The sequence below is a fragment of the Mustela lutreola genome, chromosome 1 (genome assembly GCF_030435805.1).
Source record: "Mustela lutreola isolate mMusLut2 chromosome 1, mMusLut2.pri, whole genome shotgun sequence".
Classification (NCBI taxonomy): domain Eukaryota; kingdom Metazoa; phylum Chordata; class Mammalia; order Carnivora; family Mustelidae; genus Mustela; species Mustela lutreola.
In genome coordinates this window covers 77,907,173-78,051,351 of record NC_081290.1, presented here as the reverse complement: position 1 = coordinate 78,051,351, position 144,179 = coordinate 77,907,173, and positions in this window count along the sequence as shown.

Below are 144,179 nucleotides of genomic sequence, written 5' to 3'. Positions count from 1 at the left end.
CATAAGGCATACTTACTTTGGTGCTGCTCTGCTTTTATTTTTTATTTCTTACTATTGAGCTTATGTTAATTAATTAAATTCATAATTTAGCCATAATTTTCTGTGGAAAAAAATTGAAATAGAAATGAATCTAATAAGAAAATAAAATACATTTTATTTTTATTATTATTTCCTTATATTTCAGCTACAATTTTTATTTTTTAATTTTTTAAAATTTTATTTAATTTCATTTTTTTAGGTGTTCCAAAATTCATTGTTTATACACCACACTCAGTGCTCCATGCAAAATGTGCCCTCCTTAATACCCACCACCAGGCTCACCTAACCCCCCTACACCCTTCCCCTCCAAAATGCTGAGTTTCTTTCTCAGAGTCCACAGTCTCTTATAGTTTGTCTCCCCCTCCGATTTCCCCCACCCCACTTCTCTCCATTTCCCAATGTTCTCCGTGTTATTCCTCATGTTCCACAAGTAAGTGAAACCATATGATAATTGACTCTCTTTGCTTGACTTATTTCACTGAGCATAATCTCTTTCAGTCCCGTCCATGTTGATACAAAAGTTGGGTATTCATCCTTTCTGATGGAGGCATAATACTCCATTGTATATATGGACCATATCTTCTTTATCCATTTGTCCATTGAAGGGTATATTGGTTCTTTCCACAGTTTGGCAACTGTGGCCATTTCAGCGACAATTTTTAAAACAAGAACTTGTTTCAACATGTAAGCTAATGAAGTCAATAGATATTTAAAAATTTATATCTCTATATGATAATTTTTATATAATAGCTTAACGATATCATTTTCATGGTAAATATTTTAATTTTGAAAAAATATAAAATTTATACTTAATGACACTTGATTCACAGATATTTTATGTGTTTTCTTTTATCTTTCATTCTTTCCTTGGCATATTTAATATATCTTTCTTTGTGTTTAGCAATAAAATAATTATGAGTTTTTGCAAATTAGGTGTCTTTTATAAATTGTTAAGAGTTTTGTTTGGGTTCTGTAATGCATAAATAAGTGGCATAGAAGTTATGGTTAATTTTATGTGTTAACTTGGCAAGATCATGGTTCCCAGATATTTAGTCAAATATTATTTCAGATGTTTCTGTGAGAGCATTTTTTGCATAGGAGCAATATTTAAATCAGTGGACTTTGCGAAATAGATTGCCCTCCATAACGTAGGTGGACCTCACCCAATCGGATGAAGGCTTTAACAGATTAAGACTGACATTTCCCCATGAGCAAGAAGGAATCTGACAGCAAACTGTCTTTGGACTTGAACTGCAGCTCTTCCGTGAGTCTTCAGTCCACTGTCCTACTCCCTTAAATTTTGGACTTGCCACGCCTCATAATCACAGGAGCCAATTCTTTAAACTTTCCCTGTCCTTTTTTCTTTCTCTTTCTCTAGATTACACACACACACACACACACACACACACACACACACACACATACCCCTGTTGGTTCTATTTTGTCTGGTCAAGTAAAATCAACAGATTTTACTTAGAGTCTGTCTTCCTAATATTTTTCCTACCCTTTCAGTTCTATTCATTTTTTGTATTTTGATATGAACAAGAATAAACCACAATCACAATGAATTCGTTGTAAATAATTCAAGTAGTTTTCTGAGGATCCTAAATATGTAAGTTTAAGAATCAGTTATATGTGAAAACACACTGATCGTTATTTTGGAATAACGTTGTAGGTCACCATTATTTTATTGCAAGCACTTGTTTTTACATTTTTCTTTAAAACAGTACACTATTGACAAAAGACTAGAGTATCATGAACACTTATTACTCGGCTCTATCCTTGCTGCCTATCTCCTATCCCTGGTAGTTAGCAAAGCATCCTCATTAAACACTTGATTCTCTGTGGTAGCTGCTGCTGTTCTTGTTTCTAATACACCAGATGTAATGTCATCATGTGTTCTGAGTATGTTATTTATAATCCTTGTGATAACAAGAGCTCAATAAATATTTTATAAAGTATTCAAGTCTAGTAGTAGTTTAAAAATATGCTTTATCTACAAGTCACATGACCATTCCATAAAAGACAAGTAGATTGATCCAGTTTAAAGTGGAAACAATAAAAACTGGAATCCTAAAAACAAACTAGCAAAAACTAGCAAAGAAATTGAACAAAAAAAGGAGTTGGGATATGTTATGAAGAGGGCTAGAATTGTTTAAAATTTTAAACATGTTAAGTAACTTAGACTATAAATTTACAAAATTGTTAAAATTAGTATAAATTATATTTTTTTGCTAACATGTCTGCCCTATAAGTCTTCAGTGCTTAACTCCTTCAGTAACAACTTCTTCCTTTATTTAGTAATGAAGTCCTTCACCTAAACCATTTTTCTAAACCAGGTAGACATTTGTTTGAACTTGTATTGTGGTTTTGTTTTTTTGTTTGTTTTTTTGTTTTCTGTTTTTTTCTGAATTTTTGTTTAAATTTCAGTTAGTTAACAGGCAGTGTAATATTAGTTTCAAGTGTAGAAATTAGTGATTTATCACTTTCATACAACACCCTGTGCTCATAACAAGTGCTCTCCTTAAGACATATCACCCATTTAACCCATCCCCCACCCACACCCCCTGTAGTTAAACTTATTTTCTGGTTTATCTCTTCTTCCTTCCCCCTCATTTTCATTTGTTTGTATCTTAAATTCAATATATGAGTGAAATCATATGGTTTTTGTCTTTCTTTGGCTGACTTATTTCATGGAGCATAATCCTCCCTAGCTTGGTGCTGTCGTTTTTGTGATGATGTCTTCTTCAGGATACTACAAGGTAGTTTGGATCCTTCAGTAATTCTGAAGTGGACTGTATTTATGATTCATTTTTATTTGATACAAATACCAATTTTTGATTGGAATAATCTAGTACTCCATCATTAATGATGCAGAGACCGAGAGAGTTAGAGGCAATGTTGGATGGTTTTTAAATTGTAAAATATCTATCATGCTGCAGGGATTGAATTCTCATAATAGGTGATAACAGGATGGCAGGATATATTGGCATATTTTTATCCATAGAAAGATACATGTTTTCTTGATATAAACATTGATTCCCAATTTAGCCTGAGTCACTATGAATATCTGAGTCAATGAATCTTGGTATTGACTTTAATAGTAATCAATTCCTACTTCATGTTGCTGAAGTCATAAATCATAGTTTATGGCATTTTGGTGTTACAGATTTCTAATTTCCCATGACATTCTCAGATCAATACCTCACTATTTACTAAATGAAGAAAACAATTTATTCTGATAACTCATTTGTAGTACATAGCGTTTTAAAATTATGAAGCTGATATTTTAACTTCTGTAATTCCTAAAAGACATTATAAGATGAAATGTGATCAAGGGAACTTATGTTCTTGATACCTTTGAATCTTAAATAACTTGATTTATAATTAATGATTGATGCACATTTTTATTTCTAAGTATGAAGGCTACACAAACAAATAGGTAGTTACATTATTTTATTCAGAGACATGCCACTTAAAGCAATTTTATAAATGCAAAATACTTGAAACTGAATTAAGCATTTTAACCCGAGCCATAAAATTAGTTGTTGGAATGCAGAGTTAGAAGATAATTGCCAGATTTCAGCATCAGTATGTACCATTTTCTAAAACTTTAGAAGTGTTATGACAGTCGTTAAAATATAAAAAGCTGCACCTAGATGAAATTGACTCATCAAAAGAAATATACAGCAAAGAGACTACAGAATGGGCCTGGAAAATTAACAAGGCCTGGTGCTCTCTGCCTAAATCATTGTTACACACTAATTAGTGCTGTGCTCTGATTTGAGGCTTTAAATTTGTTCCTTTGAAGATTTTCTTAAAATTGTATTCAAAGGAAAGGCTCTTCTTTAATAAAACTGTATAATTCTCCATTCACTTGGGAAACATAGCTTCTCAGCATAATGCTGCTGAAAACCAAGAGCTGACTTCTAATAGAGGTGCTAATTATTAACATTCCAGCATCAGCCAAACACTGCACTCTCTTAGACCAAAATAAAATAATAGTGCACAAATATTTCTCCCCTATTCTAATAAGTACTTGAAAAATTCAATAACATTTGTTAAATACATAAATGTGAATATTAAAAATAGAGGTTTTTCCCCTGTGATTTATTATGTACTGTCTGAATAGCAGAGCTAAAGGAAGGCATCATTATATGGCATAAAAAGGAATTCTTTGGCTGTTAATTATAATGTAAATTTATCCTTATTGGGGGGGTGGAAAGAATGACTTCATAGTTAAAACCATCGGGCATGGCTGGTCACTCAAAATAAAGATGCATTAATCTTTAATAATTCATACAGTACAGTATGGACAAGGGTAATATAAAATGATGAGATACCTTAAAATGATTTAAAAGAATATTCTAGTAACGATCTATTATAAATGGAAGCTTGACAGAACAAAACAGGGTATTTTACATTGTCTTCTAGAAATAGAGTAGTTAATAGGAAAATTCACACAGACGTTAGCTCCACACGATATGCAAAATACTTTATTTACTACCATCTTTTTCTCCACCAGTTTTATAATGACACCGAATGTAATCTAGAGTCCTCTTCCTAAGTGAAGAAAGTTATCATTGTCATGTTAGAAACAGAAAGACCTTGGATTGGCAGTTAAAATAATGAACTTGTTTAAACATTAACTCTGTGTGTCCTTGGGAAATTGACTTACCCTCCCAGGCACTCTGTTTCCTCATCTGTCTAATCAGAGTCAGAGAAGCTGATTTCCAAATGTTCACTATTCATCCAATTGAAATCAAGGCAGCTTTCACCCTGAAATGTGGCAGCTACAGGGCAAGTGGGTATTTTTTTTTTTAATCGTGTCAATTTAAATACACGATACTTCCAAGATTTTCCTTTCTTGTATAGTTCCAAGAAAGGATTGGACACGAGATATTTGTGTGAGATAGGGGGTAAAGTGAACCTTAGAAAGTGCCATTGCACTTTGGATGCCATCATCATTTTAGGCAGTGAGGGACATGCGCAGAGTTGCAGCTTATTCTCATTTAGCTTCATGACCAGCTGTCCTCTTCAATGTCTGGCCCTGCTGATCCCCTAGATACTTAGCTGTCAAGTCAGAGGGACAGGAATAATACAGAGCCAACAACCATCCCCAGAAGTTTACCTTGCCCAACTTGTGGTTCCACTCTAGTAGCAGCTTTCTGCAAGTTCTGGTATTTTCATCTATCATGGGGCTATTTACTGATTTTTTTTTTTCTGATCCCTCTGACCCTTGAATTCTTCAGTTCTCCAACAATTGCATAAGACCTAATTTATATAGTAAGTTCCTGATTTTCTAATACTGTTATCCTGCTTTCCGGATGGAACCCTAGCTGATATAGTTGATGAAGGTATGGATCAGAGATGACATTACTTTAATAGATTTATGGATAATATACAGGTAACAGTTGAACAGATAGTACATGCCTATATGCCTTTAATTTTATAGATCCAAGAGAGTAATTAGAAAATTACAGGATTCCTAAATACATGTAAAGTTGAAAGTAGTACAAAATCCAGGTACTCTAGTTTTTATATCATTTCATTTCCTGAACTTTGCCTCATCTTTTAAATTATATTTAAATTTAATTGAAATTAAATTTAATTGAAAAATTGAAATTGACTTGAATTTGATATTTGTGTAAGATAACTGAAGATGAAGAAAAACTTTGAATACAAATTGATGGAAATTTTACTAATACTGAGATTGTTATTTTAGATTGTATCAGAGCTCATCTGACATGAATTCATTGTTCAACTTTCTCTTGGTTTCTGAATCCCCAAGTGAACATTTTTTACTATCTTAAACATCATTTCCCAAAAGCATTGTTTCATGTTTCCTTTCAAGTAGTCTTTATAGGGGTTGGGGGTAGGTTGGAACAATTATTCAAATTTTCCCACAACTTGCTTCTTTATTCCTTCCATAGAAGTGTATATGTACATTTCATTTATGAGGAAATGGGATGGAATACACTAGGTACTTTCTTAGGAATATTGCTATCAAAATTTGGGAACTTGTGAAGTCTACAGAAGCAACAGAATGATGTGTGTATACCTATAGTTTGTGTGTCTTTCTTAACTTTATATTTTTATCTACACTTTTAAAATTAAATCTAATGTCTGTTTATACACTGTGACTTTTGGGAAAACTCAAGCACATGAATGAGGATTTCATAGTGATGGTGTGCATAATGACTGATCCTGAAATACCTGAAAACTGAGTTCACAGTTAAGGTTCTAGATAAACTGAGGGAGTCAGAAAAGTATCTTCAGAAGATCCCAGCAGAGGCAATAGGGGTAATAGAAATAGGAAGACTGATCTATCTTTTCCCACCATGAATTTATGAAGGTATGTTGCCTATGAAGGTATGTAAGAAACTTTTAGGAGATTAAGAAATTTCAGCTTTATCTTATCTCCTATAATGCTTATTTTTTCATTTTATTTTTGTGAATTAAATAGTATATCATTCTAGAAGTTTTGAAAGAAAAGATAAACTAGAAGCACCTTCTCCCCAAATAATATTCTAAATCCATGCTTTACATATATTGTGGCCAATGATCTTGTTCTTCACTGATGGGAACTAAAGTGAGAAAAAAACAAACAAATTGGGGGGGACAGGATAAACGTAATGTAAATTTTTTTTTCTCAAGTATGTTTGACAAAATGCAATTTTTCATGACTTAAAGCCAAGGCAGAACAAATCATAAAATATTTTCATGAAGCTAATTCCAAAATAACAATTAGTGTCATGGTAAAAATTTAAAAGTCCTACATAATATTATCTAACTCAGATAGGTTATCCAACAAACAGCTAACAAAGTCACAGAGAGAAGAACTCAAGATGAACAGAGTAGGAAGGGCCAGAAGATGAGGAGACAACGGTGAATAGCTGTCTGGTGTTTTTATCTTTTCTCTATAATTAAGGGTGGGAGAATCGTTGCTGTATTCATTAGAATAGCTTTGACGCAAATGTTCAAAACATAAATAGCAGTATAAGTAAGATATAAATTTCTTTTTTGTGTAGAAGAAAACCATGTTTCAGCAGTTCAGGGATATTTCATAATTTATGGTTTCATAAAATTGTCAGTGTGGTAGGAAGAAATCTAACATGAACCCCAAGAACCTTACCCTCTACTTTACACACCCTATATAATCTTCTTGGGTAGAAATGAATTGTAACATTTTCTAACCCATAAAATATGGTAAATATAAAAGGATTTTGCAGGTGCAGTTATGTTCCTAATCAGTTGATTTCAAGTTAGGAGTCAAAAGAAGCTTACCCTTGCTGGGCCTGACTTAATTAAGTGAGCCCTTTAAAAGAGATTTCAGGCTTTCCCTAAAATAGAGACTTGAAGCAGCTGAGACATTTTCCTTTTGGCCTCAAAAAAGCAAACTGCCAGGTTGTAGTGAAGGGCACAAAGCAGGGAAAGGTGGGCGGTTGCCAGTGGTTGGGTGTCTCAGTCCTACAATTGCTAGGAACTGAATTTTGCCAACAACCACATGGGCTTAGAAGATCTTGAGCACAAAAGCAGACCACAGTCCTAGTTGACACCTTTACTTACAGCCTGTGTGACCCTGAGCAGAGATCCATCCTAAACCATGGCTAAGCTCCTGACCCCCAAAACTGTGAGATCATAGATGAACTTACCTCATAACTCAAAACTCCTTGAACATTTACTCTCATATCTCTTATATTAAAAGTAACATGAAAAAAAGATTTTAAAAAGAGAGAGAAAAGGAGAATGAGAAGAAAAAGCAATGCCTCACTTCAAAGACACTTTCTAAATTTCACACACAACAATTCTGAGTATTTCTCACTCACTAGAGCATGGTCACATGACCACATTTAGCTGCAAGGCTCCTTTTTCTGGATAATTATGGAGGGTCCTCTATTTGAGAAAGAATGTAAGAATGGATTTTAGGGGAAAACTGTGAGTCTCCACCACAAAATTGGAATAACTAAAGGTGCTAATGGGTAGTAGGCAGTGAGATGGCTGTGCCCATTCTGAATGTTGCCAGAAGAGAGACCTGCCTGTACCAGAAGAGATCTATATTCAATCTGGTCACAAAATACTAAGATATAGAGCAATGAATTATTTTAAAAATCACCAAATGCTAAATTCTACCTCTGGTAATAAAAATAAGACCTGTGGTTGTTTTTAACCTAAAAATAAATATATCTAGGCAATAAAATATTTCTAGACTTATTACCATCTCTGTATGATAGCCATAATTATGTTCTAATTATACTTTTGTTCTTATAAGTTAAGAAATATAACATTGTAATAGAGTGAAAGTAATAAAAGTTTGGCGGATCAATGCACATCAATCAACATCAAACAGTGTTTTTAAATAAACTGAAGACTTCATCTAATTGCTTATTTTAAAGATTGTCAAGTAATAATCAAATTAAATACCTTCATATTAGTTTTCTAGGGCCACCATATCAAATTACCAAAAACTGTGTGGTTTAAAACAAAAGGTTCATTTTCTCACATTTCTGGAGGCTAGAAGTTCTATATCAAAATGGTCAGTTCCATCTGAAGACTCTAAGAGAATCTATTCCATGCCCCTCTTCTAGCTTTTGGTGATGGCTATAGGTCCTTAGCCCTCCTTAGCTTGTGATAACATAACCACAATCTCTGCCTCCTTCTTGAAATGGCTGTTATCCCATTATGCATGTCTGTGTTCACATTTCTGTCTTCTTATAAGGACATGAGTCATTCATTTAGGGGCCACCTTAATCCAGGATGACCTCATTTTTAACTTGGTTCCATCCACGAAGACTTTATTTCCAACCATGCATAGTTTCCAGGGGGAGATGAACTTCAGTGGGAGCACAATTCAATCCCAAACAAGTTTCTAGAAGTCATGAAGGAAAATATATTCAAGTGAAAATGATCTAAGTATATCAATTGGTGGGAAGGTGGCTGGAGAGGAAGAAGAACATGTATACAGCACTACAGAGTAGAGGTTGCTAACGGGGTTTCAACTACCGTCTGAAGCACTGCAGGAATATCTAGCATGGCTGCCTGCATTGGCCCTCTGGCTGCCTGAAACTAAACGTTCTTATTCCAATATAACCACAATTTCCAGGCTCCTAGGGGTTGAGGAGAAAGGTCTAGATACTTTAGGAATTGAAGGATCAAAGTTTAGAGTGAAAGAGAGAAGATAAAATTTTTTAGACATTTGGTAAATGGTAGAAGGGTAGAATGGTAGAAGATGTACCCTAATACATCTGTTATCATAATGAGTTGAATTTCACTTATTTCTTGCTCTTACAAATCACAAACTACCAGTCTTCATTTCCCTTATCACCCATCTATCTATCCTTCTCCCAGTGTCTTAATGTGTTTCTGGATATGAATCCAGTTCATCATACTTCACAAAGTAATCAATAAAAGCTTTTATTTTATTATTATTTTTATTTCTTTTCAGAGTTTCAGAATTCATTGTTTATACACCACACCCAGTGCTCCATGCAATACGTGCCCTCCATAATACCCACCACCAGGCTTACCCAACCATCCACCTCCCTCTCCTCCAAAACGCTGTTTGTTTCTCAAAATCCACAATCTCTCATGGTTTTTCTCCCCCTCCAATTTCCCCCCAACTCACTTCTCCTCTCCATCTCCCAATGTCTTCCATAATATTCTTTATGCTCCATGAGTAAACGAACCCATTTGATAATTGACTCTCTCTGCTTGACTTATTTCACTCAGCATAATCTCTTCCAGTCCCGTCCATGTTGATATTAATGTTGGGTATTCATCCTTTCTGAGGAAGGCATAATACTCCATTGTATATATGTACCATATCTTCTTTATCCATTTGTCCATTGATGGGAATCTTGGTTCTTTCCACAATTTGGTGACAGTGACCATTACTGCTATGAACATGGGGTACAGATGGCCCTTCTTTTCACTACATCAGTATCTTTGGGATAAATACTCAATAGTGCAATTGCAGGGTCTTAGGGAAGCTCTATTTTTAATTTCTTAAGGAATCTCCACAGTCTTCCAAAGTGGCTGCACCAACTTGCATTCCCATAAACAGTATTAAAAGAATTCCCCTTTCACCATATCCTCTCCAACACATGTTGGTTACTGTCTTGTTAATTTTTGCCATTCTAACTGGTGTAAAGTAGTATCTCCTCGATGGCTAATGATGATGAACATTTTTTCATGTGTCTGTTAACCATTTGTATGTCTTCCTTGGAGGAGTGTCTGCTCATGTCTTCTGCCCATTTTTTTGACGTGATTATCTGTTTTGTGTGTATTGAGTTTGAGGAGCTCTTTATAGATCTTGGATATCAGCCCTTTGTAGGGTCATTTGCAAGTATCTTCTCCCATTCCATGGCTGGCCTCTTTGTTTTGTTGACTGTTTCCTTTGCTGTGCAGAAGCTTTTGATCTTGATGAAGTCCCAGAAGTTCATTTTCACTTTTGTTTCCTTTATCTTTGGAGACATATCTTGAAAGAAGTTGCTGTGGCTGATGTCGAAGAGGTTACTGCCTATGTTCTCCTCTAGGATTCTGATGGATTCCTGCCTCACGTTGAGGTCTTTTATCCATTTCAAGTTTATCTTTGTGTATGATGTAAGAGAATAGTCATTTCATTCTTGTACACATAGCTGTCCAATTTTCCCAGCACCATTTATTGAAGAGACTGTCTTGTTTCCACCATATATTTTTTCCTACTTTGTCAAAGATTATTTGACCATAGAGTTGAGGATCCATATCTGGGCTCTCTACTCTGTTCTACTGGTCTATGTGTCTGTTTTTGTGCCACTACCATGCTGTCTTGGTAGTAAAGCTTTGTAGTAAAGCTTAAAATCCGGCATGATGCTTCCAGTTTTGTTTTTCTTTTTCAAAATTTCCTTAGCAATTCGGGGTCTCTTCTGGTTCCATAGAAATTTTAGGATTGTTTGTTCCAGCTCTTTGAAAAATGCCAGTGGAATTTTGATCAGAATGTCATTGAAAGTATAGATTGCTCTAGGCAGTATAGACATTTTAACAATGTTTATTCTTCTGATCCATGTGCATGGAATGCTCTTCTACCTCTTTGTGTTTTCTTCTATTTCTTTCATGAGTGTCCTGTAGTTCCTCGAGTACAGATCCTTTACCTCTTTGGTTAGGTTTACTCCCCAGGTATCTTACAGTTCTCGGTGCTATAGTAAATGAATTGATTCTCTAATTTCCCTTTCTGTATTTTCATTGTTAGTGTATAAGAAAGCAACTGATTTCTATACATCGATTTTGTATCCTGCCACATAACTGAATTGCTGTATGATTTCTAGTAGTTTGAGGGTGGAGTCTTGTGTTTTCCATATAAAGTATCATGTCATCTGTGAAGAGAGAGAGAGTATGGGGAAAAGCTGACAGCCTTCCCTTTGAGATCAGGAGCACGACAAGGATGACCACTCTCACCACTCTTGTTTAACATAGTATGAGAAGTCCTAGCAATAGCAATTAGACAACAAAAAGAAATAAAATGTATTCATATTGGCGATAAAAGCTTTTTTGAATAAATGGAATTATAATACTTTTGCATTGCAGAGAAGAGGAAGTGGATCCTAAATAAAGTATCTGTTCTCTACACAATTTATGAATATTTACATTATTTCTGCTAAGAGATTTTGTATAGTCTGAAGTTAATTTTCTAACACTGTATAATTTCATTGTTAATATGAGTAATATCTGAATTTATAGATTTTATTTTTGAGGTGATTTTGTCTACAAAGAAAAAGATCTTGCATAAAATCAGTTATTTGAGACTTTGAAATATATTTTATCATAAAGACTGAATTTAAAATTTCTTTTTTAGTTCATACTTGACTAGAATATATTTTACCATTCTTTCAACTATTATATATTATCTTTCTTTACTATTATGCATCCAATATACTATTGTTATTATCTTTACATATTATGATTATGTTGCCCTATAGTTAAATTCTAATTTTATCTTTGATATTAATGATAACTCAGAGTATATCTTTTTCGTCTACTTCCACTTATGTTAATTAATGGCAGAGTTGGACTTTTTTCCAATATTTTATATCATTTTATAATTTAAAATGAAAATATATTCCTGGTTCCACTGTATAGGATGCTTTTCTGTTTACCAGTTTAAAAGTGTTGTGTTCCGGGCACCTGGGTGGCTCAGTGGGTTAAGCCGCTGCCTTCAGCTCAGGTCATGATCTCGGGGTCCAGGGATCGAGTCCCACATCGGGCTCTCTGCTCAGCAGGGGGCCTGCTTCCCTTCCTCTCTCTCTGCTTGCCTCTCTGCCTACTTGTGATCTCTCTCTGTCAAATAAATAAATAAAATCTTTTTAAAAAAAATGTGTTCCTTTAAAATTTCTTCACATGATTGAAGTTTAACATTTTATTTATTTTTATGACCATTTTCTATACTTACATGCGAAACTTGAATCCTTAAAATCTTATTACTCATATATGAAAAATATTTGAAAGTTGTTTTTCTAAATTTGATCAAAATGCACTAAATCATACCATTAGAGCTTTAAAATTCAGGAAAGTATTTGAATTTATAATATTAAAGAACCAATTTCAATTAGCTATGTTAAAAGAAAGACTGAATTATCATTCTCTGCATTCTTTCAGAAAAATATTGTAATGTTGATTTCATATGAGAAGATGGTCTGAGAATATATAGCCAAAAATATAGGGAAATAAACCTGTTCTGGAAGCTCAGATGGGTAATTAAACTAAATAAAGTTTTACATAAAATTATGCTATTCTTTAAATTTTGTGATATTAGTGGTATTTTCTCATTCTAAATATTTTATGATACTTAAAATAAGCAATTTTAAGTTTTTAATTTTGTAGAAAAAAGTTCCAATATTTTAAAACTTCAACCCATTAAACTCAAGTCTCTCTTTGATATTCTCCTGTGTATTTGAGTGTATTTGATTACTGCAAGTTGATTTTTGTATTCCACTTATATTGATTAAATGCTATGTGTCCTCCAATTTGTTGTCTTTCTTTTGAATAGTTTGTGTCCTTTACATGTATGTGTGTTTCTATTCTATCCAATTAATATGGGTTTGGAAAGGTGGTATATCCATGCTATGTCTCTCAGATGATGTGAGACAGTGTGGATAAGGTGAGTCAGTGTAGGGAGCTCCACATACCACAGAAACATTGTTGACCTTGCTACTTTGCTTTATGCCACAAGGCCACTCTTCAAAGGCTTCACATTTAAATTCATAGAAAAGAAAGTGTTGGAAAGACACAGTTGTTGACAGACAATCTTGGTTTGTGGACAGAGGAACGATGCTCAGAATTTGCTGTTCCAACCTGATTTTGTTTCATTCAATTTCTTACTCCCACTGAGACTTCTGTATAGTCTAGATGTTTCTTCCCAAACATCGATAGGTGGGTTATAACTGCAGATTTCTGGGTTAAAGAAACAAACAACGATTGTCTCTATGCAATGACAGGGAGAAGTGAAAGCATGGTTTCTTTGAACCATCTTGAGACGACTGTTTGTGGATTAGCACTGGCTCAGAAGGCACTGAATCCCCATAGCCCACTCTGCAACACACGGGCATATCAGACAGCCTTCTATATTCCCAGGGATGTCTCTGAGTTGTGTGTGTGTATCTGTGTATGTGTGGTTGCAAGTAATACATATACAAACTGCCTTCTGATTTCTGTAGTTTTGCTAGGGTAAATATCAGAAACAGATTGAAAAGCCTAACTGGTTGAATGCTGTTCTGTACACCAGTTCTTTTTTGTAATTCTTTGCCAAGTGTATTTTCCATTTCTTTATTTTGAACTTTCCTGTACCTCTATATTTAGTGTGTGTGTGTGTATAGATATATTTTTAAAGTAGGCTACACACGTGGAGCCCAACAACAGAGCTTGAACTATTCATGGTCTCGAGATCAAGACGTGAGCTGAGAACAAGAGTCAGATACTTAACCAACTAAGCCACCTGATGCCCCTAATGTATGTATTTTCTATACATCACACATAGCCATAGTCCATACATATACCATAGAGCATACATACATATGCCATTAAATTCAATAAAAATTTTTCTCAGATGTGACTTTTTGCATTTTGACAATAATAATAATTTTAATCTGTATACTGATTTTATAGATTGCATCTCTCCTTGGATATATTTCTATAATCTATTTTTGTTTGTTTGTTTTTAATTTTTCAAACTTTCTCTTTTCACTGTAGTTGTTATTGCTGTGACTTATAAAATGCTTGCTGTTAAGGGATATTTTTCAATTAGTAAGAAAATGAATACACAATGAGAGAGACGTTAGTAGCTGTGAGTCACTCAACCACATAGCCCTTAGTTAATTCATGTAAAATGAAGATTTGGAGCCAAGTTATACCAAAATTAATGTTTAGTTCTAAAATTTCTTGGTGCTGTAAACAAAAGCAATAAATTGGAAACAAATTGGCATAGATGTTCAAAGTGAGGATGTTTGTGTAACAGGCATAGGGAATTTGAACTTGGATTTAGGAACTCTGACTCTTAGTAACCATGTGACTTTTGCAAATTGTTTAATCTTTCTGATCCTTTATATCTTCAGATGTAAAATACTGATAGTAATACTCATGTAAGAGGGTTTTTTTTTTTTTTAACCGTCAGTGACATTTTAATGGAAGGAAACAAGATTGCAAATATTGGGAACATGATGGGAGTCGAATCCAGATATTTAGGAGAGATATTGTATAGGATTAAACATGATAAGACTGTATATTGCAGAGAATGCCAGTTATTAGAAAATGTTCCTTTCTTTGATATTTTTACTCAAAATTTCCAGCAGTCATTATTAAAGAAAAAAGTAGAAATCTTTACTCCTGTTCATGTTAAAGCTTTGGGTACCATAATTTATGGATATTTTTTCAGTCTTGACATTGTTTTTAAAATTGATTTGTATATAATTGCATCACTTTCAAATCTCTAACCAGTTTTACTCTTATAGCTCCTTTTATCACAGTTCCACTTCTCATGTTCTCATTATAGTACATGTTAAACTTAATCAGTTATCATAATGACATTATTTAACAATTGTAATATATTTTACAACTTTCTAATATGAGACGGAATCTTAATTTACTGTCTTTTAGTTCAAAAATCAGTATCCTTGAAAATAATCAGTGTAACTAGATTGTAAAACTGGCATCACATTCTTACAATCACTGTGTGGTTTTTCAGGTTCTCGTAATGTGTTTTATATCTTGCCCTTTTAATTATATTATAGAAACACAAGTTACCATTTTTGGATTTGAAATGTGAAGTCTTGGTTGTGACAATTATTTTCACAATCTCCAAGAAAACCATATTTCAGTTCTTTTTCACATAAATTGGCTATCTTAGCTGTGAAGATATATTATGCACAGATTTTTTTTTATTTAGTTTTAAAACATCAGGCAAGCTATTATAAAGCTATCAGTTTAGATCATTCTGACTTAGTATATTAGTTCAATAAATACAGGGGTGTGCTATTTTTCTGATGTTCTTAAGTTTCACTGAAGTTTTTTTCTGATCTAAACAAACTAGTTTCTCCTTGTTAAACTGAAGGACAAAGGGTCGTAAAGATTGAACTCAATTGGAAAAAAATTAAACTAACTTTAGTTTCAGCTAATATAATGTGGCATGGAGCTGGCATTTAATTCCCATTTGTTTACAAATACTAGACACTGTGGAGCCTCTGAAACCTCAGGAGGAATTCTTCTTAGAGAAGGAAAACATATTAAAAGAAAAGTAAAAGTCTCTTTTATCTTTCTCATTTCTATACTCAAACTGTGATATCCAGCTTATTTTATCTAATTCAAATTCTCTTTTAGAAAAGAAATTTGAAAGCAAGTATTTATTTGATAAAGTACGTAACCTACAGAATTAGGGAAATCTAAATGGATAACATAGTATTGATCTATAATTATTAGATGAATTTGGAAATTACATTATTCATATTTATTTTAGTAAGAAGCTATCATTCCTTGAAACAAATGAGAAATCACTTGGGACTACAGGAGAGGTGGGATGAAACCCCAAAACACTCTCAGCAAACTCTCTCAACAGCAAATGAGAAATCACTTGGGACTACAGGAGAGGTGGGATGAAACCCCAAAACACTCTCAGCAAACTCTCTCAGTTTTTCACAAGTGGGGCAGATTTGATGAACCACAGCAAAGAGGGAGGAAAGAAACTGCAGCCATCAATAAGGGTTCTATTGCTAATTCCAGTCTGTATCCCCACCACCTCCTGAAGTGAGTGTGTTGACCGTGGAAGTTAAAGAGTTGCATACACTTTGCCAGGCAGAACATTTAGCTTTTGGTTTGGAAAATGTCGTGAAGTCCTGCAACAATAAAGGAACAAAGGAACAATTCCAAAGGCACTGAAATGTTCCTGAGATTACTTTGTAATCTTATCTCTCCATCTTTTAACTTCAGTTTGTCTAGGACAAAGTCTAAATTTTTTTTCATAACTCATTCATTTATAGATCATGGGATATAATCCCTATGTGTGAAGTTAAAAAAAAATAAAAGTTTATCATGTTTATTGAAAGCAATAACATGTATTTGGTTTGTCATCAAATATAATCTTATTTTTAGGCATTTAATTTTGTGGAGTGACTTTTCTTTTAATTTTTCAATATTTTCTCTCCTTTGTGCTTCTACTCAGGTATTGGTCTAACTTACTTTTTTTTTTCCACTGACACTCTAAAGGGCTATAGTAGTTTTGAAATCTCATAAGGGATTTTCAGAAAAACAAAATACATTAAAAGCAAACTAATTTTTGCTCCAAAACCTAACTCCATTTATTTTCTGGGGATAGTCTCCATTTCACTGAAGTGGCCTCAGTATTCTCTTATTTTACTGTTCTGATTGTCTTCAAGCATTAACCTAGCATACTATTGAATCAGCAATGTGTAAGAGACTATTCAAAGAAGTAAAACCTACACCACAAAATTATTTCTAGTTTATGTAAGCATCCATAAAATTAATATCTTATTTATAAGTTCCTTACTCCCTAATTCTTAAAAGCAGCTATTTGATACTAAATAGATGTATAATTGCAGAACATATGACCAGAGGAAGCAATCTACTTAATATTTGTTTCATAACGGACACAAACTGCTTTATCACTTTCAGCTGCAAATATAATCCTATCACTTCTATTATCCAAATAATTACTAGAGTTCTAGATGTTTTTATCAGCAAGAAGCACAACATGTCCCTCCAACCCCATCTTAAATGATCAGAGAACCAAGAGCATGAAGGTCAAGTCAAAGGTATTGGCCCATCTTTCTGACAACAGATATGAGGCAGGTGAATGATGACAGAGTGGTTTGCCCTCCAGAAGCTCTAATTTGGCCGCTGCTCCCCTGCGTCATTGTGGAACAGCCTTTCCAAAGAATCCTGGCACAACCTTCACAGCTCCATTTCATTTCATATTTGCAACTTTGTACTATATTACAATGTTAGAGTAATTTTACTTCACTTTCACATACTCAACCTATCCTCCAAGCAGGGCATTTTGCCAGGTAATTAAACCTCGAGATTCCAGGTTTGTCCCTCTATTGTGCCTGAGAGTGGAATAGCCACAAAATCTTAAGCCCTTGGTGTTATTTCAGATCATCAGCCCAGATGGTAGATTCCTTTAGGGGAAATTTTCTGTTAGGACCTTCGATACATTTTCATGTGAGAAGCAACTTATTTAGAAGAATCTCTAAACCTGCAGAAGGTTCTGATAAAACAAATTGTCAAAGAGAAACAGATTGTGAGTGTATTCAATTTGTTTCAATAGAAACTCCCTAATGCATATGTGAATATATCCTTTCATATACCAATACATATCAATAGGCAAGAGGAGTAGCATGACTTCCATCAAATCAGGAGTGATTCTGTTACGCAGGAAGATAAATATCTACTGACTTTACGTTTGTGGAAATGAGACTTCATGCTGTGTACTTTGCCATAAAAACAAAAATAAACTCCAGTTACAAGATATCTTGCTTGAGCAAACTGCACAGCAGGTTTATTACTGTGTTGTTAGTAATTCAATACCCCCATCCCCCAACCCACTCAATTTAACAATTCTTGAAGAACAAAATCTCAGCCTGTGATAACAAACTGAAATCAAAATATGCTCAATACTGTAAGATTTTATTGTATTTTATCATTTTGTTATAAGTATTTTCACATTTAAAATAATTTTATGGAGGTGTCCTGTATACCCACCATCTAAATTCCATCACTATTGCATTACATTTGATTTGTTATCCATTTATCCATATATCCATCTCTCCATCCATCCTTTTACCAAACATTTTTTCCCAGTGCATTTCAAAATAAATTTCAGACATTTTTCTCTTTAGGGTATCAGAATGTATAATGTTAAACATATTTTAATATTTGCTCAGTTTTTCTTTTTCTTTTTTTTTTAAGATTGTATTTATTTATTTGAGGGAGAATGAGTGAGAGAGAGCATGAGAAAGGAGAAGGTCAGACGGAGAAGCAGACTCCCCAAGGAACTGGGAGCCCGATGTGGGACTCGACCCTGGAAATTCGGGATCATGACCTCAGCCGAAGGCAGTTGCTCAACCAATTGTTGCTCAGTTTTTCTTATGATAAAATTTGATATAAGTTAGAATACAGCCATTTTAATGCACATTCTCTGACTTTTTCCATACATCTGCTTAACAAAACTCCCGAGCAATATATAAAATATCTTCATCACCAAAAAGTTGCTTCTTAGTTTTGTTTACGCAACCTTTGCCACATTCCAAGGTAAACACGGTTATAGCTATTTTCCACTATATATTTGATTATCCTGTTTATAAAAATAGAGTGACCATTTATTCTTTTCCTACCCACTTAAGCCCCCATGTTGCATCACCACTTCCTCATATCAGGGAAATCATATGATAGTTGTCTTTCTCTGCTTGACTTATTTCGCTAAGCATGATACGCTCTAGTTCCATCCATATTGTCGCAAATGGCAAGATTTCATTTCTTTTGATGGCTGCATAGTATTCCATTGTGTATATATACCACATCTTCTTGATCCATTCATCTGTTGATGGACATGAAACAAGATGGGATTGGGAGGGAGACAAACCATAAGTGACTCTTAATCTCACAAAACAAACTGAGGGTTGCTGGGGGGAGGAGGTTTGAGAGAAGGGGGTGGGATTATGGACATTGGGGAGGGTATGTGCTTTGGTGAGTGCTGTGAAGTGTGTAAACCTGGTGATTCACAGACCTGTACCCCTGGGGATAAAAATATATGCTTATAAAAAATTTTAAAAAAATTAAAAAAAATAGAGTGACCATGCAGTATGTACACTTTTGAATAAGCTCCTTTCATTTAGTGTAATATTTTAAAACTTCTTCCATATTATCGAATGCATGGACAATTTATTCTCTTTTCATTGTTGAATAGAAATATATAACTTCATAAATATAATGTAGCTTATTAATTCTCCTATGAATGGACACTGAGCTTGTTTCCAGTTCTTTGTCATTATGAAAAGAGCTATGAACACTCTCATATGAGTTTTTATGACATTTGCTTTTATTTCTCTTGATTAAGTATATAGGATTAGAATTGCTGAGGCATATGGTAGATTTATTTAGAAATTATCAGGTTTTTTTTTTTTTTCCGAAAGTCATTCAGTATTTTGGAAACCCATGAAGAATATATGGGAATTCTGGCTGTTCTACCTATTTGCCATTACTTGTTGTAAGTCTATTTAATTTTTGCCATTTTGGGTGGATGTGAGGTTTGTTGTGGTTTTAATATGCATTTTTTTACTGTGTAATGATGTTGAACTGTTGACACTTTTCGCACAGTTATTGGTCATTTTATATCTTACTTGTGAAATGTCTGTTCAAAGCTTTTGCTCATTTTTATTATCGGATTGTCTTTTTTAATCAGTTGTAGGAGGTTTTCATCATATACCATGATATGTGGATGCAAGTGCTTGGTTAAAGATATATTTTTGTGAATCTGTTCATGCAGACTATGGCTTCTTTATTTTCTTAATGTTTCCATGATATGAATATAAATTTTTATTTTGATAAGTCTAACTTACCATTTTTTTTCCTTAGAATTACTTTTTTTCTGTAACTTGTCTAAGAAGAACCCCTTTAAATCAAGAAAATATGTTTTCCTCTACAAGTTTTATGGTTTTAAGTTTTATATATAGGCCTATGTTCCATCTAAATTGAAATGTTTTCATAGAATGTGGGATATGCATTAAGATTATTATTATTTTCATATACATATTCAATAAGTCCAACACCATTTGGTGAAAAGACATTTCTTTCCACACCAGCTTGCTTGGGGGCCTAAGCTGAAAATTAAATAGTTGTGTAAATATGAGCCTATTTCTGGGCTCTCTCTTTTGTTCCAATAAAGTGGACATTGATTGTTATGTTGGAAGAACATTTTCTTGACTACTGTAGCTTTATAGTAAGGCTTGAAAACAGCTATTCTAAAATTTTAAGGTTTGTTTTACATGATTGCTTTGAATATTCTCTTTTTCTTTTCCCTACACTTTTTAGAGTCATATTGTCAATTGCTACCAAAAAGAAACAAACAAAACTTGTTGAAATTTAGATTTGACATTGGCTGAATCTATACATCAGTTTAAGAGGAGTTAGCATCTAAATATTGACTCTTGCAATCTATGGCAATAGGTTTTCTTATATTTATTCATTTATTTATGTCTTCAGTAAGTGTAGAGGTGTTAGCACATATTTTGTTAAGTTTATTTCTGAGTTCTTTATGCTTTTGACACTCATACAAATAGAATTTTTGAAATTTTGCTCATAGTGTATAAAAATACAAGTGCTTTCTGTATATTAATCTTGTATCCTGAGGCTTTTACTGAATTCACTGATTATTCCTGGTAATTATATTATAGATTCCTGATGATTTTATGTACAAACACCATGCCATGTGCAAATAAATTTACTTCTTCCTCTCTTATCTTTGTGCCATTATTTCTATTCTTTGCTTTTTGCAATGGCTGAGACCTCTGGAGAAGTGTTAAGAATGGACTTTTTTTTTCCTGTTCCTAACTTAAGAGAAAGTATTCAAATCTTCAATATTAAGTTAGATGTTAGCCTTAAGTTTTTCCTAAACTGTCCTTTATCAGGTTGAGGACGTTTCCTTCTATTACTACATTGTTACAGTTTTAATTCTGAAGGAGTGTCATATTTTATAAAATGCTTTTTTTCATTTATTAAAATTTAATTTGTACTTTATCTTCTTTATTCTGTTAATATGGCAAACTACATTAATTGATTTTAGGAAATTAAATCGATCTTGTATTCCTGTGACAAAACCTATTAGCTATGACACATTATCCTTTTTATATATTATTGGATTGGATTTTCTAAAATATTATAAATTAATTTTACATATAAGTTCATGGGGGAATATTAGTCATTAGTATTACTTCATTTTAATATATTTCTGTGGGTTTGGAAATGTTTTCTCCTCCTCTATATTGTGAAAAAGTTTATGTAAGATTGGTAATATTCTTCCTTAAATGTTTGAAAGAATTTACCAGTGATACCATCCAGTCCTGGAGTTCTCTTACTTGGAGGCTTTATGACAACAGATTCTATCTATTCCCTAGACATGTCAGTTTGGGTAAGTTGGATTTTTCAAAAAAGTTGCTCATTTGATCTAAGGTATTGAAGTTGTTGGCAGAAAATTATTCATAATAGTCTCTGATCCTGTTTATGCCTGTACCACTTGTAATGATAACCATCCTTTCATTTCTGATATTGGTAATTTGTGTTCTTACACTTTTTTTTTGATTAATCTAGTTAGTGGCTTATAAATCGTGTTGTTCTTTACAACCAAGCAATTTCTTTCTGCCAAATTATTCTATTAGTTGTCTGTTTTCTATTTTATTAGTTTCTACCCTGATCTTCATTATTTCCTTGTAGTCACTTAGGATTTATTTTGTTGTTACTGTTAGGGTAGTGTTGTGTAAATATAAAAATAGATGGTTAATTGTGTTACTCCAATCATCCATATCTTACCAATTTTTCTTTAGCTATTCTATACATCAATCATTGTTTTTGTGGAATATGTCATTTATTTCTAGTTCTTTGTATATTGGAGTAATTAGATTATATATTAGATATTGTGAATATGATGTTCTCCAAATTGTTGATTTTTTTTTTTATGTTTTAGTAGGCTTTTAATTTTGTCATACTCAAAATACAAATTCTGTTGCTTAGATAACTAATAAATCTCAGATTTTGTTTTTTTCTTTTTGTCTAATCTGAAGTCTGTCTCTATCACCATGGTTCACAGGTAAATCAAAGATTCAACAGAGTTTACATATAGAATTTGGGGCTTCTTCATTTTGGCTCACCATTGTCTCAGATTCATCCTTTATTTTATTTATTTTATTTTATTTTATTTTCATCCTTTATTTTATAACTGCTGTGGTTTCCCAAACTCAGTCTTCTGTTTTATTTCAGGCTGAAAATACTGCACTTTCTATTATAGTTTTAACCATCATTTTTGTGCCTCAGACATCTTCCTTAAAGCTTAAAGCCAATAAACAAAAGTGAGTCTACTCTGAGCCATTTCCTTCTTTCGGTATTTGATTCTTTTCCTTAATCTTCTGTATGATCACTCTCTAGTTACCTGTGTATTTTGTTCAGCATAATCTGTGTTAGCATAGGTCTAGTAGGAGCTCACTTAGCCAAACTAAAACTAGGAGCTCACTTAGCCAAAGCCAAGTTTTACTAATGCAAAAAGACACAAGTGTAACTTATTTTACTGATAGTCTAATTGCTTATAGTAGTTTAGTTATGTTTAGAGCAATCAGAATATACATGGGAAACTGATTCTTAATGAAAATTGACAGTCAACCATTTCAGGTAGCCAAAAAAACCAAAAACAAACAGGTTATATTATTTGACTAATTATTTTATATGTGATTCAATTGGTACTTTCTATTCATTCTGTACAAACTTTTTTTTTAAACTATGTTATATAGATTTATGCAGAACTAGAAATCACAGACTGCAGTCTTCGGGTTAAATATAGCCCACCACTTATTTTTATAAGTGAAGTTTGATTTGAACACAGCTGTACTTATTCATATATGTATTGTCTAAGGGTGACATCTACTTATATTAGTATAGTTGAGCAGCTGGGACAGAGACCACAGAGCCTGCATAATCTAAACTACATACTCTCTATAGAAAGTCAAAAATATTTGTGATTTACAGATTTGGTAAACACAATCTAGAATACACTATACACTTCTTAAGGTGATTTTTTGCTAACTTGAATAGTCCAGACCATGTACAAATTGTTGCAGTTTGTATACTGATGGCAAATAATGTTTTTTTCTAGTTAGAAATCCACCCTGTAAAACTTCAGCTTTACCAGTTGTTCCACCAGCCTTTGGATTGTGAATCATAAGACTGCCTTATCATAATTATTATTTTATTGTGCTGTAATAATTGCCAGTTTTTATAAATTAAGATTAATAATACCTTCAGCTATCATAATATTATCTATATGTTAGGATGTCCAAATTTAATTTAAAAGAGGTTATCTATTTTCTTTATAGTATAGAGTTTATCTGTAAAGTATAGAAAAGGCTCTTTTTTCATTAGTCCTCTATGTCTTTGGTTTTAGCATATCTTCTATTTGGTAGTATTTCAATATTGTACATTTAAACATCCATTAGTTATAGGTATAAGGAATCCAATAATGACTCATTTCTGATAATGATTAAGTCAATCTATAGTAATGTATTTCTCAGAACAAGTTTCTCTTATGGTTTTCATTAGTCATTGATCATATAGACATTCTTCAATATGTTTCCTCTTACTGGTTTTTACTGGTGGCTTTTGCATTGACATAAATTGGAGATTTAAAGAGTACACAGCGGGCGCCTGGGTGGCTCAGTGGGTTGAGCCGCTGCCTTCGGCTCAGGTCATGATCTCAGGGTCCTGGGATCGAGTCCCGCATCGGGCTCTCTGCTCAGCAGGGAGCCTGCTCCCTCCTCTCTCTCTCTCTCTCTGCCTGCCTCTCTGCCTGCTTGTGATCTCTGTCTGTCAAATAAATAAATAAAATCTTTAAAAAAAAAAAAATAAAGAGTACACAGCAAAATAAACAAAAGGAAAAAAATACTTTAATTGTTCTTTATTAAGAACAATTGCAGTGAATTTTTTTAGGTCAATCAAGAAAAAGAAAACAATTAATTAAAAAATGCATATTCTTCATAAAAAATCTTAAAGATCTGTATTCTCTTGAAGCTGAACTTTGAACTCACACTTTTAAGAAAATATGCTGATTGTGGTATATGTCATAAACTTGACACAAATAATTTTTTTCTTTTAGACTTTTACTGAATTTGTCTATCTTCATTGGGCAAGACATAAGGGGAAAAGACCATCTGTTGCCTGATACTACTATTATTCATATTTTATCCCACTTTTAACCTCTAATCTTAAGACTCATGTGAATATTAGCATTTGTAAGGGTACATTGCTGCATATCTATTTCTTCCAACCAATTTTCTTTTATGAAAAGTATTAAATTACCATTTACAGGGTCAGCCTAAAAAAAAAAATCACAGGATGTAATAAATCCTTTTAATCTTCCTATGTCCACATTTGGCCTTAATCTCCTTGTTCATTTTTGGACACAAATATCCAGAATAAAATTTTACTTTCCTCAGATTGGAGAAACACATTCTGCGACTTTCATGTTTAACAACTCAACAACCTTTGCTCAAGATTAAATACTTCATTTGTGTCTACAGGCAGTTGCATATTTATTACTCCCATGGCAGTGGTATTTGAAATAAATGGAATTGAATGACTCTGTAAAATGGTTTCTGAAATTTTATATTGTGAGTTGTTCTATCTCAAAGGAAAAAAAATATATTTCTTATCCCCACAATGGGAAGAACAGTCCATGTGAGACACACTACGACTATGAAAGTGAAGGACATTTTAATACTGGCCATTTTGCCTTAGTTCCTTTTTGTTGTTGGTTGGAACTCTTAGAATTACAGAAATAGTTCTTCATAATTTAATCCTTTTGTTTAAATGGAAAAAACTATTTCTCTGCGTTTTATCCATTAGCCTTTTACAGCAGCATTTAAGTCTATTAGTTATCTTTGTCATATGACTTTATCAAAATAACTTTGGGCATTAAACATATATACAATAGTACATATGTATATATGTTTAATAATAATAATAATGTGTATATATATTTTATGTTTGGGGAGGTTTTGGACCTACTGTATTATTAATTTCAAACTTCATTCTCACCATACTGAGCTCCGTACTTCTGAGATAAGTCTGAGATACGTCTAAGATATGTCTGAGATAAGTCCCAGGATATAACCATACCTGAGCCTTTTCTCTTACTCTTCCTTCTACCTAGAATTTTTTCAGCAAAATACATGTGCATGACTTTTCTTCCCCTTCCTGAATGTCTCTGCTAAGAATTCCCTCATTGAAAAGGTCACCAGGTACTCATATCCTCTTCCCAATTGCCCACTTTCATTATATTTTTATAGTCTTATTATCTGTACACATCTTCATGTGCTTGTTCATTGTCTTTTTCTCACTAGAATGTTAGCTCCATGATAGGAAAGGGTGCATCATATAAATGCATATATTATTTATACATATATAATATACATATTATATATGTATATAATTTAAAAAGAAAAAAATATATATCCAGACATACAACCATATGTGGAACAAAATAAGTGGATTTCTTGAATGTCAAATAAATATTGTTTGGTGAATTGTGAAACTAAATTAAACACATGAAATCATTTAATTATATATTTTACTAAATTCATATTTTAAAAGGTAAATGATAATTATTAGAGAAAAACTTAAAATTCTTCAACATAAAATGGTTGTCTTTAAAAAATAACTTTTTATGAAATTCTTCAAAAATGAGTCATTGCCAAACTTGTAGTAACTGCTTTATCAACTAGCAACCTGTGGGTCTCAACACAACTTATTAAGTCACACAGTGACTTAATATTCAATATAATATTGAGCTTGTAAAAAAGTGAAATAAACTCATGGTTTAATAAAAAGACAGTGAAGTATGTAAATATACTTAAATGAAGATGTAAGTGTAAATATGTAAATGTAAATATACTTAAATGAATACGTAAATTATATATAAAGTAAAAAAAAAATAAATGTTTTATTTTTTAAAAGGATAAATTGCAGTTACCTGTGAATTTTGTTGATATAAAGAGTCCAGCTGCTTAACAATGAGAAACCAGTTACTGTTCCCTTTTGCTAACCCGTGAAATTTTTAAGGTAAACAGATGTTTAGAGTAGTTCTTAACTGCCTAACTTTTGCTAATTCATCAAATGCAGACTTTTTTCCCCAATAGACAATATATACTTCCTTTGGGCTATTTCCACACCTAACCATTAGATCATAACATAACTTAGCATAACATAACCAGGTCCAAGTTAAGTCTGATAAAGACAGAAATATTCTATATTTTAAAAGGAGCTTCAGGAACCACCTAATATGTAAAATAAGATTTGGAAGAGTATGGATGGGATTAGATTTGGGAGGTGCCTGACCAAAGGACAGAGTACACAATTAGATAAAATGGTTTTATTGATTTGGGATCATTCTCTAGGGATACAGGATTTAACAACCTATCATAATGCCAGGGGATGGTGTGAACATACTTTCAGGATGCTTCCAAGAAGCACAGAAAATAATGGTCTGCACTGAGATAGAAATGCAAGAATTTGCTTGGCAGACAGATTTAAAAAGATTAAAAGACTCCAAGATATAGTTATGCCAAGATGGAGATATATTACAGCTGGAAAAACCAGCCAGAGGACTATGCTCCACAAGAAGACATGGAAGACACATCATTGCCTAGACCAATGAGAAATCTGTTGGTGAGATTCACTAAGAAGCTCATGAGTTACTTCCCTCTAGGCCAGAGCTATCAGTAGATGTCCTTACAAGACTGGGCTCATTGATAATAATAGGAATGATAGCAATCTAAAACCATATTGGCTAAGTGGTAGCACTTCCCTATTAAAAGACATAAGCACAGGCTTGTTATAAATAGTAGCAAGATCAGACAGAGACCAGGGTGGGCTGACTCCTAAACAGTCAGGAAAATGAAGAATAGAACATGATATTTCAAGGGGCAAAATAGATTATCAGCCTATACAAGTACTACTTAATCTATGGTTCAAAATAGATAAAGGATGAATGATTAGGAGGATGAAGATAGTCACCCAAATAAGAAGTCATTGTTCCTTGCTCAGTTTCTAGTCTTAAGAAAGTTTTCAGACCAAGAATATGTTGAATGAAAGAGAGAACCATGTCCTCAGGAAGCAAAATTCTCTATATAACACTATGGGAAGTGACCATGGTAATTATTTGCCCAGGTCTTCTCCAGAGGACCTGTGCTCATATAAATGTGTATTTGTATAGTGGGAAAGAAGAGAACTCAAACATTTCAGGGGCTCTTGACCATAGAGCCTTACTTAACATTGATACTTCAAGACTGAAGAGTCATCATGGTTTCATAGTAGAGGAATGGTATATTCAGCCAGAAAAATTAGAGTCTTTAGTTCCATGCTGATTATTTGTATAGTCCCTGACTATATAATGGGAAACACATACTTGGTGGCCGTTGGCATGAAATGCATGTTGATTTCCTGATCCACCAGATAAAAAATATTAGGGAAGACCATGTGGAAGTCTATGGAGTTGTCTCTCTAAACTTCTGCCAACCAAGATGGTAAATCAAAACAATATCATATCCTGGGTGTTATGACAAAAATCAGTGCCATCTTCAGAGATCTAAAGAACACAGATATGAAGATCATTATATATCCATTTAATGAACCAGTTTGATCCAAATAAAAACCAGGTGATGGTTTATGCAAAAACCAGGCGGATCCTATTATACTGAACTACTGTAAAAATCCGTAAAACAGTCCCCTCAGTGAAGGTTCTGTGCCAGATAAAGTATCTTTGCAAAAGCAGATCAGAATGTCTATGAGTACATTATGCAACCATTGATTAAGTGAAAGTATCATTTTCAGAAACAGTTCAAATTTACTTTGACTAGACAACATTATGCAGTCTTTCCCCCAGACTCTTAATTCTCCTGATCTCTGTCATAACGTATATCTCTTGGACCTGCTCAACATTTCAAGAAATCTCTATTGCTCCATTATATGGATGACCCAATGTTATTGGAGTGGATGAACAAGAAATATTATGGATATTGGAGGTTTTGGTAAGAATGGTAGCAGTACATAGAGAATTTTATAAACCCTATAAAAATTCAGAGGTCTACAACATAACAAACTACTTCTGAGGCATGTTCTCTTTAAAATAAAGGGATTGCTATTGCATCTGGTACTTTCCACCACAAAGAAGAAAGCATAAGCATAATGTCCTTGGGTTCTGGCCAGCAAAGACCATACTTGCTATAGCTATGAACTATATACTAGGTGATATAAAAGGCTATTAGTTAGTGGGGATCACACAAAGAAAAACTCTGTTCTACAAGCAGCATTGTTTCTTGTGCCATATGGCCCAGCAGAACCTCTGAGATTAAAACCACAAGTGATGGGGAAAGTCCCTGTGTGGAGTTTCTTACAAGCCCAGTGAGAAAATGTAAAACATACTTCTCCTGATATTATAACAAGCTATGCCATCTTTGGTGCCAGATTTTATACCTTATGAAAAAGATCTTAGTGTGTTTCTAAGTCCTGGCAAATGACTACTAATGAGATTTAAAGTGATCATGCAGTCAAAGTGGCTTGCTATAAACTAGATTCTTTTATAAAGTGGGGGAAGACCAGCAGTAATCCATCTAGTAACCTGGAATGTGTATAAACCAGATCAATTTTGTGCTATAAGATCAAGTACAAGCAAGTTCAGGTGGTATAAGTAAGCTGCATAAATAGCTTTCCCAGAACCTCATGTCATCCACCATTGTTTTAACCTAGGCATTTCTTCAACTGATAGCAATGTCTATATGGGGGTATCTTATAACCTAATGGCAGTAGAAAGAAATGCCTGAGATTGGTTTACAGATGTATCTGTAGTTGAAAATAGATGATGATACGTTACAGTCACATTTAGGAGTGACTTTGAAAGACAATGGTGAGGGAAAATTCTTTTACTGTGCAGAGTTTTGGCTAGTACAAGCCATTACCCACATTCTGTAGAAAGAGGAGTTCCCCAAAGTTATGGATTCCTAAGAAAATGATGACTGGCTCCTTGTTTGGTCAGGGACCAAGAAGGAGAGAGCCTGACTTCTTCCTCTGCAGATCTTACTTCCTTTTCTTTCTTTCCACAAAAGTTGATCCATAGAGAAATCCCTAATAAAACCCTACACACACATCTATCTCAAAGCTGCTCTTTAGGGAATCCAGCCTGCCACAAAATCCCTGGCCTGTCTGTGGGTGCCTTGAAATACAACTGCCAATACCATATATTGCCAGCTGCAAACTAAGTTTAAAAAAAGCAAAACAAAACAAAACAAAAAGCCAAAACACACACACACACACACACACACACACACACACACACAACACAGCTTTCCTCCTCCTCCTTCTTCTTTTTTTAATAACTGCCCAGAGTGTATTTTGAGGGACCAAGGAATGCAGGTAAATGCCAAATCAGAAAACTTAATTTAGTAATTTCCAGGTAAACTCATTCCTGTTTTATTTCTTCTTCACTATAAAATCTAGATTTCTTTTTTCTTTCCATTTTTTATGTTGAGTTGATTCTAACTTCTGGGGTTCATAAGAGAGTTGGATGGTTCCGACATTCTCTTGTACAAATACCTTCTGGTATGTCTAGTCACCCATTGTGATTTTTGGATTTAGTCATTCTGGCTTCTTAGCTATTGACATTTCTCCACTGGAATGGGAGTGGTGGTGGGGGTGGGGGTGTGAGTGTGAGTGTGTCACTGAGGCCACTGCATTTTCATCTAGCCTTTTGTTCATAAGGCCCACATTAATATCTGAGTTTGCAATGGCTTTACCATAATCATGAGACCCCCTTTAGTCTGGTAGTTTTCTCCTCTAGCTATTTTGCTTCTCCTTTTCAGGGACATGAAGTGTTTCTGTTGCTCCTTCCTGCCTTTGATAGGCCTTGGGGACCACAGGTTGTCTTCTCGCTCTCCCTGGCCCTGATTTCAGGTGCAGCTCTCTCTGTTCTTCTGCCCTATACAATTAAAGCACTGGGGATGCCTATAGCAAGAGCTACCTTCCAGGAGTTTCAAGTCTAAACAGAAAGATAAGTGGTAGATACTCATGAATCCTTAAACTTAAAGAAGTAATCCAAAATTCCTCCACAATGGTGGTTAAGATCTATAAGAGGCAAGACCTGTCATAATGGTGTTAAAATATTGTTTATCATCCCTAACACAAACAAACTTTATTAAGTCTAGAATGTACAAATTATCTCATATTGTAAAGCATTCTTCCCATATCTATTGTTTATGGCTTAAGCCTCACTTTCACATTCAAAACAAGATTTTGTTTTCTCCCAACTTGTTGCTTCTTCACAGAGCTTCAAAACTCTTTTTTTAGAGAAATAAAATTTAACATTCTTGGCACACATGTTCTAAGAACTCTCCCCTGAAGGCAGTTTGTGCTAGATCTCTTCCTTTGCCCCTCAAGAGATAAGCAAGGCAGAGCATACCCAAGAAGTTGCCCGTATCCCCACCTTTTCACACTGCTCCAGAAGGACAGCCTCTGTGCATTTACTGCTTCACTTGCCTCCTATTTTCCTGTTGGACTCCCCAGAAAGCACTTGCAATGGAAGGGCAGAGGGAAAAGAGGTGTGAAATTTCCCCCCTAGCTCTCTCCATGTAGGGGCCACCTGGAGCAAACTGTCACCCAAGTCACAGACTCCCCACACTCTTTTCCTCTAGTTTCTACAAAGTACCACCATCCTCAGTGCTTTGATTTGGTGTACTTACTGCTTAGCTGCAATGAAACCATGGGTCACTGCACTACCTTTTCATATTTAATTCTTTTTTTTTTTAAGATTTTATTTATTTGTTTGACAGACAGAGATCACAAGTAGGCAGAGAGGCAGGCAGAGAGAGAGAGGGAAAGGGAAGCAGGCTCCCTGCGAGCTGAGAGCCCGACACGGGACTCGATCCCAGGACCCTGAGATCATGACCTGATCCAAAGGCAGCGGCTTAACCCACTGAGCCAGCCAGGCGCCCTTCAAATTTAATTCTTAAAAATAAGTCTGCTCTTAGTTATTTTCCTTCAAGAGTGCCATCATTGTTCTGTTTTGAAGACAGTCCTCAGTGCTGCTTAAAAGGTAAAAGATTGGGAGCCTGGTGGCTCAGGTCATGATCCTGGAGTCCCGTGATCAAGTACCATGATCGAGTCTCCCATGGAGGTCCCAGCTTCACAGGGAATCTGTTTCTCCCTCTGACCTTCTCCCCTCTCATGCTCTCTATCACTCTCTCTCTTTCTCAAATAAATAAATGAAATTTAAAAAAAGAAAGAAAAGGTGAAATATTAGTAATGACAGGAAATCACTGGGAAAACAATCAAACAAACAAAAATTTGTTGGTATGAAAATGTTATATATTCCAGGGAGGCTGACATAGATATGGATAATATCTATTATATTTCAAACTGTGGTTTCAGTTGTGAAAATAAATGGAAACCTCTAATTTGCCTTTACTCCATTCAGGATTTTCTAATTAAGAAAATTCTTTCTTGGCAAATGGCTACCACATTCTGGGAGTATCCACCTCACGGTGAAGCATCTAAGCCTCGGGCCTTTGATCATTGTCCAGACAAAGCCCTTTTCAGCAAAGATGTTCACAGCACAAGCATGATCCTGCATATCTTCCACGTTGCACTAGCATATCTGGGATTCCAGGATGGCATCGAGTCATTGATGCTTACCTGCTGCATCCTAATTTTATGAATTATTTCAAGGCAGCCATTTTCTCTTAACCCTGTGAATCTTTTTGTGACAGAATACAGGCACTTTCCTTATTTTCTCCTAATTTTGGAGGACATCAGGACACTGACCTACCATCTCAGGTTCTCTCAGATCAGCTCTTCTCTCTCTCATCTTCTTTCAAGAAGCCAACCATGCAAATCCTTTAATTAGTTCTCACCCAAGCCTAACTGAATTTCTGTTTCTCCCCTGGGGACTTGTCACCTGGGAATGACAACATTCTCCATTTTCCATGAACTGCCAATGTTGTTTGAACTTCACCGATAATGGGAAATGTTCTATTTTTCTATTTTTCTATGAACAATGGTAAAGAAGTTCCCTTGCACGGTTGCCTCATGTTAAAAACTGCACAAAAATAAAAATCAAGACTTAATAATAATATCTTAAGATATGAAATTGTGCATGTTGGTCTTCCAACATTGCAATAAATATCCAATAATGTCACTTCACTTTCAAAAAATTAAAAACAAAAAAAGATGAATGAATTCCCATTCTGATCCTGAATTTAAACAGCAGCCCCCCCATCCCTTATTCACGGAACTCCTGGGGTAGGAGGAGCCAATGGTAGATCTTCCTCAGGAGACCCATCTCACTTCTAAACCTAATCTCTTTCAGATCCTTCCTCAGCTCAGGCAGATTTTATGTAAAATGCATTATTTTGGCTGCTTTCCTTTTCTTTTTTTTTTTTTTTTTTTTAATTTATTTTAGAGAGAGAGTGGGACTGTGTGCCAGAAGGGGAGGGGTAGTAGGAGAGGGAAAGGATCTCCAGCAGACTCCATGCTGAGTGCAGAGTCCAAGGCAGGGCTTAGTCCCAGGACCCTGAGATCATAAAATGGGCCAAAACCAAGAGTCCGATGCTTAACTGAGTGAGCCACCCAGGAGCCCCTAACCTTTTCCTCTTGAATTTTTGTGCCACTCTAGCCATAAAGCACCAACTCCCTCAGAATGTTTTTCCCTGTTTGCCCTAAGAAGTTCTAATGACTTTTTTTTCAAAATGTAAATTTGATCCTGTCATCATTCCTGCTCTAAATACTCCAATGGCTTCCTTATGCTCGGCAAAAACAAAACATATGGAAACTATAGATATGTTATACATATATAAATCCTCTGCACAGTCTAGGGGATGTCACATGGCTTGGATCCTGAGGCATTTTCCATCTTATTTGCTATACTCCAGCTACAGTGACTAAATTTTGACTTCTGGGAAATATTATGCTTACACATGCTCTTTCATCTATATTCCCCTTTTCAGGCTTAGCTGTTATTTTAAATTTTACTCTCATTTTAAGAAATCCTCTCAGGGGAGCTTTTAATGACCCCCCAATTTAAGACAGCACCTTTTTTCCATGCTTGCACATTTCTAATGTATACATAATCTTTGTCCTGTACTTAAAACTAGTCATAATATTTGTCTTTACAGTTATCTCAGATCTAACTTGAAAAAAAGAATCCAAGAATGCTAAAAAATATAACTTCAGGGACATCTATGTAGCTCAGTCAGTTAAGCAAGCAACTCTGGATTTCAGCTCAGGTCATAATCTCAGGGTTGTGACCTATGTCTGGTTCTGCATTCAGCAAGGAGTCTGCTTGAGATTCTCCCTTGCCGGAACTCATGCTTGTTCACTCTCTCTGTCTCTCGCTCTCCACCCTCTCTCTCCAAAATGAATAAATAAATAAATCTTAAAAAAAAAAAAAGGAATATAACTAGATTACTCTACAGTCAATTATTTGGTTGATATTGTCTTTACTGCTAGATTATAAACCCAGAACCAAAACCTTACAGTCAATATATGATCAAATTTCACTACGGTTTTCCCAGCACCTAGCAAGGTGCCTGATACATGGTAGGCTCTCAGCAACCAACATGGTAAGGAATAGATCCATGTCAACCCCTTTTCTACCCTCCTTCTTTGAACTAAGCTTAAGTTTACACTAAGTTTACACTTAAGTTTACATTAAGTTTATTTACTTCCTCTAAAATACACACAATCTTTTCCTTTCTTTTCATATTTTTTTTCTTTTCACTTTATTTATTTATTTTGGTCTAGCTCTCTATATATCTTCAAACAGAGTTTGAATATTGTTTTCTCATCAGGACCAAAAATTATGAAATGGGTCTCCTGATACTTATCTCACTAAGCATATACACATTTCACTCACAGTAATGGCTTCATATCTTTGTTCCTCAGTAAACTGTAAGAATCATAAGGCATGAATTATGCCTTTTTTGTACATCATTTTGAATGACCCATGTCTAGCACAAAACGTGGCACCCATGGGTGATTGCTCCTCGTAATGCTATGTATGAAATTGGGAGGTTCCTGGATTAATATAGTTACAGGAGGTTTCTTGCATTGAGCTGCATTTGAACTGTGTAATCAAAGAAATGGCATTAATGACATAGGTGATCTAATACTTATATTAATGGTAATTAAAGACATAATTACCTTGCCCAGAAAGGTCAAGAGTATTGCCCAGAACATCTGAGAATTCATGTCCTGTACTCTTTGTTCTTCTAATATCCAGACACACTTTACTTGTCTAGTACAGCCCAAACATTTATTTCTATCACATATTTATTTTGGAACTTCTATGTAATAACCATTGCTCAGGGATATTTTGTAGGATTAAAGGAAATGTAAGATATATTGGCTGACTTCAAAATGCTATGATTATGTTGCTGAAACAATGCAAACTTAATCATGTTATTAAGGGCAGGGATTTTACAATATAAAAACAAATGGTGTGGTACTAAAATGTAGGAGTTTAAAGAACAGAGTGATCACTAGAGGTCAGAAGAGACAAAACTAATCAAATGTCTTGAAGAAACTAGGACTTGAGGTTGTTCCTGAAAACGGAATAATATTTGATAGAAAGGAAAAAGAGGATACTATTCCTGGATGATAACTTCATAATACCACACCATTGCAAAGCCCTTCGTTAAAATGAATAACGAAATAAACGACATCATCTTTGCCAGCTGCAGTCATATACAAAGTCATCCTAGTGGAGTCGCATTACCTCCTTAGATCCCTTGCTATCCTATTTGCCATTAACATTTCAGGTATTGCTTTTTAAAAATAAATTAAAGAATATATTATAAACACAAACTTCATTATGATTGATTCAATCCTATTTGTGTCTCCTATAGCCTGAATAGAGTACATTATTTATTGATCTCTTACCCACATTCTTCTACTTTACTATTACTAAATGAATTTTGACTTATAAAGAATGACCCATAGAGTCAAATGTCATCTCCTACTCAATAGAGTGCTAATTCCTGTTGCTAAAATGGTCTCCTTCCTATCCTAGAAATGTAATGCATATGTTGCTTATTATAGGATTTCAATAAAATATTGATGTACTAATACCTTATCCACTTAAAGGATGTGAGGTCGAGGGTTCAAGAAAAAGGATAGTCTATTCAGAGTTTCATCATAGGAGGACATTCAAAATGCAAGGGTTCTGGATGGAAGAAAGAAGAATGCCCCACTGTCATGCTTTCCGTGAATTTTGCTGTAACGAGGTTTGTGCCATATTACAGTTCTGAAAGGGACTCTGTGCAGTGGGAATTTGAAGTAAAATTTGTTACATTCCATTAAACAGGCCATAATGAGATCTTTTTAACGTGATTAACATTTTATGCTGTTGTATTATTATTTTTTTTATTTAGGACTTTATATTTTTAGGAGTATGGCACAGAAAGTATAAAATCTGCTGTAGATAGCAATTGCTAATTAACAGATTTAGCCTGCGTTAGGTGAGAAACGTCTTTATTAGAGCCAGACGGAATCTTTTCACCCAAATATCTATGCATAATATCAGCTGTAAGTTGTAAATTTTTATGAAAACTGCAAAATAATTTATTGAAATGACTGAACTAGCTCTTTGAAATGAAAAACATATTTCTAAATATATTTTTTAAAATGAAAAAGGCATGTAGTAGGGTCTAGTATTGGGCTATAATTTTCTTCCCTAATGTTCAGGTATAATCACCAAATAATTTATTTTCTAATTTGTTCCTGGTGCTTCGTTTTCAAGGTTGTGGGGATCCTTTAAGTTCTTGTGCTTTGCTATCTAGGTTGGATGTCTGCCTCAGGGGTCTTAGTCTTTGCTTGTGCACTGGGTCAAAGCACAGTCATTAAAACACCACATCTTTATCAATTATCTTCTGCAGACAGCTTTGCTTCCCTCCAATATATTCTGCAAAATGCTGGCTTCCTGTTTTAGTATTTAATGGTGAGGCTGTATCTCTTAGCCTCCGTCTCTAATCTGAACATTCAGAATCCCGTGATTGACGGAATTTTACCTGCTGGCTGCATTCTTACATCTACAACTTGCCTTTTGCTTATTATTAGAGTGAGAGCAATATTTTTAATCCTTTAGGCAGGAAGAAAGTTTTTATTTAGTGTAAGAGCTGAAAATAATTACCCCAGTCTTACCTAGCTCAATAGCCTGTCCTTTCTAATCCATTAAATGATCCTTCATCAATAATGGTGGCTTGGGATATATTGTTAAATCACTTCATGACCAGTATTATGTAAACTACATGTTTCCACATACATTATTTTACTTGCTTTTTATCTGAAGTGTGTTTATGTTTTTTTTTTTTTTTTTTAAAGAAAGTAAGAAAGCATACACATACATGCACACAAACGTGTTTCTTTTTGATAGTTGCTTTGGTCCCTGTAAAACTAGACCTTCAGGCTGAGGTGTCTGGAACATTTGAGTCAGAAGGGGAATTATGTATAAGAATCCAGAGAATAGAGTCAAATTATACATTCCTAAGTATCTAAGTAGCCTTGAAAAGCAGGGATTTGATTTGCAAAGACACATCTTTTTAAGAGAGAAAAGGTTTCAGAATTCAGAAAGCCTGTTTTTGCATATCAAAAGCAAAACCCCAAAGGAATCAAGGCCTAGGGCTTCTGCCACCTAAAAAAAAAAAAGTTTTTTGTGGTGTTTGTTTGTTTGTTTGTTTTTTAAGCCAATTTCCCCCTTTCCAGACCAAGCAAACAAGAAGGAAGTTAGGGGGAAACAATGAGTTATTTGCCGGTATGAAATTCAAGATACCCCTTCTTCATAATAAGAAAGAGTAAAACCCCAGACAAGATTTAGTTTGAATAGAGTTGTGAGAACCCTCCATCTTACTTACCATTGATAATGCTAAGAAATGGGGAGCCTTGTAGGAAAGTCTCTCATGGTAACATTCTGTGGAGGCAGGACTGTTGACACAGTGTCCAAAAAGATCCAGGCAGAGGGGGCCTGAGAAAGCTCCTAGTCCATGCGGTCAAACTAGGGAAAATACTTAAATGAAGTGAACATCAAAACTGGAAACTTTTGAGAGTAAAAGTGTGTGTGATTAGTTATTAATCCCCCATAAACCCGCAAGTCCAGGACAAACCAGGGCACATAATCACCTTAGAGAGGAACCAACAAGTTCCAAGAGCCAGAACCGGAGGATCCAGTATGAAATCACAGTTGGCATAAAATAAAGTATATTTGGTGCCAGGGCTGTGGGGATCTCATAGATGCCAGAAGGAATGAAAACGGTAATGAAAGATTATGGAGGGAACATAGCTTCAGGTAGGACACCATTGGACAGGAATCACTACACATACCCAGAGTCCTGTATTGTAGTTATGGCTATGACATATAGGGGATAGACAAGAAAATAGGGAGTGAAAAAATTATAAAAAGTCTAAGAAAACTGTAAGCAGAAAGAGTTAGGGATGCCCAGAAAAAGAAAGAAGGGATATAGCTTTTGTGACACAGGAGAAATCATTTTAGGCCCCCAGGTATTTTTTGTGATCTCTGTTCCACTTGCCCAAACACACTTCCTGCAGAACTTCCCAGGAGGTGCTGAATTACAAAGAAATGCAAAAACATCAGTAGTTAAGGATTCTAATGGAACAAAGGGAATGCAAAACTAACAGTCTCTGCCAGACCTGAAAAGAGCCTGACCATATCAAGACAATAATCAGTGGTAAAACTCCCAGTGCTGTTTCAAAAGTAAAGGAGGCCCTGCATTCCCTACCCCTGTAAGGAGTGCAATTTATACAGGCTCTTGGAGCATGCCCACAGTCCCTACCCCTTGTCTGACCTCTGCTTCATTTTAATATTAATGTCTCCACTCAAGGAGGAGCACAAACTTCATTAACATAACATAGGATGCATGCATTAGCATGTTTTCTCAACCTTCTGCCCATCTTTACAAGCAGGGTAAAACTCCCATTTCTGAATATTCATCCTAACCCTAAAAAGAAAGAAACCTACTTACCCCCACTCAGGAAGTCAGGGTTTTGAAAGTTATTCCCCAGGAATAATTTCTTCTCTAGAAATAAAGTACCCTTAGTGTGACAACTCCACCTGATGTAGTCTTTATCTGTAACCCACCAAGGAGGAAGATCAAGTTCAGTTATAAAACTATTCATTGTTTAATATTAAGTTTCTGCCTAACAACCAGCAGTTGTATGATGAATCAGTATTTAAACTGTAGAAAAATAAAGTCTTCTATTTAACTGTGGTTTTGGCTTGAGAATAAATTATATGGTATCATTTAGATCCACAAACTACAAAGAACAGGAAATATTGAATTCATTCTGAGCAACCCAGAATCTCAGAACACATAAGATAGACTGTTGGGACAAGAACCTGTACCATCTAGTCCTTTATGCAATATTTATAGTCATATTTCTTCTGTTTTAGTTGTTTCTGACTTTCTGTAGGGTTATCAATTCATCCATACTCTCACAGAGTATCTTCTTTTCCTTGAGATTAGAAGTAATTCTTGAGATGGGCGCCTGGGTGACTCAGTGGGTTAAGCCGCTGCCTTCGGCTCAGGTCATGATCTCAGGGTCCTGGGATTGAGTCCTGTGTCGGGCTCTCTGCTCGGCGAGGAGCCTGCTTCCTCCTCTCTCTCTGCCTGCCTCTCTGCCTACTTGTGTTCTCTCTCTAATAAATAAATAAAATCTTTTAAAAAAAAAAAAAGAAGTAATTCTTGAGGATCAGGAAGGATTCCAGATTGGTGTAATCAAGCTGGTGCACATTTTTGTTTTTCCGGGTCTTATTTGTCTTGATACTACATGTTTCTAGTGAAGGGTTCTCCCTCCTATATTTTGATGTTTATTTGCAACTCTTATCACTGTATACCAAAATCTAGTCATGTTTGTATGTATGTATCACACTCTACTCCACCACTAAAATGTGACTTCCATGGAGGCAGGAAATTACTTTTTGTTCACTTTTATGATATTGTGGCTAAAGCACTGCTGCAACCATAATATGCAGGGAGTAAGAATTTGTCTAACCTGTTCATTAATGAAGAAACCATAAGCTTCATCAAGTATGGCACTAGAACAAACAAAAAGTTGACTGATTAATTTCAAGTTTAATTTTCATGAGTACCATTAAATTAATTACACTGCATGTGAACACATTATTATAGATATCTTTAGAAGGGTCATTCTCAAATTCTATCATGCTTAATGATCACTTGGTGAACTAGTTAAAATGCAGATCCTCAACTCCATCTTTAAAAATTCTGCTTCAGTGGATCTCAAGTGGACCCCCCCAAATCACTTAATAGTCATTTAATAAGTACCCTAAAGAATATGGTCAAGTTGCTACTTCAGTTTAGGCTCTAGAGCTTCTACTCGGATTTCACTAAGAAAGACAGATTTTGTACATTTACCAGCATTTTCTCCCTGCTACTAAGTACTGGTTTTTTAAATTATAAATAGATAAAACATATCCCGATTTCATATTACAATGAAAAAATATGGAACATAATATTTTGAGGAAAAAAAACATTGCATGTTCATGATTGGTACTGAGTGTAGACTTGAACTTTCATTCTAAACATGTTCAGGTGGTGAGCTCATATAGACATAGTTATCTGCACATATGAATACTAGACCTACTAAAGAAGTATATTTTTAGATAAACTGTGATTGAACTTTGGCAGAAAATATACATTCATGGCAAAAAGTCACATCCTCGCGAGTAGACCCTCCTGTGAGAAATAATTGTTAGCAGGTGCCTGAAATGTACTTATTAGAGTAAAAGAAAAGTAAACAAAGGATCAATAATGCTCATTTTGCATAGAAAGGAAAGGCATTACAGCAATTTGAACACTTCCCTCATTCACAATGGGAATAATCTTTTGAGTAGATATTTTGATGACCCTGTTTGATAGAATGTTTAGCAAAGGAAACTTGTGATTTTTTTTCTTACCTATATAAACATTTACCTTAGGGTCATGGGGAATTTAATATGCCGTTGCTGTTTGGCTCTCTGTTAAGGATGGTAGAAATACATTAGAATACAAGTTTGTGACATGTAATCTGTTCTCAGAGGGTATAGAATAATGAGCTTTGAACTTTGGCTATAGCTTGCCTTGCCCATTCTAATGCTACATACCAATACATTCTTCTTGGATTTAATCTAATAGATATTCAGCTTCCAAGAACATGAGAAGGATGTAATTATGACGGAAATACATCCATAAATATTTATTGGGGTAGAGGATTCTAACACAAATGGTCTGTTGTCTGTCTTCATCTTTTTAGATATGTTTGCAGTTTTTTACATAGTTGACTTTTGATACCACATGCATACTGTCAATGTCTAAATCTCCAGCTCAGACCTACCTCTCCACCAAACTCATACATACAAGTTCCAACTATATATTTCCATTTATAAGTCTAATCATACATCTCAAATTTAATTCAATATAACCCAAACTGAATTTCTGTTCTTCCTGCAACCAAAATGTTCCATTAACAGCCTTCCCTGTCTTAACTGACAACCAATTCTTTCATGACCTCAGTTTCCTGACTATATTTCTATCTTTGAGCAACTTTCCTTTTCTTATACTAACATATAATCTTCTAGGAAATCCTATGGGCTCTACCTTCAAAACACATAATATTTCTAACTACTTTCACTGCTTCACTGCTACCAAACTAATCCAAGCCTTCTCCATGTCTTCTCTTGTTTGCTGAAATAGTCTCTGAAAATGTCTCCTATCTCCTACCATTGTTCCAATGCATTCTATTCTAAAAACAGAGGAACACATTAAAAGCATAACTCAGAATACATGTTTATGGTCTATAATGGCTTTTTATTCCACCCTGAGTAAAAATCAAAGTCCTGAAATTGACTTATAAGACCCTATGTGATCTGGTCCTAGTTAGGTCTCCATCATCTTCTCTGAAAACTGCCCCCTTCCCTTCATTTCCTTCCAGCCATACTAGTTTTATTATTATTATTATTATTATTATTATTATTATTATTTTATTTATTTTTTACCTTCCCTGAAATTGCCAGGCACAGTTTTATCTTAGGGTCTTTGCTGTAGGTATTCCCTCTTGTGTGTCTCTGCTTTGTCTTCTGATGTCTATGTGGTTAACCCTCTAAGTTCCTTCCAGTTTTTGTTCAAATCTCATCTCCTTAATTCGACCTACCCTATTCATCCCACTTAATAGCACAACGTATTAATATCCCCTCTCATTACTCCACCCACCATAGGCATTGTTGAATCCCATTCCTGCCTCTATTTTTCTCTTTTTGCGTAGCTATTATGGTCATCAAACAAAATATGTAGTCTTTTTAATCAGTTACTAATTTTATAGAAGCACATTATTGTTAAAAAAAAGTGCACAAGTATACACATATAACACAAAGAATTATCACAAAACAAAACAAAACAGTAATTGTCACTGAGGTAAAAAACCAAAGCATTGTTAGCAGATCAGAGGTATCCTCTAGTTCCCCTAAATTGCTCTTCTCTCCTTTCTCTGTAAATTTTATCATTACCCTGATTTCTCACACATTAATTAAATTTTGCAGAGTTTGAACTTTATATGCAGTAGTGTGTGTGTGTGTGTGTGTGTGTGTGTGTTTGTGTGTGCACGGCACGTGCGCGCATGTCTGTGTCTTCCTTCACTCTGTGGTATTTTGTGAAACTCATCCATATTGTTTCATCTGACTGTCATGTCTTAATTTTCTTGCTAAATAAATTTCCTTATATGACATAAGACAAATTATTTGTTCATTCTATCAGTGAAAGGGCATTTGAGTTCATAATCTTTTTTGTTTATAGTCTATCATACCACCAAGTTTTTTTTTAAGTTTGATGAGAATGAGATCTTTATCTGTTTTATCGATTGATTAACACCAAAAGTCTACTATAGTGACTATAACATGATACATTACTTAATAAATATTTGTTGAACTGAAATAAGTTGAATTAAAAATTAGAGGAGATTGTTGGAAATAATGAAAATCCTTATATTTGGGTTGTTTTTTGAAAGCTTTAATTCATATGTCACTAATACTTACATAGTGTTTATAGGAAATTGAAAATAAAATAATGATTTGGAGCTATTAGGAATACATTATCAGGGTATATAAGCAATTTGGGAAATGGAGCTCCAATAGTTCTTCATGCACTAATACATCACACAAAATTGAAAGATAAGATTGGTTAAGTTTATCAAAAAAGTCTGACACTATGGGGCACCTGGGTGGCTCAGTGGGTTAAAGCCTCTGCCTTCAGCTCAGTCATGATCTCAGGGTCCTGGGATTGAGCCCCGCATCGGGCTCTCTGCTCAGCAGGGAGCCTGCTTCCCTTCCTCTCTCTCTCTTGCCTGCCTCTCTGCCTACTTGTGATCTGTCTGTCAAATAAATAAATAAATAAAATTTAAAAAAAAAAAAAAAAAAGTCTGACACTAATCTTATATAAATAATATTGAAGCATCAAATGTCAATAATACTCATATAATATTTTAAAATTTATAAATATCTATGAAATATCCTAACACAACACTCTAGACAAAATAGGAAAATTCTTTTGGCCTAGTCATAGAAAACAGGTATCACAGATGTGAAACATTTAACTGTGTAAATTTAGTTTCTCTTGGATTGTTTTATTGTAAGTATTTGATAACATCCAAGAAAGGTGAATTATCAAGTTATTAATGGTTTGTTTGATACATATTTAATTAACTAAATTAATAATGAATAGTGGCTATCCAATTCATTTACTATGTAATAATATACCAGTTAACACTTAAGAAAAGTGGCCAGTCATTATCAATGTACCATTGTACATTGTGCTAACATTAATTGGATCAAATTAATGTAGTGTTACTTTTATCTTAAGCAGGCATTAATGAATGCTTCATCATTTCAAAATGTTGTCATGACATATTATCAAAATATCAAATGCTTAGCCTAATGTTTAGTATAAAAAGGTTCATTTGATACTCATGTTAATGAGAAGTTTTTTTTTTCTTTTTTTTACAGGTATAATTAAAGACACATATTAAAAAGGCTTTTTAAGATTATTTAAGTATATAACCGGACCACCTTCAAAGTTGTACTTGTGAGGAATAATAATACTTTTAAAGCTATGGGAATTCTTTTTCATACTCCACTTTTAGCCAGAAGATCAGTTCAATTCTATTAAGAGACAGAAATACGACTTCATATTAATGATGGAATCAAAACAGATGGAGCTATCTAATGGTTCAGGCAGGAAATTGGAGTAGGAATTATAGCTTCTTACCCTTATATCTACCACTGATTCACTAAATAACCTTGGGCAAATTACTTAAGCTGCCAGGTCAAATTTTCTAAGTGCACGTCTTCTTTTTTTATGCCCAGAGCTCATATTAACAGAAAACGAAACTCTGGAGATAGAGAAAAAGGAAATGATATAAAATAGAGTGGAGGAAAAAGCCTTTGGCATGAAAGAGATTAAGTAGCTTACCCAAAGTTTCACAGTTAGTATGTGGACTACAGGAGATTCAAATTCAAGTATGTGACTCATTGGCCCTCAAGTACCAAGCTTTTAATATCAGTTGTAAAGTAGCTACCCTAATTTTGATTATGACAGTATGAACTTAGGGTTTGCCTGGCAAATTACAGATACAAATAAATATAATTATTTTCAGTCTTTTCTCCAACACCCAATGCTTTTGATATTTACTCTAAAAACAGCATATAGACTTATGTGCTCCTTTAATTATACTCTACTATTTATGTGCTCATTTAATTAGGCTCTACTATGATAATTATCATACTTACTATTCCTCATCTAGACATTGATTTATCAATTGTTCTCAGGGACTCCACTATTTTCCCAAATTCATTTCAGCCTCGATGCTTTTTAAAACCAATAGATATTTAAGAGCATTGGAATAATGGGAAAGCACCCAGAAAAGAAGAAAAGGTATGCAGAGTTCTTTAAACCTGAACATTTACCGGTCATGTGGTAGAAGAGTCCAAAACAAGAATGAAATATCCTTGTCTCTGTCTCTATCTTTTCTGACCAAATTCATTAAGTTAACCCAATACACTGATTTTGCTTCTTAAGTATCATCGAAATCTATACACAAATGTCCATCCAAACTGACATTTCTCTAATTCAGACTTAAATTATTCCTTAGAAATTTTTTACTAGTCTCCTTTTCCTGATGTTTCTTCCTCAAATTTATTCTCCACATCCTCTGTCTTTGTGATCTTTTTAACATCAATTTTAATCTAGTGCATTCAACTCAAATAAGACCTAACTTTTAATTTGTTGACCACACATATAATATCCATACATCTTTGCTTAAACTGTCTCCTCTTCTGGAATGGCTAGTTTTCTGTTTCTAACATTCACCCTTTAGCACTTGGCTGAATTTTACCTCCATAGACCTTTTACGCTTTGTTCATACCAATTATTGGTGTTGCCCTTCTGTGTTTCCACAGTACACTGTATATATCGCCACAATTACATTTATTCCATTATTTTGTAATTATCAGTCTTCATCTTTTTTTCTGTCAAATTTTGCTCTTTCAAGATGGTGCTATATATAGCTTGTTCAAATGTCAAGGAAAAAATTCACACCAGATGGAGTGAAACAGACAAAGAAAACTTTATTCAAAACTATTGCAATAACTGGGGCCAAGACTATTACAGTAAAGAGAGATTGAACTCAACTCCATCATAAGGAAATGTGGGAGGTGTTTTAAGTACTGAGGTGAGCAGGTGGAAAAACAGAGCAGGGTGTTTGAGAGGAGGTTGGTCAAGTGACTAAGCTTTTTCTTTTTCCCTAATTGGCATTGGTATTGGTGCTTATAGGAGTTAGGTTCCTACACTTCCACAGAGACTGGGAGTCAGGAGTGCTGTCTTTCTTGATGATTACATTTCAAATGGATGGCTGCAGGGTCCTTTAAGAATAATATTTTTGAGTCATAAAACTATCAAGAGGCTGAGAGAAGATTTACACCTCAAAGGAACAGAGAAAGAATTTACAATTGCAAGTTTTCTAAAGTAAGTGCTCTAAGAAAAGGCAGGTTAGAGGCCTATAGATAGGAAGAAGCCTGTCTAAAGTTTAGTCAAGCTGTGAAGAATGCTAAGGTCATGTTGGTCAATATTTATAGTTGCAGTTCTGAGGCATATTAACACTCCAGAAATTTTGCTTTGCTGCAATGTTCTATGACATCTAACAAGATATTATAGCACAAACACTTTCTTTAAAAGTCATTTTTTCTTTTTCCTTATGTACACAAACACTCGGCATTCAATGCTGGGCATAATACGAATTTTTTTCTTGGCTTTAGTTCCTTTGTTGATGAGTGCTGGCTGCTGATGAGTTTCCTTTTCTTTATTTTTCCTACACTTCCTCCTTGCTGTCTTCTCTATAGGTTCTGTTTCCTTACCGCTCTTATTTCTAGCTTATGCCAGTAACTTCTTATATCTGAGTGCCCAAACCTGTTGTTGCCTCTATCCTGGGAAGTCAGAAGCAATTCTTAATTTATACTAAGCTGAAGGGAAAAAAAAAAAAAAAAAGAAAGAAAGAAAAGAAAAAAGAAAAAAAAAGGACATGCTTGTGCTGATTTGGATAATCATTTATGGCCTAAGTAGACACCATGTTATATCAAGCACACACACACAGACACAAGCACATACACTTCTGCATGCACACACTTACCTTGTATATAAAAGGGGTAAAGTGGGCTTCTGTGAGCTTAAAGATTGGTTAACAGAAACTTCCCAAGTGAAATGCAAAGAAGAAGAGAATGAAGAGGAAGAACATAACATCCACAAACTGTGGGAACATTTCGAATGTATTAAATGGTGTGATTGGAATACCACAGTAAAAGAAAGAGAGAATGGAAGAGAAGAAGTATTGAAATAACAACAGCTGAGAATTTTCCAGAATTTAGTGATCGACATCAAATCCCACATCCGGGAAACTTAGGGAACACCAAGCAGAACAATACCAGCATAAATATACCTAACTCTATCATATTCGAACTGCAGAAAAACAGACAAGAGAAACTCTTGAAAGAAGAAGGAGGTTGAACTATACCTATAGCAGGAACAAGGATAAAAATTACAAAGAACTCATTAGATAAAAATTATAAGAAACTTCTCAGTAGAAATTACACAGACAAGAAAAGAATGGTATATATTTTAAGTATTTGGATTTTAAAAATTCAATATAATATTCTATATCCAGCAAAATTTACCCTTTGAAAGTGAGAGAAATAAAGTTTTCTCAAACAAAACTGTGGGAAGTTATTGCCACCAGACTTGCCCTACAAGGGATTTTGAAAGAAGTTCTTTGGTGAGAAGGAAAATAATGTTAATCAGAAACTTGGATCTATATATGGAATGGAAAACATTTATTACATGAAGAGGGAATAAAGTGTTTTGATATATGTGTGTGTGTGTCTGTGTATAAAATATTTTTCTCTCAAAATAAAGAGTTTTGATATGTGTGTGTGTGTGTAAAATCTTTTCCTCTCAAAATATTTCATATGAATTACTATAAATGGTTCCCAGTCATAAAAGTAAAGCAGTTATACTTTTTACTACAGGGAAAGGTAGAACTGCAGCATTTACCTGGTTCTTCATAAGACATTGTATCTGGGATGCCTTGGGGCCTCAGTTGGGTTAAGCACCTGACTTCTGGTTTTGGCTCAGGGCATGGCCTCATGGGTCTTAAGATCCAGCCCTGTGTAGGCTCTGTGCTTAGCAGGGAGTCTGCTTGAAGATTCTCTCCCTCTGCACTTTCCCCCACTCATGCAGGCATTTTCTCTCTCAAATAAATAAATAAATCTTTAAAAATAAGCATTGTATCTCTTTACACTTAACATTTGTGTTATTTACTGGAATTGTCCTAAAGTAGTGCCATAGGCATGGATACTGCTGCTGGGTTATTTATGATTAAAGATAATAATGGAAAAATATGAGATATGAATAAGGCCAATAAAATATATTCCGTGGTGACATCTATAAACAAGGTAAAATTACATAGTATGCAAATATAGATGATAGCTGTGTATGAGGGAATTGCTAGAAAACAAAAGTACAAAAAATAATGCTTATAATCAGGTAGAGTGCCTTAAAGAAATTGAGATTCTTTATGGTCAATTTCAGAATTTAAGGGATAAAACAAGAGTACTGGGTAAGTGAACTACAGGAAAGAGCTACAGTTACTGAAAACTGGTTTGTGAATCTGCTGTGATTCTTCCTTCTTTACTCAATTCACACACATAGATAATTTTGGTGGAACATATTTGGATTCCTCCCCTTATATTTGGTAGAAAAGTGGCAGAGAGGAATAACTAATATTGAATTCTAATTTTACATCTTACATAGAGAGGTACTCTCTAATTTCTTATGTTTCAACACTGTTATTTCCACTTAAGTACAGACAAGGGCTCAACTGTTGAGTATTTTGCTGAAGCTCCTACAGCTTGAAATAGGTAATTAAAAATTAGGAAAAAGACATAAATGCAAAAATATGTTTTAAATTTAATTATCTGGGGGAGCCTGGGTGGCTCAGTTGGTTGAGTAGGTCTGCCTTAGGCTCAGGTCATGATCCCAGTGTTCTGGGATCTAGCCCCACCTAGGGTTCCCTGCTTGGTGGAGAAAGAGCCTGTTTCTCCTCCCTTTGCCCTGCGCCCTGCTTGTGAGCTCTCTCTCTCTCTGTCTCTCTCTGTTTGTCAGATAATAAGTAACGTCTTCAAAAAAATGAACTATTTATTACTACTATTTATTAAAATAGGTAAAGCCCACATAAACCTAATAAGAGAAAAAAAATGAAAGAAAACAGTTAGAATTAGAAAAGAGGAAGCAGAGATAACACAAAATAAAATAAAATCCAAGAATTATAAGAAACTACTCACAGCAAAGCCAAACTAATCAAAAATCTGAAAAGATGAAATTTTTTTAACTAAATATAAATTACCAAAATTTCCTTTAAAAGAAATGGAAAGGCATGATATTTCAATTGTCACAGAAAACATGGGTAAGATGATTAAAGTTAAAAAGCATAACAAACATGTTTACAGCTGAATTGGATCTGCCCTTTTCAGAACACATTTCCATTCTCCAAATTATTAAAGATGTTTGAGAAGAAAGAAATTTTCCCAATTCAATATATGAAGCCAGTGTAAATGTGATTATTTCAGTTGAGGATAAAAAGGCATTAAATAAAATTCAAATGTCAATTGTAATAAGAGCTCTTAAAAATAAGAAGAGATGCTAACTATTTAAATGTAATAGTCTATTTAACAAAATTGAAGAGCAAACATTATTTTAAATAGAGAAACACTGAAGTAATTGAATTGAAGCAATAATGTCCTTTATCATCATTACTTGTATTTTTTGGAACTCATACAAGTGAAAAAAAGTAATAACTAGAAGAAATAATGGAAAAGAACAGTTAAAACTAACTTCTTCTGATAATACGATTTTATACCTTAAAACCCATAAAATAGTGCTTTAAAGATACTATAGTTAATAATAAGATTCTGTGTCAACATGTGGATCCACTACTTATTCCCCCTTATAGCAATAGACACCTATATAATATAAGTGAGAGAAAAAGTTCCACTGAAAATCAAGGCAAAAGGTTTGTGTGTACATTACATAGGAAAAATGTTTTTAAAAGGTATAATTCTTATATTAAGAAAGCTATCATAATTTTGATTAACTTAAAATATAATCCTAGTCAAGGGCAGACAATATTTGTCATTCCACTTGATTAAAAGTGAAAAAAAAAAAAACCAATTGTACGAAAATAAATTTGTAAATTTAATATAATTCCATTTGTTGGATTTGGAAAAGTAACCTGAAATTTTAAAAATTCACACAAAATTCCAATAGAATCATATGAAAATTATGAATGTCAAGGTGAAACTTCCCTTATAGACACCAGATAGTGGAATAAAACAGAGAAACAAAATAGATCATCATTATTTTCTTAACAATGCACGAGACACTATTTCAATACAAAGTGAAATATGTAATATAAGACATTATATAGTTTAAAATTCACCACGAAGGAATAAAAATAGATATACATTTTATATCCTATCCAAAAATAAATTCTAGATAGTTTAAGGTTTAAATTAGGGCAGTATTAGTTGTCTTAGTGGTATATCTACTATATATGAAGAAAGACATATGCAAAGGTTTCTGAATAATATATTATTTTTTAAAATTTAATTTAAAATTTAAGAGAATTTAAGAAAATTTTAAAAGAGTATTTAAGAAGAAATTTTTAAAAAAATTTAAGAGAGAAATTTAAATTTCTCTCCCCACTCCTACCATATGTGGACTCATTAAGTGAGTCACTACTCACTCATTAAGTCAGTGTGTGTATGTATTGGAGGGGGCTATGGATATAGGTCTGTGATTTGATATAAATGTATTTTGGGAGCAAGAGGAAGCAAAGGAAAAGAAAGGTAATTCAAAGTCTCCCCTTCTTCTATAGAAAAACTGGCTTATACAAAATCACATTCATACTTGAACATAAAACATACGTACCTATGTGTGTTTTGCATATAATTTAAGAAAAGTACACAGGTATTTTTGCTTTGTGTAATCAATATCTTCTCTTAACATGTTGAGATTTTGGATTATATTTATTCTGTTTTTTAAAAATTTATTTATTATTTGTTTTATTATGTATTCTTGATCTATCTCAGAGTTCTGCTTCCTCTACTATGCAATGTCTTCCTGTGACTGTTACTGTGTTCCTGACAGATAGAGCTTACTGACTCTGAGCTCTTTTCCCCTTGGAGTTAGGAGTTATCATATCTGGTAATGTGTACCTAAAGAGGGGCAAAGTCTAGGCCTTGTCTCTCTTGGTGAGTTATAATGAGAAGAGAGAGATGAGCTTTTGCAAGAAGAGACACAAGCTTCCCAGAATGACTGAGACATATGCTGGTGAGCTGTTTCCCCACCAACAACTTCTTTCTTCAGGGTTAGTTTTTTAAAGTCTTTGAAATGACAATACTGGAAGGAAAAATGACGTTAGGATGTAAGTCACCAGCCCTGCAGCTATGATGGAGTGCACGCCTAGCCTAATCCAGCTCTTCAAACCTGCTTTGCCTTTTAGCATTTTCTTAGCCCAGCAGGATTTCCAGCTGCTGTGATCTCACCTGTGGGGCAATTGGTGGTCTACAGAGTTGATGCTGTTATACATCTCAAAGTGACCATGGGACCAGATAGTGACCCTTGAAGACCATGAGAAGGTGAGATAAAGACAGAGTTAAAAATCTCTTCCTCATTTTATTTCTCACTGCTGGGACTCTTTCCAAACAAATTAAAAAAAAAAAAAAATTCTTGATAGCCAGGAGTTACCCCAGGACTTGGCCACTGTTTGTTTGTTTTATACCTCCCTCGAACTACATTTTCTCATTTGAGTGTTATTTTTTTAGCTAAGGTTAATTTTGCTTTTCTGATATTTCTGATCATGAGCCTCTATTATTTCATAATTGGAATTAAATGTTTTGAATTATGGTATAATTTTAAAATGTAGAAAATATTTTGGTCATTTTCTTCAAAATATTGAACATAGAGAAGTTTTCAATTTTAATTATGGATGTGTGTGTTTGAGTGCACAATGTGATGTGCACAGTGATGTTTTGCACAATAGCACAGCAGTAGCCACAGGTTGTAATTTGAGACGGCTTTTGTTTTTTACTTTTCTTGGGTTTTGCATTTCTAGCATTTTCTGTTTGCTTGTCCCATGCTGATGCACTTCATTGTAGCTAGCTGTAGCTTTTTACTCTGACTGCCCAATTGTTGTACTTCCTGCTGATATTACCCTATTGTTAGAAATCTAACATTAGCCTTACAGACCACTGGAGTACTGGCCTTTGGCTACATTGTCTGTAGGAATGCCAGGTGCCTGTGCATGCGGCATTAATGTGTGATATAGTCCATTAGCCTCAAGTCTTTATGAGATCCTCTGAGGTTGGCTGAATGTTCCAGGCAGACTTTAAATAAAACAAATTTATTGACTTAGTGTAGAGCTTTATTGCCTGAATCATTTTTGGACTTCCCTTGAACATTTCTATTTGTTAATGCATTTATTCATTTTTACTCTTTACATGCTGTTGATTTCAGAATATTTTATTGTCTGTGAATATTATATTTGGTTATGCAGTGTTCTCATTTATAAAACTCCTGTATTAAATTGGACTTATACACACTAAATGTTGTGTTTATCATTCTCTTTTAATGCAGAACTACATAAATATAAGAAGTTGTAGAAAATTTAACTATAGGCACAAAAAGAAGTAAAAATACAAATCTAATAATTATACATTACTTAGCTAAAGACCTCTAAATTTTAGGTGAAACACCTGGGGAGAAAATGTGAAGAATTGTAAATTAGTACACCACATTGATTTAATAATATTTACTTAATAATTTGAGGAAGGTGGTGGATTTGGTCTTTGGTAATACGATTTTCTAAGTTTCTTTTTAAAAAATTTACATTTATGGGTCTCTAAAAACTTATTTTCTGAAATTTAATTTCCCCTGATGTAACCATATATGTAATCTATAGTTGTACACATACTCTAGAGTTATATGTCATGTGTCATATATTTTCTATACTTGCAGAGGTAAATTCTATTTCTAGGTAAATGGCAACTTTTGGAAAAATTAAACACATGTTTCAGCATCTTCTGGGCTAATGGCTGCTGCCTGAATTATAGTCCAACCCAGATCATCTAAAAGAGAAAATAAAGCCAAAATTCAACATTGTTCTATAGCAGAATTCAGAAACAGAGTGTATTACAAAATACAGGGAAGCATTCTGTACCATCAGATCCATCCTGGAGCCCATAACTAATCAGGCAGAGACTGCACAGGAAAAAACATTCCTCAGGACCCTAAACATGACACATTGATAAAATCATTTTCAGAATGAGAGAGTTCAGTCTTGCCTGAGGGAATTCAGGGACCAGTTCTGAGATAAGGTGCATGTGAATGCTGACTACTGGAGAACTGAATGGAAGGAGTTGAAAGGATACTAATTATGAGGAGGCTGTCTTGGGGAGGACCACTACCAGGGGAGAGGGAACCAACCTAGAGGGGCTAAAGAACATTTGCAACTAGGCAGCAGGGTGGGAAAAAATGAGTAAAGAAGTAAAAACTATAGGTCCTACAGAATCATTGCAGTTTCACAAAATCAGAAAAGCAACCCTCTCTTCACTAAAAAGATGAAAATAATGAAATTACACCTTGCCTTGCTAAGAAACAAAGTCATTATCATAAATCACCAAGTCAACCACCCAGAACTGTTACTCTTGCCTACAGAGAATAACTTCCTTTTGTTGGACAGAGTTTCAGAATGAACTGAAAATAGCTAACAATATCTCAACAAACTTTTGCTAGAAGAAAAAGAAAAGAACAGGGGCACCTGGGTGGCTTAGCTGGTTAAGTGTCTTTCTTTGACTCAGGTCATGATCCTAGGATCCCTTCTGGCTCTGAGCCTCGCACCAGGCTCTGCTTAATGGAGTCTGCTTCTCCCTCTACCTTTGTCGCTCCCCTTGCTTGTGCTGTCTCTCTCTGTGTCAACTAAATAAATAAATAAACAAAATCTTAAAAACAAACAAACAAACAATAAGTTTCCGTGGTAAAAATCTGTCTCCCCAAAACACACACATAAAGCAAACATGAAGGAAAGCAAAAGGAAAACAAAAAATGTCTTGAAACATATTTTCAAAGAAGTGTCTATAGAAATAAGTGTAAATAAATTTTATCTGCAAATTAAGCACAGATCAAAAATGATAAAATCAGGAAGCTGTCACATGAGAGCTGATGGAGTTCTATCAAAATAAAAGTAAAATCCTCTCTCTCTGCCTGCCTCTCTTCCTACTTGTGATCTCTATCTGTCAAATCAATTAAAATAAATAATTAAAAGTGAAAATCATTTGGAGAAATGATTAAATTTTAGAGACTCAAAAGAGAATAATTTAATAAAACAAAATACATTTTTAAAATATAATAAAATACACATTGACAAGCATGCAGTGACAAACAGAAATAAAAATAAAAATAAAAATAAAATAAAATAAAAAATAGACAAAATGATGATCAGAAGATATGTGATGGAGATAAAAGACAGACCAAGGAGATCAGCATTGATATAATTAAAACGTATGCAGAATATGATAAATAAATGAAACAGAACTAATCAATTAAGACTATAATCCAAGAAAACTTCCCCCAGATAAAAAAGAGAAACTGAATCTATATATTGACACTAACCATATGCAGCTAGGTGAACTGATTCATAGTTATCAATTTCTAGGCATACCCAAGTAAATTAATAGAGTTTAATATTAAAAGGAAAAAAATTCTCTGTGAACTTTCCATCCAAACTCACCTACCAGAAAGAATTTGGATGTAACCCTAACCCTTAAAACCAATAACGAAAGAATGGTAAGGTGAGCAACATTTTCAAGAAGCTCGAGAAAAGAAAAAGCAAGTCAGGCATTTATATCAAGGCCATAGAAAAAACTGTTTAAACATGAAAAAAAAAAATGAGGTTTTCCTGATGAATATAGAAGAGACAGCCTACAGCCACAAAAGAATTATTAGAAAGATGTGGTAAAAGAATGATTGGTGAGCTATAGATATATTTAAACATAAATCTAAGACTCAAAGTAAGAAGATAACAGACAAAATGTTATATTAAATGTTACATATTCTATATATTAATGTTACGTGTTCTAACAAAATGAAAAAAAGATTAGAGAAGAGAGGACAGCACAGGAGGAAAAATAAAATAATCTCATATACTAGTTGAACCTCATAGTTGAAAAAAAAATTAAAGCTCCTCAAACCAGTAAAGACCTCGGAGTGGGGGGTTGGATTAGTGTACTTGTGTACTTAGTATAAAAGGCACAAAATGAGGGAAAACAGGATGATTAAGGAAGTCTTTAAAAAAAGGGGGGGCAAATGTATATTAGAAAGTAAAAGGTAAAATTTATGATAAAGAGTTACATGGCTCTGCTCTATAAACCCCTGGAAATGAGCGTTGGAAATCCCTTTTACAAAGATGGCGCAGAAAGCTAAGAAGGAAGCCTCTGCCCCTCCCAAAGCCGAAGCCAAAGCAAAGGCTTTGAAAGCCAAGAAAGCTGTGCTGAAAGGCGTCCACAGTCACACACACACACACACACACACACACACACACACACACAGAAGATCCACACATCACCTACGTTCCCGTGACCCAAGACTCTGCCTCTCCGAAGGCAACCCAAATACCCTCGAAAGAGCGCCCCCAGGAGAAACAATCTTGACCACTATGCCATCATCAAGTTCCCCCTGACTACTGAGTCAGCCATGAAGAAAATAGAAGACAACAACACACTTGTGTTCATTGTGGATGTCAAGGCCAACAAGCACCAGATCAAACAGGCTGTGAAGAAGCTCTATGACATTGATGTAGCCAAGGTCAACACCTTAATCAGGCCTGATGGAGAGAAGAAGGCATACGTTTGGCTGGCCCCTGACTATGATGCTTTGGATGTTGCCAAAAAAATTGGGATCATCTAAACTGAGTCCAGCTGGCTAAATCTAAATACAGTTTTTTCATGATAAAAAAAGAAGAAAAAAAGAGTTGCATGTAACGGGGCACCTGAGTGGCTCAGTGGGTTAAAGCCTTTGCCTTTTGCTAGGGTCCTGATCTCAGGGTCCAGGATTGAGCCCTGCATTTGGCTCTCTGCTCAGCAGGGAGCATGCTTCCCTGCCTACTTGTGATCTCTGTCTGTCAAATAAAAATTAAAAATAAACTCTTAAAAAAAAAAAGAGCTGCATGTAACAAATACAGAAACTAAAAGAGGAAAGGCTTCAACTTCAAATGAATACAAAGTGATTTTGAATATTTGTATTTCCAATAACACAAAAAGTACCCAGATAAAGCAGAGACTATAAGAAATGGAAGGAGAAAAGGCTAAAATACACAGATATTAGGAGCCTTTAACATATTATTGATTCGAAGACCAGTCAAGTAGGCAAAAAATAAGTAAAAATATTACAACTCAAATACAATGGATACATCACCATCTTTTCAAGGCAGTAATAGAAAATGTACTTCTGAAGCTCACACGGAACATTCTAGAAAATTGAACATGTATTGATTAAAAAAAAAAAAAAAGAAAAGACTTCAAGTTCTAAAATGTAGATATGCTCAAATAGTATTTTCTGGTCACAGTCCAAAAAACTAGAAGTTAAATTTACATCAAAAGAACAAAATGTCATTCTACATGGGGATTGAAAAATTCTGAGAGAGAAATTGGTGAAAGAGAAAAACAAACCCAACTAATAGTGTTTATGTTAAAATTAATTATTAAAACACTTGGTATCAAAATCCATAAGTTAAAACTGAAGCAGTGAGTAGCAGAAAATCCATACCATTGTGTTATCTGTATAAACACATATCAATAAAAACAAGACAAAGAAAATAAATAGAAAAAATCTCAAAAGAATAAGTAGGAAAAACATAGTAAACATAAACAGAATGAGGGATAAGATATCAATAAAAGCAGAAATTAATACAGAGAGGAAAAAAGCAGTGACTAAATATATATCACATATACATAACCATAACATGTATATGCACATATAATACACATATATTTTTGTTTAGATAATAGACTGTGAAAAAAAATCAACATAATAGGCAAACCACTACCTTATAAGTAACGACAGAAAAATAATAAATTACAAATATTTACAGAATAAAAATTGAAATAAAGGAAAACCATTTAAACAGAGTATATCAATATCTTATGAGTCTTTCACATAACTATGCAAATTAACTTAAAATCTAGATGCATATCTTGGAAAAATAACTTTGACAAAAGTTGGCAGCAATTTTAAGAGTTAATTTTTAGATATTTAAAAATATAAATGGTTTAAACAGACAAGTTTCTACAGAAGAGAAAAAAGAAAAAAAGATAGCTTAATTTGTTTTATTTAAACAAGTAAATGATTATACCTAAATCTGATAAAGACAATATAAAAAGAAATCTGATACAGACAACATTAAAAAGAAACTACAGACTGTCCTCACTGAAAATAGTAAATGCAAAACTTTTAGGTAAATATTAGCTTATTAAAAGTAATATAGCCTGACCATAAATCTGGGATTTATTCCAGAAATTTAATTCACTCATTGTTCAATATTAATAAATATATTAATATAATTAGTATGATAGCTCTATGAAGAAAAACCTATTGCCTCTTAAGAAACAGAAAAGACCTGAATTTAACATTATTAATATAATACACACATGTATATCAGACATACCAACACTGAGAGTTAGAAGGAGGAAATAGGAGAAGAGTAATAGTGGATGAGCGTGTAAGTGATACTACTCGGTCTCCCCACATTTCTGTAAGTTGGGAATGATAAAGAACTGGAGGAGGAAAATCACAAGATATTTTCAAAAATCTGATTTATGTCAATGCAAGTCATCTTTACTTATTTTTTTGTTTTCATTTTAATTTCAGTTCATTAACGTACAGTGTTTTATTAGTTTCAGGTATACAATATAGTGATTCAACAATTCTACCCAGTGTTTATCATGACAAGTGCAATCCTTAGTCCCCATCATCTATTTAACCCAGTCTAAAACACATTATTTTAATAGTAACTTAATAATCAGTGGACCATTACAAATGAACAAAGTTCTGATTTCCCAACACCATTTATTTATTTAATATTTTTAAATTTTTTAATTATTATGTTCAGTTAACCACTGCATAGTACATAATTAGTCCTTGATGCCGTGTTCAACAATTCATTAGTTAACTATAATACCCAGTGCTCATCAGGGTCCATAGTCTCTCATGGTTCATCTCCCTCTCTGATTTCTCCATCTTTGGATTTCCCTCCCTTCCCTATTGGCATTTGTGCCATTACGTATCTTCCACATATGAGTGAAACCATACAAAAATTATCTTCCTCTGTTTTACTTACTTCACTTAACCTAATCCCTTCTAGTTCCATCCATTTAGATGCAAATGGTGGGTAGTCATCATTTCTGATGGCTGAAAAATATTTCATTGTGTATATGGACTACATCTTCTTTATCCATTCATTTTTTGAAGGGCATCTTGGCTCCTTCCAAAGTTTGATTATTATGGACATTGCTGCTACCAACATTGGAATTGCAAGTGCCCCTTCTTTTCACTATGTCTGTATCTTTGGGGTAAATACCCAGTAGTGCAATTGCTGGGTCATAGGGTAGCTCTATTCTTAACATCTTGAGGAAACTCCATACTGTTTTCTAGAGTGGCTGTACCAACTTGCATTCCCACCAACAGTGTAAGAGTGTTGCCCTTTCTTCACATCCTCATCAACATTTGTTGTTTCCTGTTTCGTTAATTTTGCCATTCTAATTGGTACAATGTTGTATTTCATTATGGTTTTGATTTGTATTTCCCTAATGGCTAGTAATGTTGAGCATTTTTTCATGTGTCTGTTAGCCATTTGTATACCTTTTTTGGAAAATTGTATGTTCCTGTCTTCTGCCCATTTTTGGACTGAGTTACTCGTTTTTTGACTGTTGAGTTTGAGAAGTTCTTTATAGATCTTGGATATTAGCCCTTTATCTATAATGTTATTTGCAAATATCTTCTCTCATTCTGTAGGCTGCCTCTTAGTTTTGTTGACTGTTTCCTTTGCTGTGCAGAAGATTTTATCTTGATGAAGTCCCAAAAGTTCATTTGCTTTTGTTTCCCTTGTCTTTGGAGATGTGTCATGAAGGAAGTTGCTGTGGCTGATGTCAAAGAGGTAAGTGCCTATGTTCTCTTCTAGGATTTTGATGGATTCCTGTCTCACATCAACCAAGCGGGTTTTATGCCTGGGATGCAAGGAAGGGGTTCAATATTTGCAAATCAATCAATGTAATAGAGGACATTAATAAAAGAAAAGACAAGAACCATATGATCCTCTCAATTGATGCAGAAAAAGCATTTTACAATATATAATATCCATTCCAGATTAAAACTCTTCAGAGTATAGGGATAGAGGGAACATTCTTCAATATAATAAAAACCATCTAGGAAAAGCCCACAGCGAATATCATTATCAATAGGGAAAAGCTGAGAGCTTTTTCCTTAAGGTCAGGAACACGACAGGGATGCCCACTCTCACCATTATTGTTCAATGTATTACTAAAACTCTTAGCCTTAGCAATCAGACAACAAAAAGAAATAAAAAGCATACAAATTGACAAAGAAGAAGTCAAGCTTTCCTTCTTCACAGATGACATGATACTTTACATGGAAAACCCAAAAGACTCCACCTCCAAATTACTAGAACTCTTATAGCAATTCAGCAATGTAGCAAGATACAATATCATTGCACAGAAATCAGTTGCTTTTCTATACCCTAACAATGTAACTGTAGAAAGAAAAATTAAGGAATCAATTCCATTCAGTAATTCTTTGTACTTTGTACTTTAAGTTATATTTCATAAGTTTTGTCCTTGACTTTTCACATAATTTTATATAATTCAAATTCCTAAAATAATTAATGGAGCTCACAGACACTGAAATAATATCAGAGTACCATTCTCCTAGTTTATGAACAGGTTGTTCCCCTTTGTTGCTCATTTGCCTTTTCATGATGTTTTATGCTCTCTTATTATACTTCTTTTGTCATTTTTATTTTCTATATGAGCAACCAAATTTTATTAGTAAATAGAAGTTCAAGTAAAATACTTACATTTATTAAGATGTAGAGTAATGGGGAATGGGTGACTTATTCCTCCTTTCATTTCTCAAAATTTAAAAAACTTAAATGGCTTATGGGGCGCCTGGGTGGCTCAGTTGGTTATAAAGCTGCCTTCCTCTCACATCATGATCCCAGGGTCTTGGAATGCAGTCCTGCCTCAGGCTTCCTGCTCAGCAGGGAGTCTGTTCTCAATTTCCCTCTGCCTGCTGCTACCCCTGCTTATGCTCTTTCTCTCTCTCTATCAAATAAATAAATAAAATCTTTAAAAAAATTTAAAAATTACATTGTTTAGTAAGATGGAAAGGATCTTGGAATTTTGAATGATAACAAAATCCTGAGGACAGTTGGTTAAATAAAATCTCCTTGATTTAAACTCCTTTCCTCCTATACTTAATTAGGATAATCAGAGAAATTGATCACTCTCTTGTTAGTAATTCTTTGCCAAATGACATACAAGATTTTAAGAAGTGTCCTTTCAGCCACATACTTTTAAGCCAACATATTCCTGTTTTCTTGTGACTATTTCATAGTCCCTTTCTCTCCTTTGATTTATCAGGTTTAAATGGAAAGACCATCTGAGTGGGAGTAGTGGGATGGAGCTGCCAGTTCTGGGTCTAAAATGAATTACTTGAGACTAAGTCGTTTCATTTCTCTTACCTTTCTTATATCTGACAGAATCCAAAGTATGAGACAATGGATGAGATTATGTATGGAAATCTTAGAACCCCAGTAAAAAAGAATTCAGTGACTTCAAAGGAATTTAATTTTAATTTAAAGCTAATTATTTAAGCAACCTCTTAAGAGACTTTCTAAGTACTAAATGTCTATGTAAAATCTGTTAAAAATTTCGGTTTCTTTTTACATATATTTTTTAGTTTATATTCTAGCATAAGTAATCTTTATTTTTTTTAAAGATTTTATTTATTTATTTGACAGAGATCACAAGTAGGCAGAGAGGCAGGCAAAGAGAGAGAGAGAGAGAGAGAAGCAGGCCCCCTGCTGAGCAGAGAGCCTGATGCGGGACTCGATCCCAGGACTCCGGGATCATGACCTGAGCCGAAGGCAGAGGCTTAACCCACTGAGCTCCCCCATAAGTAATCTTTAAAAAGAACAATAAAAAGGTGTTAGGAATGCAAGAAGTTATTTATGATTCTAACTATTAATAAAAGGCAAAATTTACAATGACTAATGAGTTGCATTGATAAAATATGATGTAAAATATGTATTTTATTTAATATAGTTACTGAGCTATAAAATTTACTGGGATATTATCTTATATCTTTATTTTTCTGGAATGATAAAAATTAAAATAAATTGATACATTTTTGGTTTAGAAATTACTGAAATGAAAACTTTCTGCCATTTAATTACATCTTTCAAAGGACTATAATCTCTTAATTGCCATGAGCTTCTTTTTCATCCTAGTAATTGGCATTCATGCACATTGCATTCATACTAAAGTTTTCATGTCAGAAAGTAAGGAGACTGCTGAATTAGAGGCTTTCTGAAAGTAAAGCTTCTGCTCTTTTAGTTTATGATATATATCACATTGAATATCCCTCAAATATCACCTTTTGATGGGGTTAATCTATATGTTAATGGTTCCTCTATTTTCTGTGCTATCTTGGCCTTTTCATTTATTTAATACATTCTATTTGTTCAGTTTATATTGTTTAAAAAGAAAATTTTCAAGTTAGTGAAAGTGACAGCATACTCTTCGATGACAGGGAAATTACATTCTGTAAAACTTGTGTTTAAATGCTTTTAATACATTCAAATTAGGTTTAAAAAGCTCCTTTGAAAGGGGGTTTGTCTGTAATAGAAAGACTTCTTATAGAAATTGCAAACAGATCACAACAGGGGCATAAGAGATGAGTAAGTCCTCTGTATAAAACAACTGCATAGGAACCCTATAGCATTTCTGTGTTTTAACAATTGAAGAAGACAAGGTCAGAGATTTTTGATAATATGTCTAGCTAGTTAAACTATACCATAAACATAATTATATATTCAGAATAGTAAAGCCTCGGGGATTTTTCCTAAATCTCTTCACAGCTAGACAGATACAAGATAGGTATATAAGAAATAAGGTGGCAAAGGGCTGTTGGGCCATTAGGAAGAATCCTTCCTTTCTGGAAGCTTGTAATGTAACAAATGTACAGATAATAAGAAAATAAACTGAGTCAAAGAGACTTCATTAATCCAATCATTGGAATTCAAGGTAGGTCTTTATCTTAGAAATCAGTGACATAGAATACCCAAGTTTAATATATACTTTATTTCAATGTAAACTCTCTTGGTTGAGCTAATTTCAAACTTTTTATGTGTCTATTTCCTCATCTGTAAAAAGGAATAAATATGACTATGTAGTACTTTTTTGATATGTGAAAATTAACTGAGATAATGCATAGTCAATGTTAAAACACTTACTGGGACAATGAATATCACTCAGTCTTGCCATTATTAAAATTACTTTGGGGACATCTATAAGCTTAACATTATGCTAAATGTATCAGGTACTAAATTTGGCCCTAAAGTTTTCTTCTCTATGCTCACAACTGGCTAAGTTAAAATGGAACAAACAAAAATCTTGTGTTTATTTCCTAAAATCAAATGTACATTACATGAAATATTTGATTGCTTTGGTCTTAACAAAATTTGGAGTAAATGTGTAGCTAATTCATTCTGTATAAAAGTTATGTCATCATACACTCCAAATCTCTGAAATGACTCAATTTTTTTGTCTTATTGAGATTTCATTTATGTTTCTTTAAAAATATATTTTTAAAAAATATACAATTAGCTATAATTTCCTCCCAATAAATTAAAACATATCAACCAATGCTCAGTCTCATTTTACTTTGTTTCTCTCTCCTCTCAGAGAATACACACTCCTACCCAGAAGGACTTCTTTCTTCTAGCATTTTTGCTAAGCATTTATATTATATATTTACAGGGTGGTGGTGGTGTTTCTTTACATAAAAGGAATCATACCACCTGATCATTCTGCTAATTTTTCACTTAATAATATATTTTGAGACTATTTCTTTGTACCTATAGATTTGTCTCTTGTAAAATTCTTTCAAAATTCCTCACAACACTTCTTTGATGTGCAGACTATATGTGATATGCCTTTCTGATTCTCAAATTGTCCAGTTCAGTTAAACTTGGTCCTAGATAAAAATTCCAAAACATCTTCTAAACAGAGTTCATTTTGGCTTTGTATAAAGAGTTGTTCAGATAGCCTTCCCACTTCTTGAGTAGCTCTTGAAAAACAGTGACAGGAATGCCTGGGTGGCTCAGTTGGTTAAGCATCTACCTTCAGCTCAGGTCATGATCCCAGGGTCCTGGGACTGAGTCCCACATTGTGCTCCCTCTGGAGGTAGCCTGCTTCTCACTCTGCCTGTTCTGCCTGCAGCTCTCTGTGCTTCTGCTCTCTTTCTGACAAATAAATAAATAAATAAATCTTAAAAAAGAAAAGAAAAGAAAAACAGTGACAAAACTAAACCAGTTTATGACACATCTGTTCAGTCCTTTATTCAAGAGAAATCAGTCATGGATTCAGAGAAACAGGGCCCCCAAACAGTAGGACACCCTGCCTGAGAGACTGGGGCAAGAACAAATTTCATAGAATGTGAGTAGAGGCAATGCATAAACAGGACATGATTGGCTAGGATGTCAAAGATTTCCTGATGAGGCCATCAGGTCCTATTTTCTAATATAAGCTACCTAAAGCTAAGTTGGAGGATTGTGGTTGGTGTTGGGTTTCCCTGACAGTGAGGCCTTTCCCGTCAGTGCAGGCTGAGTTAGGTTTAGATTTGTGATGTGGTCTGGACCACTGGGACAGCCTCCGTTTTGTGGGTCCTGACATACATACTAACTGTAACAGGGAACAAGGAGCTTGAGGAAGAGTATGGCTCTTGTGAACTCAACAAGATAAGGAAAAATTAGGGTCTGTGAGCACATATTTCTATGCCTCCTTTGTTCTGTAGAGCAGTGCTGTTTCTTTCTTTGGGTGTTTTTAGCCTTAGAGACACCCATAAATGAAATCTAAGAAAGAGATCACTTTTTTTTTTTTTTTCCTTACGTTAGAGCCTATCAGCACTCTACTTCTATGTTCCCTCCTCACTGCAGCTCCTGAGTGTTTGTTCATCCAGTATATTGGTCAGAGACCCAGGGACTCTTCTGTGGGTTCATCTCTTGCAGTGCTAGTGGTACCTGACTGGTCCATCTTCTCTCAATTTAATGTCCACAGTGCAAACAGACTGCAGGTGACAGAAGAGAACAGACCCTAAGGCTTCCTCTCTCATGGACTCTTCTGTGCAGGCAATGGAATGTAGTCGCTTTGGTACAGGATTAAAACATGATGACACTTGAGAAAAATGAGAGGTGGATGGTGTATTGGCGGAGAAGTCTCAGCAACGTCTTGTTCCTCACTTTCTCTTCCTCTTTAGGCCAAAACTGGTAGAAAAATCTTGTTATTGGTTTTCTCAGCATTTGACTTTTCTACCTCTTTCATTTTTCTTACATTTTTATTATCCTGGAAGAGAGCAGCTGGTTCTTTTCTTGCTGCAAATCGTAACACCAATAGTGCCTTGAAGTGAAGTAGGTGATGTATATGCGTGAGTTTATTCTCCACACTACTCGGTGAGCTCTAATCAGAGTTCTCAAAATCCTTAACTCACTAAGGAGAGAGAAAACAAAGAGTTTGGGCTTTTTCTCTTTTAAAAACTCCCTTCCTCGTGGATAATCTTCCTCTTGCATTTCAGAAACTATTTACCTCTGTGTTTGTTGCTTCCATTTTTTTTTTTTTTTTTTTTTTTTTTTTTTTTTTGTTGCTTCCATTATTTTTAACTCTTTTGAATGAGATAGAAGATTCAGGTAAGCTAGGGTAAAGAGAAAAAACAAAAAAGGGCCAGCACAATGTTTTAAGATACTTCCCATTCTCTTTTTTTTTTTTTTTTTTTTACTTTTCTCTTAAGTTTTAATTTTTTTTTTTTAATTTTTATTTTTTATAAACATATATTTTTATCCCCAGGGGTACAGGTCTGTGAATCACCAGGTTTACACACTTCACAGCACACACCAAATCACATACCCTCCCCAATGTCCATAATCCCACCCCCTTCTCCCAAACCCCCTCCCCCCGGCAACCCTCAGTTTGTTTTGTGAGATTAAGAGTCACTTATGGTTTGTCTCCCTCCCAATCCCATCTTGTTTCATTTATTCTTCTACCCACTTAAGCCTCCATGTTGCATCACCACTTCCTCATATCAGGGAGATCATATGATAGTTGTCTTTCTCTGCTTGACTTATTTCGCTAAGCATGATACGCTCTAGTTCCATCCATGTTGTTGCAAATGGCAAGATTTCATTTCTTTTGATGGCTGCATAGTATTCCATTGTGTATATATACCACATCTTCTTGATCCATTCATCTGTTGATGGACATCTAGGTTCTTTCCATAGTTTGGCTATTGTGGACATTGCTGCTATAAACATTCGGGTGCATGTGTCCCTTTGGATCACTACATTTGTATCTTTAGGGTAAATACCCAATAGTGCAATTGCTGGGTCATAGGGCAGTTCTATTTTCAACATTTTGAGGAACCTCCATGCTGTTTTCCAGAGTGGCTGCACCAGCTTGCATTCCCACCAACAGTGTAGGAGGGTTCCCCTTTCTCCGCATCCTCGCCAGCATCTGTCATTTCCTGACTTGTTGATTTTAGCCATTCTGACTGGTGTGAGGTGATATCTCATTGTGGTTTTGATTTGTATTTCCCTGATGCCGAGTGATATGGAGCACTTTTTCATGTGTCTGTTCGCCATCTGGATGTCTTCTTTGCAGAAATGTCTGTTCATGTCTTCTGCCCATTTCTTGATTGGATTATTTGTTCTTTGGGTGTTGAGTTTGCTAAGTTCTTTATAGATTCTGGACACTAGTCCTTTATCTGATATGTCGTTTGCAAATATCTTCTCCCATTCTGTCAGTTGTCTTTTGATTTTGTTAACTGTTTCCTTTGCTGTGCAAAAGCTTTTGATCTTGATGAAATCCCAGTAGTTCATTTTTTCCCTTGCTTCCCTTGCCTTTTGCGTTGTTCCTAGGAAGATGTTGCTGCGGCAGAGGTCGAAGAGGTTGCTGCCCGTGTTCTCCTCAAGGATTTTGATGGATTCCTTTCGCACATTGAGGTCCTTCATCCATTTTGAGTCTATTTTTGTGTGTGGTGTAAGGAAATGGTCCAATTTCATTTTTCTGCATGTGGCTGTCCAATTTTCCCAGCACCATTTATTGAAAAGGCTGTCTTTTTTCCATTGGACATTCTTTCCTGCTTTGTCGAAGATTAGATGACCATAGATTTGAGGGTCTATTTCTGGGCTCTCTATTCTGTTCCATTGATCTATATGTCTGTTTTTGTGCCAGTACCATGCTGTCTTGATGATGACAGCTTTGTAATAGAGCTTGAAGTCCGGAATTGTGATGCCACCAACGTTGGCTTTCTTTTTCAATATCCCTTTGGCTATTCGAGGTCTTTTCTGGTTCCATATAAATTTTAGAATTATTTGTTCCATTTCTTTGAAAAAGATGGATGGTACTTTGATAGGAATTGCATTAAATGTGTAGATTGCTTTAGGTAGCATAGACATTTTCACAATATTTATTCTTCCAATCCAGGAGCATGGAACATTTTTCCATTTCTTTGTGTCTTCCTCAATTTCTTTCATGAGTACTTTATAGTTTTCTGAGTATAGATTCTGTGTCTCTTTGGTTAGGTTTATTCTCTTAATAATAAAAGTCTTGGTGATTTCCACTTCTCCTTATTAAAATAAAGATGGAATAATTAACTTTGTATATGTCTTCTGTAAATATACATGATAGTTTCTTTAAGGCAGAAAATGAAGTGTGGATTGGCAGGAGCTGAGTGGATTTTAAATTTTTATTTCCACAGACAAATTGTCTTCCAAAATGGCTATACTAATCTATAGTTCAACAAGTAAAGTCAGACAGTACGAAACCTCTTGTCTTCACCAGTACTTGATGTTACCAAATTAAAACATCTATTTAAGTATTAGGATGTATTATGTCATTGATATACTTTCTGTTTTATTTTATTTAAGATGTTTTATGACACAAGCAGCAAGCATTAACTTTACTCAGTTAAACAACAGTAAATGTATCACATATCATAAACTTTCAAAAATAAGGTGTCTTCAAACATGTTATGACCAAGTCTCCAAGTCCACTTTTCTGCATTTCCTCTAGTTCTGCTTTACTTCTCAGGTTTGCTTTGTCCTCAGGCAAAATCTCATTCTTGTTATTTAATGGGAACAGTAATTTCAGTTCTCGCATCTAGATACAACAGTATCCAGAGGCATAAAAGAGGACATTTCTCCCTCATATACCTGTTAAGAGAAAAAAAAAATCCTAGAAATAATTCCCTACCCCCCAAAAATGTTTACCAAAACAACTTAATGCCTAATTGAGTCACTGGCAGGAATTATACTATATAGGTCCTAAAGTTGGTTTCTATCCAAGAAGAACAAACCCCTCTGTCAAAGGAAGTAGTTAGCTTTTCTTGAAGTGAATGGATATAAGGAAGAGAGTGGAAATTGGACAATGATACAAACTGTGATGGAAAAATTCTAGTGATGCTGGGGTCACTAAAGTTATTTAGGCAGATGATAGTTTCTGCTTTTTTTTTTTTTTTTTTTTAAGAAGGGGAAAATAACCTTCCCTTCATAGAAAAAAAGAAAAGTTATGAAATCCTAATAAATATATAAAGAAAACTAAGCACACATAAGGACAGAATCCATCGGATTTCCTGACAGAAATTCGATTTATCAAATATTAATGTGGTTTTAAAATTCAAAGTTATATGATTGCTAATGAACTTTATGAAAATATATAAATTCCCGCAGATTATTTTCATGTTTTAAAATATGAACAGAGATGAATCTTAAAATATATCTTCTCTACAAATCAATTACTTAACAAACTTTATTTCAATATGATAGGAAAATTATCATATTATAGAGATCAGTGGCTGGCCACCGGTAACAAAATGACTCATTCAGTGAGGCTAATCCTGTTCTTTTTATCACTGAAAATATATTTGAAAACAGAAAAAGATATCAGAGCTCACTGTTTAGAAGCAGAGGCTAAAAATAAGCATTCATGTAAATATGTAGTGAACTGAAAGGTGATAAGTACTAAGGGGAGGGAAAAAGCGAGCAGAAGGGTTTAGGGTCTACAAGACTAGGATTGGTGTTATTTTAAATGTGGTGATTGATTAAGACCTCCTTAAGAAGATGATATTTGATCAAAGACCTGTAGGAACTGAGGAAAGGAACTCAGAGATATTAGGGTATATTTTACAATTCAAGTAGAGACAAGTGCAAAAAATTAGAAAAAAAAAAATCAAGTGACATTTTCTAGATAAGACAAAGAAGTTAATGTCACAATTGTTCACTTTGCAAATGTTATTTTTACTTTTTCTTAAATTTTTTATAGTTAATATCTAGTTGTAGAAGCAAAACATAACATATAAAAATTTCACTACATATTGAAACTTTCAGGTACATTCTTACAGAGGATATCAGAGCCAAAAGAAAAATAAGGGCTACACCTGGATATATATTTTTATTAAACAAGGTTTCTTCCTATAATATAACCACCACTTATAGCACTTCTTAGGCACATCTTGGGGTTTGCTACCAACAGTACCATTTTTCAGTGACAGGCTTTGAATATTCAAATAAAGAGATATGGATACAAATGTGTCAGGGCTTATAAAACATTCTCTAAGGGAAAGACATAATATGTCTGTCATAATTGAGTCAGTAGAAACAGAGATCCTGCAATGGGCAGAGATAATTACCCAAGTCCTAGTGAAATATCTTTGGTATAGCTTCTCATAGATTCAGTTTCTTTTGAATTATTCAAAAGGTTGATTCAGTAAGATAATGCATAGAATGCTTTTTAAAATATGAGGCATATGCTTCATCAGTCGTTGCTTTTTTTATTGTGGTATCAATTTTTCTATTCCATAATCAAAAGGCATTTTTGAGATTACTAGGTTGCTTCCACTCTTCTTGTGTAGGCTTCAACTCTAGTGAACTGGAAGATATTGAATGCGCACCAATTCTTGGGAAATACATTGGGGGGTGTGTGTGTGTCTGTCTGTCTGTTAAGATATATAACTGCTACTCTGGTACAGATCTTATAATAAGGAGACTGAGTTCATTTTTTTATGTTTACTGATGCAGAACCATGCCACTTTCCCTTGCCCCACAGCTAAATAAGCTGCTAAGAAAGCATGGACTCTCTCTCTTTGACCCAGTCAGGAAGTTTAAATTATGAAGCCCCTTCCATGCACGGCCACACTCATGCCAGGCTGCATCTTAGCCATTAAGAAATTAAAAATTCCAGCTGGTCTTCTTTACCATTTGCCCATCTTGGGAGTCACCTATTCTCCACAGAAAGCCTAATGAGTATGTCATCATCGTTTTGATACTGCAGCCAAATGTTGGATGGGATCTATCTCATTAGTGCAATGATTCTTTACCACTACAAAGGGAATTGGGATAAATATTTTTATGTTTCCTCTCATGAACCCAAGTAATCTTTCTTTGAGAAATATATCCAGGTCTGGTATTGCATGTGCATATCTGTTGTGTATTTTTCTATTTTTGTTTCTTGATTTGCAGGGATCATTTGCATATGTTAAATATTATGTCCTAATTGAACATTTCACAAGTATCTTCTCCCAGACAATTATCTAACTGATAAACTTTCTCTACTTATCTTTTGTGCAAAAACTGTTTTAATGTAATGTGAAGAAATCAACAACTTTATTAACTATTTGTGGTACACGGCTTCCGTTTAAGAAGTGCATCCACAACTAGTTAACTAGTCTTAATATCCTCACTGTTTTGTCCTCCTTTTGGAGTCCATTGTTTTATTTAGTGTAAGTTAAAAAATCTGGTTTTATTTTTTTCTCCAAATAGTGATCCAGTTTTCCCAAGATCATATATGAAACCTATATTCTTTCTTCATTGATTTTGATAACCTCTTTATCTCATGTTGGTTACCATATAAACAGAGATTTTCTCTTATTTTTCCATTCTGTACTATTGTTTTATATTCCATGGCTTCTTGCTGTGTGCTAATATTTAATAGGGTGAGACTCTATCATGTTTTTCCTTTTTTTAAACATACATTTAATACAAACACAAATACAAAAACAATACAAATACAAATACAAAAAAATAAAAAAAATCAAACATACATTTAATGATCTTTATTTTTAAAAATAAAAACTTGATTGGGGTTGCATTTAGTTAATAGTTTAGTTTGAGGAGATGATATCAGCCATTTAATCCATTACTATGTTAGGTCTTTTTTCTTATTTAGATAATTTTAATAGAATACTATGAGAAGTTTATATTGTCAAGGGTTATAAAATTTTTCTGATGATGTTGAACTTTCCTTGTTAAGATATTAGAGACTTTATTACTATTTTGAATTTTAAATGAATATTATATTCTATAGCACAGTAAAAGTCCATGGTTAGGTACCTAATTGAGATCTAGGACATAAGGCAATTGACTTTCTTTGTACTCTTATCAATTCTCATTTAAAACAGGGATGAAATAAAAATAGTAATAGGCATTATTGTTTATAGGAGCAAGGGAACATGGAAGAGATGGAACTGTTCTTAGAGAAATGTTCCTTCAGGCAATGCCAGAGAGGTAGAATGTGTTCTGAGTCATTAGTTTTCTTCCTGCTAACTTTTCCTGGATTTAGATTAAAGGTAATATCCACGTAGGTATTCCTTCAGTTGCTTTTCTTTTTTGGAAGACACTGAATACCACAGCACTAAGAGTCATCTTCGTTAAGTTGAAGCAGAGCAGACAACTGTCCTATGGTGATGTCAAGCCATCTAGGATCCAGCTGCAGAATCCTGCCTCCTCAGGTTAGTCAAAACATTTTATTACTAATAATGCAATAATAATGCAATACTGAATTATATGTGATTAATGTTTTGTACCCCATTTATCATACTCTGGCAGGTCTTACCGTGCTTTCTTATCGCTCTTTGCTGGTGCAGAAAAATTCCTGTTACATTTGACCAAATGTTACCATAATCTCTCAACTACTTAAAAACTTCTTGATTTTGTTATAATTTTCATAGTGATGATCATCAAACTATAAATATTCCTTTCTCTTTTATCTTTAAAAAAAATGGATAGTGTTAAATACTGTGAAATTCCTCTCTGTATTTATACCTTAACATTTTGATGATAAATTTCTCTCTGTGAGACAGTTTCTTGTGTCCCATATCCCTAAGATTTGATCAAGCATAAAGTAAGTATCTAAAATACTAGAAAGTCTGAGAGAGAGAGAGAGTATACATGAGTGGTAGAAGGGGGAACAGGAGAGAATAAGTGACACTCCCTGCTGAGCCTGGGGCCCTACCTGTGGCTCAATCTCATGACCCTGAGATCATGACATGAGCTGAAACCAAGTCTGATGCTTAACTGACTGAGCCACTAAGATATAATACTTTTAATAATAATATTATAATACTTTTAATCCTAATAATACTTTTAATCATAGTTATTAAAGTCAGAGATAAACAGTGCATGAATTTCACTATGAAAATCAGTAGATATATTTTTTAACCACCTTAAGTACAACAGGTAAACTTTATCAGGTTATATATTTTCATATTCTATTTTGACTACACCCATAAGAAATGTTCTAAAAGTAAGGATTGCATTCTTTATGTAAAATTAAAATCAAACTTTAAAATGGCCAAAATTGCTTTTTGGTTATTTACCACCTCTTGTGATTGTTCACATATATGTGACTAATTGCATGTATATAATTTAATAAAATCACATAATAAAATAATAAAGATAGGATCACATATTTTGTCTTAAAAATTCCTTTTAACTGTAAATATTCTTATAAATATACTTTCAAGTAATCTAACAAGGTTTCTAATGATGTCAATTGAAAATGCTCTTGTAAATCTTAATTTCTGAATTTCATAAAAATAAATTTTGAAACGTTCTTGCAAATATCCTTATGATTTTGATTTAGTGATCAGGAGAATGAAAATGTAAGAATTTCACTTTATTAGATTTTATCCTAAATGGTTAAGTCCTACTGCGAAACAAGTCCCATAATTTATGATACAGAGAATTTACCTGTGGGGTGTGTGTGTGTGTGTGTATCCTTAGAATTAAAATCTTTCTGGGAAGACATGATTGTATAATAAATAAAATTCAAAATAACATAAAAATGTACAATAAATTTAAGAAGAAATTGAAGAAGAAAAATATGTATATGGATTTAGGAAAAAGATCTAAGGGTTGGGCTGAATTTTCAAAGATGTGAAAAATTAGAGAAGTAGATGAAAGGTTAAAGTAACTGTAGATAATTTTATGCCTTCCTGCTGCATTAATCTAAGATATCTTAGAGGCTTATTAAGGATCTTTAATTATTTTTATTGGAGTAACAAGGTATTTTAACTGTTACTGATCCTGGAGGACAAATAATCTTTCTCTTCTTTCCCTTGATGGAGCCTTAGAACATAAGTGAGGTTCAGTGGGTGAGGGTCCAGAGCTGATGACCAAGAAAGAATTCTTGAGACATCTTTGGTGCAAAATGGTGGTTTATTAAAGCGCTGGGACAGGACCTGTGGGCAGAAAGAGCTGCTGCCACGGGGATGTGAGGACTGGTCCATTATATGCTTGCAAGTTGGGAGGAGGTTAGGGATGGTGTAAGTCTCTAAGGAATTTTGGAAGCAAGGTTTCTAAGACCTTGAGGGGTTACCGATTGTTGGGAAAAAGGTTACTCATTAGCAGTAATAAAACCTTTTTGTGAGACCCTTTAGATGTGTATTAGTGGGCCAGATGCTTGGGAATGATAGTCAACACAATATTGGAGGGTTTAGAGATGAAGTTTACAAAGGAACTGTTGAAGTAGACTTAAAGGATCCTGGTTGGGAGTAGGGGTGGGTTAGGCTAGGATTGCCCTTTGATTTAGCAAAGACTTAAGGTGGGGGGAGTTGAGTCCCTAGTGGAATATCACTCTGCCTGTTTTAAGACCTTGTCAGTGGGTAAGGAAATTTAATAATTTTTCTTCTGCCTCTGTTTATCACATCACTCTGATCTCTTTTTTTCTTCTCAAGTGGATGAAATATAAACTATTCATTTATCTCATTCCTAAATGAATTATATCAAATATTTAATAACATCTTGGCTTCATAATCTTCCTCATGTAATCTTCCTTGATACTCAAATGTAATAGGAACATAACAAAAAATGATAACATTAACAACTGTTAACAACTCCCCCTGCATTGACCTACATTGAGATGAGCCTTATTTATACATTACACCAGATATTCTTCCTGGTGGAGTTGTGCTTCCTTTGTTGGCCTCTTTGATTTATTTTTCAGATTTATAATACACTAAGCCTTGGCCAATATAGCAATGCCAGTAGAACCATCAATACACTTGGCCATTGCCTTCAAACTTATCTCTCTGCTGATAAGAATATAAAACAATGATGGAAGCCGGGTGGCCTAAACCTTTCAAAAATCTCAGTGGATTAAGAGACAACTTACCACCTTGAAGTATTATGTCAATAGTCATGGAATGTTGGATTGCTAAAAGAATTTAAAGAATAAATAAAAGTTAAAAAAAAATTAAGCAAGAGATGTGGTGAAGTTATTCTACATTTATTGGCAGTACTTTTTTATTGCTTATATTTTAATGGAAATATGTAATATGGCCCTTATATTGTGATATGAAGGCTTTTAAGCAGGGCCTTTTAGACACTATGACAAAGTTAGCAAGGTCACATCTTCATCAGTAAAGTTTCTAGAATAGAGAAGCATTAATTGCTTTGGTGGATTTAAAAATAACATGATTTATTTTGCTTTCTAATTTCCTACCTGTAAGCAATTCAGTTATTAGTAGGTGTGGGCATATTTTCCTCTAATCAAATTTTTCAAACCATCTCTTTTAAGAAGTCAGTAAAACAAAGTATTGAAATGCAGATTGCATTGATTTGCTCCAAGTTATTGCAAGGTAAGAGGAAACAGTTATCTTAGGGTAAATCAATATAATCTACATTAAAGTACATTGTCTCTTAGAGTGCCAGGAAATATTCAGTGATCTCCATTATAAAAGTGGCCATTGTGACCACCTTATGCTGTCAGTCCTTAAATTTATATCCCTTGCACCTCAAGGTATGCAGGTTTTTCACAACCTAAATTTAGTTTCCTCTGAGTTTCCTCTCATTGTTTCTAGTTTCTGGTCAGAGAGGGAACCAGTGTCTTGTTAATTTCATCATAAATAAATATGAATATCCAGATTCTAACTATTCTATCGTCGATGTATTGATAACTTTATATCACCACCATCCTCAAATTGTTAATTATATTGTTAATATAATTTTGGTTATTATGTAATTATGGTTCTGTTAAATATTACCATCCCCCCCCAATAAATTTATGGTCTTACTCTGACATTCTTTTAAAAAAGTCTCTACTGGTGGAGGAGGTAATCTTTAACATTTCTGCTTCAGTGAGCTAAAGGAACTTTTAATCACTCTGTATGCAATATTAATTTCTTTGTATGGCTGAAAATGAGTCTGGTAAACTATTGCTAGGAAATTAAAAACAGCAAAGTTGAAACTATTCCAGTCACATAAAACTGATTATTTTACATTATAAATATATAAGAAGAAAACAAAGTATAAGAAGCCTAAGATGTCCTTTAATTTCTTTATTGTGATAGATCATAAAAATTTTTCTATTGTTCAATTTATAAATCTTCTCAAAATTCTCAATAATAAAAGGGCAGATGCATTTTCATATTATAAAAGATTAAGCATAAAAGATGGAGGTATGAAAAGAACAATGTCTATGAGCTCATGCTCATTAATTCTTGATTAATAAGTCACTTTTGGTCTGCTTGTCCTGAGATTGGGGATGAAAAGAGGAATCTTGGGCCTTCCAGAATGTTTGAAATAGTACAAAAATGTGATTTTTAAAAAAGATTTACATATTTATTTGAGAGAGACAGAGAATGTACAAGCAGGGGGAGAGGCAGAGGCAGAGAGAGAGGGAGAAGCAGACTTCCAACTGAGTTGGGAGTTGGAATCAGGACTCGATCCCAGGACCTGGAGATCATGGCCAGAGCCCAAGGCAAAAGCTTAGACATCTGAGCCACTCAGGTGCCCCAAATGTGATGTTAGATAAGTCCTTAAACAGGCATATTTTGTAAAGCTTTTACCAATTACAAATTTGGAAAATTTCAAATGTGAATTTACTTTGAATATTTGTTATTATAACTCAAATATGCATGCAAAATTGCTTGGCAGTCAACCAAACCGTGCTGTTGAAATATGTTTTTTCACGTTTTATATTTTCTCCATTTTACTTATTGTGGAACTATATCTACTTAAAGGTCATTTTCTTCTAATTTATTCACAGTATCTTCATTTTGAGAAAGACAGCTCCCAAAGATCTAGGAAGTTGTGCCCATCTGCAATTCTCAGACAAAATCATACCACTTCAAATTCAATAATAGTAATCTCTTTACTCTTTACCCATGATTGGTTAAACAGGGATGTCATTAAATTCTGATCAATTAAATGCTTGGTAATACCTGCTGAAAGGAATAAAGGGAATTTTTTTCTTCCTACAAAAGAGAAACATATTAAGAAAAAATGGCTCATTTTATCTTTGACAAAAAGAGTTTGAGAAAGTTACACCCACAGTGAGTGCATCTATCTTGTGACCATGTGTGTGAAAAAATATGCTAACGACGGCAGTAGAACATACAAAGATTAAAAAAGAAGAAGAAGAAGAAGAAGAAGAAAGAAAAAAATAAACATACAAATACCAGGAGATTTTGAAGTTACCAGTGCTCTACTAAATCAACCAACTGGAACCATCTACCCTCAGATTTATTATAAAGTAAAATAGTAAATCTGTGTAATATAAGATAATAAACTGCTTAAAACTGTTGTATATTATGTCATTCACAATCAAAACTTTTCAGGTTTAATAAAGTCTACAAATGTCCCCACACATCCATAATTCCCTCAAAGATGAATTCACCATATTCTCACAGGGGTAAAGAAGCTATCAGGGGAAACTTTTTACTCCTCAAATAATATAAATAGTACAATCCTTCTTTCTCCCATTATCTGTACAAACTTTGTTATTACAGTGAATCTCCACTTGGAATCAAAGACTAATTAAATCAACCACTTGTGATTTTGTGAACCCCTTTAGCCATTTTTTAGGACATTTTTCTTTAGGTTGTCTTCTCTTCTGTATCAACATTGCATTTCTGTCTATGGATCAAATCCACCATCTTCCGGTATCTCTCATATTAAAATAGAAAGAAAAGTAACTAAACCACCCCTAAATTCTATGTCCCCTTCCAGGTTTATCATATAACAGAATCTATTTAAGGTTTTTATACTTTTTTTTTTAATACTGTTTTTTATGTTTCCTCACCCTTCAACCCAGTCCTCTGCTATAACACTACCCTTGCTTAAATGGACACTAATTGTCTTCCTCTTGAAGTCCCAGTGGTCCCTTTGCTCTTCCCCTTTTATTTGTGCAGTTAACAGCATCCCAAATAGGCAATACCCTCCTTTGGAATATTTCTTCTCTTGTTCATCTGAGCCACACATTTCCAGTATTCTTCTTTAGATTTGGCAGTTCTTTGTAAGTCCCTCCTCTGCTTAACTACTGCTATAAGTGTTAAGTTTTCTTAGTAGAACTTATTACCCTGTCTTTTCTCTATCACACTTTTTCCCTAACTGATTTCATCTATTCCTGATTAATGTGTGATTTAAAAAATATATATATATTTATTTGACAGAGAGAGACAGCAAGCGAGGGAACACAAGAAGGAGGAGTGGGAGAGGGAGAAGCAGGCTTCCCACTGAGCAAGGTGCCTGATGTGGACTTGATCCTAGGACCCTTGGATCATGACCTGAACCAAAGACAGATGCTTAATAACTGAGCGACCCAAGCACCCTAAGTGTGTGTGTGTGTGTGTGTGTGTGTGTTTTAAATGACTCTCTAGTTCTTATTCCAGACTAGAGATCTTCACTGAGCTCATAATATGCTTAACTATCTTCTTGAGATCTTTGTCTCATAGTCATTTTAAATTTTAAAACATACATGTAGAAATCAAGACATTAGAAATCATAGTTTTTCCATTTTTTTCTGGTTTATTTTCCACCTGCTTGTAGCATAGAGTAGAATAATGTCAGTAAAATCCGCTCAGTAAAAGAGGGTTTTATTGATGTAATGCTCAACTTGGAATGATTATTATTATTTTTTAAATTTTTTTTGGCTAAAGTTTGGACAGGCCATAACCCTAACATAGCATTATGTTCCAGGTCTCAGAAAGGGAAATTAAGCATCTCTAAGTGAGAGTGAACAGAGACCAGGACAGCAAGAATGGATGTTTTGCAGAGGTGTCATAAAAGTGGAGCTTATTTCATGTTTAGGAATCTTGGAAACTTATGCAGTATCAAGAAGGAATAGAAATTGAACCTCTGGAAATACAGCCAGCGATTATTTCTGACTGAAATTCATTATTGACCTGAAGCAGAGAGGCTGACTATGCTCAGCAGTTAGGATATCAGTCCTGATGGAAGAAAAGGTTTTTGTTGATATTGCTCATTTATTTCTTTGTTAGCAGTCCCTAGAGCATGTGGAAGTGAACAACAGGAAACAATCATGGGGTAATAAGGAAATAGAGTGATGAATAAAACAGAGAATCTGATCCAAGCCCAGGTAGATTCATTCACTTGCTAATGAAATTTGCAAATGCCTTCTTGTTAAGAAATTAACTATGTATCTCAAATATCCAGCAGTGAGTTACAGGTCTGTAAGATTTGCATATTTATCCCATTCCAAATTTCAGATTTAGTCATTTTCAGTTATTTTAATGTCTACATAGTCCTGAGCTTAAGTGTTCCTTTAGATTTTGCTAGAAAGATAAATGTAACCCACAAAACATGGAATAAAAATTTCAGTGCTCTTGGTAATGGACTACTAAATCACAGTCTGAACAAAGCATGGGAATTCATGATTAAATTAAAGAAATAGTTGATTTCTATATTCCTAACAAATAACAATTGTTTCTTAACCTGATAAAACTGTATGTTTCTAGAACAAAACTGAGAGCAGAGAGAATACAGTGTATTACCTGAGAGACTCTCATGATCCCAACTTATTTGTTCATTTATTTGCATTTTATACTTTTATTTTTCACTGGGTCTCATTAATGTAACTGCTTCTGGCTGGATCACAAGGTAAGTTTTAAGTTTCACTTTTCAAATAAGTTTGCCAAATATTTTTCCAAATTGGTTATATCATTTTACATTCCCACCAGCAGTATATGAGAGTTCCATTTCCTCCTCATCTATAATAAAGCTTTGGATAGGTCAGTCTTTTTAATTTTAGCCAATATAATGCTTATGTAGAAGTGTTCCCTTATGATTTTAATTTACATTTATCTAATGAATAATGGTGTTAAGCATCTTTTGATATTTCTTATTGTTCTTTTGCGAATTATCTGTTTTTCCACAGTGAGTTTATTTGTACTTATATTATTGACTTGTAAAGGTTCCCAATGCAAGTCCTTTATCAGATAAGCATGCAGTGAATATTTTCACCTGGTCTGTGACTTACCTTTTCATTTTCCAGGGGTGACCTGTGAAGAGCAGAAGTGTTTAATTTTGATGAAGCTTAACTTCTCAAAATGTTCTTTTTTGTTTTGTGCTTTGTAGTATATTTAACTAACTTCTTGCTGACTCCAAGCTCATCGAGTTTTGTTTATGTTCCAGAAGGTTTTTTTTCCTTTTTTAAAAAAATTTTTTAAATGCCTTCACATTATAAATGATTTCTTCCTTTAATTGATATGAACATTAAGATAAAGATTTATTGTCAATTATATATTATGGTTTTTTTCAGAGATAATAGTGAAGGTGATATAAATATCTGAATTATTGTGAAGATCTTACCATAATCTAGAACTCTTTTACCTGAATTACCACATTTAATGCTCAGAACTATAAAGGCACATTCTAAGGATCCCCTTTATGTAAAACAACCTTGAAGTAGAAAAGAGATGATACTTAGAATAGTAAGTTGCACATATGGAATCTTTCCAAACAGCACAATTTCATCGCCAAACTCCATTTCATTGAACATATCATCTCTCAAATGTATAATTATTTTTGACCAATATTTCAGAAACTTTCCACTGATTTAATAGAAAAAGTGCATCTACAACTTTTGATGGTTGGCCTTAAACACTCTAATTAATATGTATTTTAAAGTTTTAAAAATTCATATGAGAAGTGATTTCTACTTTAAGCTTTTTTTACTTATGATGTATATTTTTGTTTTGTTTATATTTTTATTTGGGGGATGCATGTATACATTTCAGGTTCTGCATTTGCTCTTACTTTTTAGAAGAAAAGCTTTAGTTCAAGTAGTCAAGGACTTGTTATTTCCATATTGAGTTGGTCCGTCTGTGGTGGGTGCTTTGTAAAGGTGTAAATACACTCATTCAATTAACCTATTTTAAGAAAAGTTTTTCATAAATTCCCCAAAGATATATTTAATGTGTTTAAAACCGTTCACTTGTCTCTGTCTTTCTTTGTGGGACAAATGTCACATATGTATCTTTAAATCCACACCATCAGCAGAATTATATATATTCAGTCATTACTCATTCAGTTCTTCTAATTCACTTGACAGTTGACTCGTTATGGGTTTTTCCACTCATTTAAGTGAATTTACATTTATTTTTCCATTATTTGTGGACATATTTCTATACATCGAAGACAAAGATGGATGGGAGCAAAGTAAATGGCAAAGATTTATGTCAAATATATCGAAAATTATTTCTATAGTGACATTTTACACTCAAAAATAATCTTTAAAACTTTTCTAGTGATTTAGGTGAAATGCTATAAATATTTGGAAAGTATTTACTGAATAAAAAATAAATAAATTAACTGAAAATTTTCACTACACATTAATTTGAGTACTTGCAATAAAAATAGTTGAAATCATCATTTTGGTACATCATATTGATTAAGATTGTAGGCTTCGTATTCAGTGATGTCACTTTGATTAGTTTTGGAGCAAGTCATCCAGCCTCTTACTCTCAACTATCTATCCTGTAAAATGGAGACAGTGATAACATATGACTCATTGGATTACCATGGTCTTAAATAATTTACCTACAGAACACTCTGAAGATTGTTTGACACATACTAAGGGCTAATTAAATGTTAGCTGCTATTATTATTATTATAGATTTCACATCTTTGGAAAGCGATAAAAAGTCCTGTTTTTTTTTGTTTGTTTGTTTTTGTTTTTTTGTTAGTGTTCACCAAAGTCATATAGAGAGGTATATGATTAACTTCAATTAGCATTTAGAATAGATTGCCTTGCAAATCCTATTGTATTTTAAATAAGGATTTAAAGACTTTCTATCCCTAAAATTTGTGTTCAAAATCAATGACTTTATCTCTTCTACCTCTGTCTTCTCTCACTATGGGAATATATTATCACTCCTTACAAGCTGATGTTTCTCAAAGTATAGCTTCAAACACATGCATCAAAATTGTCTAGTTTAATCAAATAATCATTTCAGGGTCTCACTCCCAGAGATGCTAAAGAGTTGGACTCTGGAAAGACTGAGGATTTGCATTTTTAACACTTACTCCATATATCTTATGCACACAATAGTTTAAAATTCAATGTTTTGGAAGACTGATCTATCCATTATTACCCAAATGTTTATTTTTTCTTATTTGATAAATGCCCTCTCTATGGAAAATATTTGTTTTAATAATTATGCTCAAGCCTCAAAGTATGCCATAGCTTCACTATGTTTCATATACGCAACATTAATTCATATTTCAAACCACATCTTTCAAATTTTGACTCATATCCTATCACTTCCACATCTTTTACAACTTTTTCAAATCTTATGTGAAAAACACCATCAAATCCTGCAGAAACTTTTACTGCATCATATGTTATCTTGCTTTCTCTCTCTCCCTTTTTTTAAAGATTTTATATATTTATTTGACAGAGAGAGAGGGAGCGTACACAACAGGGGGAGCAGCAAAGAGAGATGGGGAAAGCAGGGTCCCCACTGAGCAGGGAGCCCAATGTGGAGCTTGATCCTAGGACCCTGGGATCATGACCTGAGCCGAAGGCAGCGGCTTAACCCACTGAGCCACCCAGGCGCCCTCATTATTTTTTAAAGGATAACTTGTGAATGGGGCACCTGGGTGGCTCAGAGGGGGCCTCTGCCTTTGGCTCAGGTCATGATCTCAGGGTCCCAAGATCAGCCCCACATCGGGCTGTCTGCTCAGCAGGGAGCCTGCGTCCCCCTCTCTCTGTGTCTGCCTCTCTGCCTGCCTGTACTCTGTCACTGTCAAATAAATAAAATCTTAAAAAAAAAAAAAAAAGGATAACATGTGAGTGAGTGTGTATGGGGTGGCCCCAACTAGATGTTTAAACATTTAGGTCTTTGTATCCATAACCGAGAACATAAATAGTCACAAAAAATATAATTACAATCATATTAAAAAATTAGAGTGTCAGAGAAGTATTTATTAGTTTTGCATGCTAAAATGCATGTTGATATTTACATGTATATTATCTTCATTAGGCTTGAGCTCCTTATTTGTGTATATTTATAGCTTCTTGTAGAACAGGGTGTAAAAAGAGAACTTTACAAGTACATGTTGAATGAATGAATGAGAAATTCCAAAGAAATTTTGAATTTGGTAACTTGTTTAGTTTTAGAATAGAGTAATGCTTTTTTGTTTGTTTGTTTTTATCTGATTATCAGTGTAATAATGTAAAACAATTAAGATCTCTACACATTCTTTGCTATTTGGTTTAGCTGTCAATCACCCACTCTTGGTATGTAAAATCTGTCATTTGGGAGCTGCTGGTTGAGTATATGAATGCACAAATAACTAATTTTGTGGATATTTCACAATTCCAACATCCTGGTATTATTTTACAAAATGGCATTTGAGAGGGTTTTGGAGATAATTAGTTCAAAGCAATTTTGTCCTTGTTCAGATGTAAGAATGTTTCAGTTCAAAGAATGAGGAGATGTATCCAAGGTCACAAATTATTTACTTGGAAGACCAAAAATAAAAATAAGAACAAAAAACCCCAAAAACAAGCAAAAGAAAATACATACATATGGACGTTTTTTGTTCATTTATTCTAACAAATATTTTATATAATGGAAAACAGAAAAAATTAAAATAAGCAATACAGAGCACCTGGGTGGTACAGTTGGTTGAGTGACCCACTCTTGGTTTTGGTTCAGGTCGTGATCTCAGGGTCCTGAGATGTAGCCCCATGTCCACCTCCACACAGAGTCTGCTTGGCTTTCTCTCTCTCCCTCTACCTCTGCCCTTCCTTTCTGCTCTATATCTTTCTCTCAAATAAATAAATGTCTTTAAAAAATAAGCAATATGATAAACTTGAGATTTTACATGCATTCTAAGAAAGCATAAAATGAACATTAAAAATAACTTTTTCTCTCTGTATATAACAATATGTAATTACCCATGATTAGAAAAGTGTGAACCTGTAAGAATAAGACACAGAATAAATTAGCAATAATCAAGTTTTTAAAATTTTGTCTATGTATTTATTATCTTGGCCAACATTATCATTTTGATAAAGTATTGCTCACTGTCATTCACAGATTTTTGGCCCTATCTTAAGAGACTATTTAGAAAAAATGCTAAATCAATAGCTAATGATAATGATAACTGAACAGCATGAATTTTGCCCAAACTACTCTGAGAATAATGGTTATGGATAATGGATGGAAAGAAATTAGGAAAAAAGCTGTCATTCTTTTAGTTAACATAGTTGTCACATGAAATCAGTATATGTACCATTTATGTTGTGAAGTTAGCATTCATTAAATAGCATTTCCATAAGAACAGGTATCATCCCTTTTTTTAAAAGATTTTTTAAATTTATTTGACAGATAGAAATCACAAGTAAGGAGGGAGGGAGGCAGAGCGAGGGGGGAAGCACACTCCCTGCTGAGGAGAGAGCCCGATGTGGGGCTTGATTCCAGGACCTTGAGATCATGACCTGAGCTGAAGGCAGAGGCTTAACCCACTGAGCCACCCAGATGCCCCAAGTATTATCCCTTTTTAGTGGTTATCAAAAATGACATTGTATTTGTTAAACTGATGTGGACAAAATTATAGTCTTAGACTAATTTGCAGGTCTATGATATTTAGAACACCATCCATCAAGTGTTTATTGTATATTTACTCTATGCCCTGAACCATGACTGTCTTATTCTGAGTAAACTTCAATAAAATGTATGAAGGTTGGTATGAAGCTTTGCTGGCTCAGAATTGCCTAAAGTACTTCTCAAAATGGATATTCCTGGTCCCTTACATACAGAGACTTTTCAATGTGTAGGAGTAGAGAAGTTCCTAGGAATTCTTAATACAGGCTCCTGAGACTTGCATATACTAAAATCTGAGTTCAATTGGAATGGAAAATAAAACAGAGTTTACTTTTTCTTATTATTCTTGCTTAATTAAAATATTACATAATTGGGATAAACAATCCCTTCTGGGCTTTCTAGTCTCTGAAGACTGAGTAATTTTTTAAAAATGATTGAAGCATTAGCAATTTTTAAATTATGTACCTTATCCCCAGCAGCCAGCTCTACCATACTACTAGTGGAGCATATATTTCTTAAATTACTTGCAAGCTACTAAAAGAGATAATTTTACTGAAGGATGCAGAGACAATTTTCCTTCCCAGTTTTTGTATTTGAAGGATCAGAACTTTATGAAACTTGTTTCTTATTATGTGTATTACATTGTTTTGTTTCTGCTGATTTTGGAAAACAACAACAACAAAAACAAACCCTGAAGGGAAAAAAAGGATCTTAACAAAACTTGGTACCTTAAAGCCTTTGAATCAGATGAAGCAGTATTGCTATGTATCTATGCATAATTTCTATAAGAAAAATCAGAAGAAACAGAAAACAGCTATATTGCAGTCTTAATTCTAGGTTTATTTCTAGTAACATTCAATGAAAGAGATAAAAATTGTGCCTACCAGTATTTGAAATGTTTTTAAAACAATTTTCAAATTTGAACAGTTAACGTATTTGTATTGTTTTCAAAGAGCTTAAAAGGAAGCAACTTCTTATCTGTAGCATAATTACCAACCAAGCAATTAAGCCCATTAATGCATACATATTAATTGTATATATTACTTGCTTGTCTCTGCAAAGTATTATGCCAAGAACAATAAAGAATACTAATCCTCTGAACAATGGGGAATACCAGGTTAGGATTAGACATAGTTTCTGCTAGTTGGAGTTTATAGTTCAATATGGCCATAAAACATGTACATAACATAAAGCTTTGGATATTTTTCAATGGATTAAGAGGAACCCACTACTTAGAAGTGTCCACTAATTTTAAAGGGTAGAGATGAAGAAGAAGTCCAAGTGACAAATGAAGGAACAAACAGTGGATAAAGATGTTCAGATTCAAAGAGACTAACTGAAATCTGGGCACCAACCCTCAGAACCACAGCAGTAGGGGAAACTAAGGAGGTTGTAGAACAAAATTTTTCATTCTACAGAAGTTCCATTCAAGTAATTTGTCCACTATAGTGAGCAAAGTTACACTGTTTCTCAGAGGGTAATGAAACAATCAAATAGCTTGAATAAAGTATGCTATGTTAAAGATACATGAGAAATGATGGGGTGCCTGGGTGGCTTAGTTGGTTAAGCATCTGCCTTTAGCTCAGGTCATGATCTCAGGGTCCTGGGATCCAGCCCCACATTGAGCTCTCAGCTCAGTGGCCAGTCTGCTTCTCTCTTTTCACTGTCTCAAATAAATAAATTTGAATAATTTACTTCTCTCTCAAATAAATAAATAAATATCTTTAAGAAATATATGGCAATAAAAGTGATCACATTTTCATGTGAACAGTATCAGAAATTAAAATGTATAAACTAACTTAAAGTTGGTTCAAAAATGCACCTAATTTCAACTAAAGCTGAAATATGTAAACTTTGAAAGCTATATGTATAAATATACAGTCATTTTTTAATTACAAAATGTGTTTGTAACAAAGAGCTAAAAGATTGTATCCTTTTGTGATGTTTCTATTTTAGGGAAAATAATACAAAATTCTGAGGATAATTAGAATGGTATTGCTCCAAAGTCAATATAGGGATTTAGAAACTATGGTACATGATTTCCCAAATGTATGGAAAAAACCTACAGGATTTGCAAAAGAATTTAGTCACTGAATTATATTAAAAGACATCAAATGGAAGATAAATAATGTATGTTTATTATTAAAATATAAATATTGAGCATAAAAAGGGACAACCATCTATACTAAGCTAATTTAATTTTTCCTGGCAATAGTGGTAGATCTAGGTCTCAATGTATGTAATACTCAATTAACAGCATTTTTCCATAATTGGATTTTAAATGCTGCTGCCAGATTGATCTGTCAGGTATATAAATTAATAAGTAAGAAAAAATAAAAATATGTTTCATATGCACATTATCCTTGTTTTTTGGTTTGGTTTATATCTGTTTATAGCTAAATACTTATTTTACTTTAAACTGTTTCTTTATTTTTTTAAAAAAAGATTTGGTTATCTATCTGAGAAAGAGAGGGAGAGCAAGGGAAGGAGCAGAAGGAGAGAGAGAGAAAAAATCTCAAGGAGACTCCGCACTCAGCATGGAACCCAACATGGGGCTCAGTGTCAGGACTCTGAGATCATGACCAGAACAGAAACCAAGAGTTGGACACTTAACCAAGTGAGCCATTCAAGTGCCCCTTATCTTGTATCTTTATATATTGTTATTATTATTTTAAGTGAGAGTTGTAAAAACCCTATTTATTTCATTATAAACTTTTAAGATCTTAGTAAAAATAGTAACCTGTTATATAAATTAGGAAAAATTGGTTTTTAGGCAAAACATGCTTTCTCATTATGGTGTTTTAAGACTTTAGAAACATCTATTTTCTAAAGAAGTATAACCAATATATAGTTTGCCTTACTCATCTTCTTCTATGAATGAATAAAGGACAAATTCACTTCAGAAGGTCCAGTTGTCAAAATATCACTTTATGTTATTCTCTCCTAGAATTAACACTAGTATTCTAAAATTTTAAATTTTATTTTATTTTATTCAAATAATTAACATATAGTGTATTATTAGTTTCAGAGGTAGAGTTCAGTGATTCATCTGTTGTATATAACACCTAGTGCTCAATATATTACATGTCCTCCTTAATGCCCATCATCCAGTTACCCAATCCCCCCACCCCTATTCTAAGTTTTAAAAATGAATTCTGCTATATAACTTTTCAGGATATGCTGTTGGAGCAAAACATATTTTAACCATTTAAAAATATGTTAGACATTTTCATTTTTTTACAAAATAATTATCAAAAATATAAATAGTTCTGAAAATTTTCTTGATATTATATTCAAAATATTAACATTATCTTATATAATTATAGTCTGACAAAAATATATCCAGGCTTGTTCTAGATGATAGAGCTATAAAATTATTTGTGTTTTGAAACTTCTGTTTCTTTGTTTTGTTTTTTTTTTAATTTGAATTTTTCTGTCTTTTCTTTATGGATAAATTCTCTCTTGAATTCTAATTTGAAACATCTAATTTGTAGTGGGCTTGGAAGACACATAAAAACAACAAAAATCACATTACTAAAATGCATAAAATAAAAGAATGAATCGTTGGGGAATATCTAAAGTAATTTGATCTTGTTGTTAGAAAAATCTGGTTACATATGGATAAACTATTTTTTTCCAGAAATCTGAGATTCTTAACTGATGTTAATATGTGTGTGTACCAAGCAAATTTTTCTGTTCATTTAATTTGATGATGAATAAAGAGAAGCTCACAAAATGGATGTTTCAGATAAAATTCACTACTTTCCCTTAAGAAAATTCAGGGTGTCTTAATTTGGGTTTCCCGAGAGACCAGCCCTGAAACAAGACTCTGACTGAAATTACTTTGTTAGTGGTTCTAAGAATAACAGCTCCAGGTGGGGTGATGTCAAGAATGAAGAGAAAGGAATATCTAGGGCATATCAGTGATCAGTCCATTGCTGTGGGGAAATGGAGGAACTCAGCACATTAGTGATGTGTGAATAAATAACACTTATTCACCTTAGGGATGAGAACTAGGGACATTTACTTACCAATGCCCATCAGTCATAGTTTGATGACAACAGTTGAGGAAGGGGAATTAGGGCAAGGGAGTGGGAATTTAGTTCCTCAACACTTCCAGCCTTCTAGCACTTTAAACCCTGTGAGTGCAACTTGCCAGTTTTCATAGTTGCTCAGAATAAGGCGCTGTCCACGAGTTTGAGAACAGTAAGGGCTGTGTACATAAAAGAATACCACTGACTGGTTCTCTTGCAGAAGAGAAAGACAGAATGGTGAAACTTTCACAGTGGGTTAATAATAGAAAACAAAACAAAACAAAAAACTGGGGTTGTCTGGTGAATGCTACAGCATTCAATATCTTGAATCATATAAGCTTGATCTATTATAGATGTATATTAAACCTTTCCTTTAATATCACTTTTTCTTTTTTTAAAAATATTGTATTAATTTATTTGACACAGAGAGAGAGAGATCACAAGTAGGCATAGAGGCAGTCAGAGAGAGAGAGGGAAGCAGGCTCCCTGCTGAGCAGAGATCCTGATGCAGTGCATGATCCCAGGACCCTGAGACCATGACCTGAGCCCAAGGCAGAGGCTTAACCCAATAAGCCAACCACTTTTTTCTAAATATTAGACCACGATTGTTTTGTCTCAGCTAGGAAAATCAAGATATACCAGAGAAATGAGTCAGGGAATGATTGGGATGTTCAAAGTGAAATGAAAGTGAAACGTAAAGCATCACTGATGTTCCTAGATCCCAACAAGGAGCTGAAACCAAGTAAATACGACCTTGTGAATGTACCAAGTTACAAAACAAAACCAAACAAAAAAATTAACAATACACTTCTCATCTGCCATTTTACATTGCTGGAATGGAAATAGATTTTTAGAATTACACAGATTGTTCTTTAGTTTTGTTTCAGTAGCTTCCGTGTTACAAAGGGTGGTTTCAGTAGATTTCAAGGTAAAACTAGGATGGCATATTTGTATAATGAACATTCCAAATGACATAAAGGTAATGGTATGGAGGTACTGGAAACATGTTTGCATTATTTAAAGTGACAAATGTTAATTTAGTGGATAAGCAATCTGTCACCTGCTCAGGACATAGTCTCACAGCTGTGAGAATCAAACTGAAGCATGACTTACTGAAAGTCATTCCAGAAGCACCTGTTCCGGACAAAAGGATAAATTACTTTTATTCTTAGCTTATGTGAATATTATTTGAAATGTGTGGGTCATTCGCCACAGATTTGGCATCATTAAGAAGACTTATCAAGTTCACAGATGTTGTGCTCACTCAGGATCGGAAATGACTGAGCTGAATGCTGAGAAAGGCTTGCAGAATTAGATAATGAAGGAGAAAACCTCCCTTTGGGAGCTTTATATTTTGGCTGATTAGATCCAATAATATTAGATTTTCTGCCTTATTGTGAGAAATGTAGATCATGAGAGTGAGGACTTCTACATCAGATAAGTATGGGCGTTAGTAAAAATTTATTATTCAGTAAAAGTAAAACAAAGCCATTTAATGAAGAAATAAATGAACAAAGATTTTGTGTGATGCTTTTTTAGTCAGTGTTTAATAGTGCTTTATTTGCTTGCACAGGTCAGTTTTAAATTGTTCCTCTATAATTACTGTGTAGTTCTTATCCATACATTAGAAGCTTAATATGTCAAAATATATTTTCCTTTTGTATATGTAAAAGGTCTATGATTTTTCAATAGCTTTTTATAGAGGCATAGATTTTTAATTGATATGTATTATGGTAATGATAATAAACACAATTTAATAATCCCCTGGAGAGAAAATTATGAAACTTCCAATTGCATTCTTTAATGGAATTCAGAGCTGCAGGAGTCTAGTTCAGAAAGTAAGTATTTGCAAACTGTGTCTTAAAAATAAGAGTTGCACTTCACAATTGTTAATAATGTAATCCTTCTCTGAAAATCTGGTCAATAGTAAGTTATTGTCTAATCTGTAGAGTAGAAAACAACACACACACACACACACACACACACACACATATATAATTTCCCAGCCTCTATACTGAAATGCTATAATGAAATTTCATGGCTGTCTGTTGACCTAAAAAAAATAAAACTATTGAAAAAAATTACTTCATAAAATATATCATTACCCAAATATATGATGTACTTTAGTGGACAACTGTAATTACACTGTTCCTTGAAAACCTGATCTTTTATGTAAGAGTGTATCAACTTTAAGAATTGCAGGATGGGTGTAAAGGGAAAGAAAAGATATTATTAAAGAATTCTAAGCTGATTTAGGAGTGAAATAGAGATATGTTGGCAATATAAAAATAAATATTATAGAAGGAAATAATATTTTATAGATATTTTTCAAAATATTTTAAAATTATTTATTAACAAGACTGGATAATCGTTGCAATTGAACAAAGAAGTGGTCTATATGTTACAAAATATTAAAAACCATATGAAGTAAACAAAACTAAATTCTTATCTGAACATTAAAACCGCTGCTAATTTCTACCAAAATGTTTCCACCTAAGATGTTTGTTATGGGTCCTGGGCTATCATGACTAGTGAAAGACAGTAGTCCATAGACCAGTGTCTTTCCTTTTCTTTCATCAGAATGATCAAGTTTAGTCAATTTCACCCCTAAGTAACCCATATTTGGGGTCCTCTATCATCTCTTAGTTTACTAAGACTGCCTTTGAAGTGGTATCCTCACATCAGATTTTATTCCACTTTTTTCATTTTTTTAAAGATTTTATTTATTTGTTAGAGAGAGTGAATAAGAGCGAGCAAGATAGCACACAAGCAGGGGCTGAGCAGCAGGCAGAGGGACAGGGAGAAGCAGGCTCCCAAACAGGCAGCCTCCCAGTAGGCTGCCAAACATGGAGCTCTATGTGGGTCTCCCATCTGACCCTGGAATCATGACACGAACTGATGGCAGACACTTGAGTGAGCCATACAGGCACCCCTTTATTCCATTTTCTACACTGAAGTTCAGAGTGATTTTTCTGGAATCAAACGCTAATAGTCTGATTTCATTAAATGGATGATATACAAATCATCTGGTATCTTCTTTTTTTTTTTTTTGAGATTTTATTTATTTATTTGACAGAGAGAGACACAGTGAGAGAGGGAACACAAGCAAGGGGAGTGCAAGAGGAAGCAGGCATCCTGCTGAGCAGAGAACCCCATCTGGGGCTGAATCCCACGACTTTGGGATCATGACCTGAGCCAAAGGCAGATGATCAACAACTGAGCCACCCATGTGCCCCAACTTATATCTATAACCCTCTCTCTTACTATTGGTCCTATATCCTATATCCTGTATCCAAAAGATGCTGAACTATTAATGCTCTCTCCAGTCTTCAGTCTTTTGAAAATGCCATTCTCTCTGCTGTATTATTGATCTCTGCATCTTTGTGATTATTTTGTTCTCATCTTTAAGGTGAGATGGATGAGATGGATATTTGGACTGAATTATATAAATTCCATAATGTGGGTTTTGTACTCCTTTCATTATATTTCACTCTTAATTTCTACAACATAAAAATTGTGGAGAATGTAAGAAATATATTCCTTGTACTTAATTATGTTTTCTTCTCTTTTTTGGGGGGGTGGAATGGGCAACTCTAAGAGTTCCCAACACAAAAGTGCTTGTTGAGAATTATTATCAGAAATCTTTATCACTTATCAGTATTTATTTTTATTATATGCTTTGCACATAGTACTATAATCTATATGGTTTTCATCTTTCTACCATACTGGAAGTGTTTATCTTAACTTCAGCAAATATGAAACAGTATTACTATAAAAAGAAATGGTGAGTTTCAATGAAGAAGAAAATCTAATTAATTTTGAGTTTTCATGTAAGGTTTATGTCAACCATCTAATCTAATATGTGAATTTAATACTGGTTGAATCATTGAATCATGTTAGTTGAGTATGGACCATGTATCATATACATTACTCCAAAACTCATTATAATTTTCAATGCATAAATCCTATCAGTCTTACAGTTTAGGAAATTGACATGCAGGGAGGCTGATTAACTTACCCCATGCCATAAAGTAAGTTTCAAAGACAGTCTGCAAACCCAATTTTTTGAAACCCAAAACATTTTGCCATTCTGCCCCCATATGATCAATCTAGGCTCTTCTCAAACATTACACTATTTAACCAAACTAATTTATTTGTGCCTCAAAATATACACAGTACCTTTCATCTCCATTGAAACTTTATCAGCCTTCTTATCAATATTATCTATCAATATGAAAAAATGGCTAGGGAGAAATTTATTTCTAACTCATGATTCCAGAAGAGCTACTCTTTGTAATATGTAATCTTACAAATTTCTAACTAGTAGAACAACCACATCCATGGATAACTTCAAAAGTAATATCTATAAGGGATAAATAAAGGAAATACTTCTTTCTATACACTTTCCAGTCTTCACAGGTGTAAAGAGTAATTGTGACCCAAGATAGACTGTAGGTGGTAGTAGCATAATGAAAATAGCCTCAAAACAAAACCTTAGGAAACTAAGAAAAATTGCCACTGATGTGGATGAAACTCATGTTTAGAAAAAATGTTTTAAAAATTGCCAGCAAAACAAACAGTTATAACTAAACTAGTAAATGTATTCTTAGTTCAAATATATTTTCAAATATATTAAGTTCAAATATATTAAGTAGAAGAAGACTTCGCTAATTTCCTGTTATCAAAAAGGCAGCACTAACTTTCCAAAGGGGTAAAAATCCTATATGTTTCCAAGTATTTAATAATGTAGAAGAAGCTATAGAAACTTTTATGCTTAAAAACACTTCCAAGTGTTACTTAAGACAATTAAAATGAAACTTGGTATTTCATTTTATCTTAATTATATTCTCTACTACTTTTCTAAAGAGAATCTAATTGTTTTATTGCTTTTTTCTACTGTTTCTCTTTTTATTTTCTTTCATCATTTCTGCTTTATAACCAAAACAAGATTTTTAATTAAACTTAGCATATACTTAAAAATGAATAATTTACTGTAGTTATAACATATCTCCTCTCCATATATTTTCCTAATAGTTTTTTTATAGTTTATGTTTCCTTTAAGAGATACTATTAAGAGATGAAATTTTTCTCATAACATTTAAAAATGATATAGTTTCATCTGGTAAATTTAGATTTTTTTTTCCTTTTTTAAAACTGTTTATTTTTTTAATTTTTTTTTAAATTTTCAGCATAACAGTATTCATTTTTTTTTACCACACCCAGTGCTCCATGCTATCTGTGCCCTCCATAATACCCACCACCTGGTACCCCAATCTCCCACCCCCTGCCACTTCAAACCCCTCAGATTGTTCTTCAGAGTCCATAGTCTGTCAGGATTCACCTCCCCTTCCAATTTCCCCCAACTCCCTTCTCCACTCTAACTCCCCATGTTCTCCATGCTATTTGTTATGCTCAAAATAAGTGAAACCATAGGATAATTGACTCTCTCTGCTTGACTTATTTCACTCAGCATAATCTCTTCCAGTCCCATCCATGTTGCTACAAAAGTTGGGTATTCATCCTTTCTGATGGAGGCATAATACTCCATAGTGTATGTGGACCCATTTTCCTTATCCATTCGTCCATTGAAGGGCATCTTGGTTCTTTCCACAGTTTGGTGACCGTGGCCATTGCTGCTATAAATATGGGGTACAGACGGCCCTTCTTTTCACTACATCTATACCTTTGGGGTAAATACCCAGTAGTGCAATTGCAGGGTCATAGGGTAGCTCTATTTTTAATTTCTTGAGGAATCTCCACACTGTTCTCCAAAGAGGCGGCACCAACTTGCATTCCCACCAACAGTGTAAGAGGGTTCCCCTTTCTCCACATCCCCTCCAACGCATGTTTATTTTTGTTTTTTTAAATTGTTTTCCATTTATATGGATAACCTAATAATGTATGATAATATATAATATAATATAATATATAATGCAATATATTGCTTTCTTAAAATAAAGCACAGCTTGAGTAAGCAAGTAACAATGCAATTGCACAAAGATAAAATGATTGTTTTGGGGAAAATAAGATCATTTGTACAATTTAGTTTTGTTATTTTTTATATTCTGAAGGATTATAAGCATTAAGTTTACATTTGTAGAGGGAAGAAAGAACAGCAATGTATCTGAAAAGCAGGCATGGACATGTAGCAAATATATGCCTTTGATCTAAATGACAGAAATAATTTTGCATATAGCATGCAATATTAGGCATGTTTAAAGTGACCTATATTACTTGAAATGCAGGTGAAATATTTTTCAGTTCGATGAAGCCATTCAATGTAAACCATAAATGAAAATATTATGTACATAATAACTATAATAGAATTTGCTGCATTACCTCTTGCAGATGTAGGTTAATATTTTATTTGCATATATCCTCAAGTCTGTCCTGTTTTTTGCTTGGATTTATCACAAGTCTGCAGACATGGCTTGCTGCCGGAAATGGACATGAACAATTAAATTTTCAGTATGAAATGCAGTGAAAGATTCCACTCCAGCAGCATTTGCTAAGTCCTTTGGTAGCTGTACTGATAAGGCAAAAAGAGGTTCAAGAATGAGAAATCTAAAGTGGAGATGCAAATCTCATGCTTGGTTGCTATATTGCTATCTTAGAATATGCTGATCCTACCTGGACTCAAACTAGTTTAACCAGAACTAAAAAGAAAGAAAAAGGGATTATGGTACTTTCTTTCTAAACTGTTTTACATTCATTTTTTATTACACCTTCATTACAGTGAAAAAACAATCTCATTAATATATATTTAAAGCAGTTTTTGTTTCATGAATTGTTAAACATGAATTGTTAAATGCACTCCACTTACATTTCTCATTGGTGCTCTCTCCAGATACACACACACACACACACAGAGTCAGAGTCAGATATATATGTCATGGATTCATGCCTAAATAGTGTCAGCTTATGTTTAATCAATCTTGTCAAATATTGGTTGAATAAATGTCAAGTTCTATATTTAAATAGAGGAGGGATATTTTTAATATTTCTGTGACATCTAAAACAATTGATTGTTTTAATTTACGTGTTCTAAAGATGTTTGTCCCTTAACCACTATTTATCAAAATTTAAAAATATACACTCAAAATAGTGCAAATATTTCTCTGTCAGTGTAATCATCTGCATTCCAATAGAATTTTTTTTTCAAATAACTGTGCACAGTTACTTTAATATGACTAGACAGATTTCTCCTTAGCGAATTTTAATCTAGCAATAATTTCACTGGGGAAAATGCTGGTGTTTCTTATGACTAAGATGGACAATTGGAAAAATTAAAGTATCAGGGTAATTTTTCTTTTTGTAATTTGAAGGTTTTGATTAAAAAAAAAGTATAGTGAGATAGTTGAGTAATTTTATATTGGATTCAGTTTTTTTCTTTACTTGAACTGAGCTCTACTTTTTAGAGGTACATAATACAGGTCGGATAAAAAAAGGCCAAAGGAGTCAAATCCAGTTACTTACCTATAATATTTATCATGAAGAACTCAAATAATATGACTCTAAATCATTTTTGTGGAATGGAGCAAACACAGACTTATTGCTTTTATTTATAAATTGACATAAAACTAATTTGCAAAATTGTGTACAAAATATTACTAAACCAATAGGTGCTTTCTTCAGATTTTTTTTTTAATTGTGTGATCTGTTTTTCAAAACTGTCTGAGTTTATTCTTTTGTTGATCTTTGGCAGTTCTTTTGGAAAACAATAATTTAAATCTATAATGACTAAAAAAATGAAATTTAGTTTAATGTTACACAGCCTGTAAATTTACACATATTACTCAACTTAAAGATAAAAGTCAAATACTAAATTGAGCAAAAAACCCATCTTGTTCTTTGTATCTATACTCTAAATTACTGTTTTGTTTCCTTGAGATGGAATCCTTACACAACTGTTTCTGAGGTTACGAGGTGTATATATTTTCTTAGGATTTCAGTGTTTGCCATTGACCTTAAACAATCTTAACTCTTTGAAAGATGGATAATAAAGTGTTAAAATTCTGTGGTTTTAGCATTTTTAACTTCAATTAAATCTGCCTGTTTAGTAGAGAATTACAACTAGTTTCACCTTTCAAAACAGTTCATAATTGCTCCAAACACTCATTACTGTGGGTAACTATAATTTTCATGAATATTTCTATCCCTTTATGACTTCATTTTGAAAATAGGAGAAAAACAAGAAAACAGAGAATAGATCTCTAAATACTGAGACAACTGAAAGTTTGGAAGATTTGGAAAAACACAAAAATTTATAGTTTGTTAGGAAGCATACATTTTATATGGCATTTAGTAAAACATCCTGGTATATTTATATATGAAACATAGAACCTATACATGAAGAAATACTGGATAAGTAGCCAAATTTTATTGTAATTCTGTCATTTTATTTAATCCTCTTCTAACCTGTAATCACAGCGGCATTTATAATTTAATTTCTCTTCGGATCTAATTACTAGATAGTAAATGCCTAGATTTAAACACAGCATGGTAAGAAATATATTTTGTACCTAAAAGCAATCATACAAAAAAGAAACCATACAATCACTATAATATTTGAAAACATTATTGAAATTACATATTTGAAAACATAAAACAATAATATTCATTTTTGTATATATACTGCTTCATCTGAAGCCATATTTCTACTATTCAAAGCTCAGTTTGAAGTTTACTTCATAAAGAGTTTCCCATTGTAAATGGATTCTAATAATTTCTTTCTGTTGTTTTCTTATATTCTTCCTAACATGTACATTGAAGCTGTTTCTAATATGGATAGCCACTTTCCTCTAAGTGTTTCTTCTGTGCAGTCTTTCTGATTCCATACTTTGTAAGCAGTATGGAGGTCCTGGGAGAGGCTTGGGCAAATATTTAATAAAAATCCTTTAATTTAATAAAAACTGTTTCATACAAGATAATAAAAGTGACCAGAAGATTATGTCAAATGCAAATGGGAAGAAAATTAGATAGAGACTGTATAGTGTGGTTTTAATTTTATAATAGCTTTTAATGAAAAATGTCAAAAAAGGTCATGGAAATTATATAGGCCAGGACCCTCCCTCCCCCTAAGAAAACAAAAAATGAAAAACAACCATAAACACAATAATAAAAAGCATTTATTCGATGTCTGTTATATGTCAAGTTTTACAGATATTAATATCCTAACACAGGCATGATCAGTAGTTTACAAAAGAGGAAAGTGAAGCTCAGAGTTTTCAAGAAGTCAACAAAACTTGCCGCTTCACAAGACTCAGAATTCAAAATTTAGGTCACGCCAGCATCAGAAATTGTGCCCTCCCTGCTTTACCACCAGTTTTTCTTTCCCAGTGAAAATGCTTAATTTATTCTTCAGTCACTTATGCAAAGTAATCCTTTAAAGAGCTGGAACCTCATCTGTTTCATCTGTGCACTGTCCAACTACCTGGTGTTTGTAATATAGTACATATTTAATAAATATTTGATGAACCAAATATGTGTTTTTAAGAAATATTTTCAGCCCCAAATTAAGTATCTATCACAAGTATGTAATGATTTTAGGGGAACTATAATTGGATTTCTGAAATTGTTTAACTTGAAATTAAAATAAGAGTATACTTTATCAGAAAAATATCAATCAAGTCTACAGAATGCAAAGACCATACTACTTATTTAAGGTAATTTCATGAAATATACTCAAGAATAAATAAATTTTGTGCAAGTCAAATAAATTTTGACAAATTTATCTGAATCTTCAAATGTGGTCATTATACTGTTAGAAGAATAATGTATTTGTTGGAAGCTCTTATAATGTACATCAAAACAAACAAAATCTTTGTACTGAAAAGCTAACTTACACTAAGCACACACAACAGAGTATTCTCAGAAATAGTGCTTAATGGGTCCTCATCAATGTGTGTTGAATTTTTATTCTACACATTTCTGACAATTATTTAACACTACCTTTTCAGATTTTAGTTTTATGGGGAGGAAAAAAAGGAACAATACTTCAATTCAGTTCAAAGTGATTAGTACTGGTATGCTCTGTGAACAAGGTCTATTATCTACTTGATTTTTAATTACCTTTTTAAAGAAATATGTGTGTCCTGGGATTTTACTTTTCTTTATTATACCTGCTAGATTCTGAACTTTTAATTTCAGACTATTAATTACTGTGATATCCCCAGGTCATTTTTTACCCTCTGTTTCAGAAAGATTCAAGTCAATCTAAACATTTACTTAAGGTTTCTTTTTCTATCTCCCTAGATAACTAACTTAACTTTATTCACACTGAATCTTTTTGTTGCTGCCATAACAAATACCAGTTTCTCTTCTTCTTAACAATTTCCTTCTTAGCGCTAACAATGTTTCCCACTTTATCACTAAGTTTTATTGTCAGGAAGATTCTGCTGTCGAAATTCAATTGTCTGTAAATCTGAGCACCAGTAAAGCTGCTAAAATCATTGTGAGTCTTATTTAACTGTCTGGCACATAAATCAGGTAGATTTTATTTGATTTCCGTGGTATGTTTTTCTAGACCTTAGCGCTCTAACACATACTGATATTAACTAACGGCACATTGAAGTGCATATTAGTGCTTCAAAGAGGAATGATTCATCCAATAAACACAGCCTATCTTTCTAAATGGCAATCATCAAGAAACATGTCCTGAGTAATGTCATCTTGGGTCAGTAATATAAAAGGGAACTGGAAATTCAAAGCTTTTCAATGTTGTCATTACTTCATTCTGTGACAGTATAATAGTCCTTAAATACTAAGTGGGTCAAATTCTTGTTGTTTAGCATCTCAATCTATCACTGTTTGCCTGAAAGGTAGCATCTTTATAGCGTTACGTTAATTCATTAGTGTTGATATGTGTCTCTATGTTTAATTTCATTGCCTTCTTTAAGTTTACCGACAACCGTATGTAGTAAATATTTTTCATTCTTTTCATTGAAAGTTCTAAAATCTAAGGTTCAGAATGAAAAACAACTTTTCCACAGTAGAAAAACTGGTGCATGCAAGAACCAAGACAAAGATATAGATGTGGATGTAGATGTAGATATAGATATATGCCTGTGTTCAAATTTTGGTTTTAGCCTCTACCAAATTCAATTCTTCAAAATGAATATATACAATTTTAGGATATATATTTAATATAATATGTCTAGATATACACATATATATGTACACACACACACATACACATATTCAAAAATATCTACTTACAATTTATTAAAGAAAAATGCAAGCATTAGTGTATACAATACATTTAAATGTTATCAGTTAGAGGCAGAGATGGCAAAGCATTTGACAAATACAAATGATTTTATTCAAAAAGAATGTTCTTAATATTATGATTCAGATGCCCATGTTGAGTTTAACAGTATATCATCTTCCCCTCTTTACTTCTCTTTGCTTGTTTTAGTTATCTTAGAGGCTTTTAGGAGATACATTTTATAGGACCATGAAGATCACTTTTTAGTCAGTGCCCTTGATTTTATATAAGCATTTTTTTTTTTCAGGTAGCTAAATTTTACACATGCTAACCACATTTAGTGCTCAGAGGCATGTGGGTACATACAATTCTACTCTAAATTGAAGTCACATTGATGAAGCCAAAGAATAGGACTGAATTATTTTTTTATCTATTTTTTTAAAGAAATGCATATAATGGCAATTTGTTTCTATTTTAAGATATACATTTGCATGTTAACTTTGAAAAAGCAAGGTTAATATTAAGAGGACCTATCTCCAATAATGGAAGCTAGATAACATTACCTAAATTTTCACCAGGTTAAAACAATGCTATGGTAAATTCCTAGTGAATTAACAAAACAAAGGAAATAAATTAAAAATCACATTTTTATATGAAGACTGGGTTACTTTTAGTTGAAGTCAGTTATGGGAGCAGATTTGTATAAAGTGTAAAAATTAACTATTAAAGGAAAGATATCCTGGAATATATAGATGATATAGACATAGATAAATAAGCACAATCCATAGTTTCAAAATGAACAAATAGAAAACCAAATGAGGCATCATAACCAAATAACTTAATTTATTAGATCCATAAAATGCTCCATATAAAATAATGATATGTCTACTATGTAAAGATAAAAAAGAGGAGATTACAAACATGAATAAAGAATAAGAAATTATCAAAGTTGGTTAAAAAAAGGGGATGAGTATTAAGAAGACTAGTAAACATATAAAATGCAATCATTAGGATTAAAGACTCAATGACTGGGTGAAAGAAATAAGGGTCATACATCATCCAGATGATGTTGCAAAAAACCAACCAAACAAACAAACAAATGAAAAAATCCCCAAAACAACAACAAAAAAACCTAGATCTTTATACAGGCATACCTTGGAAGAATTGAGGGTTTGGTTCTAGATCATCTTACTAAAGCAAATACTAAAGCAAGTTAAAGGAATTTTCTGGTTTCCACCATATAAAAGTTATGTTTATGCTATACTGTAACCTATTAAGTGTGCAGTAGCATTATGTCTAACAAACAATGTACATACCTGAACTAAAAACTTTAATGCTAACAAATTCTAACCATCATCTGAGGTTTCAGTGAGATGTAATCTTTTTTTTTTTTAATTTATTTATTTGACAGACAGATCACAAGTGGGCAGAGAGGCAGGCAGAGACAGAGAGAGGGGGAAGCAGGCTCCCTGCTGAGCAGAGAGCCCGATGCAGGGCTCGATTCCAGAATCCTGGGATCATGACCCAAGCTGAAGGCAGAGGCCCTAACCCACTGAGCCCCCCAGGTGCCCCAGTGAGAGGTAATCTTGCTGGTGGAGGCTCTTGCCTCAATGTTGATGGTTACTGATTGATCAGTGTGGTGGTTGCTGAAGGTTGGTGTTGCTGTGACAAATTTCTTAAAATAAAACAACAGTAGAGTTTGTCACATCAATTGACTTTTCCTTCCAGGAACGATTTCTCTATAACATGTGATACCATTTGACAGTGTGTTTTACCCATTATAGAATGACTTTCAAAATTAGTCAGTTCTCTCAAGCCTTGCTCCCTGCTTTATCAACTAAGTTTATGTAATATCTCAGATCTTTTGTTACTTCAACAATCCTCACAGTCTTTTCTTCAGGAGTAGCTTTCATCTCATGAAACCACTTACTTTCTTTATCCATAAGAAAAAAAAATTCCTCATTGTGCATGATTTATGATTAGATTTCAGCGATTCAATTCCATCTTCAGGATCCACTTCTAATTCTAGTTTCCATATTATTTCCACATTTGCAGTTACTTTTTTCCACTGAATCTTGAGCACCTCAAAGTCATACATGAGGTTTGGAATTAACTTATTCCAAGCTCCTGTTAACATTGATATTTTGACCTCTTCCCATAAATCACAAATGTTCTTCATAGCATCTAGAATAGTGAATTCTTTCTAGAAGGTTTTCAGTTTACTTTGCCCATATCCATCTGAGGAATCACTAACTATGGCAGCTATAACCTTACAGAACATATTTCTTTTTCCATTCCTTCCTTCCTTCCTTTCTTCCTCCCTCCCTCTCTCCCTCTTTTTCTTTCTTTCTCTTTATTCTCTTTCTTTCTTTCTTTCACAAAGCACATATTTTAAATTCTGAGACTTGAAAGTCAAAATGACTCCTTGATCCATGGGCTTCAGAATGGTTGTTAGCAGACATGAATACATATTAATCTTATTAAACATCTCCATTAGAGCTCTTGGGTGACCACACTCTTGCCAATGGAAAGTTTTATTTTGAAATGAATCTTTTTCTGAGAATAGGGTCTTAACAGTAGGCTTAAAATATTCAGTAAACAATATTTACTATAAACTAGTAACCACTGCTTTCATCCAGCCTTTGTTGTTCCATGGTAGAACATAGGCAGAGTAGATTTAGCATAATATTTAAGGGTACTAGGATTTCAGAATAGCAAACAATCATTGACTTTACCTTAAAGTCACCAACTGCATTAAGCCCTAACAAGAGACTGATTTGGTTCTCTTTTAACATATTTACTATATTCTAGATAGATAGGTAGATAATTCTTTACATACAGATATTCACCCATATATGCTAAGCACATATATATATGACTGAATAACACTCATTTGAAATAGTAACCGAAACATAAAATATTGAGAAATAAGTAGAAACTACATGTAAATAAGATTTTTTTATTTTATAAAACTTTATTCAATTGTACAAAAGGAACTATAAAAGTTAATATATAATTCATATTTTTGGTAGGAGGTCATGATGTAAAGATTTGATTGTCTTATTCAATATAATTCAAATGAAACCATCACAAGGGCTTTCATGGTTGTCAAGTGGAAAAGTAATAGACACATTTCAGTCATAATGGTTAGGAGGAGGAGTTATTTGCCCAGTTAGATACCGAGACTTAGAGTTTGGCAATACATTGCTTATGTAAATTTCTGCAACAGTTCTTCCCCACTGAATGATCTCTTTCCTGATTCTTATCATATCAGTAAATGACAGCTTTATTCATCAGTTGCTTTTGACATAAATTGGTCCATGTTTTGTGAGGTTCTTACCAAAAATATCACACCTGAACCACCTCATTATCCTCAGCTATGCCTTAACTATATGACAAGAGGTATATGTATCCAGCAATTTTGGAGTAGGAAGTCATGCCTAAAGTACCATCTATAACCAATTGAATAACTGGGACAACATCTTAAAATTGGTACCAATGCAAAATTGTGTGTACGAGATTCAGGATGGGTCTTCCAACACATACATCTGATAAACATAACAAAGAAATCTTTCTAAAAATTCATCAGTCTTGTGGTAAAAAGTTATTTTAAGGAAAAACATAAAGGAAGTACCTGATAAATTGCATTGTGGTTAGAAAGATTCAAGAAACTCAAAAAGTCCCAAGAATGATAACTATGAAAAATCTATGCAAAGAATAACTTCTCTCCCAAAAACAAATGTTAAAAATGTCAAAAATAAAACTCTGAAACAGCTGGAGAAAAGATATATCATCTTCAAAAGAGTAATTACAAGTCTGATTATCATGAACTCCATAAGAGAAGATACCAGAGTGATGTCTTCATCAAAGTTCTTTAAGAAAATTAAATCTTCCATGCTGTGAAGTGTGTAAACCTGGTGATTCACAAACCTGTACCCCTGGGGATAAAAATATATGTTTATAAAAAATAAAAAATTTAAAAAAAAGAAAATTAAATCTTCCATAGTTTTCAACAAAATAACTAAATAAATAGTAAAACAAATGAGAAGATTAGACACTAATCGGAACTATGAAGTTTAGATTCAGCTTTCAACTGCTTCATCTTTTACTCCTGACAGCTAAAACTCAGGTTGTTTGGCAAAAGAAAAGGGGATAAAATTGATGAATTCAGCTGGTATCAAATCTAGAAGATAAGCCCCAATCATAGACTCACCACATGCAATGCTGCTGCCAAGCCTGGTGGAGCTCTACAATTTGCTGGCATAAAAAATAAAAAAACCAAACCCCAAACCAAACCAAACTACACTAAAACAAAACAAAACAAAAAATTAGAGCTTAAAAGCAGGTCAATATGACTTACTGATAAATTAATTTGTGTCATGGTTTTCACCAAGAATGAGAATTAGTAACTTTTCTTTCACAACCTAAATATACCTTGTTTCTGAGCCCTGAGTCTTTTGCTGATAAAAGCTGAACAGGGGGGACGCCTGGGTGGCTCAGTTGGTTAAGCAGCTGCCTTCGGCTCAGGTCATGATCCCAGCGTCCTGGGATAGAGTCCCACATCGGGCTCCTTGCTCCTCAGGGAGCCTGCTTCTCCCTCTGACTCTGCCTTCCACTCTGTCTGCCTATGCTCGCTCTCGCTCGCTCTCTCTCTGACAAATAAATAAATAAATCTTTAAAAAAAAAAAAAAAAAAGCTGAACAGGGAAATATCAGTGTTTTAGTATTTCTTCAGAAGACTTCCTGAAGCCTGACACCCAGTACATGCTGGAAGATGGAACTATGTTGAAGATAATGTCTGAAAGATTGAAGGAGACAGAAGCAGCCCAACACGAGAGAGGCTGTTATAACTGTTAAGACTGGAGTCACAAAGGGGTATAAATTTTCAATGAGTGGCGAAGACCTGCACTTTGTCCCCAAGCAACACTTGAAAAGTGTCTGTATGTAGAGGAAAGATTTGACATGTGATACCTGATTTTGGAGTACTAAATGAATTTGGTTTGGAAGCACAGTAAATGTCTGTTGTTAAATGCAAAGTATGAGCTTGACCCTAAATATTTTGGTGCCAAATATAACCTGATCAAATGTTTATATAAGATCTTAGAATCAAATTCAAGTCTCAGTGATAGTGGTCTTATGGTTATATTTCATTTTAAAGGCACGGCATTTAAATTATTTTCCAATTTGAAGATGTCAACTTGGTTGGCAGATAACAATCTACATTAGATAATAAAAGCCAAGTTGACCTGTTTCCTTTTCTTGATACTGATTAGCAAGGATAATGGTCTATGTCCAATGTCAGCCAGTCAGATACTCCAGTCTGGGATTTAGAATCTTGATACATGTACATAATAGACATTGTCTGGATCCAGCAGTGACACCAGTTTCAAGTCAAACACCAGATGATGACCTAATGCCTAGCTCTGTGGGTGTTGGTCATGGATGTCCAGGGCATATATGCCAGCACTGCTGTGCTTTCCACACCACTTCTGTGCAGTGGCTTTGGCTTATCATTGCCTAACCCTTGGCTTTTCCATGTGCTAGTTTTCTGGTCATTTCAATAATCCTTTGAGCCCCAATTATTTTGCAGTGGTTTCCTTTTTGCCAGAACCATTATTTGTTCTCTGCAGGTAAAAGTCCATTTTTTTTTTCTTCCATGTTGTCCATTTTTTCCTTCCTTTCTTCTTTTCCTTTCCTTCTTCTCCTGCCTCCCACCAGAAATCACATTCAAAAATTTCTGCTATGAAGTACTACTGTATTATTTTATTCCTACCCTTCTACTCTGTCTTTACTTAAATAAAAACAACTCACAATCTTTAAAATAACATGAATCTGACAGAAAATATCAGTAATATGATTACACCAGATTGGAAATGGGGAATAGAAATAGGAAATTAAGACTATCTTTAATTTCAATTATTCATATCCTGAAGTTTTAAGAATTTTAGTCTTCTGTAATGTGGATCAAGTTGTTCTTAATGTTTTGAGGTTTTCATTCACACTTAAAATGATCATATTTTGGCAAACAAAAACTAATTTATATTCCCCATAATTTGACAAATTAAGACAGACAATCCAGTATATTGGTCCTAACAGAATGTAGGAAAAACAAAAAAGCAAACAAACAATTTTATAAAAAACTTAGTATAATGCCAAAATCAATAAAAATTAGATGAAGCTTTATAAGACTACTTAAGACTTTTAAGATATGGAGAAATAGAGATTGGTCATATTGCTTAGAAACTACGATAACTCATATAAAAACATATATTTTATTTCATTTTTTTCCCCATGAACACCTTAAGAGTTCCAGAAGTATATCTGTGGTTATTATAATGGGGGTAAGTAGTAAAACTGAAGTTTAATAAGACCTTCTCTAAGCACAATTGTCCAGTGTTTCACAAACCTCTCCCTGGAATCCATATCTTCTGGACTTAAATATTGCCTCTTGGGGCACCTGGGTGGCTCAGTGGGTTAGAAACCTCTGCCTTCAGCTCACGTCATGATCCCAGGGTCCTGAGTTCAAGCCCCACATCAGGCTCTCTGCTCGGCGGGGAGCCTGCTTCCCTTCCTCTGTCTCTGCCTGGCTCTCTGCCTTCTTGTGATCTCTGTCTGTCAAATAAATAAAAAATAAAATCTTTAAAATAATTGCCTCTTCTTACTAGTTTGTTTTCTTTACATACTGCATTGAAATTTATTTGACAAATTCCAATATCTAAGTACATTAACTGTTAAAAGGAAAAAATTAGCTTTTTCATAAAATTATTTCAAGTCAAGTAATACTTAGTGAAACCAGCTTATTAAAGACATTGACTGAAGAATATCTATTATTTATTTTAATAGGGAAGCTAAAAAACATATTCACTGACCAGAGACATTTTGAGGATAAAGTCTTTTTTTGTAAGACTTGCCACGATAGAGTAATTTGGAACCAGAAAGAAGTATATATAAGAGTATTTATTGGAACATAAAGATGTTGAGTATCTTTTCAAAATATCATATAATAATATTCCTATTTCTCTTTGACTAGAGAAAACTACACAAATAGATGATAGCTCGTGTTAAATATAAACCTAGCAAAATATTAATTAAATTTATATATTTATTGATTTCCTAGCATACATAACACTTTTGTTACATTACTAAAATGTACTTATTCAGTTCATAAAACTAATACTTAATGAATTTAAATATATTCTATGCTAGGTAATTTTGTATGTATTTGATGTAATCCTCATAACAAACCAATGTGATATAGTACACTGTACATATTTTTAAAAATAAGAGACTTAAATTTAAAGCAAGTAGACAAAATTAACATTGGCAGAGAGCAAGCAAATGGTAGAAATGACATTGCAAAACCTGTCTCAAAAATGTATAAATAGTTCCTAGATTGATTGTTTTTAGTTTACCAAAGCAGATTAATATACAAGAAAAAAACACTGGGACAGTTTTAGATTCATTCATTATTGCTCAATAGTTATTTCTGGAAAGATAATAACATTAATGACAATATTTTTTTCCAACTCGGAATGGTAGACAATTAATAGATATTTGCTCTTGCCATCTTAGTAATTATAACCAACACATGCTTTTTGTTTTTGTTTCTTGTTTGTTGAGATAATATATCATGTGATTTATTTAACAATCCATTCATTGATTCTTTCAGTAAGTCAAAAAATACTTATTGAGGCCCATACAATGTGCCAGACAACATCCTAATTGCTAGTAATTGAAGTTAAGCTGGTGAATAAAAATAAACACAGTCGGGGCGCCTGGGTGGCTCAGTGGTTAAGCCGCTGCCTTCGGCTCAGGTCATGATCTCAGGGTCCTGGGATCGAGTCCCGCATCGGGCTCACTGCTCAGCGGGGAGCCTGCTTCCTCCTCTCTCTCTCTCTCTGCCTGCCTCTCTGCCTACTTGTGATTTCTCTCTGTCAAATAAATAAATAAAATCTTTAAAAAAAAAAAATAAATAAACACAGTCAAATCCTCAGTGTGTTTATAATATGATGAAGATAAAGATTAATTAAATATTCATAAACACATAAAAAAGCAACTGCAAAAATGCTAATGCATGCTATATACATGATTCTGTGAGAGTCAATAATCCAAGGATAGACTTAGCTAAAGAGATTAAGAATGATTTCTTTGAAAAAATTACTTTTAGGGGTACCTGGGTACCTGTCAGTTAAGCATCTGACTCTTGATTTCAGCTCAGGCCATGATCTCAGAGTCCTGAGATTGAGCCTGGCATTGGGTTTCCTGCTGAATGCAGATTCTGCTTGGGATTTTCTGTCTCTCTCTCTGCCCCTCTCCGTGCTCATGTTTTCTCTCTCTCTCTCTTTCTGTAAAATAAATAAATACAATATTTTAAACTGTTATTTAAGGGGCAGCTGGAAGAAATAAAAGACAATCCCAGACAGAAGATGTGTGTACAGAGTAAAACATACATGGCAAGGAAGAGGGACAAAAAGGTCAGTGTGCAGAGAGGAAAAGAAAAAAGATTGAAGAGGATATTGAGGTGCGGCAAAGATCAAATCATAAATGACTTAGAGGTCATATTAATTTTGGTCATAATTCTATTAGCCATAGGAAGCTGCTGATGAATTTTAACTAATGGTGTGAGATGACCAGATTTGATTTTGAAAAAAAAAAAAAAAATTCTAGAAGCTGTGTGAAGACTTAGAGGGAAGCCAGATGGGTGGGAGAAGGAATTTTATTATTCTGAGAGTCTAGGTGAAAGCCTGAGATTTGTTTTGTGAAAACAAGAAGTGAGAGGATCAAAGAGGTTTAAGAGAAAGTTAAAGCTATGACTGATAACATTTAGCTATGGTTTTGTTATCTGGAGCTGAGAGAGAGAGAGCTATCTAAGAGGACTCCTTATATTTTTTTTGCTTGATCAAGTGAATGGGGGAGGATGTCTTTAAATAATATTAGAGACCTGTGAAAAGAATTTGTCCTGAATATGTGAGTGTTGGGGCAGTGTATGATTTGAGGCAGTGAGGGATATCTATGGCTTGGTCTTAGCTATGCCGAGTTTGAGTTATTTGTAAGGTAGGATAATATATAAGTATTGAGGTCGATGAGGAACTCCAGAATGTGAGTGACTTGAAAATAAGTGAGTAAAGTGGCTTGAATGAGTATTTAGAGTGCAAGATAAAGGAAAGGGACATAACACTAGGTTTTGAGGACCTCAAAAGCATGATGGAAGGAAAGAAGAGCATGCGTGAGAGCAAGTGCTTCTATTTTTAAATATGGCTACACATTCTGTGTTGGTGTGTTCTCATATAAACAGAAAAATGGCTAAAGAAGATGATTTTTTTCTAAAAAACATACAGAAGAATTACATAATAAAATAGCAATACATTTACTTTAATTTCATTTCTACAGTTAAATCATGTCATTTAGAAAACAGCAAGATAACTTAAAATTGTAACATCAACTTTCTCAAATTCAGAACATAATGATCTACCTTTAAAAGTTAGTTAGTATTGTTATAAATAGATTGTGGTCTCATTACCTCTGATCTATTTTATGGTTAAATTCTAAAAACTAAGCAGTTTAAAACTGCTTAGTTTTGTCTATTTTTTCTTTGTTTATCACTATTTGTTTTTGGTATTTATGGTCTGTGGAAAACAGATTAAGGCTAAAGAGCATTAATAAAGCTATCAGATATTTGTTCAAATGATATGAATACTACTTTTCATAAAACTGTATAATTTAAAATTAAATATCTTCCAAGTAATGTGTGTTTTGTGTATGTGTATCTATGTAACCATACTCATACCAAATTATCAGGGAAATAAAAGGAGATGAACCTATGTTTATGCTTCTTCCTAAGTTGATAAATAATACATTAGCTAGTAATTTTCAAAGGAGAGTAACTAGAAAAAAACAGGCAAAATATACATCCAATCATACTATCAGGAATTAATTTGACTTATAAAGTACATATATGAAAGACATTATGTTAGATTTGCTGACTTCAATAAAAACATCACTTTATTGAAATGTATAAGTAAACTAAAAATGATTATCTTTTAAAAATCAATTTGCTGAATGTCCATCAGACCATAGATTTTCAATGAGATATGTAGAACAAAGGAAATGGAGAGAATTCTTTATAATATAAACACTAAGCATTTTAAAGTATATCATAAATAATCAATAATGTTGTTATGAAATAAAATATCTCATTATATCTTCATAGTTTGTGCTTTCACATACAAAATGCATCATGGAAGTACTATTCCATTCCAAAATGGCAAATTGGATGTTTAAAGTTATGATTTAATTAGTGTTTTATACCAAGATTCAAAAAAGTCTATAGTTCAGCTTATCACATATCATTTTATGGTGGATTTAACTGCATTTCAATAGAATGAACTCTTCAAATTTATGAGCTCTCAAAAGGCACCCAGCACAAACGAAAACATTTCATCAATTTTTACCTCTTTTATTTTTTATATACATTAATATCTATATTCAAAATGACTACAAATAATGTTCTTCTGTCTTTTTCATGAGTAATACAAACTCTAAGTCATATAGACAATAAAAACTAACAGCAGGAAAAGGAGGAGTAGGCAAGTGCTACATGTGACTGCAGGTGAATGAGGTGACCACCAACTGTGTAAAATCAATGGCGCTAAATTTCAATCTTGTCAAAATATGTCTATGGTATAAAAGTATCATACTTCCTTTCTTTTGACAAAAGGATCAATAGAATGATAGACTAGACAAAGGTGCAGTCTTGTAATCTGAATGAGATATGAACTGTCTTATTTTTCCAGGATGGTCATAACAAAGCAACTTTGTAGATTCTTTCTCTACCAGATGTTTTATACTCTTGTGTTTCTTTCTTTCTTTGTTTTCTTCTTCTTCTTCTCCTCCTCCTCCTCCTTCTTCTCCTTCTTATTTATTTATTTATTTATTTATTTATTTTTGGTTTCCTTGTTTGTTTTGTCTCATGCCGTGATTGCTATTTTGAAGGGTGTTTTTGACCTCACTACTCTTTGGTTATGGGTAGTGAGAATCTTCTTACTCACTGAATTATGCAACTTACATTTATTAGAAGTGTGGGGGGGTATAGTTTAGAAGTTAAATGTGATGAAAGATTTAAGAATGGCATGTTTTCTGAATTCTTATTTATAATCCCTCAATGATTATGTGTCTCTGTTTTGTTTTGTTCTGTTTTATAGCAGTCTTACCAAACATTAACTCTTTATATATATTTCCTTCCCTCAAAATTAACATTCTTTACACTATTTTAAAAATGATTTGAAAAGAGAAGACCATAAAACATATACACACATATCTTTAAGTGAAAAGACTACTACAAAGTTTAAAATTTGCTCTAAGATTAACTGTAATTTAATTGTTTTTGTTTGTTTGTTTGTTGATGGAGATATCATGTTAAAAATGAAACCAAATCCATTTATTGACCTGTAGTTTTCATACATTGTGGGCAATATATAGCTTTCAAACTTTAAAGAATTTTTTTTTTCTTTCTTGGCCAATAATGTTGAAAATGGGTATTCCTCATTAAAGGGGAAAACAACTAACAAGAAAATGGTGTTACCTGAATAATTTGAATAATCAAAGCAAATTTTTGTTTTAAAAGATTTATTGAGACAGAACCTTTTACAACGTTCACAGATCTTAAATTTACAGGTCACTTAATTTTTAAACATGCATGTACCTATATATGAAATGATCATATTCCATATATGGGTAGAACAGTACTAGTTAGATTTTATCAGTGAATCTATAGCTAAATATTACATATTTGTCTTTATATCTAAAAATTGATGTCTTTCCCTAGGTTCTATCATCAATTGAGGCAAAGTTTTAAAATTCTATTGTTGATTTTCCACCACTGGTTTTACCTTTAGTTCCACATTGTCAGTTTTAGCTCTACTGAATTCTTTAAAAAGACTAATTAAAAGAAAGTCAAACTCTAATAACATCATAGAATTCAACTACTCTAATTTGTCTCTAGTGATTTTCTTTATTTAGACTGTACAGATGAGTACTTAGTCAAAATCAGAATTCAGATTTAAAATATGCTTCAGCTAACTTATGTAATATTCTTCCTTTACTTCTTTTTTATATGTTATGATAGAAATTGTGTTTAGTGAGGTTAGGGCTAAAGTACAAACAGAAATCAATATGCCTTCTATTAAAGTCTTTGTATCTATGAAGTTATAAGTATATTAAGTATTCTATGTTCTTCTACCTTGACAATGTACCTTCATAAGGATTCTGAATTTCCAAAGCTGAGACTAGATCCTTGGACTTTTCAGGCCTTGCCTTTTGTATTTTTCCTGTTTTTTCCCACATATAGGTCCAACCAATCTCAAAAGGGATCTCTTGTACATACTTATGGATGTCACAGAGTGCACTGCATATCCAAGCTCCATTTTCCCCAAGTAGTTATTGTTGGCAGCTCTCATGCCTTCTTTCAGGCCACCACACAGACTACTAATATTATTTTTGACCTAAATAATTAATAAACAAAATTATTTGTATTTCTTTTGGCCTAAGGCTGTCATGGACCAAGAATGTTTATAAACCTGTGTCTTAGTCCCAGTGAAATACTCTCAGAAAGTATTTAAATATTTATACAATTTAGACTTGTTTTTTGTCCCTACCATTATGACAATTTCAATTCCCACTGTAAACCAATGGCAAACTACTTTTCACAAAATAGGTTTTGCAGGTTGACTTATTTACTTATTTAATTTATTTAATACATGAATAAATTGGTTAAATAAATACCTGAATACTTAGTGAAGGTATCTGAGGCATTAAAAGGACAATTAAAAAAAAAAAAAAACAACAAAACACTTCTCTGTGAGTCTCTAGATATGGAAGAGGGTGGTATAACACTAAAGAAAACTTTGTGACAAAAATATTTCATAGTAAAACCCAAGTGATAGAAATCCTGACAAGATAAGAAAGCATTGATATTTAAGAAAGACAGATAAGAGACTTAACATATGAAAACTGTGTAATAATTTTAAAAGATAAAAAAAAAACTATAAATATTGGGGTACAGATGGCCCTTCTTTTCACGACATCTGTATCTTTGGGGTAAATACCCAGGAGTGCAATTGCAGGGTCATAGGGAAGTTCTATTTTTAATTTCTTAAGGAATCTCCACACTGTTCTCCAAAGAGGCTGCACCAACTTGCATTCCCACCAACAGTGGAAGAGGGTTCCCCTTTCTCCACATCCTCTCCAACACGTTTCCTATTTTGTTAATTTTCGCCATTCTAACTGGTGTAAGGTGATATCTCAATGTGGTTTTAATTTGAATCTCCTTGATGGCTAGTGATGATGAACATTTTTTCATGTGTCTGATAGCCATTTGTATGTCTTGATTGGAGAAGTGTCTGTTCATATCTTCTGCCCATTTTTTGACATGATTGTCTGTTTTGTGTGTGTTGAGTTTGAGTGAAAAGAAGGGCCATCTGTACCCCAATGTTTATAGCAGCAATGGTCACCAAATTATGGAAAGAACCAAGATGCCCTTCAACGGACGAATGGATAAGGAAGATGTGGTCCATATACACTATGGAGTACTATGCCTCCATCAGAAAGGATGAATACCCAACTTTTGTAGCAACATGGACAGGACTGGAAGAGATTATGCTGAGTGAAATAAGTCAAGCAGAGAGAGTCAATTATCCTATGGTTTCACTTATTTGTGGAGCATAACAAATATCATGGAGGACAAGGAGTGTTAGAGAGGAGAAGGGAGTTGAGGTAAATTGGAAGGGGAGGTGAATCATGAGAGACTATGGGCTCTGAAAAACAATCTGAGGGGTTTGAAGTGGCGGGGGGTGTGGGAGGTTGGGGTACCAGGTGGTAGGTATTATAGAGGGCATGGATAGAATGGAGCACTGGGTGTGGTGAAAAAATAATGAATACTGTTTTTCTGAAAATAAATGAATTGAAAAAAAAAAAAAACTAGAGCAAGAATAAATAAGCAAAAATAAAATCTTTAAAAGAAATGTTTTCTTGCATTTTCATTAGAATTACATTAAATTTATGGATAAATTTTCTTAGAGTTAGCATCTTAAAATATTGAATCTTATGACCTATCAATAAATCATATCACACCATTTAGATTTTTTTTTAATTTCTCTTGGCAATGTTTTGCAATTTTCAGTGTACAATCCCCCCCTTTTATTTTGCTAGATTCACCCTTAAATAAATAAAATTTTTAAATTATTTTATTTTATTATTGCTTCCTGCTAGAATACAGAAATATTAACATATTGATCACATGTTCTATAGCCTCACTATTTGTTAGTTTGACTAGTTTTCTTTTTATATTACACTGGATTTTGTACATGGACAAAATTTAGTTGCCTTCTTTTCCTCTCTCTTTAAAATAATAAATAAATCTTTACCTAAAAGTAGAGGGGGGTGCCTGGGTGGCTCAGATGGCTAAGCATCTGATTCTTGGTTTTGGCTCAGGACATGATTGATCTCAGTGTTGTGAGATCAAGCCCAGCATGAGGCTCCACACTCAGCAAGGCATCTCCCTGAGATTCTCCTTCTCCTTCCACCCTTTTGCCTCCCTACTCCCACTCTCTCTCTATCTCTCAAATAATAAATAAATAAATCTTTAACTGACTCCTTTTCAATCTAGATTTTTTTTAACCTAATTTAACTGGCCAGAAATTTTTATATGATGATGAGTAGAAGTTGTGTCAGGAGATACTCTTGCTATATTCTAGTTTTATGATGTAATTTTTTATAGATGTTCTTAATCAGTTTAAGAAAAAAACCTTAATTTTTAGTTTCCTAAAGGTTTTCATGACATCATTTTTAAAAATTTTTTTTCTGAATCTATTGAGACAATCACTAAGTGGAAATAAAATTAAAGTCATCTATTATAGGGTACAGGAATACCTTGGAGATAGCATGCATTCTGTTCCAGATTACCTCCATGAAGTGAATATTGCAGTTAAGTGAATCAAAAGAATTTTTTGGTTTCCCAGTGCATATAAAAGTTATGTTTACACTATACTGTATTTTAGTATGTGTGCAATAGCATTGTTTCAAGAAACAATGTACATACCTTCATTTTAAAATACTGCTAACAAATGCTAATCATCATCAGAGATTTCAATAAGTTGTAATCTTTTTGCTGGTGGAGTATCTCCTCTCTATGCTGACGGGTGCTGATTGATCTGGGTGGTGGTTACTGAAGGTTGAGGTGGCTGTACAAAGTCCTTAAAAATAAGACAATAATAAAGTTTGCTATGTTGATTGACTATTACTTTTATGAATGGTTTCTCTGCTGCATATAATGCTGTTTTATAACATTTTACCTACAGTAGAGTAAATCCTCTCCAACCATACAACTGTTTTATTAACTAAGTTTATGTAATATCCTAAATCTTTTGTGGTCATTTCAACAATCTTCACAATATCCTTAACAGGGGTAAATAATATCTCAAGAAACCACTTTCTTTGCTCATTCTTAAGAAGCAATTCCTTATCTATTCAAATTTTATCATGAGATTACATCAATTCAGTCACATCTTCTGACTCTCCTTATTCTAGTTATTTTGCTAGTTCCATCACATCCGCAGTTACTTCCTCCACTGACTTACTAAACCCCTCAAAGTCACACATGAAGTTTAGAAATAACTTTTTAAAATTTCTGATAATGTGGATATTTTGACTTCTTATTTGTTTTTGTTTGTTTTTTGGAGAAAGAGAGTACACAAACGGGGTGCAGGTGTTGGAGTAGGGTTGAAGGGATAAGGAGAGAGAGAATCTTAGGTAGGCTCTGCACCTGTTGTGGCACCAGATGCGAAGATCAAATTCATGAACTTAAGATCATGAACTGACATCTTCTTTTGATCACAAATGTTCTTAATAGCATCCTGAATGGTGAATTCTTTTCACCAAGGTTTTCAATTTTCTTTGCCCAAATCCATCAGAGGAATAACTATCTATGGCAGCTATAGCCTTACAAAATGTATTTCTTAAACAATAATATTGGAAAGTCAAAATTACTCCTTGAGATGGACATTGTGGAAGGTATGTGCTATGGTGAGCACTGTGTATTGTCTAAGACTGATGACTCAGTTTCATTGCCCCTGAAACAAATAATAAATCATATGCTGTTAATAATAATAATAATAATAAGTTCACCTTGATCTGTGGGCTGAATAATAGATGTTGTATTAGCAGGTATGACAACAACATTCATCTCCATCAGAACTCTTGGGTGGCCAGGTACATTGCCAGCAAGTAGTAATATTTTGAAAGGAATTATTATTTCTGAAAAGTAGTTCTTAATGATGGGCTTAAAATATTCAGTAAACCATGTTGTAAACAGATGTCCTGTCATCCAGGATTTTTTGTTTCAGTGATAGAGCACAAGCAGAGTAGAGTTAGCATAACTCTTTTTTTTCTTTTTTTTTCTTTTTTCTTTTTTTTTTTTTTTGGTGAAGATGTATTTATTTATTTTAGAGAGAGAGTACAAGGGAAATGGCAGAGGGAGAGGGTGAGAGAGAATCTCAAGCAGACTCCCTGCTGAGGGTAGAGTCCAATATGGGGCATAATCCCAAGACCCCATGATCATGATCTGAATTGAAATCAAGAGTCAGACACTTAACTGACTGAGGCACCCAGATGTCCCAAGTTAGCACAATTCTTAAGGGCCCTAGGATTTTTCAGATTGGTCTATAAGCAATGACTTCAGAGTAAAAGTCACCAGCTGCAGTAGCCTCTAACAAGAGAGACAGGCTGTCCTTTGAAGCTTTGAAGGCAGGCATTGACTTCTCCCTAGGAAAGTTCTAAATGGCATCTTCTTCCAGTAGAAAGCTGTTTCATCTATATCAGAAGTGTTGTTTAATGTAGCCACCTTCATTAATGATCTTAGCTAGATCTCCTGGATAACTTGCTGCAGCTTCTACATCAGCACATGCTGCTTCTTACATTTTGATGTTATGGAGATGGCTTTGTTCATAAAACCTCGTGAGCCTACTTCTGTTAGCTTCAAACTCTTTCTCTGTTTCTCTACCTTTCAGCCTTCACAGAACTGAACAGAGTTAGGACCTTGCTTTGGATTCTATTTTGTTTTATTTGTTTTGTTCTGTTTTAATTTTTTTTTTTTATAAACATATATTTTTATCCCCAGGGGTACAGGTCTGTGAATCACCAGGTTTACACACTTCACAGCACTCACCAAATCACATACCCTCCCCAATGTCCATAATCCCACCCCCTTCTCCCAAACCCCCTCCCCCCAGCAACCCTCAGTTTGTTTTGTGAGATTAAGAATCACTTATGGTTTGTCTCCCTCCCAATCCCATCTTGTTTCATTTATTCTTCTACCCACTTAAGCCTCCATGTTCTGTTTTAAAGGAGAAATAGAGAACTTACCACATGAAAAAACTAAAAAAAAAAAAAGGCATCAGCAGCAGACCCATACTGTAAGAAATGTTAAATGAAGTCTTTCAGGTAAAAGAGAATGATACCAGATTGAAATTTGGAATATAACAAGGAAATGGTAACTAAATTAGTAATTTTATTTTTTTAGACTTCATATATTTTAAAAAAGATAAGTGACTACACAAATAGTAACACTGGGTTGTGGCCACACACACACACACAATGACAATAATACTCTAAAGACTGGGAAGGAAGAAATAAAAGTATACTACTGAAAAGTTCTTATATGAAGTGGTATAATGTCACCTAAAGAGAGGCTGTGATAAGAAATGTGACTTTATGATCTAAGGGCTTACAGAACGCCTGGTTTTCAGGAATGAAATGCTGCATATGTTTCCTCTGAACAAGTGACCATTAAACACTTAGCTAAAGTGCCAGTTTGGAATGGCACCTAAGGAGGTGGAGTGCTGTGTTCCAAGATGCTGTTTATAAATTAAAATATCAGATGATATGTGATTATTTTTATGGTACCTAGCAGGAAAAGACATAATTTATATACTGGAGAGATAATCTGTCTTGATTATAATATATGCCCAGCAGGCACATAAGAATATGTCTAAGACTTGAGGAATTCATTAGGGTCTTCTTGTTTCCACATCTAGTGAGAACACTGGAATGACAATTTCAGCAACCATAGCCTGACCAGGGCAAGAAAACTAAAGGCTCTGTTCCCTCAGGAATTGAAATCTGGGGAGACTCACCAGAAAGGACTAAACCTAGGTAAATTGAAGAAATTCCTGAAACTGATGCAAACAGTGAACAGACCATCAGTGACAGAGGAAGAACATCAATTATGGTCTCAGAACAGCTACAAGGTTTTAGACACTATTAGTTCCACTAATCCTCTAATTATAAATCTTTTTAGAGTATAAAGAACCACCACACTGAGCCCACTTAATGTGGGAATGAGCTGATTTGATTGTACCAAATGGATATTTGTGTCAGGGACTTAGCGTGCCCTGATGCACAAATTCATAGTCCATTATAGCTGCAGCTGTAATGAAGAGTTCCTGTGTAACACAGCAGCATTCAATTCTCATGTGGTGACACTACTCTCAGTTTTTGCCTTTTTTCCCCTAAAAAAAAAAATGAGAGAAACATGGGGCAACCCAGAAGTGTGAAGGAGGAAAATTCCAAGGAAAATCATTGGTCAGGGTTCAGAAGTTAATGGAATTCACAGAAATTCTTTCCTTTGCAGAGACCAGAATGATGTAGATTGGCATGAATTTTCAGATGGATCACAGCAAAACTTCAACCTGGTTTACCATAGCAGTAACCAGATCAACAGCTCACTGTTTGTGTCCTCTCTTTCCCACTTTCACTCTCACAACTACCTCTTTCTTTTTCTTTCTTTCTTTCTTTCTTTCTTCCTTCCTTCCTTCCTTCCTTCCTTCCTTCCTTCCTTTCTTCCTTTCTTCTCTTTCTCTCTCTCTCTCTGTTTCTGTCTTCTTTTTCTTCATTTTCTTCTTCCTCCTTCTCCTCCTCCTCTTCTTCTTCCCCTTCCTCCTCCTCCTCCTCCTCCTCCTCCTTCTTCTTCCTCTTCCTCTTCTTTGATGGAAAATGTATTTTATTCAGTATTTATCATGTCACAGACTGGTTATACATTGTTATGGTCAAATCATTTAACCTAGGTTGAAATAAGTACTGGTTTAAATAAACCTTGTCTGCATGTAGGATTCCACAGGGCATTGGAGCCTAGAAGTTCAGTTTATGTGGATTTATCTACTCTTGAAGCAAAAGCCTTTTGTGAATGCTGGACTTTTTCCAGCTCTTTCTCAAGTTGGGGAATGAGTTCATCCCTCTCTTTCAGCTGCAGCTTCAGCATTGAGAATTCATCTTTCATTCTACTGACAAATCCTCTGCCAGCCAAATGAAGAGCTTCAGAGCCAAGAGTGCCTGTTAGAGAAATCCCTCTTGCTTGCTTCTTAAGATTGCCTTCTGAATAAACTAGTTGCCTGTGTCCTAAGTCATGATTTCATAAAAACCCAAGCCAAGACCTCATGTCTCTGAAGGGAACCCAGTTTTTCACAGTGTAGGCATCCCACTGAACATTTTAGTTTGACACGTTCTCCTTATTTTTTACTCTTCAATTCTATTTCTTGAGAATATACATTAGCATCATGGAATCAAAATATCACTGTTTTTAAGGTTCTCATCATAATTGACACATTGTTTTTCAAAATATATGCCAATTTACACAGCCACCAGCCTTGTGTGGAGTTGGTACTTAATTGAAAATACTTCCCATGCTGATCTTGATAGAGTTAGCGTGGTTTTGGCCAGACTGAGAAAAAAATTTACATTCCAGATAAAATACTTTGTTCTATTTTGTTTTTAAAATATATTGCTTGGGGCACCTGTGAGACTCAGTTAAATATCCATTTTCAGCTCAGTGAAGCATCCACTTCAGCTCATGTCATAATCCCAGGGTCCTGGGATCCAGCCCTTTAGGGCTCCCTGCTATCCTGCTTATTCTTCTCCCTTTGCCTCTCTCCCTGCTTGTGCTCTCTTTCTTTCTCTCTCTCCCAAATAAATAAACAAAATCTTGAAAAAAATTAAATAAATTCATGTTTACTCTGTATCCTTATTGCATGTGTTTATGGTTCTATTTGCATTTATTTCAATCATGTACATGTTTTCTTCTTTTTAAACCTTAAGTTCCTTGAGGAAGTTACACACCTGGAATCTTTCAACCTAGTGTATAATAATAGATGTGTATTAAATATAAAATAACCTATTTGGTCAACTTTTCTTAATCATGTTAGTTTACGTTTTGAATGTATTACCTACTTTAAGTAAAAAACAAATGCTTTTAAAGATAGCATATTGTTGGGGCACCTGGGTGCCTCAGTGGGTTAAAGCCTCTGCCTTCAGCTCAGGTCATGATCCCAGGGTCCTGGGATCAAGCCCTGCATCGGGCTCTCTGCTCAGCAGGGAACCTGCTTCTCTTCATTTCTCTCTGCCTGCTTCTCTGCATACTTGTGATCTCTGTCTTTCAAATAAATAAATAAAATATTTAGAATAATAATAATAATAATTTTATTATTTTTAAAAATAGCATATTGTTATTTTATTAAAAGCCTTAGAAGTAAAAATTATTTTCCAATATATTTTTTAAATGAGGAAAATAATCTATTAAATGTACTGCTAACTCCTGTTTTGTTCTGGAAATACAACATATTTTTAATTCTTTTTCAAGAAGATTTCTCTGCAACTAATTAAAATAATATATAGCGTTACGTACATCTGTAACAAATTGAGTTGAAGACAACTGGCTTCTATCATAAGTCAATAAAATAATGACCTGCTCTCGTAGAAAAAGTTTGTATCCTAAAATTCATTTTGTTGATAACAAATAATTAGTTATTAATAATAATGTGTTAATAGAGTTGATATATATTTAAGTTAATAATTTATATTTAAGTTAATAATTTAATATATTTTTAAGTTAATAATTTTCTTAATTATTGTTTTTATTAATCAATATTTAGATAAGGATGTTAATTATTGTTTAAAACCTTTTCAATATTTATTTTCTTGAATTCATAACAATATTTTTACAAACAATTATTTCATTGGTTACTAGCATAATACCAATATTATTCTAAATTACTATAGTTAGGTCATCAATTTAAAATAAGATTAAATAAATTAAATACAAAATTAAATAAAATTAAAATTAGAAGTAATATCTTTATACTGGCAGGTAAATATATTTAAGTAAAAACTATTATATTTATTTGATTTTTATATTACTTCCATGCTACAATTGAACACTCTCAAGATATGACAAAAATAAGCCAAAATTTGATGATCTGGTGATATTTGAAGAAAACGACAATGCATAGGTACTGAAAAAAAATGAAACAACATAAAGCAACTTCAAATTAATCTTACTTCAAAAGAACTTCAAATTCGTAGATCAGTATTTGAAGAGTATTGTTAAGAATCCTATTAATTAGAAACATTCTGATTAATTTCAATGAACCAAATAGTCAGAGACTTGAGTAAATACACATAGAAAAGGGTAAAATGTCAGTGTAGAAATATTTTCTCCCTAAATCTTTTGCATTTTATTGAATTAAAACAAGTGAAGAGGTATTTGAGAATTTGAAGACAGGGATTTGATAAATAGTTTATCAATAATTTGCAACAGATAAAACCACATAAGCATCTGTTCCGGAAACAGATAACTAAATTGAACATGTGCTTTGGAAATGGTTGAGTTGGTTTAAGCCTTAAAGCAAGGGAAGAAAATCGAAGCCACTTCTGCTACCAAATTACATTATCTGGCCTAGATATACTGAAATATCTTTTAATATTTTGAAATGAATATTTTGAAGAAAATGCAGCTATGTCATTTTCAGTCAGCATGCAATTGGATTGAAAATACTGCCTTCCTTCCAGGCAATACTGCTTTATTCTGTTACACTCATACTAATTCCATTTAAAAAGAGAATTACTAATTTGTGAGTAGATTGCTGAAGCTTGAATATATATTTAGTGCCTTTTTAAAGGTTTAGAAAGTCTTTTTACCAACAACCATAGTTCTGTCTAAAAAAAGAAATTCTAGAGTTACAATTTAAGCAAACACAAAACCTGGCAACATGTATAGATTTGCTGTTTTGGTCAAGGAGCTATACCCAAAATTGTGACTAGTTTCTACATTGGCAAGTGCTACTGTATTTATTTTGATATTATTCCAGCAATCTTGTCTAATATGATAAAAACTTTTGTCATCATCAGAGTTACAGCCTTGACTCATTCTTTTTTTTAAAGTTTTTAAAATAATGTGATGACAACAAAACATAAAATTTCCTAACATTCAGGAATTTGCTGGATTTGCAAAGAATTATCTTTGAATTATTTGATAGAATTTTTATTGATAAATGTCACTTTTTTTTTCATTCAAATGAAATCCCCAAAGAACAACTTGGCAGAAATGAGTTTATCTATGACTTTGTCTCCTGGGTCGATCTTAGAAGACAAAAAAAAAGGGCAGGTTTTGTTTGTTTCTTGTTTTGTTTGTTTGTTTGTTTGTTTTTAATTTAAGGCTCTGTGATTACAAATTCACATGCTGCTAAGCACATAGAGTTAACCTTTGAACCATGCAGGGGTTATGACACCAACATACATATGGTCAAAATCCACATGTAACTGTTGAATTCCCCAAAACTTAACTACAAATAGCCTACTATCAACCAGAAACCTTACCAATAATATAAATGGTTAACACATATTTTGTATCTTGCATGCATTAAATACCATGTTCTTACAATTATATCTTTTTGTCTACTTTTTTTGGTATTTCTAGGATACACAGATTGCAACTCTTCAAATTGTTGCAAATTTCTCAAAATTTTAGATTGTGTTTACTTTTTTAAAAAGATTTTATTTATTTATTTACTTTAGAGAGAGAACATGAGCAGGGGGAAGGGCAAAGGGAAAAAGAGGGACTCTCAAGCAGACTCAAGAGTACACATGGAGCCCAATGTGGGGGCTTGATCTTATAACCCTGAGATCACCACCTGAGCCAGAATCAAGAGTCAGTTGCTTCACTGACTGAGCCACAAGGTGTCCTTCCACAATATTTATTGGAAAAAAAAAAAAAAACTATTGAAGTATAAGTGGACCTGCTCAGTTCAAACCCATGTTGTTCAATGGCCAACTGTAAGTTGTCAACATGCCTATATAGAAATGGTTATTGAAGGCAGAAGAAAGATATACTTCTGAAGACTTGTCAAATTTACTGCAGGTGGACATCTATGGACACTTAGAATCAATACATAAGTTTTGATAGGAATGTTTGTTAATGCAGTAGTAGTCTGCCCTTATATGCTTTTGCTTCTTGTGGTTCCAGTTACCTACAGTCAGCCATAGTCTGGAAGCATTGATCCTCCTTCTGACAAATTATCAGAGGGTCAGTAGTAGCCTAGTGTTATGTCACAAGGCCTACATCATTCAACTCACTTTATCTCATCATGTGGACATTTGTTATCTCACATCATCACAAGAAGGATGAGTAGTACAATAGATATTTTAAGAGAGAGAAAGACCACACCTTCAGAACTTTTATTCCAGTATATTGTTATAATTGCTCTACTTTACTGTTGTTGTTAATCTCCTTGCTTAAGTTATAAACTTTATCATAGAATATATAGGGTCTGATACTACTTGCAGTTTTCAGGGTCCCTCCTGAACAGAAAGCCTAATGTGGGGCTCAATCCCAGGACCCTGAGATCATGACCTGAGCCAAAGGCAGAAGCTTAACCACTAAGCCACCCAGGAGACCCATTACCTGTAGTCTTTGACATCCACTAAGGGCCCTGCAATATAGTCCATGCAGATAAGGGAGGGGGCGAGACTACTACTTAAAATGGAATATAGATTTGTAACTCTTTTACTGAGGAGAAAGCAGTAGCAAATTTACCAAAATTGACTTCATTAATTTGTGAAAGAAGAAAATTGTAAAATATGACTTGAATGTGAAAAGTTTGGGATATTTTGTGTCTCTTAAATCAAGAGGTTTTGTTTTGTTTTGTTTTTCTATAGCAGAGATTGTTAGCTTTCTACTCAATATCAGTAAATTTTATTCTCATTTCTTAAATTGCTTATGGTACTGAATGCAGAAATATACACTCTTCCCTCCCAATTAAAAAAAAAAAGAAAATTCTGGCCTCATAAAATGAGTTTGGAAGTTTTCCTTCCATTTCTATTTTTTGGAACAGTTTCAGGAGAATAGGAATTAGTTCTTCTTTAAATGTTTGGTAGAATTCCCCCGGGAAGCCCTCTGGCCCTGGGCTTTTGTTTGTTTGGAGATTTTTAATGACTGTTTCAATCTCATACTGGCTATGGGTCTGTTCAGGCTTTCTATTTCTTCCTGGTTCAGTTGTGGTAGTTTATATGTTTCTAGGAATGCATCCATTTCTTCCAGATTGTCAAATTTATTGGCGTAGAGTTCCTCATAGTATGTTCTTATAATATGATACTCTCAATAGATGCTGAAAAACCATTTGACAAAGTACAGCATCCATCCTGATCAAAGCTCTTCAAAGTGTAGGGATAGAGGGCACATACCTCAATATCATCAAAGCCATCTATGAAAAACCTACCGCAAATATCATTCTCAATGGAGAAAAACTGAAAGCTTTTCCGCTAAGGTCAGGAACACGGCAGGGATGTCCATTAACACCACTGCTATTCAACATAGTACTAGAGGTCCTAGCCTCAGCAATCAGACAACAAAAGGAAATTAAAGGCATCCAAATCGGCAAAGAAGAAGTCAAATTATCACTCTTCGCAGATGATATGATACTGTATGTGGAAAACCCAAAAAACTCCACTCCAAAACTGCTAGAACTTATACAGGAATTCAGTAAAGTGTCAGGATATAAAATCAATGCACAGAAATCAGTTGCATTTCTCTACACCAACAGCAAGACAGAAGAAAGAGATATTAATGAGTCAATCCCATTTACAATTGCACCCAAAACCATAAGATACCTAGGAATAAACCTAACCAAAGAGACACAGAATCTATACTCAGAAAACTATAAAGTACTCATGAAAGAAATTGAGGAAGACACAAAGAAATGGAAAAATGTTCCATGCTCCTGGATTGGAGGAATAAATATTGTGAAAATGTCTATGCTACCTAAAGCAATCTACACATTTAATGCAATTCCTATCAAAGTACCATCCATCTTTTTCAAAGAAATGGAACGAATAATTCTAAAATTTATATGGAACCAGAAAAGACCTCGAATAGCCAAAGGGATATTGAAAAAGAAAGCCAACGTTAGTGGCATCACAATTCCGGACTTCAAGCTCTATTACAAAGCTGTCATCATCAAGACAGCATGGTACTGGCAAAAAACAGACACATAGATCAATGGAACAGAATAGAGAGCCCAGAAATAGACCCTCAACTCTATGGTCAACTAATCTTCGACAAAGCAGGAAAGAATGTCCAATGGAAAAAAGACAGCCTCTTCAATAAATGGTGCTGGGAAAATTGGACAGCCACATGCAGAAAATGAAATTGGACCATTTCCTCACACCACACACAAAAATAGACTCAAAATGGATGAAGGACCTCAATGTGCGAAAGGAATCCATCAAAATCCTTGAGGAGAACACGGGCAGCAACCTCTTCGACCTCTGCCGCAGCAACATCTTCCTAGGAACAACGCAAAAGGCGAGGGAAGCAAGGGAAAAAATGAACTATTGGGATTTCATCAAGATCAAAAGCTTTTGCACAGCAAAGGAAACAGTTAACAAAATCAAAAGACAACTGACAGAATGGGAGAAGATATTTGCAAACGACATATCTGATAAAGGACTAGTGTCCAGAATCTATAAAGAACTTAGCAAACTCAACACCCAAAGAACAAATAATCCAATCAAGAAATGGGCAGAGGACATGAACAGACATTTCTGCAAAGAAGACATCCAGATGGCCAACAGACACATGAAAAAGTGCTCCATATCACTCGGCATCAGGGAAATACAAATCAAAACCACAATGAGATACCACCTCACACCAGTCAGAATGGCTAAAATCAACACGTCAGGAAATGACAGATGCTGGCGAGGATGCAGAGAAAGGGGAACCCTCCTACACTGTTGGTGGGAATGCAAGCTGATGCAACCTCTCTGGAAAACAGCATGTAGGTTCCTTAAAATGTTGAAAATAGAACTGCCCTATGACCCAGCAATTGCACTACTGGGTATTTACCCTAAAGATACAAACGTAGTGATCCAAAGGGGCACGTGCACCCGAATGTTTATAGCAGCAATGTCCACAATAGCCAAACTATGGAAAGAACCTAGATGTCCATCAACAGATGAATGGATCCAGAAGATGTGGTATATATACACAATGGAATACTATGCAGCCATCAAAAGAAATGAAATCTTGCCATTTGCGACAACATGGATGGAACGAGAGTGTATCATGCTTAGCGAAATAAGTCAAGCAGAGAAAGACAACTATCATATGATCTCCCTGATATGAGGAAGTGGTGATGCAACATGGGGGCTTAAGTGGGTAGGAGAAGAATCAATGAAACAAGATGGGATTGGGAGGGAGACAAACCAAAAGTGACTCTTAATCTCACAAAACAAACTGAGGGTTGCTGGGGGGAGGGGGTTTTGGGGAAGGGGGTTGGATTATGGACATTGGGGAGGGTATGTGCTTTGGTGAGTGCTGTGAAGTGTGTAAACCTGGTGGATTCACAGACCTGTACCCCTGGGGATAAAAATATATGTTTATAAAAATAAAAAATTTAAAAAAACATATTAATAGAACAGAAGAGTCCAGAAATTGATCCACATATATACGGAGATTTATTTTTGACAAAGTTGCAAAAATGATTCAGTTGTAAAAGGATATCTTTCCATCAATAGGACTGAAAGATTTGAATATCCATTCCAGAACAACAAACTTTGAAGAATGCCTCATACTATATGTAAAAATGAACTCAAAATGGATCGTAGATTTAAATGTAGAAGTTGAAACTATAAAATTTCTAGTTAAAAGCAGGAAAATATTTGTAACCTTAGATTAGCTCTTTGCAAATCTTAGATACAAGTGTGATAATTCAATCCATCAAATGATAAATTGATAAATTGATCTTAAGGAAGTAATTAACTGCAGAGATTCTTCTCCTTGCTCTGACTGATGATTTTATGATATGGTCTGAAACTGGAATGCACAGACTTACTGTTTTTCCTTTTACCACTTTTTCATTTCAGTTACCTGGAGAAATGACCCCAAATTTGTCCTCCTGCTAATGCCTTAACTTTGTGTTTTTCTTCTTAGGTTTGTTTCTGTCCTATAATTCTATCCTTTATACCTATTTAAATTTGTACCTAGTTTGCTCACTTAGGGGAATTGAAATTTGAAACATTATACATTACAGGTATTTTGCCATGACTCCAACATACACTAAATACTATAAAAATCTAATGAAATTATATATATACATATATAAATATATATGTGTGTGTATTATTGCGCTCAGCATTTTATTAAGCGAACCAAGTAATGTGGGTCATTCAATTATTTAACTGTTTTTGGAGTTTCTACTATCAGCCAGATCAGGCACTAATCTCGAGAGATTCAAAGATAAATTGAACAAATGCCCTGTTCTTCTCAGTGCCCTAAGACAGCTTCCAACCTAAGATCTGCAATATATTTTTTAATATAGTATAATGTTGTTGTATAAATCATTATGTTTTATTTAGCAGATGTTTATCCATTATGTATAATCTCACAGATATCACTAGAAGTCATGTTCTGTCAAGGCAAAAAGATTTTTCTGTACAATAAATGTCTTCTCTGAGTAGAACTAAGGGAAGATAACAGTTAGTTTCCTAGATGCGAAATATTTTAAAGCTTGCTGGGCTGCATAATGAGAAATAGGCCTTCTGAAAAAATGAGGTGAAAATTAATCAGAAGACTTAATTATGGGCATTGTTATTTTAACATGTAACTCATTTCTTTGGATATATGACATTAAAACATCAATTTCAAGTCACTTCATTGCCTATGTTTAAGCCACTTGTCTGGACAAAATCTCCATGACAGCTAATGCTACATTCTCAGGAAAGTAGTTCACTGCAGCTTTGGCTCTAATTACAGCAAAATGGAGGTTAAAAATGTCTTGGGAGCAACAGTGCAAGATTGTTCGGAGATATTTGGCCTAGTTACCTAGAAGGCACCCAAGGTTTGCCTACCAACAGAAGATATTTGACACCTTCTCAATTGCTTGAAGCAGCCTCAGTGGTTGCTTTCACTCTATTATAATCCTAAAGATTATAACTGTTGCTGCAGTAAATTTAAATGGGGCAACTTTGCAGGTTATTTTGAATATATTTCATATGTGTATAATCTACCACAAAATAAAAACCCATTTAAAGTCTGTAAAAATTTAGTTTTTCTAAGATTACAACTCCCTCACTTAAGCAACAGGTAGAGCTCAAATGACATATTTATACACAAATTCAGATATATACACATACTTATATATATGTCATTATCATGTGTTGTATATATATATGGCATTACATCAATGAAAATTATATAAATATAAATATTTATATGATATATTTATTTGTATGAATCAAAACATCACCTGTAACTACTAATGGTAAAACATACTTATGATTTAATGTTTTGGCATTGGTTATAAATTTGCTTGGAGCACTGTATCTCTAGTGAAGTACCTAAACCAAGTTACAGATCTAAACCAAAATAAATTTTTGCTTTGGCTGTGTACAACATGTTCAAATGGAAAGTGACTTAGAAACTGACTGATGATAAGTATAGGTACATTATATATATTTCTTTATAATATAAAGCTAATTTTTGAATGAATAAAAATTATCTACCTTTTTATATATGAGATTTACCAAATTAGGTCTGTCTGTAATCTAAATTTTTAAGGAAAATGATACTGCTAGTTTGTTTGACTATCTCTTGATTTGTATTTTACCAATTAATTACTTTTGAATAATATATAATTTTAATCATCATTGTACTTCAATTTACTTGGCCTTTTTCTTTTATTTGGTGAGTACCTGTTTGCACCTATTTTTCCATATGTTTAAAATTGTAATTTAGGTCAAAACTGCCATAGCTAGTTGACCAAAGTCCATAGCAACAGTTATAAATCAGATTCATAGTATGACTTCTGACATATGATGAAAATGGTATTTTTCCTCTGTGATCTTCTTTCTAAATTACATAACCCAGTCTAATCATGAGAAAAACATTAGAGAAAACTTAGCTGAGGGACATTCTATAAAATATGAAAACTCTCAAAGGGCACAAAAAACAAGGTAAACCTTAAAAACTATCATATCCAACAGGATCCTAAGTAGACATGATAATTAAATGTCATGTGATGACCTAGATGTGATGCTGAAACAGAAAAAAGGCCTTCAGTTAAAAACAAAGGTAATCTGAATAAATTATGGACTTGAGTTAATAATAATCTATCAATATTGGTACATTAAATATAAGAAAATATACCAACTTAATGTCATATATTAATAAATAATTAAGTGTAGAGTATATGGGAACTGCCTGTAATATCTTTGTAATATCTCTATAAATCTTAAGTTGTTTTCTTAATGTTTATTTTAAAATCAGTGACCAGATACTAGAATAAAGATTGATTCATTTTATTTGTTTAGCATAATGGCAGAAGACATAAACATCATGGGAAAATAAACCGTAAAATTAGTCAAATAACTTTATTTTGTTAAAATTTATTTAGAATGCTTTGTTGTATACTTTCTTTTATAATTTTTTTATTTTTTTATTTTTTTTTTAAATTTTTTATAAACATATATTTTTATCCCTAGGGGTACAGGTCTGTGAATCACCAGGTTTACACACTTCACAGCACTCACCAAATCACATACCCTCCCCAATGTCCATAATCCCAACCCCTTCTCCCAAACCCCCTCCCCCCAGCAACCCTCAGTTTGTTTTGTGAGATTAAGAGTCACTTATGGTTTGTCTCTCTCCCAATCCCATCTTGTTTCATTTATTCTTCTTCTACCCACTTAAGCCTCCATGTTGTATCACCACTTCCTCATATCAGGGAGATCATATGATAGTTGTCTTTCTCTGCTTGACTTATTTCGCTAAGCATGATACGCTCTAGTTCCATCCATGTTGTTGCAAATGGCAAGATTTCATTTCTTTTGATGGCTGCATAGTATTCCATTGTGTATATATACCACATCTTCTTGATCCATTCATCTGTTGATGGACATCTAGGTTCTTTCCATAGTTTGGCTATTGTGGACATTGCTGCTATAAACATTCGGGTGCACGTGCCCCTTTGGATCACTACATTTGTATCTTTAGGGTAAATACCCAATAGTGCAATTGCTGGGTCATAGGGCAGTTCTATTTTCAACATTTTGAGGAACCTCCATGCTGTTTTCCAGAGTAGCTGCACCAGCTTGCATTCCCACCAACAGTGTAGGAGGGTTCCCCTTTCTCCGCATCCTCGCCAGCATCTGTCATTTCCTGACTTGTTGATTTTAGCCATTCTGACTGGTGTGAGGTGATATCTCATTGTGGTTTTGATTTGTATTTCCCTGATGCCGAGTGATATGGAGCACTTTTTCATGTGTCTGTTCGCCATCTGGATGTCTTCTTTGCAGAAATGTCTGTTCATGTCCTCTGCCCATTTCTTGATTGGATTATTTGTTCTTTGGGTGTTGAGTTTGCTAAGTTCTTTATAGATTCTGGACACTAGTCCTTTATCTGATATGTCGTTTGCAAATATCTTCTCCCATTCTGTCAGTTGTCTTTTGATTTTGTTAACTGTTTCCTTTGCTGTGCAAAAGCTTTTGATCTTGATGAAATCCCAGTAGTTCATGCTTTGTTGTATACTTTCTTTTAAATGATCTACTTTATTTATTACTTTTTAAGTAATAAGCTGTCACACATTGTTACATTAAGTTCAGGTGTACAACACATTGATTCACCCTCTCTATGCTTCATGTTAAGCTCATCACTAGCGTGTCTGTTATCTATAACCATACACTGTTATTACAATATTGTTTACTCTATTCCCTATGCTGTACCTTTCAGTTCCATGACTTAGTCATTCCATAGTTAGAAGTCTGTATCTCCCAATACCCTTCACCCATTTTGTCCATTTTCCCCATGCTCCTTTCCCTCTGGCAACTGTCAGTTTGTTTTCTAGATTTACAGATCTGATGCTTCTTTTTGTTTGTTTACTCATTTGTTTTGATTTTTAGATTCCACATGAGTAAAATCATTCAGCATTTATCTTTCTCAGTTTGATTTATTTCACTTAGCATAATACCTTCTAGATCTATCCATGTTTTTGTAAATGGCAAGATCTCATCCTTTTTAATGGCTGTGAAATATTCATATATGTATAAAATCCACATCTTCTTTATATATTCCTTTATCAATGGACACTTAGGTTGCTTCCATATCTTCACTATTGTAAATGATGCTGCAATAAACATAGGGGTGCACATATCTTTTCAAATCAGTGGTTTTTGGGGGGCTTGGGGGCTGAAGACTCAGCAGAGGGTTTATTGCAAGGTATGGTATTTCCATTTTTAATTTCTTGAGAAACTCCATATTATTTTCAACTTGGCTATTCTGCTTTATATTCCTGCCAACATTGTATGAGAGTAATAAACTTACTTATACTCAGGGATACTGGAATAAGAGCACTCAAAGACAATGTTCTTATAGCTATACTCTAAAATTATATTTTATAAAACTTATATTGTTATCTATAAATAGGCCCTGACAATTTTATATCAGTCCTAAGATAGTATCAGATATATTTTATGGGAAAAAAATTATAGTTTCCTTTTCATGTAACAAATGTCACTCATACTTCACTGAACTGTATAAATCTAATTGTATAATTCTATGTCACAAGGGCAATGTCTTTTTTATAACTGCAGCTAGTAATTACCTCTTATCTAAAACCACAAGGATTGTTCTTCCTTTGTAATTTCTTCTCTAGAAATGTTAATAACAATGCTAAAACAAATGTTGCTTCTATTTGCCAATAATATGTATCTATTGAGAACTATAAAATTAGTAGAAATAACAAAAGTTAGAAGTGATCTCTTCTGGCTAGTCATACTGTGGATATCTACAATAAAAACCATTTCCTGGAATTAAGAAAAGCTGTAAGTTATTAATGATTTAGGCATTTATAGGTACACCAAAAACCCCACAGAAATTAACAATAATATTTTTGTTAAAATTATATAGAAACTTTTAGGTATAAAGTTCAAAGGAAAATTTTCTGTAAATCTGTCAACATATCTCTGACTCCAAATGATGTATATTTTAGCCTTTTCATGGGTAAGAGGAAAAAACAAAGCATATATGTTACCAACATGGAATATCTAATTTTGTATAAAATCAAGTGACTTCAGTCCTGAAACAAATATAATTTCCTAAGACAGTTCCATTTAATAGAGCTTTGTGTGATGATGGAAATTTTCTGTATCTGCTTGGTCCCATATGGTAACCATTTATGTCACGTGACTGAAATGTGGCTAATATGACTGAGGATCTTTTTAATTTAATTTAGATTTAAATTTAAATAGTTATATGTGGTTATGATTTTGGACTAAGAAATTCTAAAACAACTAACTTTTTCTTTTGGTGTAACACTATAAAAATGGTGCAAATTATGTGGCATGGGTATATTGTAAATATTGAAATTTAAAACAAAATTATTAGACCACTTTTTAGGTGTTCAGTTTTAAACATTGAGATGTAATATTCACAACATATATTCAAAGAATACCCAAAGAATCTTTTACATCAGAAATTTTACATTCTTTTTTTCTCTTTGAACTCATAATTATTACTGAACAATTTTAAATAGTAATAAATTTCATATTTACACTTCAGCATTTTCATTACATCCAAATATAGTGAATGTAAAAAATGTATGTAAATTATACTTATTTATTTGTGTCCTTGTACCTTTAGTTTTCCTTTTTTTGATTCATTATATTTATTAGAAAGACACAATTAAAAACATATTTTGGTAGTTATTAAACATATCAAGTAAATTTCATTAAAAATGAAACTCAATGAATGTTATTTTTTATTACTATTAGAATGAGTCTAATAGCAATTCAAGTTTTTCTCCTTTTTGATATTCACCTAAATAAATATATGGAACTACTTTTGTCAGAGAGATTAATACCTGTGTTCTAGGATTTTTATGGTTTCGGTTCTCCTATTGAGGTCCTTATCCTTTTCCTTATGCTTGACTTTATTTTTGTATGTATTAGAAAGTGGTCCAGTTTCATTTTTTTACACATAGCTGTCCAGTTTTCTGAGCACCATTGGTTGAAGAGATTGTCTTTTCCCCATTAGATATTCTTGCCTCTTTCGTCATAGATTCACTGACCACCTATGTGTCTGGTTTTGTGCTAGTACCATACTCTTTCTATTACAACAGCTTTGTAGTATATCTTGAAACCTGGAATTGTGATACCTTCATTTTTGCTTTTCTTTCTCAAGGTTGCTTTGGCTATTAAGTCAAGGTATTTCATGGTTTCATATAAATTTTAGTATTATTTGTTCCAGTTGTTTTGAAAAAAAAAATGCTGTTTGTGAAACTGTCTTCTACAATAAATATAGTAGCATATAATACATAACTTTTGATATGCAGTGTCTTTGGCAACAGTAGAGAGATGAATGTGATAGGATCATTAAAAAATATTTATTATAATTCTCCCCCATCCTACAAGTTGTATGCACTGAGAATATGCCAGCATGGGTCAAATTATTCTGTTATCTCTGCTAAACTGTCTCCTAAAACAAAATTTGTATCAGAGAGGGGAAGGTAAAAATTCTTTCGATGGGTAATTCATGTCTTGAATAAGGGGTCTAGCTAGACATGAATATTGTCTCTTTCTCACCCTAGTAAACAATCTGACAAGAGGAAATACATGGTTTATTTTGTCAATTGGGAAAAGAGAGAAAGGAAACTGTGAAAGGACAGGAAAGAATGATGTTTCCATTACCGATGTGTTCTCACACTAGTTTTAGGAAAGAGTCCATATAGAAGCAGATGTTTGGAAAGTGATGTCCTATAGATGTCCATATAACCTTTAAAGCAACTTCATGCATGTCTACTATTACAAAATTTTAGTTTAAAGACTTGGTAGATAATTTTATTAGAAGTAGGAAACATTCTGACTCTTAATGTTGAGATATATTAAAACTGTCTTGACTAGTTTTCCACATTGAAGAAAAAATAAACTTATGTTTCCAACCCTTCCCCCTAGGAAGGTTTAGATACTTGGAAAGTTTGCATTAATTTACAAACATATGTGTATTCGTAATGATAGGCCTGTACATGTGGGCTTTTTTTCCCCTATTTTTTTATTGTGTTATGTTAGTCACCACACATTACATCATTAGTTTTTGATGTAGTGTTCCAGATTCATTGTTTGTGTATAAGACCCAGTGCTTCATGCAATCTGCGCCCTCCTTAATACCCATCACCAGGCTCACCCAACTCCCCACCCCCTCCCTTCTAAAACCCTCATTTTGTTTCCCAGAGGCTGTAGTCTCTCATGGTTTGTCTCCCACTCTGATTTCTTCCCATTCACTTTTACTTTCTCTCAATGTCATGCTGTTTTAAAGTAAGCTGACAGAATTAAAAGTCATTGTTACTCCCTTTTACAAAATGAATTTAAAGCACCGTTGAAGCCTCCCTATTTCTGTATTTTAAATGTGAACTAAATGCAAGCATATAGCAAATGTACATTTAGAAAAATATTAAATTTCACAGAAAAATTTATTTTTGATATATGTTAAATGCAAGTCTCAAGAAAAAATGTGAAAACTTTATTTCCCTCATTACACACTTTTAAAGTTTTAATATCCTTAACTTATAATTGAAGCAAAATAAAAATGTTAGCAAACATCTTTGAAACTTTCCATTCTTTGAATACTAACAATTTTTAATTTGAAGTTAAACACTTTTTTTTTTTAAGATTTTATTTATTTATTTGACAGAGAGAGATCACAAGTAGGCAGAGAGGTAGGCAGAGAGAGAGGAAGGGAAGCAGGGTCCCTGCTGAGCAGAGAGCCCGATGCGGGACTCGATTCCAGCACCCTGAGATCATGACCTGAGCCGAAGGCAGCGGCTTAACCCACTGAGCCACCCAGGCGCCCTTAAACAACACTTTTATTTTTGCCAATGTTTTTGGAAAATATTCCTGCCTATGCATATCTCTACCTTCTACTGTTTCAGCACATAGGAAACTTCTCCTGGTTCCTTTTTACTTTAGAGTGCCAGAAATTATTTTCCTTTCTATTCTCAAAAATAACAAAAAGATAAAAATTGCAACCTATCATCAAACTTTCATCTAAATCTTGGACCTATTTCATCATTGCTAAATTGCAAACTTGGCAAAAAGTTGTTCCGTTCCCTTTCCATTGACTGAGTTTGAGAATTGCTAGTGTAGATAATTGAATCCCACTACATGAAAGCTTGTATTTGTATTCAATTCCTTCTTACTGCTTCTCTCATCTTACAATTCTTCCTACTTAACCCAGCCATAGATTATATATAATTCAAGAATAACCTAGGCATTCTCACTGAAGAATTAGATAAAGTGTCTATTTGTACAAAGCATAATAGATTTTTATAAGGAACTTTCTCAATGTCAGCATACTATTGGTACTTGACTACTATTTACTTCAAAAATGAGAAGTACTTACTGCTGTGGGAAGTAGTGACTGTGGTTTTAATAGTTTTGTGTTTTCACTGATAGTTATCTAGAAATTAATTTTCTAGCTCTCAGAAGACAACTTCTACTGAAACTTAAAAGCAGCCACCTACTTACCTTCTCATAAAATAAAATGTTCTCTGATAAATCTGAGTCCATTCTGAAAACACATGGACTCTATATTTATCAGGGTTCTCCAGAGACATAGAATCAATAGAATCTGAGTCTGTGTTTGAGAGAGAGGGAGATTTACTTTAACGAACTGGTTCATGCACTGTGGAGGCTGGGAACTTCAAACTTGGCAGGGTAGATTAGTAGGCTAAAGACCCGGGAGGAATTGACATTGGAGTTCTTGTCCTAAGGCAGATCACTGGCAGAGTGCCCCACCCCCTGTAGAGGTCAGTCTTTTCCTTTAGTTCAGCTGATTGGATGCATCCTGCCTACGTTATGGAGGACAATCTGCTTTATTCAAAGTCCACCAATTTAAATGTCAATCTCATTAAGAAAATACCCTCAAGAAACATCTAGAATAATATTTGACCAAATATCTGGGTACCGTAGCTGAGCTAAGTTGGCACATAAAATCAACCATCATAGGTTCCATCTTTTATTCTTTTTCCTCTCAATTTTAGAATTTTGAATTTGAATATATATATTTTGAATTTTGTAAATATATATATACATATATTTACATGCATTTTCTTTTTTTTTTTTAAAGATTTTGTTTATTTATTTGACAGGCAGAGATCACAAGTAGGCAGAGAGGCAGGCAGAGAGAGAGGAGGAAGCAGGTTCCCTGCTGAGCAGAGAGCCTGATGTGGGGCTCCATCCCAGGACCCTGGGATCATGACCTGAGCCGAAGGCAGAGGCCTTAACCCACTGAGCCACCCAGGCGCCCTACATGCATTTTCTTTTTAATAAGGAATAATGAAGGTAGCAATTTTTTTTTAATTTTATGTCATAGTTTACTGGTCACTGTATTGACCGTGCATAAAATAATAGTGAATCTTGATGAATACATGTGAGCTTTGGTAACTCTGAAGAAAAAGATTACATTTATTAAGATTTTGACTCCCACGCTGAGAAGATACAAATAACTTTGATTGAAACACTGCTTCCAGGCTCTGACATAAGAAGTGAAAAACAACAGATTGGTGACATTGTATTTATGCAGAATGATTGATTTAGTTGCTCTCTATTGCTTACCTGTTGGCTCAGTAATACAGAGTTGGTGAATTCCTATATTCATAGAGTTGTCTGAGATAAAACTTGTTTCACTAAGATCTGGTTATTATTTTATTCAATGTGTTTTTCCCCATAGAAGTTAATTTATTGCTGATATGAGGAGAGATGACGGTGTCACATCCCATTTCTATTTTATCAGGATGAGTTACGTTGCACATCATTTCATCAGAACACATATTTGAGTGAAGAATAAAATTCTGAGAAACAATGAGCAACAGGAGCATCTCCAGGACCAGAGAAGAGAAAGAAGACTAGAATACAATAATGTGCTTTCTTGTCACAATCCTGCCAATCAAATTGATCACAGCCCTTGTCCCAGTTTGTGTGTTTGTGGCGTGCAATAACTTCTTTAAAGGTGTATGAAAAGCAGACTCTACCAGATCCAGACATTCCACAATTTTGTAATAAGTCCTTCCCCTCTTCAATAGACAAAAATGTATATAATCTATAGGTGAATCTGTAGAGATGTGATATACAAAGCAAAGGTAATATTTAATAAATTTCATATTTATTAAATTTCATTTTAATAATCTCCACAATTAGCCATAAAATTAAGGTCATTCATAAAACTAAGGCCATATAGATTTCTCAGGTTTTTTTTTTTTTAAAGATCTTCATTTTATTTATTTGACAGAGAGAAATCACAAGTAGATGCAGAGGCAGGCAGAGAGAGAGAGAGAGGGAAGCAGGCTCCCTGCTGAGCAGAGAACCTGATGCGGGACTCAATCCCAGGACCCTGAGATCATGACCTGAGCCAAAGGCAGTGGCTTAACCCACTGAGCTACTCAGGCACCCCAAATTTCTCAGGTTTTTTGATGGAGTTGTGTAATCGACCAGTTGCCACTGAATTCATTCCCTCAGTAGGCAGAAGCACATTTGTGCTCAATATATATATATATATATATATATATATATATATATATATATATATATATTGCCTATCTTTCTATTTGGTGATGAGATAAACATTAGTGTATACCCAAATTAATTTCCTTCAGAAAAAATTATATTTCTGATAATTAACTAGTGGTATTTCTAGAATAAGAGGAGGCTTAGTTGAGAAATCACTTAACCTTTTCTCTACCAATATTAAAATCCAAATTTTTTTCAAGTCATCTCTGTTTGTCTAACTATCATTAATCTCAAATGTCATCATTGCAAAATGTCACTATCTTTTATGCTATATTTATTAGCAGTTCATAGTCTCCTCATGGAGACAATTGAATTCCCAACTATTAAATATTTGATAATTAAAATGTATGATTAATTCATGCTATCCTTGTTTCTTGTTTGCTGTCTCTTTATTTTGATTTATCATATCATTAATTTAGTTTTCACCTTACTCTTCTCATTTTCTCTCATTTCACTATTTCTAGTTCTTTTTTTATTGAGACATAATCGGACTTTAAGATTTCTCATTTCTATTTTCCTCTTTTCTTTGCCTTTATTTTACAAGAAATATGAAGTCTTAATAATTTGTCCAGAAAATCCTTTCTTTGCAAGGGGAAAGTACCACATAGCTGGCAAAGCCATCAGGAGGATAATCTTGGAAAAATAATCCAACTTAAATATTTCAGTTGACTGTATGAGAAAAGAAAGCAGTATATTTCTTCATGTCAAGGAGACTATTTGCACTTGAATACTTGAAACAGCTTTGTATATTTTGTTGTGACAAAATATAGAATTAGCTGCCCAGAGCTTAGTATTGTAACAGCTGAAAACAGGCAAAGGACAAGTGTTGGAGAGTAGTGTAAAAGGGGAGATAAAATAGAATTTGAAAAAATATTTCTGGGTCCTTCAAAAAACTAGAACTGAGATTTTGAAAACCACATATTCAAATGATATTCATTAAAAAACAGGACATAAACATAATTAGTCAGCCCTACCCACTTTCTCCCTTCTCACTTTCCCAGTTTGTTCCACCATTACATGACTGTGGTGTCCTAGACCAAACTACTAACAAAATATTTTTTATCTTTTTTGTACTCTTCAAAATAGGAGTGGAAAAGAAATCTTCTTTCACATGTACACTCAATTAATGAATATTGACTGCCTACAGAACTCTCCCAGCAGAACTGAAGGCCATGTCTGAGCTCAGGTACAATTATTAAGGAGAACAGGGGCACACGCACCTACACCTACAATTACACAGTGGGTAACAATTTTAGCATAAGAATCCAATTAACTATTTTAATTGTGATTCATAATAATACTTAACAAATTGCTTTGAATTATTTTATAAATGCATGAAAAAATGCAATATTTGAACTAGTGAGGAAAAGTGAGAGGAAAATGTAGTTTAGATAATACAGTATCTAAATTTATTTTGTACATAATACTAAACATAAGAGAATATATTTTATATAATGAAATCAAATGTCTTATAAGATTAACAATACTATTCCTATGAAAGTTTAGAACTTAATTAGACTGAAGAGAACTACTTTTGGGTATGTGTTACCAGAAATTAACATAGCATCTATGAAATACCTTCCTATTGTTGAACATATAATTAAAAAAACACACAATTGTATATATATATATATATATATATATATATATATACACATATATATATATAATACATATATATGTATTATGTATATATGTATATACTTATATACATATATGTATTGTATGTATATATATGCACTGTATACAATACAATGCATATATATACAAACACATATTACATATAATATATATATATTGTATGGGTATATATGTATATATACATATATATGTAGTTTACAGTAGTTATTTGAAAATCTTTAGGGCAATTTTGTTAAACTTTTAGTTGCCTAATTTTATTTTATTTTATTTTAAGATTTATTTATTTATTTTAGAGAGAGAATGAGAGGGAGACAGAGCAAGTGGGAAGGGGCAGAGGGAGAGAGAGAATCCCAGCATTTGCTTGCTCTCACAATTCTGAGATCATGACCCAAGCGAAAATCAAGAGTTGGACACTTAACCAACTGAGCTACCCAGGTGCCCCCCAAGTTTTATTCTTATATATAAAAAGGAAGTTTCTTATGAAAAGAGAATGTTAAATAATTTGGTAAATTTCATCTACACTCCAACATTCATTTGTGAAGTTTAAGATTTTATATTTTTGATGTTGCCCAACAAATTGATCTACATATGCTTTTCAATGACTCATTTATAAAACAGCTGATTTGATACTCCCATTGCATGGAAGCAGGCCAGTGTTGCAATATAGGAAACAATTCAATTCTAAACATAGCTCACTGAGATTTCTATATTGAAAAGCCACTGTTCTTTAGAAAACCACTGAAATGAATTTAGTGGCTGGGAAAACTGCCAGACAAAGAGAAATACAAACCAAACTCCTTTAAACCATAGAATTACAACATCAAAGTAAGCATAATTACCACTCTTCATATCCTTGTCCTTTTGAACACTTCAACTGCCCTGACAGAGAATCTAGGATTTTAGAGTGACAAAGTAGGCTGAATTTTGGCTTTGGCAAAATTCAAATTTTCCAATACTATTATCTGCAAATTAAATATCCTTCTCTACATTACACTTTTAGTTATAGAAAACCAATAATATCCCTTGTGTTAACAGTGTATATACTCATTTAGGTCAGCAAGCATGTATAAATATTTAAATTAATAATAAATTAAAAAGCAATGGTCTACTTAGCAGTAAAAACTTAAAGATATTAAAATTAAAATTAGAATAATGTTAAAGAGGCTCCTCTTGACCAATAGTTTTAACCTGGATAGAAACAGATATACTTACCAAAAATTAATAATATCAATATTGAAAAAAAAAGGATAAAAAATCATTTATTAACACTAAAAGAATATACTTAACAGGAAGAAAACTATTGAAATTTATTAGATAATTTGTAAGTTTTTAGGTCATAAAATAGATAAATAAAAAACCAATAGCTATGATATAAAATAAAAACATTTAAAATTAAATTTCCAAAGTTGACCCATTCAAAATGAGGTACCTTTATGTATATGTATATAATTTGCAACAAGTATGAAACATACTGGGTCTATATGAAGATAAGTAGAAACTACTGTTAAATAAGATGTGAATAAAGGAACATATGATGCATCAATTTATTTAATTTTATAAAGATGTTAATTATCTTATAATAAGAATCATGTAGTATTTGACCAAAATCAATCATATTTCTTAGTATTTTAAGGGTACTTATGTATATGTATATCATAATTTAAAAATTTGACTTGTATAAAAATATATATGCAATAAATAATAAAAAATATATATAACAAAACTTCTAAATACTACATGCTAAAAAGGCAGAATGTATTTTATATAGTTAGATTTTATGTGATTTTCATTTGGGTTATTTACTTTTTGCTTATTTTTTATTATTTTAAATTTAAAATCATAATTTCCGCTTAGAATTTTCTAACTAGAAAAAAATTAATTACAGAAATACTTCAAAATGTTAGACAAAAGATTAAACTTGTTTTGTGTATTTTGTTACATAAACTTGGTTTGTGTAAACCTAGCTTGTGTATTTCTGAATCTCAAAAATAAGAACACGGGTCCTCAAGTCATTGGGGGAATTCAGATGTGCTGAACTAAGAAATTACAAACCAAAAGAAGAAAAAGTGGTTTACTTAGCAATAAATAAATAAACAAGAAAATTAATCATCAAAGCAATTGTATGCTATGTTCCTTTGGCAATATTCACAAGTCCTAAGTACCCTTCAATTTATTTTGGAGTGATTTCTATTGTATCATAAGCAGTGTATAATTTTGTTCTCTAGGTTTCTATTTTTGTATTAGAATAAAATAGTTCTACATCATTGTAATGACAAATGAATTACAAAAAGCCATAATAGCTTTCATAGTTATTTCATTATCAGAATATTCAGTATATCTTAAACTATATTTTCATTTCATATTGATATTACATTCTGTGATTCCATTTTTCTTCAACCTCATATTCTACAAATAATTCTGTGAATGTTTTTGATCTAAACCAGAATATTTGTAGGAGAAAGCAAAGTATTTCTTCTAATATTTCCTCCAACCAATTCATAATTTTCTTACAGATTAGTTGTTCCAAAATTTGTAAGATAAAATTCAGTGGAAAATAATCTTTTAAAATCTCTGATATTACACAACCCTTAGAATATCATTGACTGTGGAAATCATGCACAGTTTTATAATAGTGATAATAATTGAGATTACTATATTGTTTATTATTGCTACATGATTTGTAAGGTATTAAGGATCATTACCTCATTTAATTTAAATAATGAACATTTGAGGTATTCTCCCTAATTATGTAGTCAAGAAAACAAATTTAGACTGAATAAATGACTCTGGTAGTAATGCAGAAATAGAAAGTGTTGAGTCAGGACTCAGATCCAATAAATTTCTGGTTGAATCCTTTTTTTTTTTTTTTTTTTTTTAAAGAGTAGAATCCTCCCAAAATATTTGCTTTAAAAAAGAAAAACAAACCCTTGTTTATATTCACACTTACTATTGTTTTTGACTAGTAATTGGCCATTGGATGTCATATTTTATTTTGCAAGAAATGAAGAAGATGGTGTTAAGAAAGGGATCATACTCTCACAGAGTGTTTGTGTCATACATCATTCACTCTTCTAACAACTCCTGAGATGAGGCAACATCTTTTCTGAATAAATAAAATTTCCTTCAAAGGAGGTAGTTCAGTCAAAGTCATTATAATGGAAAATTTTAAAAAGCGAGGATTCTAATCCAAGCCTAAACACCCAGACTAATGTGTGTTTCCTTTACAGCACTTCTCTGCGTATCAGACTTGACCAGAAAGCTCTGTTCTTTGAGTTCCATGGTGATTATTTATTTCCCCATTAGTCTCAGGAATTATTTCAAAATCTACAAGTTAGTATCGTGCTAATTAAGGTAACTGCATATTTCACTTTTTATATTATGTACATACATTATCATGACACAGAAGTTGTATTGACTTAATACATTTGTTGAAAAATTTTTATTCTCAAAGTTTCAGGCTCATTGGTAACTCTTGCTAAGTCAATAGTTAATACTTAAAGGAGGCATAAGGTAAATTCTGACCACACTAAATCTGTATGGGTAGTCCTTCAAAATTTTGAATAAGTCTAGGGTACACATTCTCTTTCACCATTATTTTTAAAAATGTTTTAAATATTTGGGACATTTAGTGATTTAAGTAAGTTATTATTTCCATTCTCCAGTTTTCTTTCTTTCTTCTTTTTTTTAAATCAGAATAACTCAGTTTGGTTCAGATACTCAAAGTGTAACTTCTAAATAGCATGCTCCTTTAAAGAAAGTATAGATTTTATAAAGCATTCAGTTGTGTGATAGCATAAATGGGAAATATCTCTGATCAAAATTAATTCATTGCATAACAGCCAATTTGTAACCAGGACAATAAATAACTACTGACACTAAGTTTGGATGGGACATAATTTATCAGATAAAAACTAGAGGTCATGATGCATGTATAACAGCTCTTTGCAGAGCTCAATTTGGTTTCAAAATAATTTAACTAGGACTTTTGAAGCAATTAATTTATTAAAGGCTGCCATTTTTCAGCCAAAACAAGATATTCCTCCTCCCTTCAAATAAGAAGACCATGCTTGACCTATTAAATTTGCCAAGTATTTTACAGTTTATAGTTTAAAAATTGAGTGAGACAGATACAAACTAATCATATCAAACGCATTACATAGGTTTTTAAAACTTACATTAGGCATAAATATATAAGATAGGCAACTCTGCTATAGCTAACAAAAACTTGATAATCTGGAGGTTTTGGTAAATGTGTCCTGGATGGTTCAATTTTAGAAAAGTGAAGGCTTAACATAAAATAAAATACACCCTTATTTGGACATACACATATTTCTTCATCATAGAAAATTTACTATATTAGTTATTTCTAATGAAGAATATCTACAGTGTTATCAGTTATTATATTTCTTAGGATGTCCAGCAGCAAAACGCACACTGTGTATGTAAGTCTCAAAGATTATAGCATTCTTTTATTGTCTTCTAAAATTTGAGTTTTAAAATTTAATAATTGCAACTAAATTTCCTGCCACATGCTTTCTTATAAAATTGAATAGTAATAGTAATAATAAAATATAAACTATTAAGTATAAGGTTATTTCTTATATGACATTTACTTTTGACTATGAAAACCAATTACTTAGAGAAATTAAAATAGGATCAATTATTTCTTAACTTTTTTCTTTCAAGAGATATTTTCTTCTTGCTATAGGTATTAACAAGTACTTATTGATTTAGTTATTGATCTAGGTGGTAGGATACAACTGTGAATTATACAGGCCAGGGTCTCTTATTATGGAACTTCTACCTAGAAAAAGAAATACACAGATTAAGTACAGGATTAAACTAAAGATTTGCATACTAGTGGTAAATATTATGAAGGGAATAAAGAGGGGTACATGATAGTGACCCATGTGTTTAGAAGAGTAGAGTTATTTTTGAATGAGCAATCAAGCCTGATGTATCTGAGAAGGTAATAATTGAAGTGAAATTCAAGAGAGGAAATTAGCTAACTTTCACGAAAACAAGAGAAAACAATGTGGAGAAAGGAGTAATTCCAAAGATTCAGAAGAGAGAAATAACTTGTGGGATCAAGAGAATAAAGGATGCCAGTGTGGCCGGAGGGCAATGGACAAGGGGATTGGTGGTAGAAATGGAAATAGGGAGGTAGGAAGAGCCTGATCAGTTAGGGCCTTTGGGGCCATTATGTGTTCTTTTTGCATTCTTTCTTTTTTTGTTTTTTTTTCTTAAGATTTTATTTATTTATTTGACAGACAGAGAGATCACAAGCAGGCAGAGAGGCAGGCAGGGAGCAAGGGGAAGCAGGCTCCCCACTGAGCAGACAGCCCGTCCCAGGACCCTAAAATCATGACCTGAGCCGAAGACAGAGGCTTAACCCACTGAGCCACCCAGGCGCCCCTGAATTCTTTCTCCTTCTTCTTCTCTTCTTCTCTCTAAAATCTCTAAAAAAGATTTTTTTTTTTTTTATTAATTTGACAGAGTGAGAGAGAGAGAGAGGGAGAGCACAAGCAGGGGGATTGGGAGAAGTGGGCTCCCTGCTCAGCAGGAAACAGGATATGGAACTCCCTCACAGGACCCAGGGATTATGACTTGAGCCAAAGGCAGATGGTTAACAAATTGAGCCACCCAGGCCCTCCAGCACTGATTTCTTCTTTTGGTTAACTGTGAAAAAGAATGTGAATACCAAGATTCCTTCACTTTGGGGAAGAACTGATGCCATACTAAAAGAACCCACTTCAGTAATATAAAGATCATACTTGTGCACACACACAAATAGGAGCATACAGTCTACCAGAAGACAATTGTCTCAAACTCTAATTAGTACATGACCCTAGACATAATTAGATGCTGTATAATTTGCATCTTTTAATGCAAAATTGTAAGATAAAATAAAATTTATTTTTAATATCATAATATGATTAAAATAGCATCATAAGAACTATGCCACATATCTACATCCTCAGAAAGTTATTCCAACAGTAAAATGTTGAACTCTGAACAGCATACAAGATGGTATTTTAAATAAGGTAGATTTCATTGAGGACAAGAAGTTGCAAAACTATTCTTTGTATTAGTGTAATAGATTTGTTATTTCATTTAGCATGTGGTATAAAAAAATTATCTTACTAAAATTAATAATGTATATTTACAAAGTAGTAGAAACAATGAAAGCAAAAGATATGTTGATGCTATTTTTGTAACTCCATATTTTCAAATAACATATGTTTTATTCCACAAGACCTATATAAGTTATTAATGAATGGAGTTGTATATAAAACAAAATTTTAAATGCAGTTGCTTAATCAAAATATGTAGTCCAAAATATGTAGTCTAGGATTAGAATAATAGTTCCAATGCTATTATGCCTTTTTCAACAAAATAAAACTAAAAAAGATGATAATTGGTATCATTCAAAAAGAATAGAAAAAAAACCAATTCTCACACTATTTCATAATAGGACACTTTGAAGTGGTCCTTGTATTCATAAAATATTTAAAGATAGATATATTAACAAATTAATATCAGTATGGGAAAACAAGTCTATCATTGACTACTTAGACACAAGGTGGCCCATTTCATTAGGATGCAGCATAATTCATGCTTAAAACTTTTTTTTGTTGAAACATAATTGGCATCATATTTAAAATTTTTACATCTACCAATTGGCATCATATTTAAAATTTTTACATCTACCAATTCAATATGAAATGTGTCAAAATAAATTATAAATAACTTATGAAGTTACATAAAAATATACCTACTAGCCAGATGATTTATGATTTTTAAAAATTTCTATTTCAAATATTTATGAAAATCTACGCACTTCTCCAATTTCCTTTGTGAAAAGCACACAAACTGTAAAATACACGTGTTATTTACAATACAAATGTATCATAAT